Consider the following 142,767-nt stretch of genomic DNA (forward strand, 5'->3'; position numbering starts at 1 on the left):
AAACTTTTGTACTTCAAATGACACCAACAAGAAAGTACGAAGACAACTCACAGAATACAAGAAACTCTTTGCAAATTATATATCTGACAAGGGACTTGTATCTGGAGTATATAAAGAGCCATTACGACTCAATAATAAAAAGACAAATGGCCCAATTTTAAAATGAGCATAGGCTCCAAATATACAGTTCTCCAAAGAAGATATACATATATGGCTAATAAGCACATGAAAAGATGCTCAGTATCATTAGTCATCAGAAAAATACAAATGAAAACCACAACCAAATACAACTTCACACCCACTGAGATGACTATAACCAAAAAGAAAGATAGTAACAAGTGTTTGCAAGGATATGGAGAAATTGTAGCCCTTGTATATTGCTGGTGGGAGTGTAAAATGGTGCAGCCACTTGGAAAAGCTGTCTGGTTGTTCATCAAATGGTTAGACAAAGTTACAATACAATCTGGAAATTCCACTCTGAAGTGTTTATGCAAGAGAGTTGAAAGCATATGTCCAAAAATGCTTATTCAGAAGGGTTCATAGCAGCATTATTCATAAGAGCCAAAATGTGTAAACAACTGATGAATGTTCATCAACTGATGAATGAACAAATAAAATGTGATGTATCCATATAATGGAATATTATTCAGTAATAAAAGGAAATGAAGTACTGATACATGCTACGACATGGATAAACCTTGAAAACATTATGCTAAGTGAAAGAAACCAGTCACAATGGATCACATAATGTATGATTCCTTTTAAATGAAATGTCCAGAATAGATAAATCCATAGAGATAGAAAGTAGATTAGTGGTTGCCTAAAGCTGGAGTGTGGGGTGAGGAGGTATGTGGGGTAGTGGCTAAAGGTATGGAATTTCTTTTGGGCATGAAGAAAATGTCTAAAACTGATTATAGTGATCTTTGCATGGCTCTATGAATACACTAAAATTCTTTAAATTGTACCTTTTAGGGGTGTGAATTTTTTGGCATATGAAATATGCCTCAATTAAGCTGTTAAAAATATAATAGGGAGACTTTTGCTTTGGAGAAGATAGAGTAGATATACTTCTCCCTATTCCTCTCACTAAGTACCACTGAAAACCCTGTACATTACATATAAAACCAGCATTAAAAGACCTGCAAGATGGGAAGAAGAAGACAGCTGTATTAGCTTGTTCTTGCATTGTTCTTGCATTGTTATGAAGAAATACTCGAGGCTGCGTAATTTATGAAGAAAAGTGATTTATTTTGACTTGCAATTCTACAGGCTGTACAGGAAGCATGGTGCCAGCAACTGCTTCTTGTAAGGCCCTCAGGAAGCTTCCAATCATAACAGAAGGCAAAGGGGGAGGAGGCACATGACATCGTGAGAGCAGGAGCAAGAAAGCAAAAGAGGGGAGGTCCCAGACTTTTAAACAACCAGATCTCTTGTGAACTAACTGAGTAAGAGCTCACTTTTCACCAAGGAGATGATGCTAAATTATTCATGAGGAATTCACCCTCATGATCCAGTCACCTCCCACCAGACCTCACCTCCAACACAAGGACGCACATTTCAATATGAGATTTGGAGGGGACGAACATCCAAATCATATCATTTCACCCACCTACCTCCCAAATCTCATGTCCTTCTCACATTTCAAAATACAATCATGCCTTTTCAATAGTTCCCCCAAGGTATTAACTCCTTCCAGCATTAACTCCAAAGTCCCAAGTCCAAAGTCTCATCTGGAGATGAATGCCTTCCATCTAATAGCCTGTGAAATTAAAAAACAAAAGTTATTTACTTCCAAGATACAATGGTATACAATCTAACTCCAAAAGAGAAATTGGGTATGCATTCTAAGTCCAAAAGAGAAAAATTAGCCAAAAGAAAGGGGCAACAGTCTGAAACCCAACAGGGCCGTCATTAATGCTAAAGCTCCAAAATCTTCTCCTTTGACTCCATGTCCCACATCCATGGCATACTGGTGTAAGGGAGTGTCTCTCAAGACTCTGGGCAGCGTCACCCCTGTGACTTTGCAGGGTGTAGCCTCATGGCTGATCTCGTGGGTTGAAGTTGAATGCCTGCAGGTTTTCTAAGCTCAGGATGCAAGCTCTCAGTGGATCTACCATTCTCAGGTCTAGAAGGCAGCAGCCTCCTTCCCACACCTCCACTAGGCAGTGCCCTATTGGGAACTCTGTACGGAGGCTCCAACTCCACATTTCCCCTTGGCATTGCCCATGTAGAGTATCTCTCTAGGGGCTCTGCCTTTACAGCAAGTTTCTGCCTAGACACCCAGGCTGTCCAATACAACTCTGAAATCTAGTGGGGATCTGCCGAGCCTCCTTCATACTTGCATTCTGTGCAACTGCAGATTTAACACCATAGGGAAGCTGCCAAGGCTTATGACTTGTGCCCTCTGGAGCAGTGACCTGAGCTGTACCTGAGGTCCTTTGAGCCACAGCTGTAGCTACAGTGGCTGGGATTCAGGGAGTGGTGTCTTGAGGCTGCACAGGACAGCAGGGCCCTTGGCCTGGCCCACAAAATCATCCTTTCCTCCTAGCCTCTGGTGATGGGAGGGGCTGCCTCAAAGATTTCTGAAATGCTTTCAAGGCCTTTTTCCCATTGTCTTGGATATTAACATTTGGCTGTCTTTTAGTCACACAACTCTCTCTAGCAAGTGTTACTCTGCAACGCATCTGTATTCCTCTCCTGAAAACACTTTTTCTTTCTCTGCGACATGGACAGCCTGCAAATTTTCCAAAGTTTTATGCTTCACTTCCCTTTTAAATATAAGTTCCAACTCTAAGTCATTTCTTTGTTCCCATATCTGGTCATAGGCTGTAAGAAACAGCTGGGACACTTTTTGAATGCTTTGCTGATTGGAAATTTCCTCTGCCAGGTACCCTATCTCATCATTCTTAGGTTCCAACTTCCACAGATCCCTAGGGCCTGGACACATTGCAGCCAAGCTCTTTGCTAAGGTGTAACATGGGTGAACTTTGCTCCATTTCCCAATAATTTCCTCATTTGTATTTGAGACATCATCATCCTACCCTTCACTGTCCATATTTCCATCAGCATTTTGGTCACAACATTTAACAAGTCTCTAAGAAGTTCCAAACCTTTCCTCATCTCCCTGTCTTCTTGGGAGCCCTCCAAACTCTCCCAGTCTCTGCTCATTTCCCAGTTCCAAAGCCACTTCCACATTTTCTGGTATCTTTATAACAGCACCCTACTCCTCAGTACCAATTTTTTTATTAACTCATTGTTGCATTGCTATAAAGAAATACCCAAGACTGGGTAATTTATAAGGAAAACTGGTTTACTTTGGCTCGCAGTTCGCAGGCTGCACAGAAAGTGTGGGTCCAACATTTGCTTCTGGTGAGGGCCTCTGGAAGCTTCCAATCATGGCAGGAAGTGAAGGGGAGCAGGCACATCACATGATGAGAGTGGGAGCAAGAGACTGGGGTCACGGAGGTCCCAGGCTTTTAAACAACCTGATCTCATGTGAAATAATTGAGTGAGAACTCCCTTATCACCATGGGGATGATGTTAAACCATGCATGAGGGATCTGTCTTCATGACCCAATCACCTCCCACCAGGCCCTGCCTCCAACATTGGGAATCACATTTCAGCATGAGATTTGGAGAGGCAAACACTCAAGCCATATCATATCAACAGCCTTGAGAAGGACCTCAGAACCTCAGGAAGGACATAGTGGGGAGCTACCTGGGGTTGTTTTTTTGCCTCATATATCCCTAACTTTTAGCTGAAGAAGCTGGCAACCTGAAAATGCCAACAGGTACAGAAAAATAAAGGCCCCAACAAAAGCCTACTCTCTCCAGTAAGACAGAAGACAGATAACTTTTATCCAATAACAGCTCCACTTCAGTAAAACACCACAGAAAAAACTGTGGCTCCCACATCCACTCATGTCAGCAAAGAGCAAGTGAGGACCCTAGACTTCAATGCTGTGAGGCTGTAACGAGGCCCCTCAACACCCCTGAAGTTGCTGAAGTTGTGTCACAGAAGTCCGTGGAGGGAGCTTAGACTAATTCTGCCAAGCAGTAGCAAGCCCCCAGAATCATCATGCAATGTTATTGGAGACGACCTGGTAAGCATGGACTTCCATTCCTACCCAACAGTAAAAAGCCTTTCCCTCTAGGGAAAAGGTGCCAGAGGAGGTCTAGTGGTGAGTCATAACTGTTACTGTTACCTGTTAGTAAAAAGACCATACCCACCATGGTGTCAATGGAGACCAGCTGGGGACCTGGAAATTCTATCCCTGCCTAGCAAAACGAGGAACCTTCCCCACTCCCATCCCAAATCAGACATCAACAAAGACTGAGTGGGGAACCTGGACTTCTACCTCAGAGAAACAGAAAGTTTAATATCCAGAATCTCGTAATATGAAAATGTCCAGGTTTCAATTGAAATCGCTTATTATACCAAGATCCAGGATAATCTCAAACTGAAGGGAAAAAAGATAATCAACAAATGCCAACACTGAGATAATAGAGATGTTAGAATTATAAGACAAAGATTTTAAAGTAGTCATGATGAAAATGCTTTAATGAGCAATTATGAACACACTTAAAACAAATGGAAAAATAGAAAGTGTCAGCAGAGAAATAGAAGATAAAAAGAAGAACCAAATGAAAATTTTTGAACAGAAAAATACAGTAACCAAAATAGAAAGCTCAATGGGTAGACTCAACAGAAGAATGCAGGGGACAGGGGAATGAATTGATAAACTGGAAGACAGAAATTACCCATTGTGAAACACAGAGAAAATAGATTGAAACAAACAAGGAAAATTTACAGAGCCTCAGGGACCTGTGGGACTATACAAAAAAAATCTAACATTCAAGGCATCAAAGTTTCAGAAGGAGAGAAGAAAGTAGACAAGGCTGAAAAGTACTCAAAGAAATAATGGTTGAAAACTTCCCAAATTAAGCAAGAAACATCAACCTACACATTCAAGAACTCCACACAGGATAAACTCAAGGAAATCCACATGACAACACATCACAATTAAATTTCTGAAAACTAAAGACAAAAAGAAAAATATTGAAAGTGACAAGAAAAAAGAGTTACTTTACATATAGGGTAAAACAATTTTAATTATAGCAGATTTCTCATCAGAAACAATGGAGGCCAGAAGGAAATAGGGCAATATTTTTCAAGTGCTGGAAGAAAAGAACTGCAACCCAGAATAATATAGCAAAAGTTATTTTTCAGGAACAAAGGAGAAATCAAGACATTCTCAAATAAAGAAAAACTAAAAGAATTTGTCATAAGCAGACCTACCCTAAAAGAATAGCTAAAGGAAGTCCTCTAGAAAGAAAGGAAAAGATAAAAGAAGAAATCTTATTCTTCTTTTAAGAAAGCCAGGAAGAAAGAAAGAGCATAGTAAGCAAAACTATGGGTAGATAGGCTTTCCTTTTTCTCTTGAGTTTTGTAAATTATGTTTTATGATTGAAGCAAAGATTATCACACTGTCTAATGTGGTTCTAAATGTATGAAGAGAAAGTATTTAACACAACTATCTTATAAATAAGGAAGAGTAAACTGATGTAAATCTACATTTATAGATCATTTCAATTAGCAAAAGTAGAAAACACATTTTTTTCCAAGTGACCATAGAGTATATATCAAGATAGACCATATTTTAGCCCATAGGATGAAGTTAACAGAATTAATTAGAACATAATTTAAAAGAGTTAAACTCACACAGTGTGTTTTCCAACCATGATGAAATCAAAATAGAAATAAAAACAGATAATAGGAAAATCTTCAAACATTTGGAAACTAAACAACACACTTCAAATAATACATAGGCCAAGAAAGACATCTTGAGGTAAATGGTTGTGTTTTTTTCTTTTGTTTTTTGTTTTGGCACAATTTCAGCTCACTGCAGCCTCCGCCTCCTGGGCTCAAGCAATCCCCTGAACTTAGCCTCTTGAGTAGCTGGGACTATAGGCGTACACAACCATGCCCAGCTAATTTTTGTATTTTTGTAGAGATGGAGTTTTGTCATGTTGCCCAGACTGGTCTCGAACTCCTGAGCTCAAGCAATCTGCCTGTCTCGGCCTCCCAAAGTTCTGGGATCGTAGGCATGAGCCACCATACCCAGCCTCAAGGTAAATTTTTTAAAAATGCATTGAAGTGAATGAAAATGAAACTACAGTATATAAAAACTTGTGGGATGCAGTCAAAGCACCACTGAGAGGAAAATGCATAGCACTAAAAGCATATATTACAAAATAGGAAAAGTCTCAAATCAATAATCTAATCTCTGATTCAAGAATCTAGAAAAAGAAAAGCAAAATAAACCCAAGGAAGAAGAAAAATGAGAATAATGCAGATAGGAGCAGAATCAGTAACACTGAAAAGAGAAAAATAATACAGAAAATCAATGAAACAAAGAGCCGGTACTTTGACAAAAAGAGAGGGAGAGAGAGAGAAGTCACAAATTGCCAATATCAGAAATGAAACAGGAGCTATTAGTAGAAACTCTATAGACATCAAAAGAATAATAAGGTACTCCACAACAGTTCTACACACATAAATTTGACAACTTAGACAGAATGGCTCAATTTCTTGGAAAACACAAGCTACCACAACTCAAACAATAAGAAATGGAATTTCATTTGAATAGTTCCATAACTATCAAGGAAGTTGAGTTCACAATTTTAAAACTCCCAAAAAAAGAAATCTCAATGCCAAGATGGCTTCACTGGATAATTCTACCAAATGTTTAAGCAAGAATTAACACCAGTTCTATACAATCTCTTCCAGAAAATAGATGAGGAAGGCATACTTTCCAATTTTTCTTTTTCTTTTTTCTTTCTTTTTTTTTTTTTTTTTCTTTTTTGAGATGGAGTCTTACTCTGTCATGCAGGCTGGAGTACAGTGGTGCAATCTCAGCTTACTGCAACCTCCGCCTCTCAGATTCAAGCGATTCTCCTGCTTCAGCCTCCTGAGTAGCTGGGGCTACAGGCGCGTGCCACCATGCCTAGCTAATTTTTGTATTTTTAGTAGAGACAGGGTTTCACCATGTTGGCCAGACTGGTCTTGAACTCCTTACCTCAAGTGATCCACCTGCCTCAGCCTCCCAAATTGCTGGGATTATAGGCATGAGCCACCACACTCAGCTCCCAATTTATCTTTCAAAGCTCAGATTATCCTGATGTCAAAATCAGATACAGGATAAAAATAAGAAACTATAAGCCAATATTCTTCATGAGTAGATGTAAAATTCCTTAACAAAATATTAGCAAATTTAATTTGGCAACATATAGAAGGAATTATATTATACCACAAACAGAGCATATTCTAGAGATGAAAAATTGGTTCAATGTTTTGACAATCAATCAATGTAATCCACCATATTAACAAACTAAAGAAGAAAAATCGGATAATTATATCAATCAATGCAGAAAAGCATCTGATAAAATTCAATATCTGTTTTTAAAAACTCAGAAAAATAGAAATGAAGGGGAACTTTCTCAAGTTGATAAAGAGCATCCACCAAAGAACCAACAGTTGACATGTTTAGTTACGGAAGACTGAGTTCATACTAAAGTTAAACATCAAACTTAACACCAAAATTTAAAAATATAATACTATTTTCGGTCACTCAAAAAATTAATTACTTAACTGTGAATCCAACAAAACATGCATAGAACTTATATGTTGAAAACTACATAATGCTGATGAAAGAAATCAAAGATCCAAGTAAATGGAAAGCCATGTGGTGTTCATGGATTGGAAAATGCAGCATAGTAAAGATTCAACTCTTCCCAACTAAAACAATTTTGAAAAATAAAGTGGGAAGAATCAGCCTACCCAATTTTAAGATTTACTATATAGCTACAATAATTAAGACTGTGTGGTATTTGGAGAGTCACACACATCTAGATATACAAAACAAATAGAGAACCCATAATTAGACCCACACATATTTCCCCAACTGATTTTCACAAAAATGTAAAAGAAATTCAATGGAGTAAAGATAAACTTTTTAGCAAATTGTGCTGGAGCAATTGGCATCCACAGGCCAAAAAAAAAAAGAAAAGAAAAGAAAAACCCACCTTGAGCTAAGTCAAACGGTTTGTACCATCATTAGCTCAAAATGGATCATGGACTTAACACAGTTTTTACAGTAATTTACTCAAAATGGATTAGGGACTTAAATGAAAAGTGTAAAAATATAAAAAGTTTAGAAAATAACACAGAAGAAAATCTCTAGGATCTAGGGTTAAGCAAGAAGCTCTTAGACTTAACACCAAAAGCACAGCCCATAAAAAGAAAAATCAATACATTGAACTTCACCAAAATTAAAACTTTTTCTCCATGAAAGACACTGTTAGGAGGGTGAAAAGACAAGCTACAAGAGTGGGAAAAATACCTGCAAACCATGTATCAGACAAAAGACTAGCATCTAGAATATATAAAGAATTCTCAAAACTCAATAGTAAAGAAGAAAGCAAACAATCAAATTAAATGTCACCTTGACTAAACTGAGTTCTTGATTACATTGTGGTTTAAAAAAAAAAAAAAAAAAAGCAAACAATTCAATTAGAACATGAGCAAAGACACGAAGAGATATTTCACCAAGGAAGATATATTAATGGCAAATAAGCACATGAAAAGATGATCAACATCATTAGCCATTAGGGAAATACAAATCAGAACCAATAACAACAAGATGCTACAACATACCTATCGGAGTGGGTAAAACAAACAATAGTGCCAATACCAAATGCTTTCAAAGATACAGAAAAACTGCACTCATACATCGCTGGTGGGATTGTAAAATGATATAGCCACTCTGGTAAACAGTTTGGCAGTTTCGTTAAAGGAGAAAAGAAACTAAACTAAACTAAAACTGCAACTATCACATAACCTATAATTGAACTCCTGGGCATTTATCCCAGAGAAATAAAAACTCTGTTCACACAAAAACCTGTACATGAATGCTATAGCAGCTTCATTCATAATAGCCAAAACCTAGCAACAGTGCAGATGTCCCTCAATCAGTGAATAGTTAAACAAACTGTGGTAAGTCCATTTCATGGAATATTTCTCAGCAATAAAAAGGGAACAAGCTCTGGGTAGATGCAACAATTTGGAGAATTATGCTGAGTGATGAAAGCCAATCCCAAAAGATTACATACTGTATGATTCCACTTATATGACATTCTTGAAGAGACAAAATTGTAGAAATGCAGAACAGATTAGGGGTTGCTAGGAATAGAGAGGGGAATGGGAGAGAGGTGGGTGTGGCTACCCAAAGGCAGCACGAGGGACATTTGTGGGCCTGGAAATGTTCTGTATCTGAACTGTATCAACATCAGTAACCTGGTTGATGCTGTACTACAGTTTTGCAAGATGTTACTATCAGAGAAGCTGGGTAAAGGGCACATGGGATCTTCCTGTATTATTTGTTCCAACTGCCTATGAATCTACAATTCTCTCAAAACAAAAGGTTTTTTTATTTTATTTTATTCTATTTTATTTTATTTTATTTTATTTTATTTTTGATGGAGGCTTGCTCTTTCGCCTAGGTTGGAATGCAGTGGCATAATCTCGACTCATTGAAACCTCCACCTCCCAGCTTCAAGCGTTTCTCCTGCCTCAGCCTCCCAAGTAGCTGGGGCTACAGGAGCGTGCCACCACACCCAGCTAGTTTTTATATTTTTAGTAGAGATGGGGTTGCACCATGTTGGCCAGGCTGGTCTCGAACTCCTACCCTCAGGTGATCCTCCCACCTCGGTCTCCCAAAGTGCTGGGATTACAGGTATGAGTCACCATGCCCAGCTGAAAAGGTTTAATTTTAATTTTATAAAAGCACATGCAGTTTATAATTTCAAAGGGCAAGCTTCCAAGAAATTAAATGAGTTTGTTTGTTTTTTAAGTGTAAATTGTTTTAAAAAATGTATATGGAAATATATATGTATACAGAATGTATATTTTATATATACATTTATAGATAATATATACACATATTAAAGAGAGAGAAGGAGAGAGGGAGAGAGACAGAGAAATGCATGGACTTTTGTAAGTGTCTGTACAGAGCCCACAGAAAGGGAACGCACAAATCTCTTGTGGAGAAAGGTAATCTGGACTCAGAGGTCAAAGAGATCTCATCTCCCAGATGTCCCTAAAGGGAACCTCACACACAAACTTGGACCTCTGCCTGCTAGCTCCAGTCAATACACAATGCCCCTGTTCCCTCTCTGCCTCACCTCCCCTTTGTCACTGTCCTTCACTCACAAAGTCACTAGAGAACTCAGTTAGGAAAATAAATGGTAGCTGCTGTAACAAATGACCCCAAAATCTCAGTGTCTTGACATAGTAAAAATTAATTTCTGCTCATAACATATATTTGGAATGTTCCTGGTTGGACAACTCTCCTGGGAGGTTCTCCTCTTAGTAGTACCAGAGTCCTAGGCTGCCACCATCCTGTAGCTTGAACATCAACCCAGCATTAGCCAGTCAGTAAATGAAAGAGTATGGAAATGGAACCGGATGAGATGAGAGCGAGGCCTAGGAGTGGAGCACATCACTTCTGCCCACTCTTCTTTGGCCATAACTCAGATTGATGGTCTCATCTAGCTACAAGGGTGCTGGGAAATGCAATCTTGCTATATGCCTTTATTGCATCATTTTTGCCCTTCCTGGTTTGCCCTACAATGGTTTCCAATCATGAAACACCAGTGTTCACATCAAAGATGCTATCTCCTGATGCTCATCTTCACATGGCAGAGCTGGGCGGGCTCTACAGCAGGAAGAAGGGCCCACTCTGCACTTCTGTCCTGCCTGGTTACCCAAGGCTGAGGCAGCCCAGCTTGTGTCCAAAGTCTACAGTGAGACCTATCAGCCTCAGGCCTCCATCCTCTCCGTGTCAGAGCCCCAAGGAAGTCCAAGAGATCAGGTCAGGGACTTCTACTACCCATTCCCCCCATGACCCCGATACCTCCTTCCATTCATTGTCCCCCTCAGCCTCCCTTGAGGATTCCCTTGAAGACAAAAATAACTTCTTCCTGCCTCTATAAACTAACTTGGGGGATATGATTTGATGAAGATTAATACCCTGAAGGCCCCCAGCCCTGCAAGCATGCAAGCAGCCGAGCTCTGCATCTCAGCCAGAAGTCCTCAGGGAACCCTGCTGCAGTGAAAGGGATGCAATGAGCCCAAACAGGGTTAAGGGAGGAGCAGATTGTGGTGGGAGGGGGGATATACAGAGCTCTGCCTCAGACATCTTGTGCTCACAGACACCAGGTGTATATATGGGTTGAAAGCCCAGAAGAGAAATCTAGACCAAGGTAATGCACGTATCTTATATTTGATAGGCTACAGACTCAGCTGCCGTTACAAAACCCCAAAATAACAGTGACTTAAATGAGATAAGGATCCACTCTCTGATCAGCATAAGGAATCACAAGCATGAGGGCTGACATAATGCTCTGGGGGGTCAAGGCCCAGGTTCCTCCATCTGGTTTCATGTGCATAGTCCAAGATGCCTCACCACCACCTACACACCAGCCAGAAGAAAGGGTGCATTGGGCAAGGGAGACCAAGCTCCTTCCATTTGGGGGCATAATGCTCAGACATGCACACACTGCTGCTGCTCACATTCCAGAAACTGGTCATAAGGGTGCATCTAGCTGAAAGGGAGGCAGGGCAGTGTAGTCATCATTCCAGGCAGCCACGTACACGGTTTATTTCATCACTATGAAAGAAGAGGAGAAGGCATGGTTAGGAATCTCCGCCATACATCCCTCAAAATAGATTATGGACCTCTGTCAGCATAATATTTTTGAGCACCTAAACCCCAATATATTTATATTTGTTCATAATTAATATCTGTGCCAATATGTATATTAAATACTTGTAAAGATTATTTTTTCCTTACTTTTTAGATAAAAATAAGTGTGATACTTTCTTCTCATACCCCAAGAAATTATCTGGCACACGCCTCTTTGGAGATCACTAAAGATGTAGATTTATAAATCAACAGCAAATAGGCAGTGGCTACAGCTCTAGAGTTGAATGAGATCACCCAAGAAGAGACACACAGAGGCAAGAGAAAGCTCCAAGGATGAGAAATTGGGAAACAACAATATTTAAGTTGGGCAAAAATGTAAAAAGCAGGAGTGACCTGAGAAACTGAGCAGGAGCTGGTCAAGAGATAAAAAGAGAAATGAGAACAAGTGTTTCTAAGGAAATCCGAGGAGAGGAGAGCTTCAGGAAACATCACGTAGGATGAAGAATGAAAAGAGGCCATTGATTTGCCAATGTGAAGGTCATTGGTGACCAGGGTGAGAACAGAAGAATATTAGGATGAATAGGCAAGAAAGAATTAGATAGCACATTTGATTCATTGTGCAAGGAGGGAGGTAGTCATGGAAGGTTTTTGAGTGTGGGAGACTCATGATGACAGCAAAATGCAAGGAAGATTCATGTGGGCATTTGCATGAAAAGTAGACCAGAGGATCCAGAGCCTGGAGTCTGAAGTCCCTCTAGGGTGTCAACCCAGAAAATGGCCTCAAACAAAACATACGGCTCAGGAGAAATGGAAATGACTCAGTGACAAATTGATATGGAGACCTATCAAGAAAGAAGATTGACTCCAAGGTTTTGGGCGCTGGTAGCTGAGAGGATGGGAATGCCATTGAAATCATTGTTCCAGGAGGTTCTGATGGGGAAATAGGGTGCCTGGTGGACCTGCCCAGGAGTGCTTCCTGGGGAGGGTGCTATGAGCACGCCAACCTGAAAGTGCCTGCTCTCCCATCCTGGGCTCCTGCCACACGCCTCGGCTACTCAAGCACTCAAGTTCGGAGTTCCCACCCTCTTTTCCCAGCAGTTCCAAGGATGTGTTCATGACGGAATGTTGTCCCATAGACCCTCTGCCCACCCAAGCTAACTTTATTGTGGTGCCGGTGACTGAGAGGTTGTCACTGAGGACAAATGGAGCTGCTCCTTCCAAGGCAGTGACAAGCTCGATAATGTGGTAGGCAGCAAGGTCTCTCCACTGGCATTGAAGCAGGACATAAAAGGCCCCGGTGCATCTATGAGGAACCTCACACATTGCTCTAGGAGCTGGGGTCACACTTACCCAAACCATCCTCAGCTGTGGTCCACTGTTTAGGATGGTCAAGAAATGGGTCAAGAGAAAGAGGATGCAATGAACTCCCGTGAGCACTTGAGGAAGAAGGATCCCATGCTCAACAGCCACAGTGTGTCCTTCTGGAATGACCCTCTGTGTGCTCTAACCCAAGGGGCCTCTCCCAGGGATTCTGGTCCACCTGGCTAATGGACTCTGCTGAATCAGGATGGCCTGCAAAGCCCTCCCAGGGGGGGTTACCTGGCTGCTTCTTTCTCGGGCCCCTCATGGCTTAGGTGTGGGTTGAGTTGCAGGACAAGAATGGTGAAAATAATTCTCAAAACTACTCACTCGTTCTGCTTCTTGGACAAACACACTTGGGGCTAGGCACCCGGAGGCACAAATACTGTTCCAGTAGCTCTCTCTGGGTTATACTTTGCCCTAGATCTGATGCTCTTCAGGGTCAGGAACTTCAGTGTGATCCTGGGAGTTGGGGAAAGCCTCCCTCAGGGGTCAAGAGAGAGCCCTGGACTTAGATAATGGTTCTCACTGGAGACACTAATGTGAGAGAGAACAGGAGAGAGCCACTTTTTTCCTCACTAGGAACAAAGGCTCCTGACCTGATTCCCTCTGCATTGACACTTCCTCCATCAAATTATTTTAAAGATAGCGTAGGAAACTATGAGTCTCATAAAAAGAAATGAGCTCGTCCTGATATTTGGGCTAATACCAACACTTTCAAGGATAAAGCAGCTATAGGGTGCCCTGGATACAACTATGGGGCTCATCTCAGATTTCTTGGGCATCTCAGAGAGTGGAACTCACTTAACACTTACTGAGCCCCCACTGTGCACCAGGCCCACCCTCTGAATCTTCAATGACGAAGAGGAGCTGAAACAAAGGATGGAGGGTATTCTAGGCTGAAGGAATAGTATGTCCAAGGAACCGAGAGAGAGCATTATGTGCCTTAAACACATGGTTGACTTCTAGATTGGTTTGGTCACAGCAGAGAGAGGGAAGGGAGCAGTAATCCCAGGGCCAGAGGAATAAGCCCTGGCCAGATCCTAACGTGTGTTATGTGGCTGGAAGCTTGAGTTTTATCCAGAGGGCAATGGGGAGCCATTGAAAGATCTTAGGCAGGGAGGAGACATGATGGGATTTGTTTTAATAGAAATGTAGCAGAGAGGTTTACCAAGAATGTAATGTGGCCAAATAGCCTATTGAGAGAGACTAGCTGTATCTTGCTTTCTCCATTGTAGGCTCCTGCTAAAGAATGAATGGTATTTCAGCTCTATCTCCTCCTCACTCCCACCCCAGGAAGAGAGCCAGGCTTTTATGTCTTTGAGACTTGGGCTTTCCTTGCCACAGGGGGAGCGGACAATGTTTTTGTGTGTTTTGAAGGAAAAAAAAAAAAAAAAAAAGAAGTTGACAGGTCTTTCTGCCCCTTTGTTTTAGAAGGCCTGGGACTAACCAGGGAGTGTTGAGGTTAAGAATTAAGGAGAGGCATGACCGAATTCAGAGAGTTTATGTGGTGTATGGGGGCTCAAGAGAGGCTGAGGTCCCCAGGACTTGGGGAGTGATTGTTGTGGAGGTGAAGAGAAGAAGGAGTGGAGAATGGCTTGTGGGTTTCCAGATGGACTGATGGGGAAGTGGGTGGTGCAACTAGTCACTAAATAAAAGAGAGGATGCATTCTGTCTTTCTCTCATGGGAGAGAAAGTCCCCATAGATCTGAGCCACAAACAGCTGTGACTCCCACCCCAGCCAGGAACTGGCACCTTGACAACCCTTGGGGGAGAGAAAGAAATCGAGTGGCAACCCTGCTGCCAAGTGCCCCGTTGGCCTCTCCTGCCTGGGCACTGGCCAGTGAGAGTGTCTCTAAGGCTGATGCCAAAGGGAGCGGACCACCTTTTGCACTGATGAGAAATCTTCAGAGCAGACTCCAGCCTCCAGCATGGACTCAGAGGGCTGGACTGGGCCACAAAGAGGGATGTGAGACAGAGCCCATCCCACGTGATCTCCAGCCTCATTTTCCTCGGTAAAACTAGTGCTTTGAAACCTGATTATCTGCCCAACTCCTTCCAGCCTGAGCCTGTGAGGACTGGCTAGAGCACCAAATGAAGCAGAATGCATTGTCACAGCAGACTGGCAGGAGTGTGAAGTGGCCTGACGCCCATGGGGTCAACAGGGAAGGATTCCTAGAGCAGAATCTAGGGGACCTGGCGGCAGCCCCCTCAGTTGTAAGTAAATTGAGGGCAGCAGCCACTCTCTCTGCAGCCTCACCCTTGTCCCCTCTTCTAGGGCAGCTGCCTGGCGAAGGCCAAGGGCACAGCAGGTGCTAGTTCCTACCTGTTGACTGGGCTAGGAAGCAGACCAGCGCTGCCGCCCCTAACTCTAGGCTCATAGCTCCTCTTTACCTTCTTCATCACTGTTCCTCCCCTACTTCCTGCTATTGCTTAGGGATGCAGTAAAAATAAAAAGGTGCCTCCAGAGACGGAGGCTCATTCTCCTTCCCCCTCGGCCAACCAACTCTCCTCTCCTTCCTTGCTCTCCATTATGCAGGAACCTCTGCTTTCCTGATTGTCAAATTTATCTTACTTGATTACCTTCCCCAGGAACAGACTCCTCTGAGAGACAAGAGAATATCTGCCCTGTGGCCTGATGTCCTGGAGGGATGGGAAGGGAAGCAGTTCCTAGCAAGAGATGTAGCCAACTTAAGGGCCAAGCTTTACGATGGCAGTGCATAGACAGTCAGACGAGAAAGTGTTATACCCTTTTTGCAAATAAGGAAATTGAGTCTCAAAAAGTGAAAGAATTTACCCAAGACCACAAAAGCAGTACAAATCTTGACTTCTTTGTGTTTCCTTTCCATCTTCTCAAAAAGACTCTTACTGACCATTTATTTTGCACTGACCACTGTACCATGCCCTGCGGAGTCAAAGACCAATGAAGCAATGTTGTATAGCCTTCAAGCAGTCGCATCTACAGGGGAGACAGACATAGAGTGTAATGGGTGACACACAGGAGGCATGGATAAAGTCCTGCGGGACTTCATCAGACCCGGACAGGGGAAACAAACCTTTCCAGGGGAGGTGACATGCAGGGGAGTCCCAGAGGATGAGTCACAGTTACTGGGCAGAGAAGTGGGCAGAACTGCTTGCTGGCCCCAGCTGCACTCCCACCCAAGCCCCACCCCAACCAGGAGGCTTCCCGCCAGGATGTGGGCCCTGTGGGAAACTCAGGGTGATGCCCTCCCTCTCCTGGCCCTTCCTTTCCAAGGCCTCTGGGACTGGAGACGCTGCCAGAAGCCTGGCTTTCTGGTGAAGGGGTCTGCCGATGCCTGAGGCCCTCCTGACGGCAGCAGTCCCCCCTCATGCAGCCCAATCTTCAGTTTAGCTAAACTGCTGGATCCCTTTGGGTTTGATACCATCTAATTGGTTGTGGCTAATCCCATATTAACTTCTCCCACAGAAGCTAGAGGGCCTCTCTCCACCCTCCATCACGTCCCAGCCCCTACAGAAGCTGCTGTTATCATGTTTATGAGCCTCCACAACTACAGACAGGCAAATTTGCATATAAATAACCTGCCAGCACTGGAGGCTGTGAGAGGCACCTGGTAACGACTCTGTTTATTACTCTGGAGAGAGAAGGGGAGCAAGAAGGCCTTGTGCACTGGGTGGCCCAAGTGGGACGGCTACATTTCCACCCACCGATTAGCTGAGAAAGGGTCAGTGACCCCCAAACAGCAGAGGAAGAAGAAATGTAAAGCCGTGCAGCTCCTCGTCTTTGGGAAACCTTGGCCCTCACAGCTAGAGATTGTAGAAGCTACCCGTCACCAAGGATGGTCCAGCCTGAAAGTGAATGCAGGGAGCCAGGTATGAGCCTGGGCTTGGTGTAGGCGGGGAATGTGAAGCAAAAAGAGAAGAGTCCTGTCCTCAAAGAACTGTCTACTGCAGCACGCATGCTGCAGACCTGGGGGAAAGCTCTGACCAGACAAAACATGGAGGTGAGGGCCCAAGGTGCAGAAGCGGGTCCTCCCACTGAGAAGGCTTCCAGGAGGAAGACCTTGGTAGCCCTGGTAGAACTTGCCAAGGGGAGGAGCAGAAGAGGAAACACTCCAGACTGGAGGGAATGAAGTGAGGCCCTGTTGAATCAGTCCTGTTCTGAGTGGACTGAGAGACCTGGGGAGTAGGGAAATGGATTGGAAGAGCAGCAGAAGATACAGTTGAAAGGGAGGCTGAGTTCACTGTAATGTCCCCATATGACCAAGCTGTGACTTGACCTCCTAGATCTTGAACATTTTTGAAAAGGTGAATGACATAACGGCAGCTCTGTGGGCTAAAAAGCTATGAAAGCTATGGCTGCTGAAGTCTCCATCAAAATGTTGGATGGCCCAAGAGTTCCCAAAGAAGGCACGGAGGGATACCCCTTAACATGATCTGATGTCTAATGAACACACCAGTAAGGCAGAATTCAGAACAGGCCACACCCCAGAGAGATCGGAACCGGAGGTCAGTGGAAGTTGGGTCTTAGAGGAGGCAGGGGTGAGAAAGACAGACTCAGAAGACTCAAAATCTGTAGCTGGAAAGCAAGCAGAGGCCAGGGAAAATGTTGGAGAAATGTAATTAAAAAAACAAAATCTTCTCTCAACCTAGAAAACCTCTCCTCAAAGGTAGTAGAGACAGAAAACAGTTTTATTATTGAGTAAGCATTAAACCAGGATGTGATGTACATCACAGGCAATCTGCTGAGAGATTACAGAGACAGAATGCAAAATGCAATCTCAACTCTTATATAGCCAGGTAGATACAATCCACTGCATATATGTTTTCAAGATAAACAGAAACTAGTCCTCAAGGAAGAGGGCCCGAAAACTTCAACCTAAAAAGAAATGCAGAAAGACAGGCTCTCCAGAACAAATGAGTTTACTTGGGAATAGCAGAGGATTGTAATCTGAACTATGTGCGTTATAACAGGCCACAGGCGCATCCAGAGGGGTCAGGGCAAAGGGGAGTCTTTTAAAGACACAGAGAAGAAGTCCACACAAGCCACTTTGAAACAAAGATCATAGCTCACAAGTTCATGGTAGGAGCCGGCCTTTGTTCATCGGTGGAGACAGCCGTTGCAAGGTGAGTGTCCTTGTGTGAGTGGCTTAGCTGGAACACTGCAATCTTGAGGAAGTTCTTGTGATAGTCCTGTTACAGGGATTTGTGTGTGACGGCTTCTTCATGGCCTCCCTCAACTCCTTTTGGTTAAGCATTTGACATAAGTGACTCCATTTTGGTGCTGGCAACTTTTACAACATCCCCATTTGTAACACATAGCTCGTCCTAACTTCACCTGGTAATTAGAGTGACCATCTGTTAGCTTATTGGCTTTATCTAGAGGAAAAACAAGCTTCTCATGCTTATGACGTGAGTTGGTTTTGCAAATGGAAGCAGGAGACCCAACAAAGTTAGGCTCTTCCTCTCTCACAAGAACTGGGAGAGACGGGGCACTGTCTTCTTTGATGTTAGGATTTCAAAAAATGGCTCCTAGGTACTTGAACCACGCCTGACTCTCAAGAGGCTTATTTCACCATTATAAAGATTTATGTACGTTTGAAAAGGACCTAGAAAGAAATTCTGATATGAAAAGAAAGGAGGGGGGAGAAGTCTCTTCTCTTATTTCAGCAGGGAGAATTAAGTTTCTTATTTTAAACTTGTATTCGCCCTTCCAGGACCAATAGGGTTGGAAGTAGCTGAGCCTCCTCAGGGAAAGGACTGCGAGTAACCTTCAGACCTGGGTTCAAATCCTAACCTTGCCTGTGCTAGCTGGGTGGACAAGTCAACCTTCCTCTGAGCTGGTTTCCTCATCTTTGAAATAGGGATTATAATTTCTACCCCACAGGGTCCTGAGGAATAAATAAGATCATATTTTAAAGTCATATGGAAGCAGCAGGCACTCTAAAATATTCATTCTTGAAATTAAATTGTGTAACATCGGCCAAGCACCGTGGGTCAATGCCTGTAATCCCAGCACTTTGGGAGGCCGAGGCAAGTGGATCACTTGAGCTCACTAGTTTGAGACCAGTCTAGGCAACACGGTGTAACCCTATCTCTACGAAAATAATAATAATGATGATAATACAAGAAAATTAGCCAGGTGTGGTTATGACACATGCCTGTAGTCCCAGCTACTCAGAAGGCTGAGGTGGGAGGATGGCTTGAACCCGGGAGTCAGAAGTTGCAGTGAGCCGAGATCATGCTACTGCACTCCAGCCTGGGCGATAGAGCCAGACCTTGTCTTTAAAAAAAAAAACAAAAGTGTAACATCATGAGGGTTGGAACAGTCAGCTGGAGAGTAGTTCACCAAATCCCAAAACATTGACGCTCAGGGAGTCCTTCAAAGCCTGCGTCAAATGGTCACGGGACAGATCAGAGGGAAACGCTCCTCCGGGCAGCTGGTACGGGGAGCTCATTTCCCTAAGAAGTATCACAGTCAGAGAGCATAACTAGGTAACGAAATGGTTTAGGACACTCGTGAGTGAGTCTGAATAGGCTGTTAAGGGAGAGGCAGGTGTTCAGCATGACCCTAACTCAGAGGTTGTGAGCTCTAAGATAAAGCCTTTCCCATTAGATGGCCTTGGAAACACTGCCACAAGTGAGGTCTGGCCAGACAGACGAGTCACAGGTTTGGAATTAGGGGATAAGAATTCTATTTCTGTACACCACATTCCATAGGACCGCTACATCCCCAAGATGACAGACCGAATTTGCAGTGGTACCATTTCTACGGCTCCCCTGCCATTTCTGCTAAAAAAAAAAAAAAACAGCCTTGGGTGTCCCCTATTCCCACCAGAGGATGGTTACCCACCTGTGCTCTAGAAAGGCCACTTCTCTTGAGCTGGGGGAAGGAGGGCACAAAGGCCTCCGGTCCCCAGGCAGTAACACCACAGAGAGCCTCAGTGACCAAATTTCACATCCCTTTGCACTCTCCAGGCCTCATCACCCTGCCTCCCTGGGACACTTTCCTGTTGCCACAGCAACTGGATTCCTAGGGAACCTGTGGGCCCAGGCCACCATCTTGGGGAGTTGCTAATGATATGTTCTTTTTTTTTTTTTTTTTTTTTTTTTTTTTTTTTTTGAGACGGAGTCTCGCTCTGTCGCCCAGGCTGGAGTGCAGTGGCCGGATCTCAGCTCACTGCAAGCTCCGCCTCCCGGGTTTACGCCATTCTCTCGCCTCAGCCTCCCGAGTAGCTGGGACTACAGGCGCCCGCCATCTCGCCCGGCTAATTTTTTGTATTTTTTTAGTAGAGACGGGGTTTCACCGTGTTAGCCAGGATGGTCTCGATCTCCTGACCTCGTGATCCACCCGTCTCGGCCTCCCAAAGTGCTGGGATTACAGGCTTGAGCCACCGCGCCCGGCCGCTAATGATATGTTCTGAAAATCACACCATCACAACCCAGGTACCGTGGTGCAGCTCCACGCCGGGGCTACTAAGCTAGAAAGAGGGGGTGTCCTGTGGTGAAACTGCATTTTCTGGTGCTTGCCTATTTGGGGCTGGGAGAGGTTGAGAGGAGCAGTAGGCCATGGTTTCCAGGGTGTTCCCAGCTGGCTTGGCCAGGTCATCCCACCTTGGCCAGCACCTGCAGCGTCTGGGGGCTGGGAGGAGGAGCACACCCCTGTGATCCCTCCCATCTTTCCACTGCGCTTTCCTCCCGGCCTCAATCAGTTTTAGAAAGTGGCTTGCACAGGCCCAGTCAAGCACATTGGGTGGTAGAATGTGGTGCAAGGGAGGGTGGCTGAGGAACAAGCAGAGGGGCAGCAGGAAGTGGTGGACTTTCATCTAGGGTGGCTGGGGGTGAGGAGGGCTGCTGGAGCAAACGGCAGGACCAGGGCAGGGCCTTCAGGTGGCAGAACCAACAGGGAGGGTTAGAGCAGAGCTAAGCCCGGCACTGACACTGAGGATGATTGAACGGGGCGTCGGGAGGGATTGAAGCTGGAGACAAAGGATTTGCTGCAGAGCCCAGAGCCCTGATGGAGCACGGCAGGGACGCATTGATGCAGGAGATAGAGGCTGCGGCAGGCCCCGGGGGCGGAGGCAGGGGGGTGATTTAGCACCTTGGAAGACAGGACAGGCAGGACCTGTGCTTCGGGACAGAGCCTCAGGCTGCTCCCATCCATCCCCAGCTGAAGGCTGCAGTGACAGAGGAGGCCCAGCGGAGGGAGGGATGGGAGGGAGACGTGGCAGCCAGGGGGAAAAGCATGAAGCTGGCTCCGGAATGCAGCCTGGAAGCACATTTCGCCTGCAACACTCAAACAAATTCCAGGGCAGCTTTTCTGGGGAAAGGGAAGCGTGGTTCAAAGAGAACATAATGAATTGGCTGAAATAAATAGCTAATTAGTTCCAGATAGCTTAGGAGGTTCACAGAAGAGCTCGCTGTGCACTGCAGTGGGCGGCAGCCACCCCTGCCTCACTGGACACAGGGCTGAGCTGAAGCTGAGGGAGGTCCTGAAGCCAGCGGCCTTAGACAGCAGCTCACCCAGACGCTTCTCCTTAGTGTCCGGCCAGCCCGCAGCAACCGTGGCTGGGAAGCCTGAAGGATTCGGGAAATGTGGAGACAGGACCTGGGGGGTTCATTCCTGGCTCTTCAGCTGCCACTTTAGACACCTGGAATGGCTTCTCAGATCCCCGTCTTCTGAACCAAAAAAAAAAAAGAGATGAAACCAAACTAACACCCGCCCTGTCTCCTCCCAGGGTTTTTGTGAGAATCAAATGAGGAAAGGTTATGGCCCAAATGCTGGCAGTTATCCTCTATTAGACACAAGCTTCATGAAGGATGGGGGTAAGCTTGCTCCCTTTGGGATGCCCTGCATTTAACATAAAGCCTGGCACAAATATTTGTTGGATCTTGTAGAGTAAACGTAGACTTTTCACTGTCTTGGTGGTCCCTTTTGTCATCCACACACAGATGGAGCCCAGGAAACTGGGAGGCTCAACCAAGGGATATTCAGGTGTGACCCTGCCCTAAAGCCAACCCCAAGTGATGTGTGGATCAACCATAGTTTTGAAACATTGCCACGAAAGACAAAGAATGGAAGTCATTTAAAGTTGCATGGAGAGGGTGGTCCGGGACCCCTGTATCGGGAGTGCAGCTGAGCCCCTCCCCAGGGAGGGGTTACCCTTCTCATCCCTCTTGAGTTTTCTGAGTCAGAGGCAGAGACGAGGAGGGCCAGGGTCTCGTCATGACCTCCGTATGCTGTTCAGTCTGATATCTGGAGGCCCAGAGCATGTCAGTCTTCTTAAACTGCAGACACATTCTACACTAATTATAATTTGGATACAAGTAGGAGTTAAGTGGCAGCTGACTAGTTGGCATGCTTTGTAGACATGTAGTCATTTATTAATTTTGATTTTGAAGTTCCCTTTTTGCATCTTGGAGCCAATCGATTCTTTTTTCAGGTCTCCAACATTTCTGGAGGCCCTTGCAAAGTTCACAGCACACAGGCACCCGCCCCACTGTCAGACAAAAAAGCAGCCAGGGAGAGAAAGTGGGGTGTGGCGCCAGGACACCCCATGCTCTCCTAGAGAGGGAAGAAGCCGCCGGGCCTGTGGCAGCTTTAACACTTTCCCAGGAAAGAGGAGACATACTTTCTTGTTCCCAGAAACAGCCACCAGATGCTGTGTGAGCCTGGACAAGCTGTGTGACTTGTCTGCGCTTCCGCTTTCCCCTTAGAACAAGGCTTGGGAACAGGGCTGGAGGCTACAGGGGAAAGAGGGTTGCCGAGCCTTCTCTCCCCTAAGCTGGAAGATGTGACTGAGAGCATTCGAGGGTGGATTGGGACCATGTGGCCTGGACACCTGGAGCACGGCAGAGGGCATGTTTGCTTCCCTCTAGAAGGCAGAGACCCTGTGCCATGCAGAGGGAGCTGGTTCTCCCTCTGAAGTCCCTGCAAAGCAAGAAGGGGCCCGGTCAGACCCGTCTCATCACCCCAGCTCCCTGCCTGCCATAGACTGAGTGTGTGTGTTCCTACAGAATTCATCTGTTGAAGCTCCAAGCCCCAGTGTGATTGCATTTGGAGACAGGGACTTGAAGGAGGTAAATAAGCTTATATGAGGTCATGAGAGTAGGACCCTGATCCAATAGGACTAGCGTCCTCATGGAGAAGAGACAGGAGAGTGCTCTCTTTCTCCCTCTCCCTCTCTGCCACCGCTTCTGCCACCAAACCCATTCTGCAATTCTCCAGCACAAATGGGTATCCTACAATTCAGTCCTTCTGGACACGAACTGCCCAGAGTTCACATGAGACTCCACTGCTTTACGGCCTCAGTCCCACAAGTCTTCCTTCACTTCAGATGCCAGTCACTAGTCCTGGGGACCACCCATACTTCTGACCCACCCACCACCAGTCAGGAGTTCTCAGGGCCCCCTCTTGGGTTCAGTAATTCGTTCATGCCAAATTACCAAGCACATACCAGTTTATTATAAAGGGTACGACTCAGGTGCAGCCCAATGGAAGAGACGTGTAGGGCAAGGTACACAGGGTGGGGGGTGGGGAGGAGCAGAGTTTCCACACCCTCTCCAGACATGTCACCTTTGCAGCACCTCAACCTGTTCACCCACCTGCAAGCTCTCCAAACTCTGTGGCTTAGGGGTTTTTATGATGGTTTCATTTCACAGGCGTGATTGAGTGAATCACTGGCCAATGGTGACTGGACTCACTCTTCAGAGTCACCTCATTAGCATGCCAGAGAATTTTATCACTCAGGAGATTCCAAGGGTTTTAGGAGGTCTTTACCAGATCCCCCCAATGCACACCAAGAGTGTGCCCCCCAACCCCCTACTGACTCCTCCCCACAAAGACCATGGCCTTCCTTTGAGGGGAATGTTTTCTAGACCAGCATCATCCTGTATGTCACATCGGTAATCAGGCCCTAAGAGTAAGACTGGAGAAATGGAAAGGAAGACAAAGTTACTCTCCCTATTGCTTTGAAGCCCTGCACTGGGGATCCAAGCATCTACCTCCCGCTCCATTTCCCAGGCTGAATCCTTACATCTGGGGAGCAGGACCCAGCCGCTTTTTGGTAAATAAAGCGACGAGTCTCAGTTCTTCCAAGCGCCCACATGGCCTGGGCTTGGTCGATTGATGAGTGTGACTTTTCTTCCTCCTTCTCTCACCCAAACATGCAAACACCCCACTGCCTGGAGGCTGGAGCAGCTAGAACAAGCTGCTGGGAGTGTGTGGACAGAGAGATGAAAACAAACCTAGCTCTTGATGATGTTTCTCGCTGGATTTTATAAGCCAGTGCCATTTCTCAGTGAAGTCAAATCCATGCGGTCCTCATTCATTTACACACTGGGCAAGGGTTTGTGCAGAAGAGAGATGGAGACCCCAAGGGCCCACTTTAGTTGATTTAACAAATCCCTTTCAAGCTTTAGTTTTTTTTATTAGGAAGCAGAAGTTGCCTGTTCCCAAACCACACATGTACGCACAGACACATACACATAACCCACACGCCTTTCAGATTCTAATCTCTCCAAACCCAAAGATGGGACTATCCCCATGAACCAAGCATTGGAGGGCACGTTTTTCCTCTTCTCCATTTAGCGTCTGCTGGGAAACGGAAGGGAGCCTGGGAAGAACTTGCAGTAACTGGGAGGAAGCAGATGAAGTGCCGCTCTCGCTTGATGATGCCATCAGTCCTGCAGGGTCCTCTTTTATCCACTTGGCCCCACACCAAGAAGAATTTCAGAAGGCCAGTGGTGGCTCCAGACACACAGCTCGAGCCTGGATTTAATCTGTTTTGGTGAGAGGACCCTGGACTAAGAACAAGGACACGAAAAGGATGGAGCAGCCCTGAGACAAGTTTCTCATCCTCTCTGCTGAGCAGGACCTTCCAGAGGCGTCCAGGGCAGCTCTCCACCCCCAATGCCAGATGCAGTATCACGTGCATGGAGCACCGGAATAGGAGTCCAGAGACCCCAGCTGTGGGCCCAGCTCTTCAGTTGGTGGTGTGTGAATTTGTCAATTCATTGGATGACTGAGCCTATTTTCTTCCTCTGTGAAAATGAGTGTAGTGAAACGTGACTACCTGCCAGAAACACAGAGGAGGGGCGTGAAAATACCTTGCCAAGTCCTTTGGAAAGGTGAGTTATTAGGGGTACTTATCTTAGATGGTGTTTCTGGCAATCTTGTTTATAAACCTTTTCAGGGCAAAGGATCCTGTAGCTCGCCCCGTAACAGCTGTCCTTGTCTCGTAACTGTTTGGGAAGTCCTTCCTGGTATCCAACCTGAACTGCTTCTGAAACAACTTGTCCTGCACGTCAGAAGTGAACCTGAGTGTGTGTGAGACAGTTGAATTGTTCTCAGTGTGTTGTGTGTGTGCACGCACACTCTGTGCACACCCCACTGTAGGAGAATGAGCTTGGGGAGGAAGAGGAAGGCCATTCTGGGAGGTTCTCACATCTGAGCCATGGACCATGCAGAACTTTGAACAGTGCACCACTGCCACTGCCCAACAAGTTGCAGTAAAGTGGTACTGCTGGGAGGGTGTCCCCCTTACCTCATCAGAAGAAAGTAATCTGAGCAGCTTTGACTGTTTTTCAAATCAATGGGTGTGAAAATCCACCCAGAACTCGGTGTATGAAATGTGTCATTTTCATCTGTGAAATTTGCACCCGCTGACCTCATATCCTCCCTGAAAATGGGGGACTTTCTCACCTCCTACCTCGAATTTAATCTGCATCTGATGTGCTGGCAGACCTCAGACCCATCTGCATCTCTTGGAGCTGTTTCCTTCCACTTCGGAGTAAATGATGGTTCCAAGGAGCTAGGCTGATGGGAACAACGCCCACACCATGTGGATGCCTCTCTTCTCTCTTGCCCTTTTGGGGCCTCGTCTAGCAAACACAGAGGCTCCAGCGCCACAGAGATTTGCAGCCTGTCTCTGTCTGCACCCACAATTCAATCACACAGCCTGAGTGGGCATAAAAGCTGATTTTCTGTCCTAATGACTCCCTTAACTGAGCTGACAGCTGCCATCCCTCAGGGACCTGTGGGTGAGAGTGCTGGAGACCAATGACCCCCTTGCTTCTCTGCCCCTCTGCCCCCTGCCCCACCTCCCTGTGTGTCTTTGAGGCTGAGGTGCCCAGATGGCCACTGTGTGAATGTGCCCAGTGCTGGGAAGAGGAGAGAGTGGGCTAAGAGACAGAAGGTGGGCTGCGTGCTCCCCTAGGGCTCTCCCTCTCCTGCCAGCTCCGTCTTGAGTCCATTAACCTCGCTCTGTGTGTGCTGTGTTAATGGGCTGGGAAGGACAGATCGCCCCTCTCACCTGCTGACAGGGGGGGCTGCCACTTGTTGCCAACCTCAGAAGTGGCACAAGGTGCTTGGAGGGCAGGACCAGAGCCCAGGCAGGCCCTGGTTTATGGCCTGGCCTCCCCGCTGCCTGACTGTCAGAGGGAGGAAGCAGCTCCCCTGGGGTGACAAGATGGGTAGCTGGCAAGAAAATCCTTCATGCTCACTTTCCCCTCCATTGATCCTCAGATATCCTCCTCAACAGCTAGAGAGATTCAATAATGCACATTTCCTAAGTGCAGTAGAAGGACCTGTGATAATAATCTCTTCTATCGGATTAACTCTTCCGCATCTGCTGTGTGGATCCCCTACCTCGCCAATGTGCTTGGAAGGCAGGGGAGGCTGCATGGTGAGGCCCTGCTAGAGCACAGGGAGAGGCCACTTGGCAGAGTGCAGCATCACAGCCGTGGGCACCTGAAACCCAACCCCGCTGGTGCCTCCATGGCTGTACCATGTTCTCATGCTTCATCACGCTGTCTCTCAGGGTGGGGCCAGGCATGGTCTTATTCACCAAGGCAGGATTGCATCCCCTCTCCTGTTTAGAACCCTGTGACTGGCTGGACAGGGAGGTGGGCACCTTGAGCCATGGGCAGCCAACTCATAGGCTGACCAGAGGCCTGAGAAATGACTGGGTACAGGAGGTAATTCACTCAACAGTAGTTATTTCAGCCAATCAGGCTCTCTCTCAATGGAAACAGGAAATAATAAAGCAGTTGGTGGGAGTGGGAGAAGTGAATGGAGATCCCCTGAGAGCAGCTGAGTCCTGCTGGTGGCAGAGTCTGGAGGGAAGAGCCATGAACTCTGGCTGCTGTGAGACCTCAGAGAGCCATGCCCTGAGAGCACCACCGGACTCTGACCTCCCCACATCACCCAGTCTCCCAGCTCAGTTCCCATGCCCCCCCGACCTGTGCCATATCTCCTGATCTAGATGTTATCGTGAATATCCTTGCGATTAATCTCCATGTTCTGGCAGGCTCTGGATACGCTGGGGAAACAGCACTGGAGTTCATAAATGTGCCTGATTAAAAATCACATGGGCAATTTGTTAAACCTGCAGACTCCTGGGTCCCGTTTCAGACCATTGAATCAGAATGCCCAGGATGGACTCCAAGATGCACACTTAAAAAACACCCAGGATGAGTCTTATGGTGAACTTGAGAAACACTGATTTATTCCCATCCCCCTTAATTCATCCACTTGAGTCTGCTGAATTGAATGTACAAACACCAAGTTGCTTAAAATGAGAAAAAATACCATTCTGGGAGCCAGCCAGGCAAAAAAAGAGAAAAAAGATGTTGCCCAAATTTCTCATCTCCTTCATCCTCTACCTGGCCCCCAGGCAGACTCTTCAAATGTTGGAGCAGTTTCCCTCTGGATGGATGTCACCAGGTGGATGTGATGTCAGTGCCTTCTGGGGCCACTGCTGGACCAACAACTTTAGTTGCAGAAAAGAGGAAAGTCACACTTCTGTGGAAGAAATCTCTGGTTGTTCCCAAATACTCATTTTTCTCTCCTCTGTGGCAACAGAATTTTTAGCTGGACACATAGCAGCCCAAAATAAAGAAAACACCTTCCTAGCCTCCCTTGCAGCTAGATGGGGCCATACAACTAAGTTGTGCCAAAGGGATGCCACATGGGATGCGAGCAAAATGTATACAAGTTATGAATCAGGGCTATGGAAAGGGGCATGCCCTCCTCTTCCCCATCACCCTTCCCACTAGCTGGAATGCAGCCCTGGTGGTAAGGCACCTTAAACCACTGAATAAGGCCAAATCCCAGGATGCCAGCCAGAGTAATAAGGTAGAAGGGGCCCGGGTTCCTTACCAGGGAGCAGCTGCACCAATCCTGTTATAGGACAGAGACATATATTTGATTTTGTAAAAGTCACTGCTGTTTCGGAGTTTGTTATAGCATTACTGCAGCTGAAACCATATCTTAACCACAGAGTCTTAGTGCAGTTTCCACCCAGGGAGTGTGTTCACCACAGCCATCCCACTTCATGGCAAGGCTTAACCCCCGAGAAAGCTTCCTCCAAGCCCTCCCACCCATCAGAGCAGAGCCTGTGCTTACTGGGTCCTCGTACTCAGAGCCAGGACACCAGAAGCAGGAGTCGCCTCCCACTGGCATAGTCGGTGGTGTTCTAGCACATTCCACACTCAGAGTGGATTTTTTATAAAACCCTTTCCTCTATTCAACAAAATTATTTTCAGTAATAACCATGGAATGAAACAAATATTAATAATGGCCAGAAATGAAACACAAACAGTGGAAATGTTCTTTTATTGAACCTCATATATATAATCATTCCAATAAAAGATTAAAAAAATACTTTAGGTAAATAATTGTCTAGTAATTAATAAGTGAATTTTAATAAAACTCAAACATTTGCAAATGGCACAATTTAGGCAAATACTAAATTGTGCCAATGATGTTATATTTTGTCTTTCTTTGGCTTCATTTTTTAGCTTTAAAATGATTAACAATTAATACCTTTAAAAGAATAATACATTTTAATTTTAAAAATATGATTTTAAAGATATAGAGATAATATAAAGAAATAATAAATATATTATTTTAAAGATATTTAAACTAAGCCAAATATTAAGCAAAATATTTCATGTATGAATTGAAACTTGCAACTACCAAACAAAAATATTATACTTCATGGTTTCCACTTTGTTTTATTGTTTTATACTTCAAGCAGAAATAAAAATTCCAGGCTGAGTGTGGTGGCTCACGCCTGTAATCCCAGCACTTTGGGAGGCCGAGGCAGGCAGATCACTTGAGGTCACGAGTTCAAGACCAGCCTGGCCAACATGGTGAAACTCCATCTTTACTAGAGATACAAAAATTAGTCAGGCATGGTGGTGCATTCCTGTAATCCCAGCTACTCAGGAGGCTGAGGCAGGAGAATCACCTGAACCCAGGAGGCAGAGGTTGCAGTGAGCTGAAATTGTGCCACTGCACTCCAACCTGGGTGTTGGAGTGAGACCCTGTCCCAAAAAAAGATTAAAATAAAATAAAAATAAAAAATTCAGGCCGGGCGCAGTGGCTCAAGCCTGTAATCCCAGCACTTTGGGAGGCCGAGATGGGCGGATCATGAGGTCAGGAGATCGAGGCCATCCTGGCTAACACGGTGAAATCCCGTCTCTACTAAAAAAATACAAAAAACTAGCCGGGCGAGATGGCGGGCGCCTGTAGTCCCAGCTACTCGGGAGGCTGAGGCAGGAGAATGGCCTAAACCTGGGAGGCGGAGCTTGCAGTGAGCTGAGATCTGGCCACTGCACTCCAGCCTGGGCGACAGAGCAAGACTCCGTCTCAAAAAAAAAAAAAATTCCAAGTGGTCCCAACGAACGACAGAATTGATGTTTGATGTAACTCAAGGTTTGCTGCTTCTTGAAAATTAGCTGCTGTCATTGTTAATTGAGAGTCTACTCTTTAAATGCAGAAATATGTATTACCCCAAGAGTTAGGGACAAGCGACACCCGAATGGAGCTCAACTCCAGATAATTATGAACTGACTCTCAAAACAATCCCGTATAGATAAGTCCATGTCTGTCAGAGAGGCCCTCCAAACAACTGGAAATTCTCTGAATTAACTTCCACGTGCATATAATGTTTATTAAAGAATAAGCCATTAAAGTGTGGACCAGGCACAGTGGCTTACACCTGTAGTCCCAGCACTGGGAAGCTGAGGCAGATGGATCACTTGAGCTCAGGAGTTCGAGACCAGCCTGGGCAACATGGTGAAACCCTGTCTCTATAAAAAATACCAAAAATTAGCCAGGCGTGGTGGTGCACTGTAGTCTCAGCTATTTAGGGAGCTTAGGCCGGAGGATCACTTGAGCCCAGGAGGTTGAGGCTACAGTGAGCCAAGATAGCACCATTGCACTCCAGCCTGGGTGACAAAGTGAGACCTGTCTCAAAAAAAAAAAAAACAAAGTAAAAGTGTGCCAGTTTGAAGTATATATATATATAATCCATACTCAATTGTAACTGTTGCAGTTATTTAGAACTTACACCAACAAAAGACTTTTTGGGAAGAAGAATTTTATCACTGATATTATGTAGAATTTCCAGGGAATAGTGATTAAAGAAAAGCAGACTGACTTTTAGTCAGTGTTGTTTCTAAGTTCTTCGCAGTGTGGACCTTGCTACCTGAGTCTGGGCGAACCCCCACCCCTGGCCCGCCCTGGTATGCCTTGCAGCCTTTTGCTGTTAAGTCCCCTTGTTAGACCTGGAGATCTAGTTATTTTTGGCTCAGCTGCTTTATCTTCCTTAGGAAAGCAAAGTTTGAGCAGCACACTAGGACACCAAACACTAGTGTGAGGTCCTATCAATGAAAACTCATTTGCTATTTTTGCTTTCTTTTATATCATAGTACTTCCAGCTCATGAATGGGCTGACCATTAATTGCCCTTCTTTATGAACCAAGGTAAATAACCACAGCGACATCCTTTAGGAATTACTGCACACTCTGTCTCTTGCAGAAGCTTGAGTGAGTTTTTGTTAGAAAACAAAAGAGCCTCAGGAGGAGGGCAAGAGTCTGGGGTGAGGAGCCTGTGGTGGTGTGGGTGGGAGGCGGCAGGCTGGAAGGGCTGCAAGCCCCGGGGGAAGGGGACAGGCCTGGGACATGGAGCCCAGGAGACAAGAGCAGGCAAGCCACCCAGCATCAAGGAAGTCAGTTACTTGCTAACAGTAAGAAGAACTACTGTTTAGCCTTTTTTAAAAAAAGAAAATATTTCTATTTTCTTTTTCCCAACAATTCTGCAAGATGGCTCAGGGGAGTTAATACAGATTTGCTCAAGGACTGTCAGCTAGGAAGAGAGGATTTGAACCCATGGCTTTGCTCCTTCCACACAATGCCTCCAACACTGTTTCCTATGCTGTCCTATAGCCAGCAGGGGCCTAGCCTAAGTGCTGCAATGCAGAGGAGGAGCATCCAGGCCCTAGGCATCCTGGAGACAGAGCTATGGAGTGAGGCATGTACCATCTTACCTACATGTGCCACACCAAGCACAAGGTTTGGGCACAGGTGCTAAGACACATGACCAGTTCTTAGAACTGGGGGCAAGATCAGGGCCTCATTACCAGTAAGCATAGCTTGAAACAGTCTCTGAGCATTGAAATAGGAATACTAATTCTCTTGGCCTGGGCTCAGAAGCAATGCACGCCTCACCATTGAGAGTGGGGCAGCAGAGGGACACTGAGGCTGAGACCAGCCCGGTCCAATGAGGCATTGAGCCTGTCCTCTCCAGAACACTGACAAGAGCTCTGGAAGTCCCAGGCCCTGCTCACCGTGTTTTCTCCTAAGAAGCCCCCTCCTCCAGGGAGTTAGAACCAGGCAAGAACAGGAGAAGGGCCCCTTCTAGGTGAATTCCAAATCACAGGACACTTTTGCATCAATTTTTTTGGAGACTGAGAAGGCCAAATGCCTGAATGTCTTTGTTTCTGGCTATGGGTGCTGAGAAGGGTCCAGGAACTTTTCACCATTGGCATCATTAGCAGCAGCAGGGTGCTAACAAACACAGATATCTGCTAAGGGCCTGCTATGTGCCAGGCACTATTCTAAGCACTGGACAATTGGCAGTGCCAAAACAGACAAACCCCTGCCTTAGTAGAGCTCAATTCAAATGGCAAAGACAGACAACAAACAAACAAACCGTAAAATATGGGAGTGAAAAGTGCCATGAGGGAAACTAAGTCAGGGTAAGAAGGCAAGGCAGTTGGGGGGGCTGTTTCGATAGGGAGGTCAGGGAGGTCTCCCAGGGGAGGGGACACAGGAGCCAAGTACCCCATTTCCTACCTCCTTTGTTCAGGGTGTTCAGGCAGCCTGGGATCCAAGATCACGGGCCCCAATCTGAGCCCCGGTCACGAGAGGTGATGAGCAAAACAGTGCATCTGTGAACCCCGGGGCCCGATTTTCCCTGGAGTTCAGAGGCACATCTGCCTGAACACAGGAAAAGGGAAGAAACCACCACTTCCTTCAGGGATGTAGCAAGCACAAGAGTAAAGGGCATAAGGTAGGCACACAGGAGCCAAGGAACAAATGCCAATTAATCCGATGCAAACTGGCCATCTGTCAGGCCGGCTGCAAGGGACAGCTGCATGTGGGGAGGAGCGGGCACCCGTCTCTGCGGTGATTCTGTGGACAAGTACAACCTGAATGTCACAGGCTTCCGCAGCCGGAAAGTAAAATGGTGATTCCGTTAACCTTAATGCCTAAATTTTGATGCCCCAAGCCCTCAGCTGTGTAGCGGTGGAAAGAACAGGACTCTTTTCTTTTTTCTTTTTGAGATAGGGTCTCACTCTGTTGCCCAGGCCGGAGCATAGTGGTGCCATCATGGCTCACAGAATCTTTCAACTTCTGGGCTCCAAGTGATCTTCCCACCTCAGTCTCTCAAGTAGCTGGGACCACAGGCTTGCAGCGCTATGCCCAGCTAATTTTATTTTATTTTAATTTTTGTAGAGATGGGGGGTCTCCCTATGTTGCCCAGGCTCATCTCAAACTCCTGGGCTCAAGCGATCCTCCTGTCTAGGCTCAAATTATTGGGATTATAGGCATGAGCCACCGTGTCCAGCTTAAAGTCCAGGGTTTTAGGGAGTCACTGCTCCCATCTATCCCTGAGACTTCAGGGAAGCCCCATGCTTGCACAGACCCACCCTGGCCTTGCTCTCTCTTCCCACCACCAAAGTCCCAGGCCCAAGGCATCACCTCTTGGACTCTATTCTATTGCTAGTATCTTGCCACCACCAAGCCCATCACCACAGTAGTGAAGTCCAAAGTTAGTGAACAGAAGGGCTCCCTAGATTTTGCCACTACTGGGAAAGCTGCAACTCAGGATGTCATTCCTGCTAAGTGAGAGGGGAAATGCTCACAGCACAGAGAGCAACACGAGGTTGGCACCTAAAATGTGATCCAGCTAGCCACGCAGCTGTTCCACAGCGCTCTTCGGTTTGCCAAGCTGGGCCCACCTGCTCCCTTGCACTGTAGTGGGGAGGCCTCCACCAAGACTCCCATCCCTGGTGGCCATGCAAGAGCTTTCAAAGCCCAGGAAAGGCGCTGCTCCAATGACCCATCCCTCTGGTCCCTTGCTTCTACCCCAAGCATAGCTGCGGACTCTGCCTTAGCAGGGATCTCTGCCAATTCATCCAGCAACTCTGATTTTGTGAACAAGGAGGGTGTTTCTTCTCAGTCAGTCAGGGATGTCACACAGCAAGGATTTCTGAACAGCCTCGTGTTACAGGTACTTCAGTTCATGGGCATGCAGAGACCCCTTTCTCACAAACACATATATGCCACCAAGGAGCTGGGTCAGGAAGAGGCGAAGTATCCACACTCCTGTATGAACGGCGGGGCCAGGGACTGGGTCCGGCTTGCCCACTCAGGCGAGTTCTCTGTGAGTGCCGGGTCACTCTCTGTGTTATCTGCTCCCCCTACTCCCCCTCCACCAGACATGACTGTGTCCGTGCTCTGTAGACAAGGCTTGTCTTTTCATCCCAGGAGCTCCCTGGTTGCTGTGTAAATGAGTGCAAAAGAAAGAAAGAAGGAAGGAAGAAAGAAAGAGAAAGAAGGGAGGAAGAAAGAAAGAGAAAGAAGGAAGGAAGAAAGAGAAAGAAGGAAGGAAGAAAGAAAGAGAAAGAAAGAAGGAGAAAAAGACAGAAAGAGAAAAGAAGGGAAAGCTCTTGGTTGCAGTAGAATTCTGAAGTCCAACTAGTAAAATTAGAGAGAATGCTGGAGTTGGGAGGTTAGCACAACCCCAGATTAAAAATGAAGAAACAGTAGATGAACGCAAAAATGGAAGCAGTGTATTCTTTACAAATACCAACATTGCACAGGACAAAGAAAAGCTGTGGGATGTTTCAGATTAAAGGAAGCTAAAAAATCTTGAAAACCAAATCTGCAGTATCTGACCCCCTAGACTGGATCCTGCACTAGAAGGGAGAATGCTGTGAAGAGTATTATTAGACCAAGCAAAAAATTTGTAATATGGGTGATGGATTTATACATGTAAATGTATAAAATTGTTAACTATACTGTGGCATATAATATTCTTATTCTTAGGAAAAACACACTGTTAAGTATTCAGGGGTAAAGAGCCATAATATACATAATATAAAAATGGTTCAGGAAAAATTTATGTATAAACACACATGTATAACCACATGTTCATATAGTATATATATACATATATATGAGACAGAGAATAAGAATAAATAATACATGGGTTAAACTATAAACAATAAGTAAATCTGGGTAAAGTGAATATGAATATTCTTTGTACTATTTCTCATTTTGCAACTTTTTGTAAACTTGAAATTATTTCCAAACATAATGCTTTAAAATGCTTTTACATGCCTCACACTTAACTGATTTCTGGCATGTTCATGTACACTGGTACTTTTGATCCTCCCAGCAGCTCCATGAGATAAGCAGGGCAGGCATTTTTATATTTCCCACTGTACAGATGAGGAAGTTAAGACACAGAGATGTTGAGTGATTTGCCAAGGATGACACCCTGGCAAACACAGCTTGAACATTCATCTCCAGGTGCAAGTCTAGGCTTCGTCCCATAATATCCACATTCTCCAAATCCTTTCAGAATCCATTTGCAATTCCTGCTAGTCATCTCTCCAGGAGGTCATGAACTCCTAATTTTACTTTATATACATATATATACACATATATATAGATAGATAGAGAGAGAGAGAGAGATTGAAATGGAGTCTTGTTCATTCACTCAGGCTGGAGTGCAGTGGCATAATCTTGGCTCACTGCCAACCTCCACCACCCAGGTTCACCTGATTCTCTTGCCTCAGCCTCCTGAGTAGCTGGGACTACAGGTGCACACTACCATGTCCGGCCTTTTTTTTTTTTTTTTTTTTGTATTTTTAGGAGAGATGGGGTTTCACCATGTTGGCCAGGTTGTTTTCGAACTCCTGACCTCAGGTGATCTGCCCCCTTCAACATCCCAAAGTGCTGGGATTACAGGCATGAGCCACTACGCTCAGCCCCATAATTTTACTTTTATGAGTTTATTACTCAGCCTTTAAAATCCAACTCGAGTCAGTTTCTTCTGCTTTCTCCTTGCCCCTGTGTCCCTCCCTGAAAGCTACAACTGTCCATCAGTGACTCTCCCCAGCATGGGCGCCTGCCTCCTTTCACTTCAGAATTGATTGCCTATGTTGCAGTTATTTCCTATTTGTTTCTGTTTGTCTCCCTGAAGGGCAGGGACCAAGTATTGTTCCTCTGACTCCCAGCTCCTAGCTCTGTGCCTGGGTCTTTGAATGTTGGCTGAATAAATGACGATGTGACTGAATGAAACCTCCTCTTATTTGACCTAAACTCACCTCAATCAAGTCTCAAAGTGAGGCTTTCATTGTGGAGCTGGAATTAAGTAGGATTAAAGTTAACGCTGTCTTGGCTGACATAATTCTCTCACTCCTTCTGTTTCTTCCAAGGGTAGAAGATCAAGGCAGCATACAGGTCATAGGGAAGCCACATGGTATTTGTTTCTAGTTAAATAAGGAAGATCTTCTTACTGAAAATGGTCTGGAGGGAGGGAGTCAATCTGCCAACAGATATGAAGTAACCAGGTGGGCTGAGTTTAGAGGATGCAATGGACAAAGGAGCAGAAGCCCAAAAGGGACTAGCAGGCAACTGCTACTGAGTCACAGGTTCCATATCAGTTCAAGCTTCAGTCCTTAAGGGATATGAGAATTTCTGTGGAGTGACATGCAGCACAATTTAGGCAATCACCTCCCCCATGTCAGTATCCAGAAAATAACTAAGGAGCATTCTGCACAGACTTCAGGAAACCTGATTGATATCTACCTTCCTGGTCCATCATGCTCAGGGGACAGAGGGCTATGATCTCTCCAGCACAGCTCTGTGCAACTTGTGAGAAGATGGAACTTTCAAATAAACCCCTGGGCTTAAGACAAGGCTGAAATTTTATTTGAAGGGATTTGCTTTCGATTTCATTTTTTTAAATGCATTTTTAATAACAAACCTATTCAATCAAAAGGGGGTATTTGACTGTTTGGAACAGCAGTGGGATCGCCCTCAATGTAATTTGGATCCTTTCCTAAACCCATGTCCTTTGATTCTGCCAGCTCAGGTCTCTCCTCAGCCGGTAACTCACAAAGCATGGTTGTCAGTGGTGTGGAAAAAACTCAGCTAGGAGTGTCCCTAAAGACACCTCCAGACCCATCCCGGCCAAACAAGACAATCAGTTCCTATTCATTGGACACCAACAAGTGACATCACACAGACAATGTAAATGTTGAAGCGGGAAGGACTGTGAGGGGCACATAGTCCCAGCCCCTCTCACAACATTGAGACCCCCATGGCCAAACTGCTGGACCACCAGGAAGGAGTGTGAACTCTTCTACCTCCTGTACCTTCCTCCTCCTAGAGAGGGAGGCCGCCGAAGAATGACACACCCCTGCGGCTTATCACCAACCTTCCTGGTTTGGGGATCATGGGAGAAGCAATGAGGAGCATTCTTAGGTCTAATGGGCAGGTCTTAAATGAAAACTCCTAAGAAAACCAGGGAGATGATAGGTGCTGCTAATCTCTGGGGTTGGGATGCTCCAAGAGGTCATGGAAGCCCAGCTAATGTCAGGGAGCTGGAGTTGCTGGAGCTTGAGCAGATCTGAGTTAGGCACCAGGAGGTTTTACACAGATTCCTTCAGTTTGGAAGAGGGCCTGCAGACGCCGCTCCCTGGAGAGCCACCGGTGGGCAGGAGGGAAAAGCAGAGGCTGCGGGAAGCTAGCAGATGGTGGTGGGTGGTGCAGTGGACTGAACGACGCCCCTCGTGGTGGAGTGGAGAGCTGCATGGCCAGCCCGCAGCCCGTGGCCGTGAGGCCCTGGAGTCCCAAGAAAAGCTCCAGGGACCTGGGAGAATTTGACCGGGGTGGGAGCCAGGGGTTGGAGTTGGCAGTGGTTGGTGTCCCTAACGCCAGGGAGGGCAGTGGGGCAAGGTCATATTCACTTTGAGCTGAGTCTGCGTCTTTATAAGTTTGCTCATTTTGACAAATTTGTGACACATTCAATTCAACATTTTCCTAAAGATGTTGAAATCCTAGTAGAGCTGAGATAGTCTGGTAGTCATGTAGACCTTCTCGGTCCAGTGACAGTGGCAGAGTCAGGACTTATCTAAGCAGATCATCTCAAATTTAACATATTCTCAGCACAGCAGCCAGAGGTATCCTGCAAGAGCCTGCAGATGATATCCCTCTTCTGTTCCATCCTGCCTGTGACCTCCCATTCCACCTAGAAAGCCCTTACAAAGATTGCAAGGCCCAGCGTGCTCTGGCTTCTGACACCTCAGACCTCATCCCTGCGGTCGCCTCTCGATCACCCCATTCCAGTCTTACAGGCCCCTCCCTGGTCTCCAGCACACCAGGCCCATGGGTGCTGCCCTAGCTGCTCCTTCTGCCTTGATCTTCCCCTAGGTGTCCCCATGACCCCAGCCCTCTCCCGGTTAGTTCTTTGCTGGAGCATCATCTCACAAAGGCTAACCTGACCCCTCTGTTTTAAATTGTAGCACCCCCACCATTCCTATGCCCCTCCCCAGAACTTGGAACCATCTGACATCCTGAATGTCTAAGTCATCTGCTTATTGCCTGGCTGCTCCACTAGAAGGTAAAACCCTGTTGGGGTTGGGATTTTTGTCTATTTCACTGACCACTCACTGATGAGTGCCTAGAATAGCACCTGGCATGTAGTAAATACTCCAAAAATGTCTGTTGAATGAATAAAGGTAAAGAAGGTGAAGCCTGCTGGCTCTTAGTGTTGACCAACTCAGTCGGCCTGAGCTCCAGATCAAACCACTTTCTAACAGCGCTCCTGCTCCCAGTTCTGCTGGCTCAGCCCCGGCTCTCGACTCCCATATCTGCTTTCTGCCCTTTCCCATTGCCTGGCTCAACTCTGTGTCTCCCCACCATCCCCACCATGACAACAGGGGCCATGCACATGGGCCTCAGATCAGCATTTCCCACAGCAGTGATCCACCTGCCTCACCCCAGCCTTTCCCACGGCAGTGATCCATCTGCCTCACCCCAGCATTTCCCACAACAGTGATCAGCCTGTCTCCATAACAACCTTCCTTGATTCTGAGACTCTTAATGAGCACCCCAGTCCTTCACAGCCTCTATTTCAGTCAAAGCAATCCCAATATCTTTTTAAAACATCTTGTACCATCCATTTGACCAACATAGATGATCCTGTAGCCACAGGAGAAGTCACCCTCAGGAGAAGGCTTGTTAGGCCAGGCAGGGTTTCTCTCAGTGCTGGGCCTGCCTGTGAGCCTCCAGAACAGGATAAATCTGGCCCAAGGTGCCTCTCGACAGAATCACCACCATGCCAGAGCGAAGAAGAAGGGTCCATTTTTGAGGCTGCTCCCTAAAGTACAGGAACATGTGTTCTCAGAATCATCAAGTGCTGGAGGACCCAAAAGAGAAGCTCAGTAGACACAGGCCCCATGCTTCCAAGGCAAAGCCTTCCAGGCTCACCGATGTTACCATCCAGAGCTGGCATCTCAACAGCCCCACACAGACACAGGATTTCTCAGAGCCATGGAGCACAACAGAAACACCAGCCATCTGTCTCTTGAAATTTTCAAGGAAGGGGTCCCGCATAGCTTGGAAGACACATTAAGGCAAGTTTTGTGCTTATACCATGTTGTGTGTGCAGAACGTTCATGTCTTCCCTTGGATGATCCGAGTGTGAAACAGGCAGGTTCCCATCTACTGCCCCCCACTTGATCTCAGCCAGGGGTCCCAGCAGTTCTGGAAGCCCACAGGAGTGAGATAAGGCCTGCAAAACTGCTGAGGAGAGAGAGCAAATCCCAGCCGAGCAATGTTCCCAATCGCTCTGCGCCAAATTCAGTTGAAATGAGACACTTTTCAGAAACAATTTCTGGGTAAGTGGTGGAGAAAATAAGAACACTGTGAACACGTGGAGGAAAGAAAGGAGCAGCCACCCGAGAGCAGAGATGGCTCTTCGTCCGTCAGGCGGAGCGAGCTGGGACGAAGCACGTTCCTCACACTCCGTCACACAGAGGCATCGGCTGGGACAATGACTTGTGTGGGTTGTCATGACGATGAAATTGAAACTAGGATAAACAATAGCCACTCAGCCAGCAACCTAACCTCTAAGCTGACCTGTCATTTTGATTGCAGCCACCTGGGCCCCACATAGACATCAGGAGATGAACATCTCTCGGGGCAGGCTTTGATAACAGGTGGCTAAACATGAGGCTGGAAATCAACTGAATCTTTTTGCTCTTCTGTAAGCCAAGCTAGGGAATTCAGCAGCATCCTCTATAAGGTCCCCAGAGCCTGTGGAGGGACAACAGAGCACATAAAGTTAATGCAATGGACCCGAAGACACACAGCATCTCAGCAGAAAAGGCTAGGAATTGCTACCCCATCCTAAATTCAAAATCCCTTGGAAATCATTGCCGGCTCACTAAGGGTAGCACTTCTAAAGCTCAACAGGGCTTCCTGGCATTCCTCACCAAATGGACCAGGGCAAAATTTAATTATTGTCTCTGTTAGAACTTGAAAATCCCTTTGCAGTTCTAAGGCAAATGCAAATGCAGTTTCTGTGGACTCTGTGCCACCCTCCCTTCCTTCTCTGGTTGCCTCAGACACATCTGCAGAAGCTGAGCACCAGGAAAGAGAATAGAATATGCCCCGAAGGGCTCAACTTGACTTTAAAAAATTGTATTATTATTTATATTTAATAGCAGCTTCAGAGAAAGCAGCAGATCCTAGGGCATGGCAGAAATGTAAATGCTAACTGATTGTTATTCTTACAGAAACTTAGAATTCTAAAGTTTAATCATCCTCATTAGCATAATTTGGGTGACTTCAGTCCATAACCTTATCCTGGAGTTGATTATTTATGGCGCCCTGAACAGAAGTCGAAAATTAACTTTGATTTAATGTAACAATTCCATCCCCAATATAATTCATAATGCAGATACATTTGTCAAAAATAAATCAGGCTCCTCACCCATCTCAGAACAGGAAACCAAGAAAGGAATAGAAAGAGAATCCCTAATCTTTTCTTTCTGTAGTTGTTCTGGCTCTCCCTTCGCCTGCTCAAGTCTGTGCTTGCTCAGGGACTAGCTTTGGAGAAGGCTGAGAGCTTCAGGGTGGAGAAAAATCTAGGGATCAGGCAGACAGGCCAGGAGGGAGTGGAGGTTCTCTCGGGATGAACATCTTGCATCTCCTGAGGGCTTTATCCAAGTAAGCAGCTTTCTAACAAGACAGGATGAAAAAGTCGTCCCAGGGAGCTCATCTGGTGGGAGGGTTGTGCAGAGAGCTTAAGGTAACCCCTTGCATGTGTTTGAAGTTTTTTTTTACAGTTTGCTTCCACCTGTAGTATTTCGTTTAATCCTCACCACTTTAGGTAGGGCAGCTGGGAACTGAGGCCTGAGGAAGTTAAGCAACTTGTCTCTGTCCCACAGCTTGTAAAAGGCAGTGTTGACCCTGGGATCCTGGTCTCCTGGCTCCTCAGGCAGTGCTCTTGGGCTGTCTGCATGTGGAAGGAAAGGTGCTTGGGTATGCCGCCTGTCTCCTGGCCCAGGGAAGCAGAGCCCTTATGGACTCCATCAAGGACTTGGGGTGACAAGGGGAGATGATGCTCCCAGAGCAGACAGGAGCAATTTTCAAGACATTACCAGCTCACCAATTTCCAAGAGCTCAGAAGCAGCCTTTACTGCTTCTACAGAAAACACTTAGAAAATGTAAGTCCCAGGGCCGGGCAAGGTGGCTCACACCTGTACTCCCAGCACTTTGGGAAGCCAAGGTGGGCGGATCACTTTGAAGTCAGGAGTTCGAGACCAGCCTGACCAACATGGTGAAACCCCATCTCTACTAAAAAATATAAAAATTAGCCGGGCATGGTGGCATGAGCCTATAGTCCCAGCTACTTGGGAGGTTGGGACAGAAGAATCATTTGAAGCAGGGAGGCAGAGGTTGCAGTGAGCCGAGATGGCACCACTGCACTCCAGCCTGGGCAACAAGAGCAAAATTCCATCTAAAATATGTGTGTGTGCGTGTGTGTGTGTGTATTCCCCACACATAGGGCAAAAAGAACCCTCGGAGACCTCTCCTAGATGATGGGTCAGAGTTATCCTAGGATTATGGTTAGACTTACAGACTTACCTCACTATGAATAGATTTGCCTCTGCAAGGTACCAAGTTCTCTACCAAGGAAGAAATCTCTCTCCATGGACAGTACCAAGGAGCCAGACGGGCACTTCTGTGGAGCTCTTCCTCCCTGCTAATTCTCTGTCAGGACTGCTGAAGCCACCCAGACATGCCAAGTTTTAGTGGCAACAGGTTTGCCTGCCAGTAACCAACATCCTCTACCTCCTCCCCACAAGCACCTACAGGCTGACAATGCCAACTCTCCCTTTTCCATGCCAGGCAGAGCTGATGCTATCTCACAACGGGCAGCAGAACCCTGTGCCAACAGCCAGAGTCTGGCCCAGTGGCTGGCAGGAAAGTGACCACATTCAGACTATGCCATTTGGCTCTTTGGCTTCTGCTCTGAAAAAAAAAAAAAAAAAAAAAAAAAACTGGCTGAGAAGAGGTAAAAGCTGTTGGCAAAATATAAAGTTTGCATTCTCTTGGTCTCAACTCAGCAGGGATAGTGATGGGCTGGCATGTCTTTTGTGTATATATGTGTGTATGTACACACATGCACATACGTGCATCCTCACACTCAATCACATGTTTTTAACAGCTATAAAACTATGACAGAACCAGGCCAAAAGGCTCATCGTGAAAGAGAAAGTACCCAGGGCCTTAGATAAAATTGTAACCAATCTTAGTTTGGGTCACCATGACATTAGAACAATGAATTGATTCATCCAATTAGAAGAATCAATTGGTTCATCTAATTCAAACAACCACCTGATCCCACCAATGAAAAAAAAAAAAAAAGTCAGTTGTTAAAGCCTTTGTTGACCAAACACTCAAGGAGTTGGCTGAATTGATGTTTTACCAACTAAAAGCTTGTGATGCTGTACAGACATGGCTTTTGGCTCACCCCTTCCGGTGTCACTTCACTGAAAGAAAGAATATGGCATTTTGGTCTCTTCTGATTCCGTTTCTAGGTAAGTGATATTAACTATAACAACAGCAATAACAATAATGGGTGCATGTCTGCATGAGGACATCTAGTGTGAGCCAAGAACTCTGTTGTGCACTTCATATGCTTTCAAATAATTCTCACAACAACCCCATGACATCAATGTTGTTATTATCCTCCTGACTTTAAATCTGAGAAAACTGAGGTTGACAACAGTTAAACTACTTGCCCAAGGTCACACAGCTAGTCAGTGATATATCCAAAGCCCAGACCTGGGCCATTTTCCTCCTCTTTACACGTGTTCATATGTGTGCTGTTGTTTCCCCAACTAGAACGTAACTTCCATGACAGAAGGGACCTTGTCTATGTTGTTTGTTCTTGGATTCCCAGATTGAAAACAGTGCCAATACACAGGCGCAGAACAGGCTCTCAATAAATAACTATCGAATGAATGAATCAGCCTCACCTCAACTGTGAGATGAAACCAAGCAGCTTCATATCCACCTCTGAAGTGAAGCCCCAACACAGACAGTATCCAAGGATGGGTATTGGGGTGTGGTCCTCCCAGAGAACAAGGATGGGGTGAGTCCATGCTCTCTGCTATTGGCAGGGACAGGAGGACAGACACTTCCCTGCCCCAATCAATGCAGGTTTCCATCAGTCATCTGTCTCCATGAAAGGCCCCTGGGCTGGGAACACCCTGTGCCTCTCGTCACCCGGTGTCATGGCACAGGCATCCATGCTCCCTCTTGCCAGGCAGCTTTCACAGGTGGGCAGCGGATGGCATTGGTGTTCTGGCAATCCAGCTGGACAAGTTTCTACCTGAACTTTGGCTTTGCCAGTGACTGGGTGGAGGAGCCAGAAAAAAAAGGTCTGGAGAAAGGAAAGTGCCTTCTCATTTCTGCTTCCCAACCCCACAGGGCTGGGAGGAAGGAATGATGTGCTGAGGATAGTAGGAAGCACCACTGAGAACATACATTCTTTGAGCATTTGGGACCTTGGGTCTCCCATTCATCCTCTGGCTTTCAGATATACCTGCGAGAACTCACCTGGGACAGGCCTGCAGACATGAAGCTCCTCTGATATTGCATCTGATCCATCATGTTCAGAACTGCAATCCCTCCTGATGGGCAATGCCGTGAGAGTGGAGAAGTTCAGCAGTCCGAGGATTGTCTCTAGGGCACAAGATGGAGCAAGCACCAATTCTCAACCTAACCTCTCAGACAAATGTGTTGTTGCTACTGTTATTTGTAAAGACCCTGGTCCTATTTATAAGCCTTGTTCTTTGCTCCTCCTAGGGACATGAGAAACTGTACAAATAAGAAGGCAGGTTTAACCCTTTCCTTGTTGTGGATAGACACTTGCCAGAGACATGTAGGAGTGAGTAGCTTGCAAGATTAATACCTCAGGCTTGCAAAATGCATTCTGTTTGCCAAAGCATTTTCTCATTTCAGCCTTATGACTGTGAGATAAGGGATATTGTTTTAAGTTCATATTACAGATGAGAAAACAAAGACTGAGCCAAGGCCTCAAAGGTCATTCTAGGCCACCTTCCCTCTCCTTCTACCCAGGTTCCAGGCCCATGGAGAGCAGGTGAAGAGAAAGAGTGGTGTTTACAGGCCACCTCGATAGAGCACTATTCCTTGGTGAAAGGTCACCTGTCCCTGAGCCTGCTCTGTGAGGGCTGAGCCAGGCAAAGCACTTGCAGTGGTGAATTTTATGTCAACTCTACTCAGCCACAAGGTGCTCAGATTTTTGGTCAATCGTTATTCTGTGTGTCTGCGAGGGGGTTTCTCAATGAGATTAACATTCGAATTGCTGGACTAAAGAAGGCACATGGCCCTCCCTAATCTAAGTGGCCCTTATCCAATCAGTTGAAGTCCTGAATAGAACAAAAATGCTGATCCTCCCAAAATTAGGAGGGAATTCTTCCAGCCTGTCTTCAGGCTGGGACATCGGTATTTTCTTCACTCGAACTGGAACGTCAGCTTTTCCTCGTCTCGAGCCTGCTGGCTGCAGGTCTTGGGATTTGTTGACCCCCAAAATTGCATGAGCTAATTCCTTAGAATAAATCTCTTTCTTAATACATATATATACACACATCCCATTGATTCTGTCTCTCTAGAGAGCCTTGACTAATAGAGGGCCCCAGAGGCTCTGAGCGGGAGAGGAGCTGGGAAACCGGCTGAGCAGGCTGGCCTCCTCCCACCCTGGCACCAATAGAGAAAGGAAGTGTTTTCTGCTCTTCCACACATGCTCCTTTCTAGAAGCTGCCCTTCCTTCCCCAAAGCATTTCTTCAAAAATATTTACTGACACCCAGCATGTGCCAGGCTTTTGGAGTATGGGTGTATCAGTGAACGAAATAGATGAAAATCCTTGCCCTCACGGAACTCAGATTCCATTGCAAAGATAATAAGAAAATTCGTCTACTACGAGGTGAGAAAGACTAAGAACAAACAGAAAGTAGATCAGCATTGGGTGCTTAGGTGCGTTGGGGTGGGGGTCAGGGACCGTGTTGAAGGGAATTGAAGACAGGCCTCTGTAGGGAGGTGAGATTTGAGTGAAGATTTGAAGGAGGTGAGGGAATGAGCCAAGCAGGTATTTGGGTGAAGATTATCCCAGACCAAGGACACAGCCAGAGCAAAGGCTCTGAGAGGGGGGATGCCTGGAACTGCAGAGGCCAGTGTGGCTGGTGCAGAGAGGGAGCAGAGAGAAGGGCAGAGCCCTAAGACATGGGGATGAGGTAGCCCGAGGCCTGAGGAGACACCCGGGGGGGGCTTTTGCAGGGTTTCTGGCTGAAGAGCAGCACAATCTGATTTAGTTTTTTTGTTTTGTTTTGTTTTGTTTTTGTTTTGTTTTTTTGAGATAAAGTCTTGCTCTGTCACCCAGGCTGGAATGCAGTGGTGTGATCTCAATTCACTGCAAGCTCCGCCTCCCGGGTTCAAGTGATTCTCCTGCCTCAGCCTCCCGAGTAGCTGGGACTACAGGCTCGTGCCACCATGCCCGGCTAATGTTTTGTATTTTTACTAGAGACAGGGTTTCACCACGTTAGCCAGGATGATCTTGATCTCCTGACCTCGTGATCTGCTCATCTCAGCTTTCCCAAGTGCTGGGATTACAGGCGTGAGCCACCGCGCCTGGCCTAATTTAGGTTTTAAAAGGATCCCTCTGAAACGGAGCATGGTGGTGCATGCCTGTGGTCCCAGCTACCCAGGAGGCTGAGGTAGGAGGATCACTTAAGCCCAGGGGTAGGAGGCTATAATGAGCCATGTTTGCACCACTGCACTCCAGCCTGGGCAACAGAGTGAGACCTCATCTCCATTAAAAAAAAAAACAAACCATTTTTAAAATTAAAAAAAGAAAAAAAAGGATCCCTCTGGGAGCATGTGGAGAACACGTTGTAAAGCGGGCAAGAATAGAAGCAGGGAGGCCGGTTAGGAGGCTCTCATCAAAGTCCAGACCAGAGGGCATGGTGACCCCACCCAAGATGACGCCAGGGCTCAGACTGTGGATGGAGTCAAGCAAAGATGGAGACGCCTCGGAGCTTCACAGGCAAGTTCCAGGGTTCTGGGTCCTTCTGCTCTCTGCCCAGGGAAGTGTCCTAAAGACACTTCCTTTGCTGGGACCCCAGGGGGAAATGCCTCCTTGCAGCTAGAAACAGTCTTCCTCTGGTGGGGGCTGGAAACGATGATGAGAAGTACAAGTTCTAGCTCCTTCCCCAATATCTGGGTGAGCCATTAAGAGCTGACATCACACAAGTCCTAGAGCTGAAGCAGGGGCTCAAGAGGAAAAGAATAATGGTCTCTCCCGTGAGTGCAGTCGGTGGTGTGCTGGTAAATCTTTAACAACTGGTTCTTTGGGAAAAACATGTGTATGTATGTGTGTAATTTTACAGGTCTAAAGAATGTGTGGCATATATCTTACAAATAATAATAAAAATATACTATCCTTTATCATAAATTACATATAACAACTGATTCTCACAGAACGCTTTAGTTGATTTTTGCAGAACTCCTGTATTTGCAGCCAGTCTATGATCGCAGTTGACAAGCCAGTGTAATTCCCACAGCGATGCTGATTGATATTTTCATTTACATTAATGGGTTAAAAAAAAAAATGAAATGGGCTGCGCGGTGGCTCACATCTGTAATCCCAGCACTTTGGGAGGCCGAGGTGGGCAGGTCACAAGGTCAGGATTTCAAGACCAGCCTAACCGACATGGTGAAAACCCGTTTCTACTAAAAATGAAAAAAAAAAAAATTTAGCCTGGCATGGTGGCAGGCACCTGTAATCCCAGCTACTCGGGAGGCTGAGGCAGAATTGCTTGAACCCGGGAGGCAGAGGTTGCAGTGAGCCAAGATCATGCTATTGCACTCCAGCCTGGGCAACAAGAGCAAAACTCCGTCTCAAAAAGAAAAAAGAAAAAAAGTGAAATGACAGAACTATTTGTTGAAACTTCCCTTGTTCATCAATGATGTGAGTGACTTCATTGTGGCATCAGATACTAGTCTTCACTTACTGCAATAATATGTCCTCATTTTTCATAGACGTGTAATAGTCACAGACACAGCACACTTTTAAGTTTAATCTGCATCATTAAGATATTCGCCATCACTTTTTTTTTTTTTTTTGAGATGGAGTCTCACTCTGTCACCCAGGCTGGAATGCAGTGGTGCGATCTCAGCTCACTGCAACCTCCACCTCCCGGGTTCAAGCAATTATCCTGCCTCAGCCTCCTGAGTAGCTGGGATTACAGGCATGTGCCACCACGCCCGGCTAATTTTTGTATTTTTGGTAGAGACAGCATTTCGCCATGTTAGCAGGCTGCTCTCAAACTCTTGACCTCAGGTGATCCGCCCACCTCAGCCTCCCAAAGTGCTGAGATTACATGTGTGAACCACCGTGCCCAGCTTCTCCATCGCTTTTTAAAGTCTGGATAAAGAACAGAACAATGAATGAAACCCTGATTTAGAGTCTTTGTCAATTCTATGTTGTGAATATTCCTACCCTGGCTCATTTCAAGCTGACATCATTGAGTGTGGCACTGGGAAGAGATGCTTGCTGGTGTGGCATCATACAGCCTCTCCACCAGACAGATACCAGAGATGGAAATAATCTCGAACATAGACAGTAAAATGCAGTAAAATAATTAGGAAGTAAGGAGTTCTGAGTATTTATTACCTTGATGTTTAATATGACTTATTTAATTGTAGTTTATATAATGTAATTTCTAACAACAGCTATGTTTTTCAATCAGCTCACAAAATCACTGAAGGTTTAATGCTCCACTCTCGTGAGCCCAGAAATGCCAGCTCTAACACCACCCGGACTAGTATGGTGCTTTCATGGAAATTACCCGTCTTCCTCACTCAGAGATCCGTAAGCTACCAAAAAATGGGAAACTGAGGCCCAGAGGGGTGAGGTGAGATGCCCAAGGCGCCCGGTAACTGCTGTCCTAGAGTAAGAGTGGCCTTAAGGTATGGGTATGGGGTGAGGGAGGGCATGGCGAAAATCCAGGAGAGCCAGGGGAAGCAGCTTCATATGGGGGCAGTGAGGGTTGATGGCATTCCTGGGTGTGAGGCGCACCCCATCCCAGGCCCACATCACCACCCTCGGTTTCCCACAGCCTGCCTGGGCCAGCCTCTCAGAACAGGATCTTGGTGGATCATTAGGGAGAAGCAGGCTCACCCAGGTTGCATAGGCTGTGGTTGATTAACAAATTAGCTGTAAATCACGCGCCAATCAATGTAAATAACAAGTTTGTCCACAGGATGGAAAATCTGCCCGTGCCAGCCTCCTCAGCTGGGCTTGTCAGAGTCAGCACAGGAGGATCCGGCCTTGGAGAGTCAGGTGGCCCCACTGGCCCAGTGCTCTAGTGTTTCATTGCCCCTGAATTTAGGGAAAGGCCAACAGAGGGGTTGAGAGGCAGGGACTGGTGACCCAAAGATCACAGCTGCCCCTCCCATTCTGTACCTGCTCTCCCTGGAGCACATTAAATCTCAGAGTCCTGTTCCAGCTCCCCAAATCCCTTCTGTACCCACCAGCGCCTCCAAAGTACCCACTTAACCCTCTGGTCCCAGAAACGAGAGTTATGATAGTGATTTCAGGTCCTCGCCAGCCTCCCCAGGCCACGAGCATCCTGGGTGTAGAGGGAGAAGCAGCACATGGCCCTGAGCGGCCAGGGAGGGAGGCTGAGCAGTGGCCTTGAATGTGGTCACTCTGAATTTGGCCCACCCCTGAAGCCAAGAGCAGATCAGCCTCCTGGGATTCTGGATGCTGGAAGGGGTGAGGAAGGAGGGAAAGCATAGGCAGCAACTGGCCAGAGAGTGACCCACACCCTAGCTTCTGTGCCAGGAGGGTAATGTGTTACCTTGGACAAGTTAAAGGGTCTCTCTTTTTATGCATGTTAAAAAATGAGTTAGCATGTTAAAAAAAGAGTTTCCATTTTATGCATGTTAAAAAATGAGTTAGCAATACAACAAATCCTTGACTTTCATAAGTTGAATATTCAACTGTTTGGTTTTCACTATTTGGTGACATGCTGTTTGCCTGGGCAGTGCCCACTCACAGGCTCTGTTCAACACCTCCCCAGAAGCCCGTGGTCTGGCACCTTACCAGCCCGGATCAAAGCTCAGGAAGGAGGCTCTGATGTCTGCTCCTGCCCTCCTGGCCCTGGCACACTCCCCCCGAATTTCCTTCCCAGTAGGACTTGGAATCTGAGATGCTGTGGCAAAGCACCAGGATCTCTGTGAAGGGGTCTGCATGGCCTGAGGGGGCAGCTCTGCCCACAGCCCTGGTGCCAGGCTTTAATGATCCTGGGTGTTGGACACACTCATGGACCTGGGCATTCCACAGACCTAGGCTCAAATGCAGGTTCTGCCACACACAGGTTACATGAACACAAAGAGGTGACGTGACCTTTCTGCCTCAGGTACCCTTTTGACCCTTTCCAGAAAGAGGACCTGAAGGGCCTCAGGGTTGATGGCCTGGGACAAAGGACAGGGACTCCTCCCTCCCTGCTTTCCCCATGGGCCTCCCGCTTAAATTCCCCAGCCACTCTTGACAGCTCAGCGTGAGCTCCTCAGCCCCAGAAAGGAGGTGAAATTAGCCTTCAATCAGCCTAGGGGCAACCAGGGAAGACAGCTGTGGGAGGTGAGTGGCAGCACAGGAGAAACGGGGAGAAGGCAGAGAGAGGGGTGGAGACAGAGCAGGAAGGTGGGAGCGGGGAGCCGGGAGCGCTGACACAGCACTCACTGCAGATTCCTGCTGTAAATCACTCTCAGGGCGGCCTGGGAGCCCCGCAGCAGGAGAGGGAAGGCTCCAATCCCAGATTCTAAGCCCCGAACATCACCCTGGAGGGCTAAGGAACTCTGGACATCCCTTTGCTCATGCTGGAGGCCTGTTTACTCCACTGCAAAATAGGGAGCACTATCCCCTGCTCTTGGGCCCTGGGCAGAGACCAATTATGTCTCAATGCCAGGGGCACTGACGTCCCCATACAGAGGTGCATGGATTAGGAATAGGATCATTATTAAGTAATTATCGTTCCTAACGGTTTTAACAACAACAACAAAAATCACACAGAGCCAGGAACATGCCTGCTCTGGGGCGTGGTGTAATAACTCACATTTATGTGGCGCCTCGCAGCATGAAAACCACGGTCGTATATTTTTCTTATTTGATTCCCACAACGCAGCAGTGCAGGTAAGGCAAAGATTTTTCTCCGTGTTTGTTTTACAAACCAGGAATTTCAGGTTCAAAGAGCAAAGAGTTCAAAGAGTTCAAAGACTATGGCCACCGCTCCCGGGGCCATAGAACCAGCTAGTGGGGACGAGCAGGAATTTGAGATCAAGTCTTGTGATTCCAGACACTACCTGTTCCCTTCCCACTACCCTTTCCTGAAGGGCCTGGGAATGGAACTGAATCCTAGGAAGGTGACATCATAGGACTTTGGGGTCCAGGTTTGGTTCCCAGTGTGTGACCTCAGAACCTCCTCAGTGTAATGGAGATCGTGCCACAAACAATGCTCAGCTCCTAAAGTTGCTGGGTGCATTCGAGGAGATTGTAGATTCAAAGGGCTTAGCTAAGATCCTAGTGGTGAAAAAGTGCTCAGTAAACATTAGCAATTGTTACCATCATTCCTGAGGTCCAAGGAAAAAGGGGTCGCCCGCTGGCTTGCTGGCCACTCTGGAGGCCAAGAGGTGACAGTGATGAACTCCCAGCTCTTGCCCCATTTGAGGAGCCTGGGAAGTGATTCCCATGGCCACTCTCCTTTTCCCCAAGAGGCTCCTCCTTGGGGCCTTCCAGCCCGCAGCAGCTGGCCCCACAGAGTGCTCATGGAGGACCCCACAGATGACGGCCCCCGGGCCCTGGGGAGGAATGAGGCTCTGCTGTGACCTTGGATGGAACTGACCTGAGCCCAAGGCAGGTGCAGGACAGGGAACTTGCTTCTCACTAGAGCCTTGATTTGGGAGGAAGCTTGGGGGCAGGGCAAAGAGCGTGACCTGAAAACTGGCTGTGCCTCAGCGTCCTCAACTGTAAAAGCAGCTGATAATGGCTGGAGTGGGGTAGGGCTGCGGCAGTCTGGGTGTGGTGTTCCCTCTGTTTTTCCCTGTGGAGGCCAGAACAAGCAATGCCAGAGCTACCCAAAGCCCCGGCTTCTCTCCTTCCTGTGAACGTCCCTGGGATGGGACCCCTCATTGGACAGGGCTGATTGAGTGGGAGTGGGAGTCAACAGGAGCACTTGAAGGCCTCTCCCACTGACCCACAGCGTGAAGCTGCTGCGGCCTTCCAGGCTGACCACCCCACCTGCCACTCCAAGCCCTCAGAGACAGCCCTGCTCCCAGCCATGGCGGCCTGAACACCTGACCTTCCGACGCGCCATTGCCTGGTCCCGCAGCCCTGCCCCAGGGCTCCCTTGGCCCCCACACTGCAGCAGGGCTTCCACAGCCCCTCAAAAGCAAGCATCAGCGAACAGGGCCTCCTCCCACGTCCCCACCCCACGCCGGGCACCAGTCAGGTGACGCGTTCTGAGGCTCTGAGGGCTCCTGTTAAGTGGTATGATTTAACCTGGGTTCTGTGTTTTGATTTTGCCCAGCTGCATCTGTGTGCATTTAGACTAATCCTGTTAGCTGCTGGGAGTGGGGTTACCTGCTGTTTATCAAGAGCGCTTGTATGATTCCCGCTTGAAATGCAGCCACCTTCCCTGGGCAGAGAGGCTCCAGTTTCCTTCATCCCACAACAGCCTCCGGGAGAGGCAGAGCATCCACAGAAAGGGCTGCCTGGCTACTCACACTGGCTTTGCAGGTGACGACATGGAGTCTGCAAGCCCCTAGACCCGTACCCCAACCTGCATGCCCTCCCCATCCACAGTACCTACCTAAGTCTCCACTTTTATCACAAGGCCTTTGATCTGCTGTATCTCAGAGTCCAAAAGGCTCAGGATCATGGGTGTGGCTGCTCTAAGGCCAGTGGGAGGCAGGGGTGCCCTGACCTTTCCCTTGCTTGAGTCATGTAGGTACCAGGTTTGAATGAAGGAAAGTTACAGTCCTGGCCTGTCGCTGTCAGAGGTGGGACCTCAGGCGTGTCCCTTGACTCAGTTTTCTCACCTGTAAGGTAAGAGAAATGCCACCAGGCCTACATATGCAGAAGTTTGTCCTAAAGGCGAAAAGAAGTCATTTGTTAACAGCACTTTTCCAGCCCTGCTCGGTTATCAGGCGTGAGGCAACAAGGATGACCTGGTGGGCACACGGTTGGAGCTGGGTCCCATCCTATCTCTGTTCACAACGTGTCCTTTAGAAAGTCACCAATGCACACAGCCTCTCTGTTTCTTCATCTGTGAAATGGGAACAGTAATGCTGTTCAACTACCCACAGTTGAAGTGACGACCAAGGCTGGCTATGATGAATTCTGGCCCCAATCTGCATGCTCACCGTGTGCTTTCAACACAACTTCCACTTTCACGCCGTGCAACACGGTGAGGGAGAAACCGCCACCTTCATACCATTGATATGGAGACCAAGGCCAGAGAGGTAGCAACCACCCAGGTCCAGACCTGGCTCTGCCCCTCCAATCCTGTGTTCCTGGGAGACACGGAGTGGGTCGAGTGCTGTTCATCTCCATGGGATCGTGTGGGCGGTCTGGCAGGCGGGTGGGGCACCTGCCCAGCCATGATCAGAACCCCCCATCCCAACACTGATGTGCCCTTTCCTGCTGGGCTGTGAGTGCTGCCAGAGGACACTGGTGCAGCCTCCTCTCTCCCACCCCACCCAGGGGTACACCCAAGCAGTGCCTATTCCTCTAGAAGGCATTCCTCCAGGTCCCATCCATCTTCCCACTTGGGAAATTCTTCCTAAGCAAGGTCACGCATCCTCATAGTCTCCTCTGCACCTGTGTGCTGAGATTCCCCAGACTCTATCTCCACCCACACCTTGGCCACTTCTCTCACAGCCTCAGATGTTTTTTTTCCAAGATGGGAGTCTTAGAAAAAAACCTAGGCTGGTCTTGCACTCGTAAGCTAAGTGATCCTCCTGCCCCAGCCTCCTGAGTAGCTGAGACTACAGGTGTGCATCATCATGTTTTTTATAGGTTTATTTCTTTCTCTCTTTTTTAACAGCTTTGTTGAGATATAATTTACATACCATACAATTCACGCATTTAAATTATACAATTCAATGGTTGTTAGTATATTCTCAAATACGTGCAACCATAACCAGAGCGGATTTTAGAACCTTTTCATTATCTCAAAAAGAAACCCTCTACCATTTAGGTATTACTCCTCAATTCCCCTACCCCACACCGTAACCCCCAACCCTAAGCAAACACCACTCTACTTTCTCTCTCTACAAATTTATTCTGGACTTTCATATAAATTGAATTATGTAATAAGTGGAATACGTTTTAAATTTTGTTTTTTAAATTTTATTATTTATTTTTATTTATATAGAGATAGGGCCGTGCTATATTGCCCAGGCTGGAGTACAGTGGCTACTCACAGCCCACTGTAGCACACTGTGGCCTTGAACTCCTGGGATCAAGTGATCCTCCCACCTCAGCCTCCAGAGTAGCTGGGACCACAGGCACTTGCCACTGCACCCAGCAACTTATCATCATGTTTTCAAGGTTGATTCATGTTGTAGCATGTGTCAGAGCTTCATTTCTTTCTATGGCTGAATAATGTTCCATTGTATGGATAGACCATATTTTGTTTATCCATTCATTAGTTGATGAATATTTGGGTTGTTTCTTATTTTTGGCTATTATCAGTAATGCTGCTCTGAACATTTTTGTACAAGTTTTGCGTGGATGTATGTTTTCAATTCTCTTGAGTATCAGCCTAGGAATGGAATTTCTGGGTCATATGGTGACTCTCTGTTTAGCCATTTGAGGAACTGCCAGACTGTGTTGCAGCGTGGCTGCCCCATTTTATACTCCCACACAACCGTGTATGAGGGCTCCGGCTTCCCCACAGCCTCGCGCTGGCTGTTGTCTGCCTTTGGTTATCCCCGTCTTACCGGGTGTGAAGTGGCATTCCTTGTGGTTTTGATTTGTGTTTCCCTGATGCCTGATGATGTGCAGCATCTTTTCATTTGCTTTTTGGTCATTCATATGCCTTCCATGGAGAAATGTATATTCAGATCCTTTGCCCATATTCTAATTGAGTTTTTGGTCTTTTTTATTATTGAGTTGTAAGTGTTCTTTATATATTCTAGATACAAGTCCCACAGTTCAGATTTGTATACCTAACTGAGCCCAGCCGTATGGTTCAGAGGGAAGAGAATGACTTGGAATTAGACTGAATTGGATTCAGATTCCCACTTAGACATTTAGTAATGGAGAACGTGCTATTTAACTCACTTGCAGGATAGAGGTAATTACACCTGTGAAATAGTACATTCAAGGCCCCGTGTGTTTACCTGTGTGAGGCGTGGAGCTTGGAGTTGTTCAACCTTCCCACTGAGATAGGTAAAGAACTGTTATTACTCATGTTTACAAGTGAGGCAACTGAGACACAAGGAATTCACTGTGGGTCATGGAATCCTAAGTGGCAGAACTGGAACTTGAACTCTAGTTCTAGTTCCAGTTGGAACTCTAGTGCCAAGAGCCAAGGTAGGCAACGAATGTGTGTTAAATAAATGAATGAATGCCTTCACTGATGGGGATCTCACTATCTCACAAAGCAGTCTGCTCTGCTGTTGGATTCTACTATTTACTACAAAAAATCTCACTGTTGTTGAGCAAAAACCACCCATCTCCCATCATAACTCCTTCCCATTGGCCCTGGTTCTGCCCTGTAGAGAATCCCTGATGCCTAGGGGCCAGGGTCAATGCCGCTGACTCCAACTGTAGTATACAGAAGTCCTCTCCCATCCCCCACTCATACACACAGGCAAAGCCCCAGCCCTGGCCCATCTGACCCCTGGATGAGGCTGGGAGCACCCACCTCCTGCAGGTCTATTCAGGCTCTCCCACTGGATGCAGAGAGAACCAGCTCCCCTCTCCAGGGGCCAGGGACTGAGGCTTCCCACTGGGAGATGAGGCCCTTGTCAACAGTGAGAGGGACCCATGGGTACTGGCTTTGTGACCTCATCAGTGTCAGGTGATATTATGGCAGAAGCAGGACCTAGGTGAGAGCTAAAGGAACCTGTGGCTGGCTGAAGGGAGAAGGAATGCACAGGGGACTTGCTTGTTCCAGCCATCTGAGCAATCTCACGCTTGGTTAGCTCTGCAAGTGACACTACTTCGGAGCTGACCCGTCATGGCCCCATAGCTGACCTGACCACAGTATCTGAGACTCCAATTCCGGGCTGTGAGGCCTGAACAGCCTTGGAGAGCACTGGGGAGAAGGAGCACGTCACCGTATGAGCCTCCGCCACCCCCACTGAGACAGGAGTGAGCACTGAGTCCCGGCCAACCCCTGTAGACAGCTAGAGCTTCACCTCTGTCTCCAGGGAGTGTCATCTCTGGGTCTCTGCACCATGGCCTGCACTTGCGAATCCAGGCTGGATAGGACAAACTAAGACTGCCCTCTCCGGCCTCCAGGACTGAGACCTTAGCATTCCAGAGCCAAGACCCCCAGCTGTGTTTTGGAGGCAGAGGGAATTCAACCTGACACATGGAGGATTGAGGGCCATCACTTCAAGCAGTGCCTGCAAGTCAGTGTTACATTGGAGAGACTTCAGAGCCTGGTTTGCTGTCAGGACGACCTGAGCTTAAATCCTGTCTCTGCAAGTTTTGTCTTCACTGCCCTGGCCTCAACTTATATGTCTGCAAAATGAGGACACTGATACTGACCTTGCTCATCAGGTTGTTATAAGAATTAAATGGGGCCGGGCACAGTGGCTCATGCCTGTAATCCCAGCACTTTGGGAGGCCGAGGTGGGTGGTCAGGAGATCGAGACCATCCTGGCCAACATGGTAAAACCCATCTCTACTAAAACTACAGAAATTAGCCAGACACGGTCATGTGCGCCTGTAGTCCCAGCTACTCAGGAGGCCGAGGCAGGAGAATTGCTTGAACCTGGGAGGTGGAGGTTGCAGTGAGTCGAGATCGCACCACTGCACTCCAGCCTGGCGACAGAGTAAGACTCCGTCAAAAAAAAAAAAAAAAAAAAAAAGCATTAAATGAGTTATTCAAGCCTATCCCAAAAGGTTAAATGATTCTGTGACGTTCTTAAAATGACAAAATTATAGAAACAGAGATTCATGGTTGCCAGGGGTCAGAAAAAAAGGAAAAGGGGAAAGTGCCTATGAAGGGACAGCAGGATCTCTCCTGGTGGTGACGGAACAGTCTGTATCTTGCCTGTGTCAATGTCAGTTTCCTGGTCATGATCTTATACTATAGTTTTGCAAGATGTTAATATTGGGGGAAACTAGGCAAAGGGCACACTGGATCTCTATTACTTCTTACAACTGCATGTGAATCTACAATGATCTCAACATAAGTTTCATTTAAAAAAAAAAGTTCTTTAAATAATATTGGGTGCTAGGAAGCATCTGTAACATTAGCTATTCTTTTTTTGTTTTTTGAGATGGAGTCTAGCTCTGTTGCCCAGGTTAGAGTGCAGTGGCACACAGTCTATACTCACTGCAAGCTCCACCTCCCAGGTCACACCATTCTCCTGCCTCAGCCTCCCGAGTAGCTGGGACTACAGGCACCCACCACCACATCCGGCTAATTTTTTGTATTTTTTTACTAGAGACAGGGTTTCACCGTGTTAGCTAGGATGGTCTCGATCTCCTGACCTCGTGATCCACCGGCCTCGGCCTCCCAAAGTGCTGGGATTACAGGCGTGAGCCACTGCGTCCGGCCACATTAGCTATTCTTGCTCCCCATCCCTGGGTTCCTCTGCGAGCTGGTATGGCCTAGGAACCTGTATCCTGTGAAACCCTCACAACATCGGGGGAGGGGCTGGAGAGAAGAGCCTGATCATATGTTTAGCAGCTTTTATTTCTGTGCCTGCCTTGAGTGCTTAATAAATGCAGGAGGGAGGGAGGGAGTGAATGAGTGAGTGAATGAATGAATGAATATTACAGCAAGTGAACTCTCCATCTCTCAGGAAATGAAATGGCCTTAAAGCAAGAGGCACTTGGGATGGATGCAGGAACCATCTTGCAGCCCTAGATTGGCCAGCCCGGTCCCTGCTTTGCCTCGTCCACCCCGGCTACATTCCTTGTCCGGGGCAGGCTGTGTGCCTTCAAGGACAGCAGAGTGACGCACTTTAATTAGTGCAAGAGTAAATTACATTGGATGAAGAGAGTCCCGACTTATCCCAACGGCGTGGGGAAAATAGAAGCCTAGCATTTTCAATTTAAGGTTTAGTTAGATAATGCCTATTGGTGCCAGTAGATTACAGAGTGGATATTAAATCCTGCAGGATTTGGAATCTGAGAATACAAGACGAATCCACAAGTAGGGGAAGCAGCCGGAAGGGGCTGGCCCGCTGTCCTCAGCTAGCGAGAGCACCTCTCTGGGAAGCAGCAGCCCACACAGAACCAGAGTGCCCACAGAGGCTTCAGAGGGGTAGGTGAGAGCTGAAATTCTAGGGGCTGGAACTACTTTCCTGCCTGGCTCCCTGAACCAAGGTTTCCTGTGTTATGAATGGGAAGACTAACACCCAAAGGCACCACAGGGTTTGGCAGTCAGAATAGAAACCCACACTTCAATCTCATCCAACCCTTCCCTCCCTTCTCCATCCAGTCAACTCTTATGCTACCTTCAAAACAGCTCAAGAATCTCCTCCTCCAGGAAGCTCTTTCTAACTACCCACTTGGATTCCTCTGTGAGCCCAGGGGATTCCAGGCTTCCTCTGGCATTGAACTCACCAATGACGATTATAATCACAGACATACCTCTCTTCCTCTCCCCTCGCTCTTTTGAAAGGTGTAACCATGACCTGCTCTCTCACACCCTTGCTCCCAGGCACAAAGGGGCACCCAATAAACATGTGCTGCACAGATGGGGTTTCCACCGTGTTTGTGTTTATTTTCCAACAGTTGATGCATTTTGAACATGTGATACATTCACAGCCTTCAAGACTTAAGAGGTACAAAGGGGTCCACGGGGAAAGTCTCCCTCTCACCCTGCCTCGCAGCTCTCCAGCTCCTTCCTAGGAGCAGCCAGTCCCTTGTCCCTTGTACATCCATCCAGGAGGCTTTATCCTCATGCAAGCAAATGTGGATGTGCATTTCTTCCTTTCTCAAGAAAATAGCGGCTATGTCACACGTTATTCCCACGTCACTATCTTTACTCCACAACCTTTCTTAGAGACTTCTTTTTTGCTACATGGAGGAAGTCTTTGTGTTCCCAGGCATCTCTGAGCCACGCCCTGCTTCTGCGGGAGCCGGAGGCTGCGGGGCAGGGGGCTGGAAGGATGGGCTCCCAAGTCCTGCTTTTCCATCAGGATGTGCAGTGTTGACTGGCATCTTAAGATGCCTCTGTGGCATACCTGGACCAGCAGGCTAGGAGCAGCCAAAATAAGCAGCCTCAGAAGTGTGGACACAGGGCCTGGGAGCCTTGGCCCAAGCCCACAGGACAACTATAAGCCCCATCAGACTTCCCAGGGGGCAGGATAATGTTTCTGGCAGGCCCAGCTCGAAGGCTCAGGCTCAGTGAAGGAAGCTAGAGAAGCTTATTAGTTTAAGCAGGATAAAATGTGTAAATTAATTACCCCAGCCACCCATGCATGTAGCGGCCGGTCTGCAATGGGAGGAGAAGCATTAGCCTCCACTCCTCCTGCGGTCTGGCTTTCCTGCCAGACGCAGCCCAGGGGACCCATGGCTGCATGGCCACCAGGGAAGGAGGGACCCAGGAACCAGAGCCAGGTGGCCTCAAGGAGCTAAGCAGGCCCTCCCTGAAATGCCAGGGATTAGATTCTGCCATCACCACCAGCAAACAAAAGCAGCAGTCAGAGAAGAAGGGCCTGAGGCAGGGAAAGGACCCTCTGTCCTGCTCTCCACCATGCATCAGGCACCGATTTATCAAGTGATGATGCACCAGGCACTGTGGTGACACTTACTTGCCCCCTTTCACTTGATCCTCTTACAAACCCATACGGTCACTTTGATTAGCTCTATTCAGCAGATGAGAAAACTGAGGGTAAAGAAGTGTGAGTAGCTTCTTCTACTGATCCAGCCAAGTCAGGATTCAGGTACAGAGTGGCACATTGCCTCCCTCAGAGAGGCACAGACAGAGGGTTATCTCTGGGACTGTGTCACCCCTGCAAGAGTATTCCCTGCTTCCACACCCACCTCATGGCAGATCCCTCCCCCTCAGCCCATGGCAGCTGTACTGCAGCCTCCCTCTCTGGCATTAGCACTCCTGCAACCGGGACCTACTCTCTAACTCCCCTCCTCCACCCACTGGCCCTCAGCTCTCAACCGTTTCCTAAACCCTTGCATCCTCTCCACATCCTGCTTGGGTCTTTGCTTGCTCCTGCACCTGCAATGCCACCAGCGTCTCCACCTGCCACAGTCGGTCCCATCAACGATGTCTCAAGTCACTGGCATAGTGCACCTGGGCCTATACTCTTGCTTCACCTCGGTTCATTCCTGAGTCCTCTTCTTAGAGCACTGATCTGATTACTCACTGTCCCATGGGGGTGGCCCTGTGTTTACGGTAAAGCTCAGCCCCTGTGTAGTCCGGCACGATCCAGCCCTGCCTTTCTCACACACGCAAAACTCACTGTCCAAGTCAGATCCCTCTGGTCCCCCCAGATCTTCTCAACCCACTCTCAGCACAGCTGTCCCCTCCTCAGGGGATACGCCTCCTCACCACCCTGTTTTGGGTCCTGTACACTCCGATCACCTTCTGGATCAGCTCACAGGCCCAGTCTTGCGAATTCATGCAGAGCGGCAGCTTGTGTCTCCTGTATCTTGTGCTTAGATCTTCGTCCAACACAAAGATCTGAATGAGTGCAGGCCTCCCCCAAGCCACACCTCCATTCCTGCTCCTCATCAGATAGCTGTGCTCCTCTCTCTCCCCTGGGCCTATGCAATGCCTCCAGTCTTGGGCTCAGGACACCTAGTGCGGTCCCCGCTCCAGGCAGGTCCACACCTGAACCATCAAAGACCCACACCTCACCCTCAAAGAATATGGCGCCTCCTTCTCAGACAAGCTCTCAGGGCTCCACCTTCCACAGCCAGACCTGAATCCTGCAAGTTACCAATCAGTAACAAAGCTTGCAGCCCCTCAATTCAGTCAGTTGAGGATCTTAACATGATAATGGGACCAACCTCAGAGAAATACAGAATTTGCTAATCAGAGCCAACCCTCAAGGCCAACGAGGGAACACATTATATGTCCACTTGGGATGAATGTATTGAAAATGATAAGCCCAGTCAAAGACCTCGCCTCCCTCCCTCACCTGGCTCCCTGTCCTTCCTGAGGAGCTTCAGGGATCCCGGGCACCATCCTTATCGCCTGGGTTGAGGTCACCCATCCACTGTCACGTCTTGCAAGAGAGTCTGTTGGTTCCCAAGTTTCCTCACCCCCTCCCCACTCCTTTGCCTCTTCTTAGCCTCTGCCTTGGCTAGGTGATGAATTAGGAGCCAGGAGTTGGCACATTCACCAAGCAATTAGTGTCTATCTCGTTTCTGTGGCTGAACAACAGTTCATTTTCAAACTTAATAGTCAATACTCAGAAAGATAAAACTGCCTGGGTCACTCTTGGGAGGTGATTTGAGGGTTTGGTGGGAAAGGCGGGTGGGATATGAGCTGGCCCTGCCTCAGCCATCCAGCCCCCACCCCTCTGGACAGGCATTCCTGGGGTCCCACTTGTTACCCTTCTGACCTCTCTCCATGGTCCATCAGGAGGCAGGGACAAAGGTCCCCATATCGTAGCCGGGACATGGCAGGGGGACGAGAGCCAGGCAGCTCTGCAGTTCGCAGCCCCTCAGTGTCTCCTCTCCCTTGGACTTTGAGGACTCTGGCTTTCTGTCTCACTCTTCACCAAGAGCTGCCTTGTGTAGAGCCCTGTCTGACTCATGCAAGTCCTCTTTGGGGGCTACAGAACTGAGCCTGCTGTGCCAACCCAGCCCCCTCCTCAGGCCAGCTACCTGCAGAGGGAACCCAAAGGTGGGGCCCACATAAGGGGAGCCTGCCCCTTCTGCAGAATTCCATGCCAGCTCGGGCAAGGTCTGGTGGGGTGAGCAGTAAGCCCCTATCTCCTACTCAGACCAGGGGACTGCTGTCCTGAGGTCACATATTCTACAGGTGAGGACAGAAGGGTCTACTCAGCCAATACAGAAGTGGGGGAAGGAGGAGAGAGAGAGATGCTCACCTTGTGGAAGGGCCCTGGGACCCAGTCCTGACGGCCCGGGCTGGGGCAGGAGTTTGGTGCCCACTCACTGCAGTGAAATGCTGTCACCTGCCGGCCGTACCCCAGAACTGCAGGAGCCCTGGTGCGGGTCCTAGGGCTGGGCCCAGCAGCTTCCACCCTGTGACTCTCCACCAAGTGCAGAAGGCCACAAAGAGGGGAAATCAAGCTTCATCCCAGGTTGAAATGTCATCATTGTCTTTGTTGTTAATTCCACGATAATAATAGCATAATCTCTCAACTGCTGGGCCCTTGCTAAGCCAGGTACTTTGCAGTACCTGCACTGAAGCTCAGACAGAGTGGGCAGCTTGGCCCTGGTCTTACAGCTGATGGGCAGTGCAGCCAGGATTCTGGCCCTGACAGTGTGGCTCCAGCTCCAAGCACTGCCCTCAGAAGCCCATGCCTCAGCTCTCCACACGATGAAAGGCACCAGGCACCCCTCATTGGATGTCTTCCAGCTCCCCTTTTGATTTTTTCACCTTCCTCTCCCACTTCCTCCTCCCAGTTAACTGCTTCTTAGCCTCCAAGGCCCGCCCATGTGCCAAGCACTGTTCTAGGACACCATGATGGAATAATCGCCGCTATCACCAAGTCCACATTCCAGCAGGTCCTGAGGCCCAGAGCAGAGCTCAGAAGCTCCTGGGTCTCCAGTCTTCCTCCCTCCCTCCTGGACAGAGAAGGCTTCTCAGATGGGGACCCATGGCCCTGACAGGGTCTAAAGGAAAGGAGAGGCAGGGGACTGGGTACAGGGAGCCTTGGGGATTTGGGAGTCCAACCTGCCTGGCTATTGGCCCAGGCCTGATGGTGGATTCCCAACCTGGGACCAAGCTCAATGTTCCTGTCCCTTCCAACCCTCCTTTTGTTGTGGTCTCCAACTCACAGGCTGTTGGAGCTGGGAAAGAACCCCAGAAATGACCCAATGAATACACCTCATTTTGTAGACCAAGGTCAGGCCCAGAAAGGGCAAGCAGTTTGCCCAGATCACACAGCCAAGTGACAGAACCTGGATGAGACTCAGGGCTCCCAACTACCCAGCCAGAGCTCCCCGCTGAGCCCCTCTGCTGCCTCCCTCCTTGCTTGTCTGCCAGCGGGCTACCCACACCTCTGAGAATTGCCCAACGCCCAGAGCTGGGAGAGGGCAGGAGACAGGGGAGCATGGGCCAGGACTCTGCCTCGGTCTGAGAGGAACAGAAGTGGACATAGAGCCTTGCCCCCCTCCTTTCTCTCCCCTCCCCTGAGCCACTCGAGGCCTGGAGTAATCCTCCTATTCTCACTCATGCTGGGGACAGAGGCATTCTCAAGAACTGGGAAGAAAGGATTTCCCTGATTGCTTTATAATCACAGCTCAGACGATAATGGACCTGGTGGGGACTGATGGGGAGAGTATGATGCTCGGCGACGTCCCCACCCAGTTCCCAGCACAGCCCTGGGCCTCCCGACACAGCAGTCTTCCCAACGTCCCACCAGCCAGCCTCTGTGCAGCAGGTGCAGCCCCTGGTGCAGTCCAGGCACAGGACAGGCAAGGGCCCGGCTGCCCCCACAGGGGAATTTAGCCAGACTTGGGCCCCATCCAGTTCCCCTCCTCTGGAGCTGGTGGGCTTAGGGCAGAGCCTGGAGAACTGGGAGCCTCTTGTGGCCAGGGTCTTTCTGAGAGTCTGGGCATCTCCGGAGCCCAGGAATGGGCCCTTATCACAACCCCAGGGTCAAGAAGGGCCAGGAGGCTGCAGGGCACGGTGCCCACAGAGGTGGACCTGCTGGGGCACCAGGTAGGGATGCTTCTCAGAAGAGAGTTTGAGGGAACCAGCACCCAGGGCAGGGGGCTGTAGGGAGTGGCAACTGACCCCAGGGACACTCTGCAGTCCCAGCTCCCAAGGGGAACCAGCACCACGCAGGCAGCCAAGCATGCGGATCCGACTTGTGGTCCATCTTCCTGACAGTGCCGGAAGGTCCTCCGTGGACTCACTTGGCCCCTTCTCCCTCCTTTCTTTTTCACCTTTACCCTCTTGTCTCCTCTGTCTCTCTCTTCTCAGCCATTTCTCCCTCCCTTTCTCATTCCCAAGAGCCCCTTACTGGCACACATGGCTGCTTGGCTCCTAAAGCTCCCTGGCCCAGGAAGGCAGAGAGGAGGAAGAGTGTTGTCCCTCCACAATGGACCAGCAGCCAGTCACTTAGGGACTCTTACTGGGACAGAGGGACTGCTCCCCTGGTATCACAGAGTGAGGAAGAACAGTGGTGGGGAGCAGAGTGAGGAAGAACAGTGAGGACAGAGGGGCCCGGGTGTCCCTGCCACACCAGGGAAAAGAATGTGGTTGTTTGGCACCCTCTTCCCTCTCTACCATCATGCCTCCTTCTGGCCTGCTCACTTCTTCCAGGAAGCCTTCCCTGACTGTCCTTCCAGGGCTCTCTGGGTTTCCAGGGACTGGATGGCCTTTTCCCTCTCCTCCATCCCCCAAGCCCAGGATGGCGCTGTCCTCAGGAGCCTGACTCTCCTGCCAGCCTCAGAGGTGAGCTCCCCTTCTGAGAAGGCCCTCAGGTCTGAAGCCTCCAGTGGGCTTCCACTCCAGCCTGTGTCTGAGCACCAGAGTGCTGGGGGTTACAGGCTCCCAGCCACTCCTGGGCCCTTCTCCCCCTGGGAACTCTGGGGTGGGCTGGCCAGAAGGTCTGAGCATGGCAGAAGGTATTGAGCGTATCTCCAGGCCCACAACCCACCATCATTCTCCCTGCGTTCATTGTCAGCCAAGGCCTGCCTCCCTAAGACCTGGGCTCCTGCACTGCACCCATGTCCCAGACAGGGTAAGGGAGGTGAAGGGAGATTCAAAGGAGCCACATCTGCAAGAGGAGAGCAGGAAGATGACTATGCCCTCCTGAGAGGGAAAAAGTACATCAGAAGAACCGCAGCCTGTTCCCCTGGGGACCCTTAGGAAATGGTCATTCAGTACAAGAGAAGTGACAGATCAATGGTTTATTCCAAAGGGGAAAGCCCAAGCTGGATGCCTCCCTCCCCGACCCCTGCAAGCTAACCCATCCTTCCAGAGTCCCCACAGGCCTGGGGCTGTTGAGACGGGAGAGGTCCCCACTGTGCCGCTCCAATCCCTGGGCACCTTGATATGCAACATGGGTGGTAATCAGAAGGAGAAGGCAGCCTCTGATGGGGCAGTGGCTAAGGGTGGGGGCAGTGTGTGAGGCACTCTTCGCAGCCAGCCCAGCCACACTCTCCATCGCCAGAGAGAATGCCAAATGATAAACTGAATGAAATTCTATAGGCAAATGGTACAGCGGCTGGGAAATGGTAGCTGGGCCAGTAGCTGTTTTCATGGGTGGATCATATCGTGTGAAGGGAATTATTTATCCCAGAAGAGGGAAGAGAGGAATATCTTGGCTAAGGTCATCCTGCCAGTTAGGAGAAGCCACCCTCCAGGGACCACAGACTCAAAGTGGCTGTGGTGGAGACCCACTGCCTGCATAGGGCGATGTCAAGACACTGAGAGGTTTCCGTCTGCAGTGGGCAAGGGCTGCAGGTTCTGCCACGCTGGACACTGATAGGTAGGACTAGAGAGAGCATGTAGGGTCAGTCCTCTGGGAAGCAGGAGGTGGGCCATGTGAAAGGGAGATGTGTGGCTGTGCTGTCCAGGTACCTGCTGGCAACACTGGGGGATGGGGCTTTGGACAGAAAAGTCTGTAGGCCTGGAGACAGCAGGGCATGGGCAGGAGAGGCAGGCTGATACCATGCGGGTACTCACTGCTAGCCCCCAGATCCAGCCCGAGAAGAGGAGGGTGGTGGGTTAGGGCAGTCCCCACCTATCTCACCCCTGTGATGCGTTGGCCTCTGAGCACAGGAACGATGTTGACCATCTGAGGTCATGAGGCAGGAAAGGAGTCTGAAGGGAGTGTGGCCAGTGGGGAAGTTGGAGGGGCCAGAACCTCCCCGAGAGGCTGGTAGAGGGCTGCAGAGGGCAGGTGCAGGACCAGGCTCCCTTCCACCCAGACAAGCACAGTAGCTTAGAAGGCAAGAGCAGCAGGGTCAGAAGGAAGAACAGGGGTGTGGCGCCTCATTCCTTCTGCCAGGAGCTCATGGGGCTTCGTTGGACCCAATCCCGTTGCCTTTGTTGACGTAGAATGGCCGGTAGTGAGACTGCGGGGAAAACAAGAGTGGTCAGGGAGGCCAGATGACAGATGAGCCCGCTAGCTAGACCCACCCTATCCTAACCTGCCCCAGGAGGTAGCAGTGATCCAGGCCCCGACAATTCTAGGAGCCTTTTGGCCTGATCTGCAAGATCTACCTACCCTGTGATCAGGTGCTGGTCCCTAATGTCAGGATTTACAGGTTTGAATCCTAATTGGAGTCCATTCCCATAGTTAGTGGGTGAGCTTGAACCTCAGCCCCTCATCACACTGGTCGAAATTTCTCTCCACAGCTCAGGAGGTTCCTCCAGTGCTACCACAGCTGCTATTTATATAACACTTTCTACTCCACGGAACTTCACAGCACTGTGCCGAGGGCTATATGCGGATGCACTCATTTAATTTTTACAACCACCCAATTACATAGATTACTATTATCATATTCATTTTATAGTTGAGCAAACCAAGACACAGAGAAGCTAGGCAACTTGCCCAAGGTCACTCAGCTGGTAAGCAAGGAGCTGGAATCCAAGCCCCAGCAGGCTGCCTCCAAAACCCACACCCCCAGCCCCCAGTTCTCGGCATCACTTCTCTTATGGTGAGGGCTTCCAGGATTTTCTTTGGCTCTCTCTGCATAAATCTTCCTTACAGAGGGGGTGCAGAGAGGGTAAACAACTGCCCCAGCCCAACACAGTCCCAGGCTCCCCACAGCCCTGTGCCTCTGTCGTCCTGCTCCTCCTCCCCCAGCCATTGGTATTCAGGGAGCATCTCTGGAGAGAGAGCCCAGTGACAGCTCTCCCAGCCTTCTCCATATACCGTATCTCCCAGTAATTTCATGAAATCAGTGTGCCCCGCCCCGCCCAGATCACTTCATCAGGGCCCTGAGGAGGCAGCCCTCCAAGATGGAGTGGAAGAGCACGACTTAGCTGCTGCTCACCCATGCAAGCACCATCAGCCCCTGGAGGGTCTCAAGAAGAGGATTTGTCCCTGAGCTGGGTCAGAGGCTAAGCCCACCCCCATGCCCTGTGGATCCCAATACAGGAGACATCATTTGCCCCTCATACACACACCCCAAGGGTGCACTGCCCTTGGCCCTGTCTGCCAGGGAACTGACACCTCCTGGTCAGCTCCTTGCCTATGCCTGGTCCACAGCAGGACTTGTGGGCCTGAGGGATGCTCAGACCTTGCTTAAACCACCTATTAAACAAAGGAAGAAACTGGGACCCAGGGAGGGGAAAGAACAGCTACTTACTGGCAGAGCAGGGCCTGGACCAGGTCTCCTGACCCCCAGGGGCCAGCCGGGACCCCAAGCAATTCATAGGGCAAAGTGAATAGATTTGGAAATGGCTGAAGCCTTTCTTTGAGGAAGACTGGGTCAATAATATGGGTTGCAGGTCGATGAATGGCATTGTCGGGTTAAAAGCCCAGAGTGGTAGGTGGGCATCAGGGCAGAATGTTCCCCTCACCCTCCCTTCCCCTCCCTGGCTTGAGGTCACAGCACATATGGCAGTTGGAAGAGCTAGGAAATCATCCTAATTACAGATGGGAAAACTGAGGCACAAAGGAATCATTCTTCCTCACGCAAGGTCACACAGCAAGTCAGTGAGACAGCCGGGGCCAGCCCCCAGGGAAACTGATTCCCAGCTCAGCCTCTCTGCACCCCAGCACCTGCCTCCACTCTCCCAGCGCTGGCTGCTTGCTGGACACCAGAACCCTGCCCTGCCAGGGGCCTCAAAGTGCTGATGAGCCTTCTCTTCAGGGTCCCAGGCTCTGAGAGGGTGGAAAAGTATGTAGTAGGGAGAGGAAGGACTGAGTCTAGAACAGAAACCTTCTTTTATCTCCCCATATCTGCTTTCTGCAGTCCTGCTGTTGCAATGCCCCTGGGCCCAGCTCCAAATTACACACACGATCACTTAGCTTCCATCGCCAGCAATTAAAGATTCTCTCCAATTAAACTATCCCCAGCCATTCTTTGTGGTCCAGGGCAAATCACCTCTCCTGCTCTGACCTCCAACTGCAAAGACAGCAAGAGCCAAGGGCTCCAGCCCTGGTTCCAGCAGAGCTCCTGATGCCACCCACTTGCCATGGCAGCTGGCTGACTCCTATAGCAGGGCCTAGAATGGACCTTCAGGAGCAAGGCATTTAGGCACATGGGGGCTCTGCATGTGAACTACAGTCCCTGATCACTGAGCTCTCAGTCAGGGTCAGATATGTCAGATCTAACGGGCACTGGAGATCACCTCAGTCCCCACATCATAAAAAGCAAGAAAGTGTCTCAAGAGAGGGTATCTAACTTGTCCAGGACCCCACAGTCAGCAGGTGGCCTGGACCCCAAAGCCATGCTTCCCTGTCTTGCTGCTCTTCTGATATCCCTGGCCTAGGGTCATTAGATACGGAACCTAAATATATCTCTTCCCAACTTTCCAGCCTTTCCCACCCCCACACTATCACCCCACTGGCCTCTATGCTGTCAGCACTGGAGAACTGCCCCGGGGAGGTGGGACCTATCTCTAGGAGGAGGCCTGTCCTCCCGCTGGGCTGTTTTACAATCCCAGAGCTGGCAGAACCCAAGCTGCCATTCCACTAGCATAGGCATCCAACAAGCATTCGCCAAATAAAACCCCAAGGCTGCCCACGTTATAGATCAGAAAACTGAGGTCCAGACAGTGTGTGCTTAGCCAGTCCCCTGCCCATTAGCCCTGGCTCTCTACTACCCTCTGCTGTGTGCAGGTATTCAGGCCACTGCTGCCTCCTTCTCTACCCCATGGCCCAGAGAAGTCATCATCCTCCCACAGGCCCTGGAACCTGTTGCCCCCAGGGAGCCCCCTTCAGCGCCCAGGTCTCTGGGTGTGCCCAGGCCCTCCCGGCAGTACTTCCCTTACCAGCATAGTCTGCTTGCCAGATTTCCAAGTCTGGGGCTGGGCCTTGGGGCTTTGGCTCCGCATGAGGGAAGGATAGCCTGGGAAGACAAGAGACTCAAGTCAAAGGGAGCACTGCTGGTGGTCAGGGGCCCCCGGGGCCGGAGCAGCACAGCTGCCTTCTCCAAAGTGACCACCAAGCATCATCCAGCCCATTACCAAATGCAGCCGCCTGAAGAGGCGTGCAGCAGCCAGGGCGCCGCAACCGAAATTCCTGGGGAGGCTGGCCAAAGGGAGGAGGCAGCAAAGCAAACAGAAGGAGGAGGAGCTGGCCAGATGGGCTGGACCAGGCAGCAGGGGAGTGTTGCACCCACATCCAGTACAGCATCACACTGCTCTGCAGGGATTTCCACTCACCTTCCCCGGAGGTTTACACCACGGGCCCTCCCCTTCCCAGAAACCAGGAGCACCACGCAGAAGCATGACCTGCCAGAGTTTCCCGGCAGGAGGCGCTCACTTGGACTCCCCTGCCCTGTTTGGACGATGTTTCCCATTCACGGAGCCCCACTTGTGCCAAGCACTGTGGAAGGGACTTTGTAGACATCTCCTCACTGAGCCTGGCCCCTGTATCTATGAGCTATGAGCTCAGCAGTTTGCCTGAGTTGCACAGCTTATAAGCAGCAGTCAGGATTCCAAACCAGGTGCTGCCAGACTCCAAAACCCAAATTCATGTTTTTTCTCCCTGGCTCTGTGGCCTCTCCCCTGTTTCACTAGCCAGAGACTAGGGCCTAGAGAGAGGCAGGAATTTGTCACTGTGGCCAGCACCCAGGGTTAGGACAGCAAGCCCGAGAGGCCCAGAGCAGGTGCGCTCTCTGAGCTTGGTTGCAAAGATGCTAGTCTAAGGCGGGGCTGCCCTGACTCCCTCCGCCTCAGCCCAGACAGACCAGAAAGGAGCTCTGGTTCACAGTACAGTGAAGGCACTCTTAGTGTCAGCCATCAGCCTGCAGGGAGGCCTGGGAAGACACACGCCATGACCTGGATGCTGAGGCCCTCAAGAAATAAGCAGGGTCTGTCCTGGGCCAGATCTCTGTCCAGTGAGAGGCTGCGCTCTGTCTTGGGGAAGCCCCTGTCCTGCCCTGCTCTAAGCGAGGATGAGCAGGTCAGGCTCATGATGAGCACTGCCAGGCTGCCTGTTGGGCTGGCCCTTCCCAGGCTGGCACTGAGCAAGGAGGAGGGGGAGGAGATGGAGCAAAGAACCTGGGTCTCTTCCTGCATCTGGGGGTGGGGGCAGCCTTAGGAAAGGGGGGCATTCCAGGGATCATGAGTGGATATTAAGAGGGGTAATTCAGGCCTCATCTCTCAGCTCCCGGAAAGAAAATCCCACGCCAGCCATGAGAGAGGGGAGAGTGGAAACAGGGGTGGGGCTAGGGTGGCCCAAGTCACCCGCCTTGTGTAGCAGGCAGAAGTCCAGATAGAGTGTGCTGGGGTGGCAGGTGGGGCATGCATCCCTCTCCAGGGAGCTCTGGGGAGAAGGGACCGGCACACCCTAGAAGTGGCAGAGAGCTCCCCATGTCCCACCCGCCCCGCTGTGGGAGAGAAAAGGGGAGGCATGGAAAAATGGGCAGGTACCGGGATTATTTTTAGACAGCCCACTGCGACCCAGTGGTTTGGAAAACTCTGCAGTGGCCTGTCCCAAGGTGGTGAACTGATAGGGGGTTTTCCCAGTGCCTGCTGGGAGAGAGAGAGGCATTAGTGGCACAGTGCTGGTCCCACGAGGGGCCAAAAGGACCCACCCCTCATTCTGGGGGCTGCTCTGAATCACACCTGAGGGCGGCCACCTCCCCTGCCAGGTGCTCTGTGGTCCAGGCTTGAGCAGAGAGCAGAAAGGCACCTGCTAGAAGCCAAACAGGCCAAGGCAAATCCTGGAGCTCCCCAGGCCCAGATCAGGGCTAGGACATGCCCGGGGCTTCTGCAGGCTGGGACCCTCCACCCATAGTCCTGTCTCCTTCATCTTGCCGGCAGCTCCAAGAATCCCTGCCCTGGGTATAGTGTAGGACTCTACGCCAGAAGGGACAGCTGAGTGACGAGGCCTCAGAGGCCACTGCTCAGGGATCTGTCTGCCCTGCATAGCCCCTTTCCCTCTCCTGAACCCACCCAATTTACTGATCTTGACTTCCAAGCCAGATGTTTGGGGTGCCAGAAGAGAGACAGGGTTACTCCCACCATAGCCATTAGAGCTGTCTCTGGGATCTTTCAGGAGATGCATGAGGGCCTGGGGCCCACAGCTGGGGTCTGGTTCAAGCCTGCCCCTTCGGGATGCCCCCAGCCCCAGGGGACAGGAGGCATCGACCACTCTCCCTTGTCAGAGTGCTGAGAGCACTGCAGGCAGGTGGGGGACAGAGTGCCAGAAAAGAGGATCAGTCTTGGGGGGCCTTAGGGTCATCTGGTCCTGTCTTTCCCAAAGGGGCGCCTACAGGATTGACTCTGCAGGATGCTGGCAGGTGCTCCATGGCCACAGGACCCTAGAGCCGGCCAACACTGGGAGTTAAATAAACTCTGCAGTAGGAGAAGCAGCACCCTGAGGATCAGAGAGGTCGGGTGCAGGGGGTACGGGGTGTCCCCCCCGTCCTGACCACTGAGAGCTGTTGTTGCAGCGTGTAGGTAGAGACTAGAGCGCGGTGAAACAAGCCCTGGGAAACGCTGATGTGGCCCAGCCCCCACTCCTGCCCTCATTTTCAGCAAAGACCACAGCGGCAGCTCTCGGGCTCTCATCTGGCCCCGTATCTATGAGCTCAGCAGTTTGCCTGAGTTGCACAGCTTATAAGCAGCAGTCAGGATTCCAAACCAGGTGCTGCCAGACTCCAAAACCCAAATTCACATTTTTTCTCCCTGGCTCTGTGGCCTCTCCCCTGTTTCACTAGCCAGAGACTAGGGCCTAGAGAGAGGCAGGAATTTGTCAGTGTGGCCGCCACCCAGGGTTAGGACAGCAAGCCTGAGAGGCCCAGAGCAGGTGCGCTCTCTGAGCTTGGTTGCAAAGATGCTAGTCTAAGGTGGGGCCACCCTGACTCCCTCCGCCTCAGCCCAGACAGACCAGAAAGGAGCTCTGGTTCACAGCACAGTGAAGGCACTCTTAGTGTCAGCCATCAGCCTGCAGGGAGGCCTGGGACGACACAGGCCATGACCTAGAAACTGAGGCCCTCAAGAAATAAGCAGGGTCTGTCCTGGGCCAGATCTCTGTCCAGTGAGAGGCTGCGGTCACTGGACAGGGAGGTGAGGGAGGAACTAGCAGCTCAGGGAAGAGACCCAAGCAGGGTTTGGGAGGTGTGGGGCAGCTGTGGAGGAAAGCAGGGGCCAGGGTGGGCAAGCTCACCTTTCAGGGAGAAGGAGGAGCTGCCTTGGACGACAGGCAGGTCATTGTCAGAGCTCTGAATGCTGGAGGAGTACTCCCAGACCCGGGAGGTGTAGTTACCTGGCAGGGCAAAGTAGGGCTGTCAGGCTCCCACAGCTGGGAGGGGGAGAGGAGGCAGGACCAGGACACAGCCAGGTCTGTGACTCTCCAGCCGCTGGCCACAACTTAATCCAGGATGCCACTTGTGATCCCAGTCATACCTCACCCCCATCCTTCTGCCACCATAGCTATCTTTCTAAAATATAAAGTGTAGTCTGGTCCCTCCCCTACCTAAAGGCCACTGTCCTCAGAATAAGGCACAACGTCCCAAGCACAGCCCATGGCTCTGTCGTGAGTTGCTCTCCCCAGTACCCGCTACACACCCACCATCTCCCACTTCTTGGCTTTGCCTCTGCCCTCCCTCCAGCACTGGACATTCAAATCCAGCCTAAGTCTCAGTGTCTGAGACACTCCAGCTTCTCTCCTGCCCCAGGCTATGTACCCAGACCCTGTCCTCTGCCTAGGACACTTCTCCTGCTTCCCACCCTCAGCGATTCAAGGGTGGGGTCTTCAGTGTCAGCTTACATGGCACCTCCCCAATGTCTGCATGTGCCTCAGTCCCATCCCCACATCATCCTGTAGCCCCTACCCTCTGGGTGGCAACTAAATGTTCAATTGTCTGTCTCCCGCAGTGAGCTCACATGAACTAGGAATGTACCTGTCTGGCCCCTACATCACACCTAGTGCCTGGCACAGAGCCTGGTTCCTGGAAGGTGCTCATTGTATGGTTGATGGACAGAATGCATGAACCAATGAACAAATAAAAAAACACATCCTAAAACTTGGGGATGAGACAGTTGATAGTTGCCAAGTTGAATAGGCTAGCACACACCTATGTGCAGGCATGTCCCATAGTCCAAAGGAGAAGGCAATGGGAAGGGGGTGGGAGGAGCTGCTAGGGCACTCAGAGGGCACTGGAGTGGGGGGCTCAGCGCCCCCGTGGGTGATGCACACTCCTCCAGCACCCCCATCTGCCAGGCTTGAAACATCAGTGACCTCCTTAGTCAAGCTCACCCCTTGGCTGCTTGTGGGGAGGGCTGGGGGCTGACTTTTGGGCTCAGGGGTCAGAGATGGCTGGGGCTGGCCACCTGCCCCTGTGCAAAGCCCTCCCACAGGGATCCCAGGCAGCTTCTGTAGCAAGGCCTTAGTGAGCACGTCCAGCCAGGGCTCTGCAAGGCCAGATACCTTGCCCTTCTGTTCACTCATGCCTTTAGTCTCTCTCTCAATGACTGCTTCCTGACCCCCTCCTACTTTTGAGCTCTGGGCCTGTAGCAGCAAACAGGACAGACACAGCTCTGTCCTCAAGGTGCCCATGGTCTACTGCATATGTGGAGGAGGGGGTGCCACAGGTCACGGCTGTGAATCCAATCCTGGATGTAGAGGCCTAGGCATTGCTGTGGTGCCCCTGACCCTCCAGTCTCCACGGCTCTTGTCCTCACAGAAGAGTCCTCCAGTGCTATGTCTGGGGCGGGGGCTGACCCAGTCCCCTCCTTCCCCGTGCATAGCTGGCATGTGACCAGGAGCCCCCAGGACAGAACCAAGGGCTCCCAGAACCAGGTCTCATGGAGTGGATGGCCCTGCCCTTGAGCAAATGGTCCCCTCGGAGCACTGGGCAGAAGGAGACCCTGAACTTAGCAGCTCCCCCTAGGGAAGCCACGTCCCCACCCCCATTTCATCTCATCTAGGTCTTAAGGTGCTGCTTACTCATCTCATCTCCTGGAGCTCCAGGGCCAGTCCCATTTCCTGCCATGCCTTCCTTTCCAGTCACAGCCAAGCTAACAACTAACCACTGTGCGACTTTTCATTGCAGAAGTACGCAAATCAGTAGATTCTTTTTGGGCCCTCGTGCCCTCATACTTGCTGGGGGGCTTCCCCACACTTAAGCCCAAGGTGGCTGCTCAGCTCCAGTTTTCCCCAAATCCTTCCTCAGGAATCAGAAGAGCATATGGACTCAAGGATCTCCAGGGATGCCGAGATTCCTGGCTATTTTTCCTCCAGCCTAACTGTGTCCCCCATGCACGTACACACACACACACACACACACACACACACTTTAAGCTCGGTAGGTAGGACCCCTCTCCACCCGTGTCTGGGCCCCCCACCCATCCCAGCTTCCCACATTCATCTCACACTGGGGTCTGAACCCCATGCCCCCTGGCCTCACCTCTATGCCCCTCCTGCCTGGACAGCCCCACATGAACCCTGTGCACCCTCAAGCTGAGCCACCACCTACCTTTGGTGCCATAAAGATTGTTGAAATTCTTCTGGGTAGTCTCCTTGGTGAAGCGGCTGGGAGATGAGGGCTGGTATGATGTCCGGGCCCCACCTGTGAAGCAGATGAAGGGGGCTGTCATTGCAGAGAATGGTCTCATGTGGGACTCCTTGCCCCCAAAAGGTTGCCCAAGTGCCCATCACAGGACCTGGATTCCGCCATTGAGAGAGGTCCTTTGGGTCTGACATAAGGCAATCAACTAATTTATCACCAAAATTGGCATGCTTTTGAAGAGTAGAAGGGCTCTGTTAGTAACCAGGAGGAGAGCATCAGCATAAACCTGGAGAGGCCATGGCAACCACGGGGGCAGAAGTGGTGGGAGATCAGAGCCTCACTTCACAAGTGCTTTCCTTTCCGCACACCTGGGCTCTCACAACAGCCTTGTGAGGAAGCAGTGGGGACTGATACCCCCACTGATACCCAGCTGAAAACAATGAGCTCCCCATGTGTATTCTGGTCCTCTGTTACCCCTGTCCCTCCCCACCTGACCCTCAGATAACACCACACCCCAAGTTCTGACCCTGCCAGTCCTTCCTGTAAGCCTTTATGCCTGTGGTCCCTGATGCCCTCTGCCCATCCGCAGTCATGCCCCTCTACTGAGCACAGGTTCCCGGAAACTCACCCCTCCTGGGAAGGAGTCACTGCCACTGTCAATCCCACTGACCTCAAAGCCCCCAGACTCAGGACCCAGTCCCTTTAGGGGCCTTGTTTCTTTCATCTCCTTGGTGACTCCTTGGTGTCCTCCCCACAACTCCACCCTGAGCCTGGGAGCTCCCCAAGGGCAGATTTCCTGTCCCTCCTGTCCTCGGCACAGGCTACCCACAGTGCTTGGGCAGGGATGCTGGGGGAACCTGCTTCTTCCATCACAGACATCATAGACTGACTCACAGCAACAGAGCTGGGAAGTCTCCCAGCATGTGAGCACAACCTCCCCTCTCTCTTCAGAAACTGAGGCCTGCCCAAGATCCCCCAGGCCCTAAGCCCTCAGGGTGGCATCAGAGTAGGTGCTGTTGTTTCCTCCACCCCCTCCCACATCTGCAGGAGGCTCACACCGGGCCCTCAGTCTCCTACAGAGCAGGAGAGACCCACAGGAGCCCATCAGGGCACTCGATGGCACCCCAGGGCCTGGTCCATGGATGGTAGGGAGAGACAGGAGGGACAGGGCCGGGGCGAGGCCTGGTGGGGGTTTTGAGGAGAGGGTTGCTGGGGCTGACTGGTTAGAACAGCTTATCCTCTCCCAGAACTTGCCCAAAGGCACAGCACCCTGGGCAGGGAGGAGGCAGACTGGCTGGCTGGGGCCTGGCCCACACCAGGAATGTCAGAGGAGGGAGAGCCCAACAACCAAGAAGCCCAGGGGTTGTTTTCAAACTGGGTGGGGCGGCACAGGTGCTTTTCTGTTGAGCTCATCTCTCCAAATCCCCCAAGCCTCTCCCATTGTGTGTGTGTGTGTGTGTGTGTGTGTGTGTGTGTGTGTGTGTGTATGTGTGTGTGTAAGACATGTGTGAATTACTGATTAGCTCCCGGAGGCTTCCCCCTCCCCAGCCCCTGTGCCTTCCCCATGCCTCCCTCCTCCCCCAGCCCCACTCTCCCACACGCACAGGCACACACCCTCATGGTCCGAGGGACGGCACACCCGCCCTTATGTAACGGATATTGCTGTGGTTTGTTGCTGGCGCCCAAGAATGAGAGGCCACCACAGGACAAGGACAGGCAGGCACTGGTCTATGCTAGGCCAGCACCTTGCAGGCTGGGACTGTCCAAGGCCTGGGAGGGAGGGCCAAGGGGGCCAGGGTGCAGAGCCAGGAAACTCACAAGAAGAGGCATTGCTCTCCCCGCCTAGGGGAGCAGAATGGTCCTGGGGTCGGCAGCCGTCTCAGAGGGCTCAGCCCCTACAAAACCTGAACCAAAGCAAAACACAGCACCAGCCTGGCAGAAGGGAGCCCAGGAGACCTCCGGAAGGAAAGAGAAGCAGAGGTGTGGGCTAGAAGTGAGAGGGCAAGGAGGGCAGAGGGGCTGCCTGTGTGGCTGAGGAGGAACGCCTCTGAGGAGCCGGCACCAGGTAACTTCTCGTTCGAACCAGGACGCTTCTGAGAGCGAACGCAGACGCTGTTCATAATCACATCAGGACAACATGCAGATGCCAGGACTTTCCCAGGCAAACTGGACATACCATCACCCCCACCCAGAAGGAACCTGGCTGAGAGTCACTGCATGGACTTTGGGGGTCCCCTGGGCAGCAGGAGAGACGCTGGGTCTGAGGTGAGGGGACTCCCTCTTACCTTTGGGTGTCAGGTACATGGAGTATCTCTTCATGGTGTCCGGTGCACTCCACTCACCCCCGAAGCTGTTCGTGTAGTTGTTCATGTAGCGATGGTCACCACCTAGGAAGGAGAGGGTCGGGTCAGCAGAGGAACCAGGTGGGAAGGAGGAGGCAGCCCACTGGGGACTTTGGGGGCTCAGATGAGTCACCCCATAGCCCACCCCCTATGTCCCAGGGAGAGCCAAGTCTCCGAAATCTCCGAGAATATGACGCCCTGACTGGCATTTGCTCGGTTCCTGAGTTCTTGGTGGAGAGGGTGTCTGCAAAGAGTCATCCACCCTCTTGGACGGAGCCCTTGTGAGTAAGATCGTGTGCACAGCACAAGATCACCTTTACAAGGTGCTTCAATGCCCACTTCTTATCTGATCCATACATCAACTGTGCTTATATCCCCCGAGATAGCTAAGGAAATTGACTCAAGAAGTAAGAGAAGTAGCTTGCCTAATGTCACATGCCAATAAGGGCAGAGTTGGGGATTGAGCCCTGGCCCTCTACTTCCGGGTTCAGTCCCAGCCACTGCTGGCAGCCTAAGGTGAGGGGATGAGGTCCCAATGTTGGCCTCCATGGCCCAGGGATCCAGGCAGTGGAGTGAGCTGCTATGGTGGGGGCCACTCACCTGCAGACCCCCTAACTCAAACAGATCTGCTGCTCGACGCTTGACTTCCCTCAGCCACCTCCAGTCCATTCCTTTCTCCTGCGACTTCCCTGTGTTCTACTTTCCCTGTCCTTCCCTCTCTCTCTCCTGAGCAAGAGGAGGAATGTGCCTGAGAGCCTCATTCTTCATCTTCATCACCTGGGCCTGTCAGTGTTCTGGTGCACAGTAGATACTCAAAGAATAAACAAATGCCCTCCTAGGTGTTAGCCCAGCCTTGTGCCCCACAGAGCCCAGGATGAAGTGGCCTGGTGTCTCCTAGCACAGGGGCCTTTGAGGTGTGGACGAGTTCCTGGTCTGGTGGGCAGGCTGGCATCAGGGAGGAGTGGATGGTCACTCCACTGTCTGACTCACCAGCCACCACCTCCTAGAGCAGACACACTCCCAGCATCCACACAGCAGCCACACAAAAAAACAACATAGAGGCAGAGGAGCCGCCCCCACAGCCCCAGGCACAGGTGTGGGCCACTGAATCAGCAGTGCCCATCCCTGCGCCTGCTTGCCACCTTGCCACACACCTCATACAGGATGCAGGGCCACACCTGTACAGAGGCTGTGGCCATCATTGTGACCTAGAAATGGGACATTGAGGGGCCAGGAGGCTGAACAGTTTCTGCAAGGCTCACTCCACCCCAGTCGAGGCCATCCCCTCAGGCCTGGCCAGACCTCACCGGAGGGGCTCCCCTGCTGGGTTTGTACCCCAGGGCTGATGATTATCACACTCCTCAACCCCACTGCTGCAGCCACCGGCAGCTGCAGCTTCTCAGATGAGAGGGCACGGGAGACTGAATAGCAGAGTGTTCAACCCCGCCGTACCCCCTACCGAGCTGTGCGCCCTATGAAAGGATGCGTCTCTGAGCCTCAGCCTTCTCACCTGTAAAATGCAGTACACCCCGCAGGGAAAATAAGGTAATGTGCATGAGGAGCTCAGCGAAATGCCCAGCATCGAGGGAACACTCAATCATTGTCAGCTGTCACCATCACCATTAGCATCACCACTATTGTCATTAGAAGGAGGATTTCGGGATCTGAGTGCCGTTTGAAGCCAAATGATTGTCTTGCTGAAATGGCTTATCTGTCCTTGGGTGTGATTGAATGTCCCCCACATTTCAGAGGGACACTGTGTGATACTGCCATCACCAAGGTGCACAAACGGCCTCCTGAACCCCAACCCTTCCGCACACTCCTATCCCCCTCATCCCCTTCTCCTCCCCCAAAGAATCATATGCTGTGTCTGGAGAGCAATCAGGGGTCCTTTCCTTGGGGTATTCACGTCTAGCATTCACTAATAAGGCTGTACTCTCAAGGCCCCGTGCAACGCCTGCGACATTGGGTGGGGCCTTGGGGAAAGTGCCCAGGCTTCAGGCCCTAAAGGGACTGGGTGGAAAAGGACTTAACAATGTTGTTTCTCAGGTTCAGAGGTTTTCTGTGACGTGATTCAGTTGACCTCTGACGGGACAGCATGACTCAGAAGAAGAGCTGACTTCAGGGGAGCTGGTAAGTCACAGAGACAGTGTCCCACCATCTCCAGCCCAGCCCACCAGGCCAAGTCCAGCCTCTGGGCTCAGCACTGTTCAGCATGGCCACGATGACAGGCAAGTCCTCCCTCCAGGCATGGCTGCAGTTCTAGGTCACGCCTGCTAGAGTCTGCAAAGCCACCAGTTTGGAGTCTGGCCCATACCAGGGGCAGGATCCACACAGCTGCTGGGCTGGGCCCGGCAATTAGATATAGATCTGAACAAAACCAGTCTCTGAGTTTGATGGGCAACCCACAGAGAGGAGGCATTTGTGCAGCCACTGCCCAGGATGTCCCTGCTCTGGAGGCCTCTTGCTATAGCTGCATAACTTTGGCAGCAAGTTCAAAGGAGGGGGAGGGTTAGAATCCCTGTATCCTAGTCCAAACAGCCTGAGGAAGGGTGGGTGGGTGGGTAGGAACAATGAGAATAAGCTCACCAGACGCCAGCCCATGTCAGGCAGCAGGAATTGATTTGGGAGAGAAAGGTCCATGGCCTTGGGGCCCAGCCACGAGAGGGGACCTACCGTTCTCCATGTGGTTCCTCTCAATGAAGTTACGGCTCAGGTCCGCCTTGCACATCTTCTCAACGTGGCGCATGCATACATTGAGCAGGTCGTCCTTGAAGTTGCCTAGCGACTGTCCCAGGCCCTCCCCCTCCAGCAGGACATGATAGGTGGGCAGGGGTGGGGGGAGAGAGTAATTGCTCATCAATGCACCAAATTCCTACCAAGAAAGGAAAAAACCATTAACTGCCTGGGTCTTCATGAGCTATGAGGACTCTTCTCTGCCAGGGGCTCTCACAGTGCAGCTGGGGGTCTCAGTGCTGCAAGCCCCACTCTTCCTCACTGGACATTTGTTTCTTCTGTAAGGTGAAAAGGTTCAGCTAAAACTCACTGGATGCTAACACCCCTGATGGCACTGGCATTCAGATGTGTGACTCCACGACTCCCACCGCTAAAGTGGGTGCATCTGTTTACCTCATAGGGTTTGTGAGAGGGACACAAGCTGTGAAGACTGGGAGTGAACACACTAAAGAAATGCAAGGAATGACTATGGTATTCGGGGTCAGCCATGGTGGTCTTTCTCTCCCTCCCTCCCTCCCTCCCTCCCTCCCTTCTCTCTCTCTCTTCCTTCCTTCCTTTTCTTTTTTTTTTTTTTTTTTGAGGCGAAGTCTCACTCTGTCGCCCAGGCTGGAGTGCAGTGGCGCGATCTTGGCTCACTGCAACCTCCGTCTCTCAAGTTCAGGCAATTCTCCTGCCTCAGCCTCCTGAGTAGCTGGGATTACAGGTGAGTTCACCATGCCTGGCTAATTTGTTTTTGTTTTTGTTTTTTGTAGTAGAGATGGGGTTTCATCATGTTGGCCAGGCTGGTCTCGAACTCCTGATCTCAGGTGATCTGCCCGCCTTGCCCTCCCAAAGTGCTGGGATTACAGATGTGAGCCACCGCGCCCGGCCCACAGTGGTATTTCTACCTTTACATGCCATGCTCAGTGCTGCCTTAGCACTGCTCATTTCCCTTCCTCCTCACCAAAGACTCTGTCCTCCCTCTCAAATCCTAACCGGCCTCCAAGACCCAGTTGAAACTCCACCTCCTCCACAAAGCTGTCTTAGCTTCCTCTAGCCCACCTGCCCTTCTCTGAGCTTCTACAGGCACTTATCTCCTGAGCCATATGCTTTATCATTTAATTACACACTTTTCTATATTGTTCTCTAATTGTACATGTCTTATCTTCCCAGCTGGATTGCAGTTGCTTGGGGGCAGAAGCCATGTCTTGTGCTTCTCTATTCGCCACAGCACCTAATAGAGTACTGGGCATGCAGTAGTATCCAAAACACTCTAGCAGATGGAAGGATGAATGGATGACTAGACAAATGCACTAGATCCAAGATAACAAATAGGCAGCACTCCTACGCCACTGCCCCTCTACCCGATTCACTCATCTCAGAACTCTTTCCTACTGAGCCCACAGCACTGCTAGCACGTATCAACTGAAGTTCACAAAAGGTGATATTTGTGTGCCATCTTGAGAGTAGGTAGAGAAATGGATTGGATTAAAAAAATTAAACAGAGAATGGCGCTTGGATAGATGGATGAATGGATGGATGGTTGGATGGTTGGATGGTGGATGAATGGATAGATGAATACGTAGATAAGTGGATAGGTGGATGGATGGATGATGGAGGGGGGTCTCGAAAAGTGCACGGGGAAATTAAGGGCTTGAGTGACAGAGGAGTGGCTTGTTACCTGAAGAAACAACACAGAGTCGCTGATGCTGTGCAGCTGCTCCCGGGTCTGCTTGTCCTCATTCAGCACCTTGGCCCTCTCATCCAGAGCATCCACGATCACCTTCACTTGGTCCACAGCATCCTGCTCCCGCTGCTCCAGTGCAGCCCTCACTTCCTCCTTTTGCTTCTCCAGGTCCCGCACCAGGTCCCGGAAGTTCTGCTCCAGGATGGCCTTCTCATTGGTGGTGAAGCTCTAGAGGTCCAAAGTCAGGGAAGGGATTAGGCAGGGCTTTAGTTAGGGAAAGAAATCTAGCTAGTTGGGTATGTCTTTAGGTTTCCAGCACAGGGTCAGGGCATACCCACTGCCCTAACCTGGCAAGTCTGTTTAGCCAAGAATCTCATTCAAAGGCATCACTGAGGGATGCCACCTACTGATAGAGATAGCCAGGTTTGTTCACAGCCCACATTCCTATCGTGGCTCCTTCTTGGTGAGTTGATATGAGCCATCATTCCCTGTGGGTCCCAAAGTTCTCCCATGGGTCACAATATGCTCCCTGAAACTCTAACCAGAACCAAACATCTTCAGAAAATGAATGTATATGTAGAAATGTGTATTCAGAAAACTAATGTGTATGCCAGCTGTGTATGTAGTCAGGGTCAAGCAGGCAGTGATTTCAGATTGTAGTTTGCAATTACCCAAACCATGGCAGACACATATTTAGCCACAATGGCATAAGCAGAGAAGAAATGGTGTGTATTTGGTGGCTGGGGAGTCTGGTGGGCAGAACATACATTGGAGAACATCGGAAGACACACTGGGGTCTTTACTTGCTGGGATAATATGAAATGGGTATTAGGTCACAGACAGGATCCCACCTGAGTGCCTGGCTCAGACTGAGAACGGCAGTCAGTGAGAATGTCAGAGGAAGTGGGAGAAGCCAGAAGAAACACATGTGGGATGTCTATGTGTGCCTGAGACTGAAATGGGAGCCAAGGCCTGCCTCTTTCCAGGCAGGCCTGGTGGGGTAAGGGAGCAGCAAGGTGAGCTTGGGGGCGCTCACCTTGATGCGGTCCTTCTCCTTCTGCCACTTCTCAGCTTCATCCTCAATCTCAATGATCTTGAGCTGCAGCTGCTCCTTTTGCAGTGACAGCTCTGTCTACAGAGAAAGAGCCAGGATTGGAGAAGTCAGGGGAAGGAGATGGAAGAGAACCAGAGAACAAGGGAGCGGGTCCACCCAGGGGCACACTGGCAGCCAGGGCTCATCACTCATCTATTCAGCTCTTCATTCAGCAAACATTCATCAGGACCTCGGATCTGCCAGGCACCATGCCAGTCGCCAAGGATCTAGCAGTAAGTTAAATACCATCTTGCTATATTCTCAGGCCACTAGGGCTGGACATTCTAGCCTTGTCTTTTTAAGGGCTAAACCTCTGCTTGTCTCCTCCACCCAGCATGAGCAGGAGGGAACTCATTTTCAGGGTGTTTGCCCCTTTCAGTGGACCTGCAGACACTGGGAAGAGAAAGGAAGGGGACCCAGCCCAGCTCAGCCCAGCCCAGCCCAGCCCAGGGAGTGTCTCATGGCAGTAACAGTGTGCAGCGTTTCTGTGGCATGACGTAGGGCTGTGTTGCAAGCAGCAGCCAGGGTTGCCTCTGGCGTGGACTCCGTCTGGGCAGGCACAGCTATAAAATCTGTTTATGGGAAAGGGAAGGCATTCTGCAGTTTTGGCAAGACAGGGACTTTTATCCAGGGGCTCTGGGGAAGGAGAAGGCTAGAGAGGAAGGCAGTGTAGAGTGGAAGAAGGGGTTGTAGGGACCCCTGCCCAGGAAGAGGACGCAGACTGTTGGGGTCTGGGGTGGTTTAGGAAGAGGTTGTATCAGTAGTGTGCTGGGACATTAGCTTTCACTCCCACATTCACCTTCCATTTGGGGAAGTGCCCTTCTCTGAAAAGCAGCCACAATAGAGACAAAAGGAGAGGCATGAAGCTAAGGCCAGTCCCATCCAGCCAAGCCTCTGTTCTGCTGGGCTGCCCTGTAGGACTCTCAAAGCCCCTTCCAGCATGGACAATAGGTGAATGATCTCCACCTGACAGAACAAAGCATCCAAGGGAGCCTTGGATTGCTCCAGATTTCCCCACTACCACTGGGTTTTGAATGCAGAGTCCCACCCCTTTCTCTGGTCATCTCCTTGAGGAGCCCAAAAGAATAGTCAAGGTGAGGAAGCCACAAACCTCTAGGAATGTGAGTTCCAGCGGCCAGGAGTCATGAGCACTTGGGCACATGCATTACCACACGGCACAACTTCTGAATGCTCCACCAGGCCAAGGGAGGGCTAACAGCAGACCTGCTGCAGGCACCCAGGGAAGTGGATCCGATGGCAGACACAGTTTCCCTGGCTTTCTTGGAAAAGGTGCCCAGAGGGTGGGGAAGGCATGGGGCAAGAGCCACAGAGCTTTCCAGACAGTCCTTGAATCCCTGGCCTCCCCACCCCCCCACCCCCCCACCACATTACTGGGCTCTCCAGGCAGGGAGATTCAGAGTTGTTCTCAGTAGCATTTGCCCCACCAGCAATGGGCCGGAAACGCCATAGCATGGAAAATACCATCACCAGAGATGGAAAAGAGGACCTAAGGAGATGAGGATGGAGATTTGGCCCTATCTCTGGAAAAAAGGCTGGAGAGAAGCCAGCAGTCACTAAATAAGATGGTGAGAGAGTGGAAAACAGAAAGGACGCCCACCATAAGGGCAGAAACTAGACCGTCACACTCTCTGAGGATGCAGAGCCCAAGAGCCCAGGAAACACAGGATGGCAGATCCCACGGCCCCAAAGGCCTCCGAAGAGGCTGGACCTGGCAAGCAGATCTGAGCTGTGAAGAAGAGTCCAAGAGAACCAAGACGGGGGTTCTATCCCAGGCACCTTTCTCACCCTGGCGAACTCCTGAGTGAAGCCCGAGGTCGAGGAACAGCTGGAGGCCCCCAACCTCCTGACCCAGCTCAGCGATGGAGGAGTTGGCACCTGGGTTCCTCACCCCACCTTACCACCCCCAGAACAAGGTCTGATGGCAAGGAAAGCAGAGAACAAAAGCACAATCCCTCCCACCACAGGCCAGGGCCCAGCGCTTGTAAAAGTCCTATCTCAAATAGGAGATGGGCAGCCCCTCCATGAAATGAGCAATGGTGGGCTCAGAGGGAGCTCACCGGGAGCACAGGACAGCAAGTGCCTCTGAAAGTTGCCTAGCTTCTCTGTGCCTCAGTAGCCTTGTCTGGTCCATGGGGGGCAGGAAGAGGACCTGCCTCCCAGGGAAGCTGTGGGATGCCCTGGGATTGGGAGTGAAGCTCCCAGAAAGCACCTGGCACAGCGTGAGCACCGTCTGAGCAATGGTCCCCATCGTCACTGTTGTGTGGGCACCTTCCATGGACCAGGGGCCAGGCCAGGTGCTTTCACTCACACCATGCTCGCAGCAGTGTGTGCAGTGTGGTGAGCAGGTGGGCCTGGCATTGGCAAGTGAGAAGTGTGGCAGGTGTGATCAGGTGAGGTGTTGGTAGTGTTCAGTGGTGAGGATAGTGTATGCTGTTGGATTGGGATCCAGATGGAATGTGTACACTGTCCAGACACAGAGTGAACAGCAGGGAGTGCATAGAGGCTGGCGAGGTCAAGACACTGGGCTGAATGCAAGACGGAAGCATAGCTCGTGGATAATTGAAGATTAGAGGACACTGGCGGAAATGAAGGAGGAAAAAAGGGGATGAGGGTGGACTAACCACCTGCAAATGGAAGAAGGTCTGACCAGAGAAGGTGAGGGCTGCACGGTTGGGGCTGCAGAGGAGGAAAGGTCTCCCCAGGTAAGCATGGATTCACTGGCCAAGACAGACGAAGGAGATAGAGTTCAGGGATGCAGAATTCAATGGGGATTAGAACAAAGAAGTATCTAGGCCAAGGGCAGGGCGATGCCAGTCCCCTTGGGGTCCATCCTGTGTAAGGGAGCCAGGGAAGAGGGCAACAGGGCTAGCTGAGCACCGAGGGGTGGAGAGCAGAGCCAGAGGTGTTGGCGGATGACGTGGAAACCTGTGAGGGCAGGGTCAGAAGGGGAGACTGTCTGCAGCTGTGGGTGGAAGAGTCGGTCAGGGTGGAGGAGAGACTTGGCCTTCTATTTCTTTGGAGCACTGAAGAAGTTGGACATAGGCTGGGAAGGGGCCTTGTTCTCACAGCACGTCTTCCAAGACCAGACTGGCAGGACACAGCAGGTTCTTGGAGTTCCCTTGGACTGGGAACTCTGTGCTGCTAGAACACTCCTTCATCACCTCTGGGATGAGTCCTACCCTGTCAGGGGAGGAGCATTTGGGGTGAGACCTAGGGATGCACCTCATGTCTGTTCAGCTCTTGGCAATTTTTCCTGTATAGGAAGTAATATAACATGGGAAGGTTTAAAAGACACTTGGCTCTCCTTCAACACTAGTAGAGGGAAGGAAGGGAGTGTTGATTACTGAGCATCTACTATGTGCCAGGACTTTTCTCCTTTAACCAGCAAAAGCCTCCTGTGGAGGTAAGTGGCATTATCCCTCCCCTCCCCGCCCCATTTCACAGGTGTGAAAACTGAGGCCTAGAAAGATTACACAGCATGCCTGAGTTCTCACAGGTGGAAAGCAGTAAGGCCAAGCTGCAACAATAGGGCTCAGATCCTATTCTGTGCCTTAAGAGGCGCATCTAGAGGTGGTGGCACTGGGCTGTCCTGTGTGTCTTCTGTGGCATTGTCCTTCCCCTTCACTCCTGCTGACCTAAGCTCTCCCATGCTCCCTATACCTCGCAGATGGCCCACTTTGGCAGTTCCACGTCTTTCCTCTTGCTCCCGCTTCCCTCCCAATTCCCTCCCCATTGTCCTGAGGCCCCAGCTTTCTCTCTCCCTCTCTCCCTCTTCCTTCAGAAAGTGGTTAAAGGCCCTCATGGCTGACAGGGCCTCTGATCCCCACAGTCTCGCCCTGCCCACGCCTCCCTCCTGACTTCCTACTCTCCGCTTCATTCCTCCCTGCCCAGACCTGTCCCTAAATGACTCCTTTGTTCCCTTCTCCCACACCTGTCTGGTTGCCTCTTGCTCTCTGATGCCAGGATCGGGCTCTGCATGGGCCACCCAGCCTTGAAATCCTTCAGCCTTGGGTGAGCAGAGGCTTTCCGGAGAGCAGACGGGTAGTGTAGCAGCTAGCAGCACCTCAACCTGGATGTGGTCTTCAGGTGGAGACACACCTGAGCACCCACCTGGATAGGTGTACCTGCACTGCCTCCAGGGAGGAGACGACTGGCCATGATCTTCCCCTAGCCTGAATTCACTACAAGGCCTGTCGGCTGTGACATTTGCCAAATGAGCCAGTTAATTGCCAGATTTGTACTCTCAGACAAATGGTAATTATCTGGATAAGAATCTGAAATGCTGGATAGATTTCCCCATTTCCACCCGGACGTCAAACAGCCTGGGATCAGTTAGTCTGCTTAACTGGGATTTACTGTTCCTTTTGCTTCCTCACAGCCTCAGGTCAGGGGAGGGTAAGATGGGGCAAGGAAGGTGTCACCCTGGCCATCTCCAGGCCAACAGTGGGGAAGAGGACAGAATGCCAGGCCCACGGAGTGTTAGCAGCTCCCTCATCTCCTTCACCTTACAGATGGGGACACAGGCATAGTGGGAACCTCCCCTCCCTGAGCCTTGGTTTCCTTGTGGTGAAATTGGACTAGATCTCTGATTCCCAACCCAGCTACATATTAGAATTCTCTAGGGAGACCTTTAAAATACCTCCTTGGGTAAGGACTGGGAATTTTTGTTTCAACAATTCACCAGCTGATTGTGGTCTGGGGCTTGCTGGCCACTGGACTCGGTGATCTCAAGAAGACCCTTCCGATCCTACAGGAACAAAAAGGCTTAAAATAGCGGAGAGGAATCCCAGCTCTGCCAATCTTGAGTGCTGTAACTTGTGTAAGTCTCTTAACGACTTTGAGCTTGTTCTTCATCTACAGGTAGGACATGCTGGGCCAGGCACTGGCACTCAGGTGTGTGCCATAGACACTGGATTGTCTCCTGCCTGCCTGTCACTTTGCTCCCCTGCTTCCTGTCTCCAAGCCTCTTTTATTTTGTTGTTTCTCCCTTAGCACCCAGAGAGGTCACCCTGCCTCCGTTCTCACCCACCCCGTCCCAGAGCAAGCACTCTCCCCCAAAGTCACCAAAGTCTCCAGGGAGAGTGGGCCCAACCCCTCCAGGGCACCCTGGCCTTTAGCCCAGCTCCCCTTCCCGAATCCCAAAGAGCTTTCCTGGGCAGACCAGTGCTGCTCAGAAACGCAAGGACCCGTGGCTACCCATGCCCAGCAACCAGTGGCCCAGCTTTTGTGGAAGAATTGGGCAACGAGATGAGAAACAAAGCCATGTTATGGTGAGAGAACTGAACTGAACCAAATGGTGGGGTTGAGAGAGTGGAGGAGGCATGAGGCTGAGCCTCTCCAAAGCAATGCTCCTGGCTGAGTGACCTCCACACATGCCTGGTCGTGCTGCCACCTCAGAGCAGGCCAGACCCATGTCAGGGCAAGGCCACCCAAGAGCAGCCAGCCAGCTACCCAGAAGGTCTTAACAGCCTGGCCTGCTGAAGCTTGAGATAGGCAGAAGGAAGACCATGAGACACAGACAGGGATGTATGTGTACATTTCAATCCCACCCACGTAACCTAGCCTGGGAAGTGTCCAGTGGCAGAGGGGAAGACAGGAGGACATGTATGGGACCTATTGTGACATTCAGGGTGGAATTGGAAACATGCTGACCCAGGGACCACTAGAGGAAGGTGCTGTCATATTGTCCCACCAAGCGATCTTTTTCTAACAGAGACTCTGCTCAGAGTCTGTAGGTAGAGCTGAGGCCCAGGAGACGGGCACCCACAGCCCTGGGTGTCATCTTAGCCTCACACAACCAACCAAGGCAGGTCTGAGGCTATGTCACCTGGGCCTTCACCACTGGCCTGCAGAACAGGTTCTGAACAAGGCTGCTTGCAAACAGCTATGTGTGGGCTGATGTTTGGGTCTGCAGGAGATGCCTCAAAAGGATGCCAGGACTGGCATGCTCATTCACTTTGGCCCATCTACCCATTAAACCTGCTCTGTGCCAATGTCCCCCACCTCTGACATTCCAGCAGAGCCAGGCCGAGACAGCCGGGGTACCCATCTCAGTCTCCTGGCTGCCTGGCTCCACTGTTCCCTGCCTAGCCCTATGCTGCAGGTGCACATGCATGTGCACACACACATGCAGGCTACCTGAAGCTCCCACCATCACGGTCACTTTAGGGGACCAGGCATTTTCTCCTAAAGCACACATATCCCAATCCCATCCCCTTGGGGCCCCTTCCCTGAGGCATTCTCAAACACTGGAAGAGGGCTTAGGGGGCTTCCTCCTCAAACAAGGACCTTGGACAGGCCCCTTCCTTCCTCTATGCCTGTGTCCCTATTTGCAAGGTGAGGGAATACTCTGTTGGCCTGGCATTCTGTCCACTACGACTTTATGTTGACTGATAGCCACTCTGCGTAACTGGGTGGGTGCTCCCCAGTCCTGTCTGTGTGTATGAGCCCTGCCTCCCGACCTACATCATGAGCCCTCCCTCAGAAAAGAACTGTGAGTCCCTCAGCGGCCCCCATACTGGAACCTGAACTCTGAACTCTAAGCTCCTGGCACATCCAGACGGGGCTGTCCAAGACCTTCCTGCCCACCAGAACCACCTCTTCCAGGGGTACCCAGGCTTAAGCAGAGATATCCTTGGTTCAGTCCAAATTTGAGGCCAAATCCTACATAGAAGATGATCAATAAGAATGTCCTTTGCTTGTAGTCGAGGTGGGAACCTGAACCCTCCGCCTTCTTGACACCTCTTTGCCCCTCCTCATCCTGAGGCCTCAAAGACATTTCGAAGAATCCTATGGCTCTGTGGGGTAATTTGAAAACCAACAATCTAGCCTCACCCCTTGGGAAACTGAGACTGAGAATGGAAAGGACTTATTCACAGCCTTACAGTTAGTTACAGGCAAAAACTGGGACTGGAACTCAGTCACATTTCCTAAAACCTTGTCTGAGGCTCTGCAATTTCTCAGTTGTTGAGGATGACTGCCTCTTATTCTGTCTAACCTCCCAAGTAAGCTCCCTAAAATGACTTTCATGGCCCCTGTCCCATCTATATCTCTCAGTATGAAGCCTGAGGCCACACTGGGGTCTTCCCCATCTTCCGGCGGGGGAAGCTGGAAACATCTTCCTGGGCCAAACAAGGCTTCTGGAAGGGATCTGTGAGTACATTCCCCTCCCTACCTCAGCCCTTTCTGTCCAGGGGTGTGGGTGAGAGATGAAAGGAGAGAGTAATCAACCAGCTCCTCCTGGTCAGGAAGCCTGGGCAAGGAGGAATCCTGTGCTGTCCAGATCTGAGACGTGCAGAAGCTCTTCAGGAAAGTGGAGTTCACTGCTTTGGAGGTCAGGAAGGTTTGCCCCAGGAAGGCCACCCATAGCAGGAAGCTGTGTGCCTTAGGAAAGAGTGAACCCCACATCTGTGGGGCCAAGGGCAGTGGCCACAGCTGGGCCCTTTGCCCCAGGTATGCTACATCCACAGGCCTGCACTTGCCTCTGCTCCGCCCCATAGAAGTACAGGCAGAGGCACATAGAACTCACGCAAACACACTTACGTATCACATATACAAATACATGCAAACATCCACAAAGGCACAAAAACACCCACGTGCACATAAAATAAACACATATACAGATGCTCCTCAACTTGTGATGGGGTTATTTACCAATAAATCCATTGTAAGTTGAAAATGTGATAGGTCAAAAATGCTTTTAATACACCTAGCCTACCAAGCATCATAGCTTAACCTAGCTTGCCTTAAACTTGTTCAGAACACTTACATTAGCCAACAGTTTGGCAAAATCTTCTACTACAAAGCCTATTTTGTAATAAAGTGTTGAATTTTATGGAATACTGTACTGAAAGCATAGCACTTTCACACCATCATAAATCAAACCATCCTAAGTCAGGGACTAGCTGTACATGTACATGCCATCCACACACAAACTCCAAACTTCCCCAACAGCGTTCGCCTGCAGGAATAGGTGTGTCTACACACAACCACACATGCAAAACACAGGGCCCAGCTGAGAGAAGGATAAAGGAGGCTGTGGAGGAAGTCAAGAGACCAGCTGGGGATCAGCCAGAACAAGCAGCCACTGTACCACAAATAAAAACTGCAAAGACAACAGAAAGGACATTTCAATGGACCCCAAACTTCTCTCTTCTAGTATCTTTCCTCACCCACAACCCATTCCCCAGGGGCCAGACCCACTCAGGTTAGAGGAATTATCTCTTCTTCAAATCAAAAAAAAAAAAAAAAAAAAAAAAAGCAGCAGCAGCGGAAGAAGAGGAAGAGGGAGAAGGAGAAGAAGAAGAAACACCCCAGCCAGGCACAGCGCCCAGGAGTGAGTTCTGTGCCACTGGGTCATACTCTCTGACCTGACTTGAATTTATCCTGTGACTTTGGTCAGGCCTCCAGTCTTTTCTGAGTCTCCATCTGCTCATCTAGAAAATGTCCCTGTCTCCTGAGACATTAGGGGATTGGGGAGCCACCTCTGATCCCCAGGTGGGATTAGGGGGGACAGGGGGTATGAGGGGAAAGAAATGTTTTCTAAAAGAGCCAAGGACAGCAGAAACTTCAGCCCCAAACCCGAGGAAGCCCCAGTGGAGAAGATGAAGGTCGGAGGGGTGGGGTGAGAGAGGAGAGGCCTGGAGGGGCAGGAGGGGCCCCAGCACTTACCTCCTTCTCGGCCTTGGCCTCCTCCACCGTCACGGTGCTATGATTCTTGTGCTCTTGGAACATGCAAAGGTAGCAGATGCAGGTCTGGTCAGTCTGGCAAAAGAGCTCCATCGTCTTGCCATGCACGGGGCACTTGCGGGCCTCAAAGTCCCGGATGGGCTCGAGCAGCTGGTGGTCTCGGAAGGCGGCGCCCTCCAGGTGGGGCTTGAGGTGCAGCTCGCAGAAGGAGGCCTGGCACACCAGGCAGGACTTGACCGCCTTCTGCTTGTTGCCGATGCAGGAGTCGCACAGCACCTCCTCGGAGCCGGACTTGGACCGTGAAAAAAGGCCCGTGTCGGCCCGGGGGTAGCTGTTGCGCCGGGTCTCCCCGGGCTCCATGATGGACACCGTGGGCTTCCGGGACTCTGAGAAAATGGACTTGCGCAGCTCGCCCTTTTCGGCAAAGGTAACGGGTGGCTTCTTGGCAGCCCCCAGCTGGAGCCCTGCGTACGGCGACCTCTTGCCTTCCATAGAGTCCATGCTGAAGTAGTTGGAGTTCTTGTCGTCCCCGGACTCGACAAACTGGATGATGGGTCGCCGCCACTCATTGCCCGCGAACAGGGCGCTCCTCCCTTCCCCTGGCTTCAGGGCACTGCCCAGGCTCTTGCCCTCAGCTGCCTCCCCGCCGTGCCCGTTGGTGGTCTTGGCATCCTTGCCGTCAGTCTTGGTACCATTCTCCAGGCTGCCATTGGGGCCCGACGGGCTCCGGGCATCCCTGGCTTCTGGGCTCGACCCGTTGCTCCTGGAGGCATCTGCAGCTTCCATCTCAGCGTGCTTGGCTGATCTGTTTTAGGCTTGCTGGGGTTCAGGATAGGTGACCTCTCTGGCTGGCGTCTCGGCAGGGAGTGGGGCAAGCAGCCACAGGGAAACACCTCCCAGGTGTATCTCGGCAGGGAGCAAACACCTCCCAGGTGTATCTCAGCAGGGAGCAAACACCTCCCAGGTGTGTCTCGGCAGGGAGTGGGGGAAGAGACACACCTGTGAGGAGGAGGAGGGGAGTAGGCGGAGGAGGAGGAGTGGGAGGAGGGGAGGAGCAACAGGCATAAGCCTGACACAGCGGGCCGGGAGAAGCAGGCAGACCCGCAGCCAGCAGAGCAGATAATTACACAGGAACCACGCCCTACACATTCATCCCTAACCTGATTTTTAAAAGAAGTGTTTTTTTCTCCCCCAGCTTAATTATTTTCCACAACTCAGCAACCAGTTGGGCTGCTTCCCTCTGACGCACTTGCTTCTCATCCAGGGAGCCAGGAGTCTCTGTCTTCACAGGTGAGCAGGCTTCACTGCACCCAGAGGCCCCTGGGGCAGAAGGTGAGGTGTCTGCAGAGGCCTAAGGGACACAGGGCTGTTAACTGGGTCACACAAGTTAAATAGCCTTGTAATTTTCCGGCCTGAGTTTCGGAGGAAAGATTGTCCACCCTGGGACTGTAACACTGCTTTTCACCTTAAGGGGGAAGGATGGGTTCCGTGTGATTTGGCTACTGATTATTGAACCCTACTTACCAACCTCCAGGCACTTTTCTAGGTATTGCATATATACGAGCTCATTCGAGCTTCCCTAAAACCTGTTCAATTACCCCCTTTTAATAGATGAGAAAACTGGGCCTTTAAGAAGATAACTCACTGGCCTAAGTCAAGTGGCAGAGCTGAGATTTGAACCCTAAGCCTTTTAGAAGCCAAAGCCCCTTCTTCAGCTGAGGGGTCGTGGAGCCACCTGAATATCTCACTGGAAGATGGCTTCTGAGAGTCTGTCCTCTCCCAATGACCCTAACAAGATACATACAGACTTTAGGTTATTGCTATCAGAGCAGGTCAGACCCTGTGTAGGTTCAAAGGACCGAGGCACAACAATGAGGGGAATCCAAGCAATGCCAAGCCAGGTGGTTGGGTCCTCAGAGCCCAAACACTTGACTGTTACCTGTCTCCACACTTGGCCTGCTGTGTGACTCAGAAAACATCTGCCCATCCTCTCTGGGTCAGGCCACAGGCAATGCCCTCCAAAAAGAGGCCAGCAAAGTGTGAGATTCAGATAATCTTAGAAGTCACCTGTTCAAATATGACTATCATATAAATGCAGACCTCAGGAAGAAAAATGAGAAAAATAAACTTCATTCTTTCCTCTCCATAGCCCCTGCAGAACACCAGGGACCCTCAGCTCTTGTGGAACATGCCCCACAGTCACTTCTGGGCTCTAACCCACTGGCCTGGTCCTGGGAAGCCTCCAAACCCCCAAGGAAAGGGCTGTGCCTCTCCAAGGCCAGGCTGGGCAGGGCAGAGCAGACAGTAGGTGAGGCTGGCATGGCAGGTTCTGGGCTATGTGGAGGAGAGTGGGTTTCCCTTCCTTCCCCTCCAATCCAGGTCAAGCTAGGAAGCCCCCGCCCCTTTGCCTCACCAGGCTGAGCAGCTAATCCTTTGCAAAAACAGCCCCTGGGAGCAAGGGCAGCAATAAGCCCAGCTCACAAAGCAGTTCAGTTCTGAGAGAATGTATGTGGGGTGGTGTTGGTGTGGGGAGTCCTGGCTTCATGACGGGGATTCTCCTCTTGCCTGAGGTCTCTGTCTGTGGGCCCCAAAGGGGCCCCCTCTTGTTTGAACTCACTGGTGAATTGGATAAGAGCTCCTTGGGCCTTCTGGGGAGGGGAACACTTTCTCAAAATTCCAGGCCCGATTTCTCTGGGCTCTTGCCTGAGGTATGGAGGGAGAAGGAGAGAGGGAAGTCCTGTCCTGACCTACTGGATTGGGACATGTCCCTCTCACTTTCCCTGATAGTGTTTCCCTAACCTGGAGAGAACAGGCGGTGAGGAGAAAAGAACAGAGAGGACACAAAGAAACAGAAGAGGAAAGTCATCTGGTTCTGGTTACAGTTCACCATCAATGCTGGATGAGCCTGGGGGCACCCTGGAGGGCCTCTGCTAGTTCTTAGAGTTCATGCACCCATCTTCCAGAAATCTGGGGAAAGATTCTGAGCCTTAGGAATAGGCTGACACAGAGTAGATGTTCAGATAATATTTGTGGGTGCGTGAATGGACAGACAGACGGATGAATGGATGGATGCATGGAAGTTAAAGCTAAATGAATAGGAATGAGGAAATAAATGAACACATGGATAAGATGTGTAGATAATGGATAAGTGGGTGGTTGGATGATGAACAAATGGATGAATGGATGGATGGGTGAATGAAATAAGTAAAAGCTAGATGAATATGAATAAGAAAATGGATGGATGGATGGACACATAGTTGAAGAATTGTGTCAAAGAATTTAAAAAAGAAGGGAAGGAGAGAGAAAGGATGATACATGGGAAGGAGAGAGGAAAGAGAAGGGAAGCGTAAGGAAGGAAGGAGATCTCAGATAGGCAGTAACTAGGTGAGTGGGTGGATTGCAAGGGTGTGCTGATAAAAGTTTAGGAACGGACTCTTCCAGGCAAAAAAGCACTGGTTTGTAGCATTTGAAAATTTCACCCTAGTCAGTCTCAAGCTACCAGTGTGAAGAGCACAAGAAAGAGATGCACACAGTCAACTCTCCCGAGCCAGTGTGCGCCTGCTCCAACGCATCGCTGGAGGACTAGTGGATGATCAAAGTGGAAGACATCTTATAAGATGGAGGATAGAAAGATGGATGCTGGAGGATGTCAGGGGAACAGGTTCAAGAGATTCAAGGCAAAGGAAAGATGAGGTGAATTTCTCTTCCAGGAGGCTTTCCCTAACCCAAGCCCAGTGACCACTGCCCCTATTCAACCCCTGTAACATCTATCCACCCCTGTATGTCCTACTTAGGAAGCATTTAGCTCAGCCCACCTGGTGTTGTTAATTATTCATTCATTCACACATACTTATTGAGCATCCTACCACGGGCCAGGGTTAGGCAAGGGACTGATCATACAGACAAGAAGGAGTCCCAGATCATGCCCTTGGGGAGTTCATAGTTTAGTGGGAGAAGAGATCAGTAAGCAAATCACTTGAATTTGGCATGAACAGTGAATGAGAGAAATATGTGTGACGGCCTTGGGTTGCTCAGAGGAGGGAGAAACCAGCATGTGCTGAGAGAGGCCCATCTCTCCAACCAGGATGAGCATGGCTCGTTTTCCATGCACATAAGTGGCCTCCCTGGCTACACAGAGACAGTATTTGACTTGACTCAGCAGATATTTATTTGGCTGAATTCTCAGTGGGTGTTGGTTGACTGGTCTTTTGGTTCTCCTAGGCCAGGGTGCAGGGCCCCTCCTCCCTTGAGGGACTGCTCTACCCAAATGCCTAGCAGAAGGTAGAGTCTCCTGGAGATCCCAGAAGCCAGGAGCTGAAAAGAAGCAAACAATTGTCCCTTCAGGGCTGGTCCCCAAGCCCTTGTCCCACCACCCCAACATCCCTCCTGGAGCTGAACCAAAGAAGAGGATTCCCACCCCTAAAGCACTGAGGTCTGGATGGTGTGGCACACCTCACAGGAAGATGATTGCTCCTGAAGCTCCCCAGGCCCTCGCTTAGGACCTGACTACAGGCAACCCCATCTACTGGGGTCCTGCCCCTCTCCAGCCTCAAACTCAGTTGCATAGGTCCCATAAGGGCATTTCCTAATGGCCCTGAGAGCCCGTGTGTCCTGTGCAACTTGGCAAAAAGCCCCCAAAGGCCATCATCTGCACTGCTGTGGCAGAGATGTCTCTTCACTTTTAAAGGCCTTGAAAGAAAGGGAGCCCGTGAAACCTCCCACTCCAGTCACTCCTCCCACATCTCATCTTGTTCTCCCTGTGGTCTAGCTTAAAGTCTTCCTGCTGCAGCATTTCTCCCTATACCAGGTGGTGGTGAGATGCGACTGGCTGCCTGCCCCTACCTCATCCCTTGTAAGCTTTAGAAGGTAAGAAGAGCTGGCAGGTGTGGCTTCCAGAGAAGGATTCCTATGGAGCAGAGGCAACTGCTACCTCTTCCTGCTTGGCCCTGTCAGACCAGGCATGCCTGAAAGCCCCCACAGAGTCCCTCCTCCCACACGCACCCACGGGCCAATCCCAAGCCTCCTCCCAGGCTTCTCCCATGAGGCACCTCAAAGATGTTCCCTTCCTGGCAACCTCCCTTGATTCAGCAGGTGGAGCCGCCTTCACTTACCTGCTGTGTGGCCTGGGAACACCTGATTCTGTCACCAGACATCTTCGGATGAAAGAGGAAACCCCTTTAAAAGGAGAAAACTTCTCAGGCTTTGTTGGAATCCCAGGGTTGGGAGGGAGTGGTCAGCTGGTCCATCCCCTTGCCCCTGGGCAAGGCTATAGCAAGGAAGTCTTTGATGTATCTTTTAAAGAACTATATATTATTTAAAAGGCCTGCGAGAAAAAAGATTTCATAGCTTCCTTCAGCCATTCATGTCAAGCTTTAGGACCGCTTGCTGTGGGAAGTTCTTCTTTGAGTCTAACATAAATAGTCTATAAATGAAAGTGTACTGTGCAATTGGAGTTAAGGAACTGAGCCTCTGGCCCTGCAAAAGGGAAAGTATGAGATAATTGTTTCTGTGAGAAGAGTTTGATCCAGTCTTAATGCTTACGTGGTTCTTTTGACCTTTTTTTTTTTTTTTTTTTGAGATGGGGTCTCACTCTATTGCCATGGCTGGAGTACCTTGGTGTGACCTCCTCTCACTGCAGCTTCCACCTCCCGGGTTCAAGCGATTCTCCTGCCTCAGTCTCCCAGTGCCTGGGACTACATGCCTGTGCCACCACACCCAGCTAATTTTTGTATTTTTTGGTAGAGACGGGTTTCACTATGTTGGCCAGGCTGGTCTTGAACTCCTGACCTCAAGTGATCCACTGGCCTAGGCCTCCCAAAGTGCTGGGATCACAGGCGTGAGCCACCGTGCCCAGTCTCTTTTGACTTCTTGGTGCCCCGTCCTCTTTTTGTACCTCTAGCTATAGACAGCAGCAAAAAGCCTATGGCGGTTTAAAACTTTATAGCAATAATAAAATTTCTAAAGTCTAATGTTCTCATGCCAGCTGTCCTAATACAACAGAATTTGTCCTGAAATTGGAAGGATTTAGATTATATATTAGGAAGAACTCTATAGATTGAGCAGTACTGTTCCTGTGATCATAAATTCCTTTCTCGGAAGCCCTTCAAAAGCAGGACTGATTTCTACCTGCCCGGAATGTTTCAGGCACCCTACCTGGGATGGGAGGAGAAGGGAAAGGAAAAGACGTTTGTGGCACCTCTCCAGGGGGCCAGGCATGGTCCCAGCCCTAGTGTACAGAGAATAAGAAGACACTGTCCTCACCCTCAGGAGCTGTTAGCTCACTGGGTCCCTTTGGATTCAAGCAACGGTCCTCTTGCTCCTACCCTTGGCTCCTTCTAAGGGAGGAGATCACCCCTCATATTTTCTTATGCTCAATTTCTGCCTCCAAAAAAAGAAGAAGTTAAAAGGCAGAAATGAAATCCACAAGCAGACAGCCCAGCACCACACCCTGGGCCTGGTAGTTAAAGATCGACCCCTGACCTAATCGATTATGTTATCTATAGATTCCAGACATTGTATAGAAAAGCACTGTGAAGATCCCTGTCCTGTTCTATTCCGTTCTAGTTACTGGTGCATGCATCCCCCAGTCACGTATCCCCTGCTTGTTCAATCAGTTACAACCTTCTCATGCACACCCCCTTAGAGTTGTGAGCCCTTAAAAGAGACAGGAATTGCTCACTCAGGAAGCTCGGTTGTTGGAGACGTGAGTCTTGCCAAAGCTCCCGGCCGAATAAAGCCCTTCCTTCCTTAACTCAGTGTCTGAGGGTTTTGTCTGCAGCTTGTCCTGCTACACTTCCAAGGCTTTTATCCCCTGAGAAGACACTGGGTCCTAACTATAGCTCTCAATTGAGCAGAATCAAGACAGGGCATCCCCAGGGAAAGGTGATCAGGTCTGGGTCTGGTAGTACAAATTGACCTAGGACTCTTGCATAATGGGGAGATCCTCGAGTACCCTGCCACCTTCCCAACACTGGCTTAGGACTCTGTGGAAAATACCCACTGGATCAGATCCCTTGGGGACCCTGTGCCCCATAGGTACTTGCCTGTGTCAAGTTGGCTAAGCTACAGCACCCAGTCATTTAATCAAACACTAATCTGGGTGTTGCTGTGAGAGTGAAGTCACCTACAGTCCATTGACTTTAAATAAAGGAGATTATCCTCAATAATGTGAGTGTACCGTATTTGATCAGTGGGAAGGCCCTATGAGTTAAAAACCAAGGTTTCTCAGAGAAGAAGAAATTCTGCCCCAAGATTGCAGTATCAACTCCTGCTTGCCCTCTGGATTTCAGACCTGTCAGCCCCAACAGTCTCATGAGCCAATTCCTGGAAACAAATCTCTTCATATAACTATAGGTTCTATTGGCTCCGTTTCTCTGCAGGATCCCGACTGAGTCCTGCTACAGCCCAGCCCTGGATGCCCAGAACTTTGTCAGGGTTTCTCCATGGGATAAGAACTTCACCTGGGGCCTGAGGGAATGGCTGGCTGTGGGTGCAGCCAGAGCTGGGGTGGAGGAGCCCCAGAACTTTCTTGATATGTGAATTTGGGCAAGTTACTTAATCTCTCTGAGCTAGTCTCTCCTACGAAATGAAACTGATCCTAGCTCCCTGGCAGGACCATTGGGGGATTAGGGAAGGTAAGAAATTGTGAAAATGCCGAGACTGTGCCTGGCTCCCAAGAACTATTCAGTACGTTTTTGTTGAATGTTTCACTTTGAGGGAAAGTGAGCAGAATTTTCTCTGCTGGAGAAGGACTGGAGACGGCCTGGTGAAGAGGAATTGCCAGGGCTTTCTTCCTGCTCCAGCAGCTGGGGCGGGCGAGGCTTCTAATCATCTGCTCCTGGCTCTCCTCCATGTCATCTCCCAGGTACCTTCCAGCCCTGAAATTCTATGATTATAGGGTTGCATCCTAAAATGCAGAGAAGGGCAGTGAAAATAATTAAAGACTTGGAAAACAGGACCTGAGAGGAAAGGGTTAAAGGCACTGGGATTATTTAGCCTGGAGAAGGGGTGTTTTAATCATACCCTTCTTTACCTAGAGAGGGTTATTTGGATGGAGGCACTGGTCAGTTTCTCTCCATCCCTTTAGAGGGCAAAGTCAGAGGGGACAGGGAACCGTCTAACAGGCAGCTAGAGGGATTGAAGTTAGACAGCAGGGTGCCTGTCTTGCCCAAATAACATCACCTATTTTACAGGACTTGTGCGGAGGTTATTTGTGGTAGGAAACGAATTAGATGACCTCTGGGTTTTCTCCTTGCTATTTGAATTCTAGACACTAATTTCCCCAGAATTGTGAAAAATAAGAGAAAAAAAATCGAAGCGCAAATTGAACAGGCGTGGTGGGGATAGCCCAGCAGCACTCCCTGGCCCTGCCCCTGGGCACAGTAGAGTGTCAGCCTCGGAGGCCCAGAGCTTACATGGGGCCAATCAGAGAGAAGCTTGTGCCCTGGACTTGTTCCCTGTTGCAGTATGTTGCAGTATCAACTGCAACTTGTCTTCCTCAGACCTCGGAAGACGTCTTTCTTCCCCACTCCTTCCACGCACACTGAATATGAACCTGCCCCAATTCAGGAAGGCATTAGGGAAAAGAAGATGCACCTCTTATCCTGAGGCTGCAGCAGCACTGACTCCCAAGGAACATCCAGACTCAGCCAGTTCCCTCCCAGACCCTGAGCTTCTTCCCTTCTTCATCGTCATTGCCACCATCGGAATAACAAGGCTGGCTACTATTCTTTGTTGAGGGCATGCTCTATGCCAAGCACTTCATATGGAGTACCCCTAATTCCATGGCACACGGTATAGGTAAGGAAATAGAGGCCCAGAGAGGTAAAGCAACTTGCCCAAGGCCACACAGCTGAGCCGGGCTCAGCCCTGTACCATCTATTCATGCTGTCTGAACTTCACTACTAACCCCTGAGGAACATAATCCTTATTTTACTGATGAAGAAATTAAGACTGAGAAGTTGAGCAATTTGCCCTCGGTCACTCGACTGTTAATCGATGAAGCCAGGTCTCTCAGCTCCAAAACCCGTGTCTTCCCTCCTAAATGAGGATGGTGAGGCCTACCCTGCTTCTTGCAGGTTCTCATCTGATGGATGGAGGGGAAAAACCCCTGGGAGACACCCCCCCAAGTGGGTGATGGGCAAGGGTCACTCCTGTGTCCATCAGAGAAATTGGAGAGAATCATGACAACAAATAGCATTATCATTTTCATGAAGCACTAATCATGTGTCAGGCACTGTGCTAGACCCTCAACATGCTCATCTCAATCAATCCTCCCCTAAGGGTACGAAGGGGGTCCTTCCATTCTCCTATTTTAAATAAGAAGCAACTGAGACACACAGAGTTTCAATAACTTGCCCAAGGTCGCAAGGTGAATAACTAGCAGAACTGGGTTTGGAACTCCATGTACTCTGACTCCAGAACTGTCCCTCTAATCCCTTGAACTGTGCTGCAAATTTTTTCCTCCTGAGCCAAGTGTGCTAATGAAATTGAGTCCAACAGCTACTTCTGAGCTGTCTCTAAAAGTTCTTTCCATGCCCTTCACGTTCTTCCAGCCTCCACTCCTGAGGTGCCCCAGAGCTGTCTCATTCCACATGGCAGCCTTATGCCTACCCTGGCCTCCTGAGCTCAGAATGGAGGAGATGCCCACCCCAGGAGGAGGCTCTGTGGTCAGAAGCTGTTCTTCTCTCCCAGGCAAGGCCCAGCTCCCTGTGTATGGGCTCGCCTGGGGACACAACTGAGCCCAGGATGAGAACCAGAGCTGGAGCCACAACCCAAGTGTGACCCAAATGCAGACCCAGAGCAGAACACTCGGGGGAGGCCCAGGGAGCAGGAGGAGGCAGCCTGACCCCGCAGAGATGGGAAGTGTGGATGGCTCAGAAGGAGATGACCCAGCTCTGCCTAGGTCACTGCCTGGCCTGAGGCTCTAGGGAGAGAGGAATGGGAGGGAAGAAGGGGACAGAGTGAGGGGACACTCAAGCACCAACTCAGTGCCATCCTGCTGGAGCCGTGTGCTGCTCCAGGAAGGGCTGGGTGGGGGCCCACTTTGGAGTCCTCATCATCCGGGCAGGGAGGCTGGGTGTGGCAACTTCCAGCAGGGGAACTGCTAGCCTCTCCACGCCTCACCTCTTGACTAGACCCTCCCCTCACACACAAAGCCGAACCAGACTGAACCATCTGCAGCTCCCAGAAAGGGAGTGCGCCCCTCGGGCTGCCCCACATGCTGTTCCAGTGCCTCTCCACCCTCTGCGGGTCTCAGCTTAGTTGGCATTTCCTCCAAGAATGGCTGCCTGACCTCCCCGCCCCAGTTCAGGCTGAGTGACCCCTCCATGTGCCCCTGCAACTTCAGTCAGTTCCCCAGGGCCTGCCTTGCCCCACTGCATTGGAATCATCTGTTTACACCACTTCCACCAGCAGGCCATAAGTCCAGGCCATCTCTGTAGTCACAGAGTCTAACACAGTGCCCAGCAAACAGTGGTGCCCAATAAGTATCTCGAGTTCACGGGTGGTTAAAACAGAACAAAGCCAGCACAGACTGCAGGCAACTCGTGGGTGCTGCCCCAAAGCCCAAGGTTTCCGGAGGACTGCCAGGCACTCAGCTGGTCTTAGCAAGAACAGATCAGGGTGCAAGAGTTGTGGGATGCTGTGGCAGTGAGGCCAAGTCTGGTGGAAGGTGAAGGGCTGAGGGGGAAGGCTGCCCAGGGCAGGGCAGCTCCAGCAGGGAGACCAGCCAGGGTGCAGGCCTGCGAACCTGGCTCAGATTTCCTCTAATCTGACAGTTTTCAAGGAAGCCAGGTGGAGGAAACATGTCAGGACAACAGCAGCCTGTCCATCCTGTTACAGATGTGCTGGCACTCAGATGACAATGAGGCAAGAGCCCTGCCTGCCTCACCCTGGGGAGACATAGGGTGGCAGAGTTGGGGGGTGGGCAAGCACCAAGGAGAAAGGGCAGGAAGCAATGCCTTGGGGTGTCTGTCCTGAGCCCCTCCCTCATGATCTCCCCTGAAGCTGGGACTGCAGTCCCTGAGCCCCAGGGCTAATCTAACCATCAACGGACCAAAGGCAATGGAGGGGGAGGACAAGAAGAAAGCTAGGTGGGAGGGAAAGAGAAATGAAACAGGAGTGACGGGAAGGTGAGAATGCAGCAGACAGCAAGAGCCAGAGTGAGTCAATGAGAGGGGGAAGCAGATCACATGGAGAAGCTATGTCAAAATACACTTTACAGCCGGCAGAACACCGTCCCCAGCATTGTCTGTATAAACACAAAACAGCCCTGTGAAGTGTAATTATCCTTTTCTTACCTTTTGTTTTATTTCACTTTTTATTATGGAAAACTTCAAAAACACACAATGTAAACACAATAGTATAATTTCAATCCTTATGTATCCATCACCCCACTTCCATAATGAGCATGTCACGCCATTCTCCTTTCACTATATTTTCACCCACTCAATTTTTATTGTTTTTTGACATTACTATTTTTTGGGAAAACTTGCACACATTAAAATGTGCAAATAGTAGCTCTACAATGTTGATAAAATGTTTATATCCAAGCAAACCACATCCCTATTATAATATGGTACACTGCCATCTCACTGGAAATTCTCTCATATTTCTTCCCAGTCAATCCTACCACTCGCCTCCATCCCCAACTAATCCAATTTCTAGCTACAGATTAGTTTTAGCTAATCTAGAACTTCACATCAGTGGACTCACCCCATCTTCATTCCTTAGTGCCTTGCTTCTTTCTCTTAGCATAATGTCTCTGGGACCCATTTGTCTGGATGCATGAATCGTGGTTTATTTCTTTGAAGTTGCTGACTAGGATTCCACTGTATGGACACAGCAGAATTTACCTAGCGATTTCCTGTTGATGAGCATTTCCTGTGCCTGACTATTGTGAATAAAGCTGCTATGAACATTTGTTTTTGTGGGCATGTTTTCATTTCCCCTGGATAAATACCTAAGAGTGGAATTTCCACATCAACAGTAGGTGTAAGTTTAACCTTTTGAGAAGCAGTCAAACCTTTTTCCAAAGTGGTTGCACTATTTTGCATTCCCACCACAAGGTACATGCATTTCAGGTGCTCTGTGATCTCACTAACATGCAGTTGTTGTAAGACTTTTAAATTGTAGCCATTCTAGCAGGTATGTAGTAGTATCACATTGTAGTTGTACTCTGTACTTTTTAATGACTAATGATGTTTAAGCAATGTTTCATGTGCTCATTGGCATTCATATACCTTCTTTTGTGAAGTATCTGTTTAAGTCTTTGGCTTATTTTTTTGTTAGCTGGGCATAGTGACACATGCCTGTAGTGCCAGCTACTTGGGAGGCAGGAGGATGGCTTGAGCCAGGGAGGCAGAGGTTGCAGTGAGCCAGGATTGTGCCACTACACTCCAGCCTGGGCAACAGAGCAAGACCCTCTCTGTCAAAAAGAAAAAAATAGTATTTTGCCCATTTTTAACACGGTTGCTTTTCTTTTTATTATTGAATCATAGGAGCTCTTTGTATATTCTACTAACAAGTCCATCAGATATATGTTTTCTGAATATCTTCTTCAAATCTGTGGTTTGTCTATTACTTTTCCTAATGATGTCCTTTTAGATTTATTAAGACATAATTTAAGGCCGGGGTGGGGTGGCTCACATCTGTAATCCCAGCACTTTGGGAGGCTGAGGTGGGCGGATCACGAGGTCAGGAGATCAAGATCAAGGCTAACACAGTGAAACCCCATCTCTACTGAAAATACAAAAAATTAGCTGGGTGTGGTGGCGGGCGCCTGTAGTCCCAGCTACTCTGGAGGCTGAGGCAGGAGAATCGCCCTGGGAGGCGGAGGTCGCAGCGAGCCGAGATCGCACCACTGCACTCCAGCCTGGGCCACAGAGTGATTACTCTGTTTAAAAAAAAGACATAATTTATATAAAATTCACCAATTTTCAGTGTTCTAACCAATGGGTTTTTGACAAATATGTATACAGTCATGTAACCACCACAAGAAACACAATATAGAACATTGTTGTCACTCCAAAAAGACACCTTTGGGTATATACCCAGTAATCAGATTGCTTGGTCAAATGGTATTTCTGGTTCTACATCCTTGAGGAATTGCCACACTGTCTTCCACAATGGTTGAACTAATTTACACTCCCACCAACAGTGTAAAAGCACTCCTGTTTCTCCATATCCTCTCCAGCATCTGTTGTTTCCTGACTTTTTTTTTTTTTTGAGACGGAGTCTTGCTTTGTCGCCCAGGCTGGAGTGCAGTGGCGTGATCTTGGCTCACTGCAAGCTCTGCCTCCTGGGTTCATGCCATTCTCCTGCCTCAGCCTCCTGAGTAGCTGGGACTACAGGCACCTGCCACCACACCCAGCTAATTTTTTTGTATTTTCAGTAGAGACGGGATTTCACTGTGTTCACCAGGATGGTCTCGATCTCCTGACCTCGTGATCCGCCCACCTCAGCCTCCCAAAGTGCTGGGATTACAGGCGTGAGCCACTGCGCCCGGCCTGTTTCCTGACTTTTTAATGATCGCCATTCTAACTGGTGTGAGATGGTGTCTCATTGTGGTTTTGATTTGCATTTCTCTAATGACTAGTGATGATGAAATTTTGTTTATGCTTTTTGGCCACATAATGTCTTCTTTTGAGAAGTGTCTGTTCATATCCTTCACCCACTTTTTGATGGAGTTATTTGTTTTGCTTGTAAATCTGTTTAAATTTTTGTAGATTCTGGATATTAGCCCTTTGTCAGATGCAGAGATTGCAAAAATGTTCTTCCATTCTGTAGGTTGCCTGTTCACTCTAATGATAGTTTCTTTTGCTGTGCAGAAGCTCTTCAGTTTAATTAGATCTGATTTGCCAATTTTGGCTTTTGTGGCCATAACTTTTTGTGTTTTAGTCATGAAGTCCTTGCCTATGCCTATGTCCTGAAAGGTATTGCCTACGTTTTCTTCAGGGTTTTTATGGTTTTAGGTCTTACGTTTAAGTCTTTAATCCATCTTGAATTAATTTTTGTATAAAGTATAAGGAAGGGGTCTAGTTTCAGTTGTCTGCATATGGCTAGCCAGTTTTCCCAACACCATTTATTAAATAGGAAATCCTTTCCCCATTGCTTGTTTTTTCAGATTTGTCAAAGATCAGATGGTTGTAGATGCATAGTGTTATTTCTGAGGCCTCTGTTCTGTTCCATTGGTCTATATATCTCCTCTGGTACCAGTACCATGCTGTTTTGGTTACTGTAGCCTTGTAGTATAGTTTGAAGTCAGGTAGCGGATGCCTCCAGCTTTATTCTTTTTGCTTAGGATTGTCTTGGCTATACAGGCTTTTTTTTAGGTTCCATATATAAAATTTAAAGTAGTTTTTTCTAATTCTGTGAAGAAAGTCAATGATAGCTTGATGGGGATAGCATTGAATCTATAAATTACTTTGGGCAGTATGGCCATTTTCACAATATTGATTCTTCCTATCTATAAGCATGGATTTGTTTGTTTGTGTCCTCTCTTATTTACTTGAGCAGTGGTTTGTAGTTCTCCTTGAAGAGGTCCTTCACATCCCTTGTAAGTTGTATTCCTAGGTACTTTATTCCCTTTGTAGAAATTGTGAATGGGAGTTCACTCATGATTTGGCTCTCTATTATTGGTGTATAGGAATGCTTGTGATTTTTGCACATTGATTTTTTATCCTGAGACATTGCTGAAGTTGCTTATCAGCTTAAGGAGATTTGGGGCTGAGATGATGGGGTTTTCTAAATATACAATCATTCATCTGCAAACAGAGACAATTTGACTTCCTCTCTTCCTATTTGAATACCCTTTATTTCTTCCTCTTGCCTGATTGCCCTGGCCAGAACTTCCAATACTATGCTGAATAGAAGTGGTGAGAAAGGGCATCCTTGTCTTGTGCCAGTTTTCAAAGGGAATGCTTCCAGCTTTTGCCCATTCAGTATGATATTGGCTGTGGATTTGTCTTAAATAACTCTTATTATTTTGAGATATGTTCCATCATTATCTAGTTTATTGATCGTTTTTAGCATGAAGCGGTGTTGCATTTTATCAAAGGCCTTTTCTGCATCTATTGAGATAATCATGTGGTTTTGTCATTGGTTCTGTTTATATGATGGATTACGTTTGTTGATTTGCATATGTTGAACCAGTCTTGCACCCCAGGGAAGAAGCTGACTTGATCATGGTGGATAAGCTTTTTGATGTGCTGCTGGATTTGGTTTGCCAGTATTTTATTGAGGATTTTGCATCAATGTTCATCAGGGATATTGGCCTGAAGTTTTCTTTTTTTGTTGTGTCTGTGCCAGGTTTTGGCATCAGGATGATACTGGCCTCATAGATTAAGTTAGGGAGGGGTTCTTCTTTTTCTGTTGTTTGGAATAGTTTCAGAAGGAATGGTACCAGCTCCTCTTTGCACCTCTAGTAGAATTCAGCTGTGAATGCATCTGGTTCTGGGCTTCTTTTGGTTGGTAGGCTATTCATTACTGCCTCAACTTCAGAACTTGTTATTGATCTATTCAGGGATTGGACTTCTTCCCCCTTAGGAGGGTGTATATGTCCAGGAATGTATCCATTTCTTCTAGATTTTCTAGTTTATTTGCATAGAGGTGATTATAGTATTCTCTGATGGTAAGTTTGTATTTCTGTGGGATCAGTGGTTATATCCCCTTTATCTTTTTTATTGTGTCTATTTGATTCTTCTCTCTTTTCTTCTTTATTAGTCTGGCTAGTGGTCTACCTATTTTGTTAATCTTTTCAAATAACAAGTTCCTAGATTCATTGATTTTTTGTAGGGTTTTTTGTGTCTCTATCTCCTTCAGTTATGCTCTGAGCTTAGTTTTCTTGTCTTCTGCTAGCTTTTGAATTTGCTTGCTCTTCCTTCTCTAGTTCTTTTAATTGCGTTGTTAGGGTGTCAAGTTTAGATCTTTCCTGTTTTCTTCTGTGGGCATTTAGTGCTATAAATTTCCTCCTAAATTCTGCTTTAGCTGTGTCCCAGAGATGCTGGTACATTGTGTCTTTGTTCTCATTTGTTTCAAAGAACTTATTTATTTCTGCCTTAATTTCATTGTTTACACAGTAGTCATTCAGGAGCAGGTTGTTCAATTTCCATGTAGTTGTGCGGTTTTGAGTGAGTTTCTCAATCCTGAGTTCTAATTTAATTGCACTGTGGTCTGAGAGACTGTTTGTTATGATTTCTGTTCTTTTGCATTTGCTGAGAAGTGTTTTACTTCCAATTATGTGGTCAATTTTAGAATAAATGTGACATGGTGCTAAGAAGAATGTTTATTCTGTTGATTTGGGGTGGAGAGTTCTGTAGATATCTATTAGGTCCACTTGGTCCAGAGCTGAGTTCAAGTCCTGAATATCCTTGTTAATTTTCTGTCTGGTTAATCTGTCTAATATTGACAGTGTGGTGTTAAAGTCTCCCATTATTACTAGGTGGGAGTCTAAGTCTCTTTGTAGGTCTCCAGGAACTTGCTTTATGAAGCTGGATGCTCCTGTATTAGGTGCATATATATTTAGGATAGTTAGCTCTTCTTGTTGCATTGATCCCTTTACCATTATGTAATGCCCTTCTTTGTCTCTTTTGATCTTTTTTGGCTTAAAGTCTGTTTTATCAGAGACTAGGATTGCAACCCCTGCTTTTTTTGCTTTCTATTTACTTGGCAAATATTCCTTCATCCCTTTATTTTGAGTCTTTGTGTGTCTTTGCATACAAGATGGGTCTCCTGAATACAGCACACCATTGGGTCTTGACTCTTTATCCAATTTGCCAGTCTGTGTCTTTAAATTGGGCCATTTAGCCTGTTTACATTTAAGGTTAATGTTGTTATGTGTGAATTTGATCCTGTCATTATGATGCTAGCTGGCTATTTTGCCTGTTAGTTGATGCAGTTTCTTCACACTGTCGATGGTCTTTACAATTTGGTATGTTTTTGCAGTGGCTGGTACCAGTTTTTCCTTTCCATATTTAGGGTTTCCTCCAGGAGCTCTTGTAAGGCAGGCCTGGTGGTGACAAAATCTCTCAGCATTTGCTTGTCTGTAAAGGATTTTATTTCTCCTTCACTTATGAAGCTTAGTTTGGCTGGATATGAAATCCTGGGTTGAAAATTCTTTTCTTTAAGAGTGTTGAATATTGGCCCCCACTCTCTTCTGGCTTGTAGGGTTTCTGCAGAGAGATCCACTGTTAGTCTGATGGGCTTCCCTTTGTAGATAACCCAACCTTTCTCTCTAGCTGCCCTCAAACTCTTTCCATTTGGTCATACTTTATTATTCTTTTTATATATTACTGATTTTTTTTCTGCTAAAATTCTGTTTAGAAATGTTTTCTCCCCTTCTCTTTTCTGCAATAGTTTTTGTAGAATTGATATTTTTTTTAAATGTTTAGCATCCCAGAAATGACTTGTACTGGCTCATGACAATGTACTTCCAAATTCTCAGAAATTTTGTAAGCCAGTTGTTAAATACAGCCAGTATTAAAAATTAAATTATGTTAAAAACAAAAGTAATACATATGGAATGAATATTCATCATATCTTAAATATTTTTGCTACATTTTATTAATATCAATGCCATTAGGGTATTTATGACTATTTCATTTATGTGGCATTATCTTTATATATATTTGTGCATATATATTTATGTGCACATCTTTTTATCTCCATGATGAATGACATCACATTGGTAGCAAGAAATTGACCATAGCGGGAATATTTACACTATGGAAACTGGCAGATGCTACAAAACAGGTTGTTGTTTTTTCTAGAGTGCCAGGTGTAAAACAGTTACCAATACACCTGGGGGTAGAATGCACTAGTGAAACCACTTGATCCTGGAGTTTTCTTTATGAAAAAGTTTCACTTTTTTAAAACTACGAATGTAATTCTTTTAACAGATATAAGGTACTCAAGTTATTTCTTATTGAATGACCTTTGTAGTTTGTGTTTCAAAGATTATGTCCATTTTATCATCTAAGTCGTTGAATTTATTGGCGTGTAGTTGTTTATAATATCTCCATAGGCTTTTTTCAACATTTGTAAGATCTGTAGTGACATCCTTGCTTTCATTCCTGATATTGGTAATTTGTGTCTTCTCTCTTTTTTTCTTGATCAGTCAGGTTAGAGTTTTATCAATTGTATTGATCTTTTCTGTGGTGTAAGAACTAAAATTAAGGTTAATATTATGTGCTACCTTGACATCTGATGAAAAGAGGAGGGCCTCATCTAGCCTAGCCCCAAGTTCTTCATTCCACTCTGCTCCTATCCCCTAGCCAAATCTGTTAATAAAGAGAACGAGGTGCAGTTAAACAAGCCAATCACAGCCTCCTGCAGGAACCATGGGGCACCCCATTCTCTTAGTGCTACAACACCACCCATGGCTTCTGGTTGTTCTCTGCTCACAAGTACAACCCCCATGTGATTGTCCAGCTCTGTTCCCAAGTGCAACATCCCTGCATGAGATGTGGTGTCCTCCCGCTGGCTGTGAGTATATGTAACTAACAAACTGTTGTCAGTTTCATCTGGTGTCAGGCGTTGTGTTATCCCCGGAACCCTAGGATGGGAATTTCTCTCTCACCTACTTGGTTAATAGGAAGCAATTTAAATACTTTCCAAATGATACATTTAATCGTTCATGGATTTTTCTTTTTCTCTCATTTTTTAATATTTCATTGATTTCTGTTTTCATCTTTTTATTTCCTTCATAGGGTTTAATTGGATTTAATTTTCTCTTTCTTGTCTGGTTTCTTTTGGCAGTAGCTCAGATGATTGATTTTAGAACATATTTTTCTAATAAAAGTATATAATACTGTATGTTTCTATCTAAGCATTGATTTAGCTACATCCAAGAAACTTTGATATATTATTTGCATGCTTTTTTCATCTATGTAGAATATTTTTGTACTAGAATAGGAATCACCTTTTGGACTCACTCCTTAGAAGTCCCCAGAAGATGCCTTATGCATCTCCATAGGCAAATTGGTGATTCTTTGCAATAACAACTTTTTGGACTCTTAGATGCCAAGTAGTGACTGACAACACTTAAGTTCTTAATAGAGGTTCAGTCCTCAAGTGGGAAGTATGTGTGATTTACAACTGTAGGTATCACAAAAAAGATAATTCACTGACCAGTAAGCATATTGGCCTTTCTTCTCACATAGAAGGAACTCCTAGCCTGAAATCATATGATCAAGGTGGTACTGAGTGTGGAGAATTATTTCCACTTCCTCTTAGTCTTACCTAGATGGTGCTGCAGTGGCAATTTTAGCCAATGAAACATTTGCACAGGAGTATGAACTGCAACCCAAAGAGTTCCACATGGCTGATGAGGCCTCAGGAAACTTACAATCACGGCAAAAGTTGAAGGGGAAGCAAGGCGTGTCTTACATGGTGGCAGAAGAGAGAGCGCGCTGTATGCTTTTTTATTCAGTTCAAAACATTTTCTAATTATCCTTTTGATTTGGTTTATTTAGAAATCTGCCATCCAATTTCCAAATATTTGGGAGATTTTCTAGATATATTTTGCTTATTGATGTCTGCTTTTATTTCACTGGTGTCAGAGAACATATTTTCTATGATTTCACACTTTTTAAATCTTGAGACCTGTTCCAGAATATTGTCTATCTTGGTAGATCTTACTTGTACAATTGAAAAGAATGTATGTTCTGCTTTGTTGGATACAGTACTCTGTAAAATGTCAATTAGGTGAAGTTATTTGATGTTGTCGTTCAAATATTTTATGCCCTAACTGATAGTCTTTTGACTAGTTTTATCAGTTACTGAGAGAAGAGTGTTAAAACCTTCAACGACAATTGTGAACATATCTATTTCTCTTTTCAGATCAGTTTTTGCTTCATATAGTTTCAAGCTCTGTTATTAAATGCATAAACATTTCAGATTTTTGTCCTATTGATTATTTTACCTCTTTTTAATTAGGAAATATTTCTTTGTTCTTTGTAATATTCAAAGTCTACTTTGATCAATATTTATATAGTCTCCCAAATATCTTTTCATTAGTGTTTGCATGGCATATTTTTTCCATCATTTTAATTTTAATCTATTTATATGTTTACAATTACATTGAATTTCCTATAAATAACATTGTAGCTGCATTTTTTTAGTCCAATATGACAATCTCTGCCATTTAATTAAAGTGTTTAGACCATTTACACTTAATGTAATTATCAGTATTCCTGGGTAAAAACCTACCTTCTTGCTATTTGTTATTAGCTCAATTTGTTTTGTGCTCCTTTTGTCCCTCTTTTCTGCCTTATTTGGAAGTAAGTAAGGACTTTTTATGATTCCTTTTTATCTCCATTTGTGGTATATCAGCTGTTTCTCTTTATTTTATTTTTAGTGATTGCTCTAGACTTTACAATGTATACCTTTAGCTTACCACATCTTCCTTCAAATAATCTTTACCATTTCACATATTTTAAAACAGGGGTCACTAAACTTTTTTCATAAAGTGTCAGACATTAAATATCTCACACTTTTTGGGTCATACAGTCTCTGTTGAAACTACTCAACTCCACCATTGAAGCAAAAGCTTATCCATAAATGAATGATCTGTATTCCAATAAAATGTTTACAAACACTGAAATTTGAATTTCATATAATTTTCACATGTCACAAAATATTATTTATCTTTTGGTTTTTTTCTCAACCATTTAAAAATGTAAAAACCATTCTTAGGTCATGGGCTATCAAATAACAGGTGGATAGCTGGATTTAACTTATGCGCCATAATCGACCAACTCCTGGTATAAAAGCTTTATAACAATATACAGGCCAATTTATGTTTCCCTCTCATCCTTTGCAATATTGTTGTCATAGAATTTTACTTCTACATCTGTTACAAAGCCAAATACTACACTGTTATTGTTGTTTCAAATATTCAATTAATTTTTTAAACTTTTGAGTAAGGAAAAATTTTTATATTTACCTATATATCTTTCAATCATTTCCAGTGTCCTTCACTCCTTTGGGTAGAGTCAGATTCTCAGATGGTGTTATCTTTCTTCTGTCTGAGACCTTCCTTTAAGTATATATATATATATATATATATATATATATATTTTGTAGTGCAATTCTACTGGCAGTGAATTTTCGCAGTTTCTGTTTGTCTGAAAGGCCTTTGTTTTATCTTCATTTATGAAAGATATTTGACTTGCTATAGAATTCTAGGACACAGGGGTTGTTTTTTTTTTTTTTTTTTGGCTATCCTTCTTGCAATACTTTAAAGATGTCACACCTTTATCTTCTGGCTGTCTTTTTCTTTTTTTTTTTTTTAATGAGAACTCTATTACCATTCTTATCTTTGTGCTCTGTACATGATGTCTTTTTTCCTCTGCCTACTTTTGAGATTTTTTTCTTTATCATTGATTTTCAGATATTTCATTATAATATATCTTGATGTCATTGTCTTTATTTTTATTCTACTTGGGTTCATTGAACTTTTTAGATCTGTGGATTTATACTTTTTATTGGATTTGGGAACATTTGAGTAATAAATTTTTGAAATAATTTTTTTCTATTTTCCCCCCCTCCCATCATCCCCTTATAACTCCAATTACATTGCTCCACAGGTCATTGAAGTTCATTTTTTAACTCAGAATTTTTCTCTATGTGTTTTATTTTGTATAATTTATATTGCTCAATCTTCAAGTTCATTAATCCTTTTTTCTTGCAATGTCTGATATTCCACTAATCCCATCCACTGTATTTTTTATTTCAGATACTTTCATTTCTAGAAGTTCCATTTGAGTCTTTTTAGTACTCATTTCTCTCTCATTAAGTTCATGCATTCCTCTACCTTCTCTAACTTATGAATCATATTTATAATAACTTTTTTAACATTCTTGTTTGCTAATTTTATTATATCTGTTTTTGATTGGTTGATTTATCTCCTGACTATGGGTCATATTCCCTCATTATTTTTGTGTCTAGAAATTTTAATTAAATGTTGGGCATTCTCAAATTTATATCACTGGGTGCTGGACGTTTTTGTATTTTTTAAAGTAGTACTGGACTTTATTCTGGTGCATAAGTTAAGTTGGATCCTTGCAAACCTTATGATTAAGCTTTGTAATTAAAGTGGGCCCATTGCAGCCTTTAGACTAGAATTAATTTAACCTAGTACTAAGCCAATACCCTTCTAACATTCTATCTAATGTCCCATGTATTATACGATCTCTCAACTCTGGCTGGTAGGAACACAAATTCTAAGTTCCACATCAGCTCTAGAAACTGTTCTGCCCACTGTTTTTTAATTATTATTATGTCAAGAACTTTAGGGTTATAAGTAGTTTTTGGTTAAATGGACATCAGTGACTCAGAAGGCAGGAGGGTGGAAGGGGGATGAGGGATGAAAAACTACCTATTGGGTACATTATATGCTATTTGGGTGACGGGTATACTAAAAACCCAGACTTCACCACTATACAATTCTGCCCATTCTTTGGTGATTCTTCAGCTTTGGGTCATTCACTCTCACAGATTATAAATCCAAGTAGCCAGTCACAGACTCAGGGGACACCTATGAAGATCTCAGACCTCTGTCTGCTTCTGTGAACCTTTCTCCTCTTTGGTACTCTGCCCTGCAAGTTCAAGCACCTTAGCTTCCCTGAGCTGCAAGTTTCTCCTCAATTCAGTGAGACTACCAGGCCTATTTTGCTTCTCTCCCCTTGCTCTGTGACCTGGAAACTGCCTCCAGGCAATAAGCCAAAGCAATTGTAGGGCTCTCTTCATTTGTTCCCCTTCTCTTAAGGATCACAGCCCTGCACTGACTATTATTTAATGTCTGTAAAACATTTTTTCACATATTTTGTCCAGTTTTCTAGTTGTTTAAAGTGGCAAGGTAAATCTAGCTGCTTTACCCTATCATGCTGAAAGCAGAAATGCTTCTTGATAAGCAAAAAATTTTGTTTTATTTTAATGAAGTCTAATATATTATTTTTTTCTTTAATGACTATTGATTTCTGGGTTCCGTTCAAGACATCTTTGCCTACCTTTGAGTCTTAAAAATATTATTCTATGCTTACTTTTAAAAAATATATTTTAAGCTGCTGTATTTAGATCTATGATCCAATTCTAATTAATTTTTTGATATATGGCATAAGATTCAAGGGTCAAGGTTTATTTTCTTCAGAATAAAGATGTCCAATTTTTTTTTTTTTTTTTTTTTTTGTTGAGACGGAGTCTCGCTCTGTCGCCCGGGCTGGAGTGCAGTGGCCGGATCTCAGCTCACTGCAAGCTCCGCCTCCGGGTTTACGCCATTCTCTCGCCTCAGCCTCCCGAGTAGCTGGGACTACAGGCGCCCGCCATCTCGCCCGGCTAATTTTTTTGTATTTTTTTAGTAGAGATGGGGTTTCACCGTGTTAGCCAGGATGGTCTCGATCTCCTGACCTCGTGATCCGCCCGTCTCGGCCTCCCAAAGTGCTGGGATTACAGGCTTGAGCCACCGCGCCCGGCCAGATGTCCAATTTTTTAAGCACCGTTTGTTGAAAGATGTTCTTTTCTCTATAGAATTGCTTTAGCACCTCTGTCCAAAATTGATTAACTATGAAACAGCAAGCCCATTTCTAGAATTTCTGTTGTGTTTCACTGATTCACTTGTCTATATATGTCAATACAACACTGTCTGGATTGCTGTAGTTTTATAAGTTTTAAAGTAATCTAGCATAAATCCTTCAGCTTTGTTTTGTTTATTTTTGAGGATACCTTGGGTCCTTTGTACTTCTATATATTTTCACAATAAGCCTGTAAAATGCTATCAGCAAAGCCTTCTAGGATTATGATTGGAACTACATTAACTCTTTAGATTAATTTGGCAAACATTACATCTTCTCGCTCATAAATATGGCTTATCCCTCCATTTATTTAAGTCTTCTTTAATTTCACTTGGCAATGTCTTGTAATTTACAGTACACAGTTCTTGCATACTTTCTGTTAAGAACGTTTAACTATTTTGTTATTTATAATGGTATTGTAATTGGAATTTTTCCTTTTCGAATTATTTTTCCAACCTTACTAAATTCACTTATTTGTCCTAATAAGGTTTTTAGCCACATAAACTATCAAGTCATTTGTGAATACATACTATTTTACTTGACTTTCTGTATTTATGTCTTTATTTGTCTTGCCTTATTGCAGTGGCCATGATCTCCAGTATATTGTTAAATGCAAGTAGTGAAAGTAGACATCCTGGTCTTTTTCCTGATCTATGGGGAAAGTGTTCAGTTTTTCACCAGTAAAAATGATTTTAGCTGTAGGTTTTTCATAGATGCCCTTTGTCAGATTAAGAAAGTCACTTTTCTAGCTTTCTGAGAGTTTTTATCATGAATGATTGGAGTTTTGTCAAATGCTTTTTGGGCATTTATTGAAATAATAATATGAATTTTCTCACTTATTCTGTAGAAGAGATTAATTATAATAACTGATTTACAAATATAAAATGGATAAAGCTAATTTAGTCAGATATATAACCCTTTTATATATTGTTGGATTCACTTTGAAATTAAATAATACAGCTTCAAATAACTCAAGAATAAAAAAGGGAAATTTTAAAATATTTTGAACTAAATGAAAATACATCATACCAAAATTTTATTTAATTTCTAAAAATCTTATTAATTTTAAATTTAATTCCATCTTTGTTAGAAAACACTTTATAATATTTCAAGCTTTTGAAATTTATTGAGACTTGTTATTTTACCCAGCGTATGATCCATTTTGGTGACTATTCCATGGACACTTGTAAGGAAACTGTGTATTCAGCAGTTATTATGTATAGTATTCTATAAATGTCATTTTAGTCAAGGAAGTCAATAGTGTCATTCAAATATTCTGTATTCTAACTGAATTTTTGTCTAATTATGCTATCAATATCTGAGTTGCAGATAAAATCTGCAACTATAATTGTAAATTTTTCTATTGATTTTGTTCTATCAGTTTTTGCTTCATTTTGAAGCAATTAGATTTAGTACAGATTGTAATAATTATGACTAATTATTATTAGATTTTAGTACATATTTCTAAGTATTATGCTTCCTTAATATATTTATCCTTTTATCATTATGAAATATCCCTCTAATTTCTGGTAATACTCTTTGTCTTGAAATTCAGTCTGTCTGATATTAATTTAGTAACTCTATCTTTTTGATGAGTTCTATTTGAATAGTGTATCATCCGTCAGTGTTCTACCAGAGAAACAGAACCTACTGGATATTTATATTTCTGTAGATACATAGGGGTGTGTGTGCTTGTGTGTGTGTGTGTGTGTGTGTGTGTGTGTGTTCACAGACAGAGAATTTCAAGGAATTGGCTGATGTGACTGAAGGGGCTGGCAAGTCTGAGATCTGTACAGTAGGGTAGGCTGGCAGGCTGGAAACTCTCTAGCAGGAGCTGAGGCTATAGTCAGTCTACAGGCAGAATTTCTTTCTTTGGGAAATCTCAATTTTGCTCTTAAGGTCTTTCAACTGATTGGATGAAACCTACTCAGATTATTAAGGATAATATCCTTTACTTTAAGTCAACTGATTATAGATGTTAATCATATCTACACCATAACCTTCACACTAACACCTAGATGAGTGTTTAATTGAATAACCATATACTATAGCCAAGCCAAGTTGACACATAAAACTAACCATCATGAATGGTATATCTTTATTCATCCTTTTACTTTCAACCTGTTTGTGTTTTTCGTATTTAACATGCATCTCGTACAGTCAACATATACCTAGGTCCTGCTTCTTTGTCCATTTTGGTAGTCTACTCCTTTTAATTAAAGTGTTTAATTCATCATTTTATCAATAATTTGTCAAATCATATTTGATGTAATATAAATAAATTTGAGTTTAGCTCTGTCATCTCCTATTTGTTTTCTATTTATTTCACATGTTCTATCATTTATTTGTTCTTCCTTTCCTGACTTATTTGAAATTAATCAGCTGAGCGCGGTGGCTTATGCCTGTAATCCCAGCACTTTGGGAGGCCAAGGCGGGTGGATCATGAGGGCAGGATTTCAAGACCAGCCTGGCCAAGATGGTGAAACTCCGTCTCTACTAAAAATACAAAAAAATTAGCTGGGTGTGGTGGTGGGCGCTTGTAATCCCAGCTACTCAGGAGGCTGTGGCAGAGAATTGCTTGAACCCATGAGGGGGAGGTTGCAGTGAGCCAAGATCATGCCACTGCACTCCAGCCTGGGTGACAGAGCGAGACTCTGTCTGGAAAAAAAAAAGAAAAGAAAAAGAAAAAAGAAAAGAAAAGAAATTAATCAAGTATTTCTAACTATTTTATTGGATTCCTCTATTACCTTTCTTATCTATTTTTCTTTGCATTTTAGGGATTGTCCCAGGTATTATAACATGCATCTTAACTTACCACAATGTACTTACAGTTAATATTGAACTTTACATAAAATGTAGGAATCTTGCAGCAGGAACAATTCCACTTAAATTTACCCCCATACTTTGCTCTGCTTTTTTCATATATATTAACTTACATAGGTTATAAACCCCTTGCTACAGTGTTACAATTTTTTCTTTAAACAGCCATATGTCTTTTAAAGATTTACGATAAGAAAATACGATATGTGTGTCATCTTTTATATTTACCCACATATTTATCATGTCTGATGGACTTTATTTTTCCGGCAAATCTGAGCTACCATCTGGTGCCATTTCCCTTCAGCCTGAAAAACTTCCTTTAACATTTTTTGTAGTGTAGTTGTGCTTCTAATGAATTCTCTTCATTTTTATCTTAAAATGTATTTACTTTGTCTTCATGTTTAAAAACATTTTGCTGAATATAGAATTCTGGCTTGGCAGGGTTTTGTTTTGCTTTTTCCTTTCAGCATTTTAAAGATGCTGCTCCACTGTTTTGAGAAGCTGGTCATGATCTGTAACATCGTTCTTCTCTGGATGCTTTCAATGCATTATCTTTATCTTTGGATGTCAGCAGCTTGAACATCAGGTGCCTAGGTATGGTTTTCTATGTATTTACCTTGCCTGGGGTTCACCGAGTTTCTTTAATTGCTAAATTAATGTCCTTCACCTAATTTATGAAGTTTGGGTCATTATTTCTTTAAACATTTGTCTTACTCCTTCTCTTTCTCCTCCTTTCCTTCTTTAACTCCAGTGACATTCATCTTAGACTGCTTGATATCCCACAGACCTTTGAAGTGCTCTTCATTTTTCTTTAAAATCTTTTTGTTTGTCCTTGAGATAGGATTATTTTTATTGGTTTATCTACAAGTTCACTAACTCTTTTTCCTGCCACCTCCAATCTGATGTTAAACCCATCAAGTACATTTTTTATTTTTTTGTGCGGTCATTTTTGACTCTAGAATTTCCATTTGGTTCTTTTATTATAGGATTTATTTTTCTGCTGATATTCACCATCTGTTCATTAATAATCCATTTTTTTTACATTCTCAAATATTTATAAGAGCTGCTTTAAAATCTTTGCTAATTGCAACAGCTGGATCATCTCAGGGTTGGGGTCAATTGAATGCTTTTTAGTTGAATATGGGCCATGTTCTGTTTCTTTGCTTGTCTATGAGTTCTGATTAGATACTGGACATTATGAATGATATGTACTAGAGACTCCAGATTCTGTCATATTTCTTTGAAGGTAATTTTTTCTTTTTTTAACTTTTATTTTAGGTACATGTGAAGATTTGTTACATAGGTAAACACGTGTCATGGGGGTTTGTTGCACATATTATTTCATAACCCAGGTATTAAGCCCAGTGCCCAATAGTTAGTTATCTTTTCTGATCCTCTTCCTCTTCCCACCCTTCCTCCCAGGTAGACCCCAGAGTCTGTTCTTTCCTTCTTTGTGTTAATAAATTCTCATCATTTAGTTCCCACTTAGAAGTCAGAACATACAGTATTTGGTTTCCTGTTCCTGCATTAGTTTGCGAAGGAAAATAGCCTTCCACTCCATCCATGTTCCCACAAAAGACATGATCTTGTTATTTTTTATGACTGTATAGTATTCCATGGTGTATATGTACCACATTTTCTTTGTCCAATCTGTCACTGATGGGCATTTAGGTTGATGCCATGTCTGTGCTCTTGTGAATAGTGCTGCAATTAACATTCGTGTGCATGTGTCTTTACGGTAGAATGATTTATATTCCCCTGGGTATATACTCAGTAATGGAATTGCTGGGTCAAATGATAGTTCTGCTTTTAGCTAGAAGAGTAATTTCTAATGCTGCTGTTAGTTAACTTTTCTAGACTCAGACTCCAAACTCTGCCTCTCCTGTGGTGAGCAACATTTGAAACCTCTGCTCAGTTCCTTCAGCTTCTAGCTGCTGCTTTTTTGCCAAGCTACCTGGGGTCTCCCTCATGCTTGACAGTTTAGTTTAATAGCTTAGCAATCAACCAAGGATTTGAGCAGATTTTACATTAGATTTCAGGGTTCACGCCCTCTGCAGTTCCCTCCCTTTCACCATTCCCAATTTTTTGATTGCTCTGCCTGATACCTCAAACTAGTAAGTCGGCAGCTTCTGCCACTGAACCCGCCCATGTGGTATGCCCTCAGAAAAAGGCTGCAAACTCCTAAGTCTCATTCTTTGCAGTTCATTTTTTCATGGGCGGACATCCCTTCAGTTTCTGCCTGCATTTAATCATTCTCCAATGTCTTCAAACAAATGGGTTTTTAAAAATATTCTGTCTAGATTTTATAATTGTTATCTGCTGGTGGTGGCTGCTTAGGGAGAAGAGAAGGAAGGAGGAAGGGTTAGTACAACAAATCTATTCTGCCATTACTGAAAGCCAGAACTTTATTGTCCCTTTTACACAGTAGGAAACTGAGGCCCAGAGAACCAGCGTGACTGACCTAAAGTCTTGTGGCTAATAATCAACTTTAGTATCCAAGTCTTGCTATTGTTGATTGATGGAGGAAGGTGATCCTCTGATTTTTTCTATCTTGAAATGCCTCCATCTTCCTCTCTCTTCTCACCCCTCAAACAGATTTACCCTGGATCTTGTGTGAAGTGTGAACACTTTACTAACTGTCCATTCACAAACTGCACTTGCCGTTTTCTTCAGTTGCCAGTACAACTGATGGGGCATGATGGTGGCTGTTGGCCACACAGATGCTGGGTAAGACCCATGGTAGGGATAGTGATGCCACCAGTAGCACCCTGGCCGTAGCAGGCAGTTGATTACCAATTGTACTGGGAAGGCAGAGGGAGGTACTGTAAACAGGATCTTGGGCCATGAGTGTTGAGTTTTTTCCTGAATCTGCTGCATAATCATTAGGAGACCCGATACAATTCTAATTATCACTCTAAACGTCAGTTTCTTATGTGTGTAGTTGAATGATAATTCACAGTAGTATGATATTGTTCTGAAGATCAAACAGAAGAGTATATGTGCTTTGTAAACTAAAGTTCACAAATATGAGTCCTCCCAGTTGTTATCAGTGCCTGGTGAGGATGGCGGATGGTGAACCTGGCCACATAGGCACAGCAGTTATTGCCAGCAACCGGGGCAGAGGGAAGCCTCCGGGGTAATTCTCCGAGAGTTAAACTGGGTGGCCAAACCCACACAGGAAGGGTATAGAGGTGGCCCAAGAGACTATCCGTAAATTTGAAGCTGAAAAGATGTGGAAACGTCCAAGTTTAGTCACAGCGACGAGGGTGTACACAGAGAGGCAGGACTGGTCTGTGATCGTAACTGGAAATAAGAAGCCCGAGCGTTTGAGCCCTGTTTGGAGAACGACTGTGGTCATCAAAAAGTGATTTCGGGCAGAAAGCCAGAAAAAGAGAGGGAATGTTTCCATGCGATCCTGCAGTTCCTGGGGGAGCCCTACCGCATATCTAGTGAACAGGGACACTTTAGGCACCAGGGAGGCATGTTCTGTTGGAGGACAGGGAACTTCAGGGAGCCTCCCTGATGACTTCCGGTGACACTTCACAAGGATGGATGAACCATCATTTGTTCTGAATCCAAGCCCACTGAGGTGCCTGGAGACCTAGTCAGCATCCCAGAGAAGCACCATATTTGGCAGACCCGCATACTGGACACTCTTTCCATTCATCACAGTCACAGCTAACATGCTTGGCACAGGCACCGTTCTAGCACATGTGTGTGTCTGCCAAATATTTGTGAGGTTGTCTCACAACAGCTCTGTGAGAACATTACATACTACATTGACGTTATGCTTTCTTTTTCAGTCTCCTGGAAGTTTGTTTATCATGAATCAGTTCCCCGAAGATAGACTACCTCTGATTCTACAGACAGAAGCAAGCTTCGGGGTCTGAAATTAATGAACGAACTACGGATTGTGGCGACCCCAGCCCCCACATACACACTTTCGGGGGCTACTCCCTTTTGAGGGCCTGATGTGGGGTCCAGGCAGGCACCCGACTGGACGTCTCTACATTGGCTGTGGACATAGTGGTACTGGTGATGGTCACAGCTTACCCATGATGTGGCACATCTGGTGGGAGCCTCAGGCCGGGAACACCCTGGGGTGGGGAAGGGATCTCTGCGAAGGGAGAGGGTCTGCAATCCAACAAGTGATGGCCGGGGGCGGCTTCAGGGAGTAGGGAGGGGCTGGACCGACGCCGGAATCCCACATACATGTGTAACGCATTGGAGTTCGCACTTGTGCGACCATGTTTCACCATCGCCTCCTGGACTTCTCAGGAGTCTCCTGACTGCTCTCCGTAGGGCAACTCCAGCTCACACCAAGTCACCCGCCACCCAGCAGCTAGAGGGATCTTTCCAAACATAAATTCCCTCTCGCCACCACCTCCCTCCTTCACACCGTGCCCAACCTAAGTCCCTTCAGGAGAGAGACTCAGGCCTGGAGAGAGACGCTCCAAAGCCCTGCAAAGTCTGGCCCTGCCGCGGCACCGTCAGAGCCCAGCGTGTAGAGGGCGCCTCCTGCGTAAGCGACGGTCATTCCCCGCGACTCAGCCAAGCGGCATCCGCACACGCTCCTAGCCTAAGAAGCGCATCAAGGGAGCCCGCTCAAGATGAAGCGCTGCACAAGCTATGTCTTCCTTCTCTCCGCCGCGAATGCAGGCAGGATGCTAGCGAAAGACCTGGCAAAGGGGGCGCCGAGGGGGCGCAGTCGGGGCGCTGAGCGGGCGAGGAGGGGACAGGGAGAGGGACGCAGAAGGTACGCGGTCGCGGCGCGGAGTGGGACATGGGGAGCTACCCCAGAGGCGCGTGGACCGGGCGCGGTCGAGGCGCAGAGCCACAGCGCGCCCCCCGTGTGGCCAGGCCGGGAGGCGCGACGACCGGGGCCCTGGGGGCGGTGGGAAGCGCGCGGCGCCCGGGCTCTCAGCGTTCCCTGGCCTGCCCCGGCTCGCTCGGCTTTGATGACTGCTTCCGCTCCCCATAAAGGCCTGTTTCATGGCCAACGCCAGCATGGGCTTTACGTCTGCCCTCCGGCTCCCTGCGGGCGGCAGAGGGCTGTGGTGAAATTCCCCTTCCGGCCAGGCCGTTCTGGCTCTAAAGAGAGGTCTAGGGAGTGTGTGCGGGGGGCGTGCTCGGTGCTGGGCTTTGTGCCGAGCTCTGTTCATTGCATATCCCGGTTTCTGTCTCTGGGTGCGTTTCCCCGGCCCTGGCTTTGGCCACTTCCCCTCTTTGAGCGTGAGCACTGTGTTTATTAGTTCATTTCCCATCCCCACACCAAGCACAGCCTGGCACAGAGCAGGCACTCAGCAAAGGCTTGCGGGATGCGCAGACCAGCCCATTTAATGCTCGCAGGTGCCCTCTGCGGTGGGCATTACTATTTCCAGCATCCTCGTGAGGGATCTGGAATCCGTGGGGGTCCCCTGCCCAGGATCGTGCAGCCTGTGGAAGGCAGCAGGGGCCGGGGTGCCGAATGGATTGAATGAGCTTCTCAGGGGATTCCCTGAGCTTGGTGAACGAAGAACCCACCCTGACGGTCAGGCCTAACCCCACTGCCAATAGCAGAGCAGCACTAGGCGGAAAGGGGCTGCCTGTGCCTGGCACCAGGAGCGGCAGAGGCGGCCACCGCTGTGGAGGTAGCGCCCGCAGTGCCGAGCTCCTGTGCCTGGGAGGACGCGGGCACTGGGCGACCTGCAGTCGGGGCTGCCCCCAGGCAGAGCTCCCTGGCTTTCTCACAGCGCGGCTCGCAGGAAGCAACGCTGTCCCATGGCACAGTGAAGTAAGGCGATGGTTGCTCTCAGCCAGAAGCGGGGCTGGGGGATGGGGGCCACAGATGCCCCGGGAGCCCCTGGACCCTCTGGAGGGTCGGGCGAGGGAGGGGAGATTTCTGTCTTGACCACACACTTGTAACCCATTCTTGGCACACCGGGGTACCTTGCCCGCAGGTAGTGCTCTGTTCTCGGGGAGAGGGCACAACCTCTAACCCTCTGACCCAGGCTCTCTGCCTCTCACAAGAAGCCCCCAACACACAGGTTTTCCTCACAGCCTGCCCCAACTGCTCATCGGAACCTGGAGCCCCCTTCCCTGCCCCAACTGTCCCTCCGCGGACCCCATTACCCTACTTTCTGTCGAACCCAACTGCCCTATCCTTTATGCAGGCTGTCGGGGGCAATGGTGGTGAGCATAGGCTATGGAGTCAGATGGCCTGGGTTCAAATCCTGGCTCTGCCATCTTCTGACTGTGTGACCTTGGGCCAGTTTCTTTACTTTCTGCCTCAGTTTTCTCATCTGTAAAATTGAAGGAATGGTGGCATCTATCTCATAGGGCGGCTGTGGGGGTTATAGCAGGCACACTGCCACAGGCATAATGAATGTCAGCTCTTGTTGCCAACCTCCCCCACACAACGCACAGCTTAGTAACTTTATCCTCACCCAACACATAACACCTAGCTTGTCCCTCATAATGAGCTCTCAGCCTAAATCAGTGCCTTCAGCAAACCTGTGGCGCAGGGCAGGTGGTAAAGTAGACAAGATCCTGGGGAAGACACTGACTCCACAGAGGCAGTACTGGCTGCAGCTGGGATTTGGCCCAGACGTTTAAGAGCCACCGGGTGTGGTGGCTCAAGCCTGTAATTCCAGCACTTTGGGAGGCCGAGGCGGGCGGATCATGAGGCCAGGAGATCGAGACCATCCTGGCTAACACGGTGAAACCCCATCTCTACTAAAAAATACAAAAAAACTAGCCAGGTGAGGTGGTGGGCACCTGTAGTCCCAGCTACTCAGGAGACTGAGGCAGGAGAATGGCATAAACCCAGGAGGCGGAGCTTGCAGTGAGCTCAGCTCCGGCCACTGCACTCCAGCCTGGGTGACAGAGCGAGACTCCATCCCAAAAAAAAAAAAAAAAAAAAAAGCCGAGGACTAAGCAATGCCTGCATTGCCTGCTATGTGCATATGTCCAGCAGGACAGCAGTGTCAGGCCACTGGCCAGTGGGGCCCATCCTCTGAGCTGGTCATACGAACACCCTAGGAAAGAGTCCACCCGTCCTTCATGTTCTATCACTGCTCGGCCTAGCTAGGCCAGGCGCACGGGCCCAAGCCCCACCCTGGAGATGGTGGTTGGAGCAGTGTTTGAGGTCACAGATGGAGGAGTGCGACCTCCAGCCCAATTTCGACTCTGCTCTTTGCCAGTTCAGTCTTGCCCAAGTCACTTGGGTTCTCCAAGCCCATGATCTCCTCTTTAAAACGGAAGGGAGAGCTGGGCATGGCAGTTCATGACTGTAATCCCAGTGCTTTGGGAGGCTGAGACGGGAGGATCGCTTGAGGCCAGGAGTTCAAGACCAGCCTGAGTAACATGATGAGACCCCCATCTCTCCAAAAAAAAAAAAAAAAAAGAAAAGAAAACACTTTGGTTGTTTTGTTTTTTGCTTTTGTTTTTAATGAGCAGGGCATGGTAGTGTGTTCCTGTAGTCACAGCTACTCAGGAGGTTGAGGCGGGAGGATCAGTTTAACCCAGGAGTTCAAGACCAGCCTGGGCACAGGGGACCCTATCTCTATAAAAATAAATTAAACAAAATGGAAGGGAAACAGTCCATCTCTATGCCAGGTGCTTGGTCATGGGGGAAGGAAGGGGAAGAGGCAGAGAAGGAAGCAGGAGAGGCAGCACCAACACCTCTTCCCACCTGGGGGAAGTCCTGCTCTCTCATTGGCTGGAGCTGGCCTTGCCAAAAAGTCAGATGTGGCCAGTCATCTCTCTCTTGCCCCACCTGAGGTGAGCTCTAACTATACCTTCTCCATCTCAGAAGTAAATGTGGCCTTTGGATGGGGACACTCAACAGTCAACTCCCCTGCTTCCCATGAGGCAGAGTTGCAGAAACCTAGATTCAATTCCTGATGCACCAGTCCCTTACTAATTATGTGACACTGGACAAGATGTAGCCTCTCTAGCAGTGGCCAACTTTGTTTGGCTCTTATTACATGCCAGGCCCTTGGGCAAGCACTTGCCCCCATCCCTGCAACAACCCTACGAAGTGGCCCATCTCACAGGCAAGAAAACGGAGGTTCCAAGAGGTCATGAATGTAAGTTGCCACAATCACACAGCTGGCAAGTGGGAGAGCTAGAAGGTGGATGGTGGCGGAGTCTGGGCATTGGCATGTCACCCTCCCAGAGCACTGGGATGGGGAAAGGAGGCCTCTGTGGAAAGTATCTGTCCAACACAGGTGGGAACTCAACGCTGGTTCTGGGTTTTTTGCCGCATCCCCTGTCGCAGGAAACCAAACTGTGGTTCCTCGATCTCACCACAGGGTGTCTCCACGCCACTACTGAACCATCCGAGGCCCAGGCTACCTCTGGCGCAGCCCTTCCTCCTGTGGGACTGGCTGCAGCCCTCCTGCTCCTGTGTGGCCTGTTTGTGTCTGTCTTGTCTTCAGCGGGGACAGGCTCTGACTCCTCTGGGAAGCGTGAGGGCTGTCACTGACCCACACCCCCTGCCTTGTGGGGTTCGGCGGAGTGGCGTGGAACAGAAGTGCTGCTTTTCATGTGGCCTCCTATCTGCCTCCCCCAAGTTCCCCCACACTGTCCTGTGTCAGGAGTCACAGTCAGCACCTCAGTCTCCAGAAGTCACGGTGACAGAGCTGTGGGGAGATCCCACGCCCTCCCATGGGGGGCCTTGACCTGCCTGGAGAGGGGGGCTCGTGCCACCTGCATGGGGCCCCTCCCAAATCTGACTTGGTAACTGCGGACCTCTGTGTTGCTTCCTCTTCTCTGCAGCCCATGCTGCTGTGAACGTCCCCCTGTGAGAGTTGTTAGAAGGGGGGTAATTACCTCCTTTTGGAAGTTTCAATGAGATCATGTAGGTAAAAAACATCTTGCAAGCTCTTTATTGCAATAGAAATGTTGCTTGCCAAAAATAGGGAAATGGGGGCAAGGTCAAATGACTGTCCCAAAGTCACTCAGCAAGTCAGTGGTGGCCACAGTCTTCCTGATCCCAATCTAGCAATTCTCCCAAGAAATCACACTTGACTTTGGGGTGGGCCTCCTCTGTGTGAACCTAGTCCAGGACATTGAAAGGGCACAGAACAGAGATCCTGGGGAGGAGGAGGAAGCTGGGGATGAAGGAGTTAAGGGGGCCTGGAGCCGGGATGGCTGAAGGCTATTAACAGACCAGTATGAGAGGATAAGGCCAGCGAGGGGCCTGGCTTTGATTAGGCCCCCAAGGCCATCTTGAGAACCAGACACTGGAGATGGGTTGGTTTTATGGGGGCAGATGGCATAAATTATAGCGGCGTTAATGGAGTGGAGGGGTTCTTCCCACAGTGCTTCTGAAGGGGGTTGCTTGGGGGGTCCTCTTCCCTAGCAGCCTGGGCCAATCCCATCTGCTCCAGTCTCTGCTGTCTCCCTGCCAGCAGTACAATACCCTCCACAGGAACTGCCCCCGGAGGCATCTGAGAGCATGCTCCAGCACTCAAAGGAAAGAGATACCCTCTGCTGCCTAGACAGGAGCCACATCAGGACGGTGGTACTGCCTGGAGCCATCATATGATGGGTGACCCAACATCTGGCTCAACAGATCCTCAACAGCCAGCCAATTGAGAATGGTCATGGCCCATTTGTCTCCAAGTCAACTATAGGACTTGACCAGTCATCAGATCACACCCTGGATGGTGAGGAGCTTGGTGACCATCCTGTCCAAACACATCAGCAGAAGCCTAGGGATACACAGCTAACTGACCTCAGTGCTGGACTTGAACCCTAGACTCCTCACACTTGAGCCAGTACATTTTCATGACCACTCACCATCATCACACAGCCTCTCTGGGTCTCAGTCTTTTCATCTAACAATCACTGTTTGGCCTCCCTCCCCGCTGAAATGGAATGAAACGTCGACTGCAAAAGGCTTTGAAAAGTTAAAACCACAACATAAGTGACTGCAACATTATTGCAGTTTTGTGAGCAGAAGTTGGGGAGCCCATGGAGTTTCCCAGGAATGGGATAGTGGTTCTGCTCTGTGGAGGAGGCCAGCTGACGCCACTGGCCCTCACAGGCCCTCTTCATTTCAGCTCTGCTCAGGGACTCAGGTAGTGCTCAGCCTGAGCACAGTCATTAGGAGGGTGGGTCACTCTGAAAACAAAAACCTCTCTTTGTTCTTCCAAAGCCCATCAAACATGATTTTCAGTCACCCCACTGGGGGAGTTATCCCCATCATTGTATCCCACTCTTGTAAGGGATAGGAAGTAGGATGTGGGGAGCAGGGATGGAGAGTTAACAACCAATTCTTCCACCACTTTATATACAATCTTAGCTAGTCAGAAAACAACCGAAGCAATGTCTGGCAAGCTCGGGGTACATATCTTAAATGCAGCAATTTCTCTTCTAGAAATCTACCCCTCAGTTATTTTAGCACAGATGTCTTTGTACAAGACTGTTCCTTGCAGCTTTGTTTGTAATAACAAAGACTGAAAGCAACCTAAATGTCTATCGTTAGGGGATGGAGCAAATAAATTGTGGTACCCATACTATATAACACCAGGCAAAGAGTGAAGTAGATTTATATGTGTATACAAATGCAGTCGATTTATGTTACATAAATATATTGTTACAAACAAGTCGTATATGGAACGGTGGAGATACTATGTTCCTGTTTATGCCCAAGAAAAGAAGGTACATATAAAGCATAAGAAATTTCTGAACGATACCCAAATTCTGTTAATAGTAGTTGCCTCCAGGTTGAGAGACAAGTGACTTCTGGTAAAGAGGGACTTGCTTTTCATTATATTCCTATTTTAGAATATGTATATGTTCCACTTTTTCAGTTAAATGGAGAAAGAGAGTTAAAAAAAAAAAAAAAAGAAGTCTGTCTAGAAAAATAACTGCTTGGATGTAACCACATTTCTGCACTCCATCCACCTTCTGCCTTCCAAGTCTTGCCCCTGCTCCCTTGCACAGCTCTGACCCACTCCAGCCAATAACCCTCAGCTTTCACCATAGCCACAAGCCTTGGGGAAAGCTGCCCTTCATTCTGCAAGGACTGAGGCCTCCATGTCATGCCCAGCTACAAGAAGACTCAAGGGTCCCTGTACGAGGATCTCAAATGCTTGGAAAAGGGGCGTTACCCCAGGTGATGCCCTTTGTGCAAGCCAAGGGGCTTGGTTTCCTATTAAGCCCATGGAAGGAGTGGCAGTTAAACACCAAGCTTCAAAGAGTTGAGGATTTTCAAAAACCGCTTTTGGGAATCTGCGGCTTTTATTGGAGGTGTCAGACATTAACGAGGGCTCTGGATTATTCCCAGCCTGCAGAGCCCTCTCTTCCTCTCTTCTCCGCCCCCACTCATTCCAGCAACCAGCTTCCCCGCTTTGATGAATCAGAAGAGACTGAGAGTTCACGGGGGTATTTCTGTCCCACTCTCAGCCCACCTTCTCCCCCTTTTGCTTCAAGAAGGTATGGAAGCTGAAAGGACCCAAGAAAGGGGAAGGGGGGAGCGAACCCAAGGGAAGGGCTGGGGAGCAGGTTCAGACAGAGGCAAAAGAATCCAGCCTTGCTTACTTGCCCCTCTGGAAACAGTTTCATGGCAAAGAATTAGGAATTCTGGAGCCGACCCTATGCCAGCTGGGATGAAACCATCAACACACAATCGCCCCCTCTGGGCAATGATCATGCTCTTAGATATTTTGAGATCCTTAAATGGAAGGAGTTGTAGGAACTCCATTTTGTCCAAATATGTAGTTATATATGAGCTTTTCTTGACCACATTTTCAATGCTGGTTGAGTTCCCAGTCTTAGGGTGTACCTAGTGAACATGAAAGGTAAGTGGCATATCCAAAACAAAGAGGTGCCTTCCAATTCACTTGGAACAGACAATACACTCAGAAGTATTTGTGGAATGAACGCATGCATTCGTGTATGCATGAATGAATGAATGAGCCTGTTTTATCTTTTATTTACAAAATGACATTAGATTAGATGTTAGAAATTAGACACTGGATTAGATTAGACATTTAGTTTAGACATTAGAAATTACTCCTGCTGGTTAGGGATTGGAATCTCTGAAAAGATTATACCATGAGTTGTTAAAGGAGAGGTCACCTGTCCTACTCATGTTTCAATAAATGAAGGATGGATGGATGGATGGATGGATGGATGGATGGATGAGTGGAGGAATATATAGTATTTTGACCCCTGGAGATGTAGGGGAAGAATAAGACAAACATATATCAAGTTAGTCCTGCCTGAGGCAGGAGGATGGACAAGATGACCTGTTGGGTCTATTTCCAACCCAAGTATTAATATCTATAGCCAGAATGGGCAATCAGAAATATTTGTATCTAGACCCTGAGAATATGTCATTACTCAGGTTTCTTAAAAGTTCTTTTTTGCTAACTTGTGAATGGCCCTCAGGAAATTCAGTCTCTCACACTGGGGCAGGGTGGTCATCTCCACTGCTGGCCCCTGGAGCCCTCTTCTGATGCCAGTAACCATGGTGACTCAACACGGCCACCCATCAGAGTCCAGGGCTCCTCCATTCTACTCAGAGAAATCCCCCAAAAGAAATTGGGGAAAGAATTCTGTGCTTTTCTGAACACCTTCTTCCTGGAGAACGTGTCCCAGGTCAAATATAGAGAAGTGAAACGGAGATATGCAAGGCTTGTTGGTTCATTACACTTGAGGAGCAGGTAGATCTTAAGAATAATACACTGGTGGAAAGTTCACTTTTTAACTTCCAAGAACCAACAAAGAAAAGAGCCTACCAGACATTGACCTTGAGATAGACTTCTGTCCCATTCTTCTCCAGACCTCTTTGTCTCTCTCTTTCACTTTCTATCCTTTTCCTAAAGTCCCTTTCTGGTTCCCTGAACCAGTGTCCCTGCCCCATCCCTTCCCACAGAAAGCCCCCTTATTGATGGCCTAGCTGACATCAGTATGATGGAAGCCCTTCAGTCTCCCATGAGAGAGCTGTGGTCAATGCCCTCAGTAGCCTTAGAAGCAAGCCTGTCCCCATCCATGGTGAGCACTATTTTTTTCTCAGCACCAATTATCTGGTCTCTTATGAAGAAGGGCTATCTTTCTGAGCTTGTCTTTGACCCTGCCCCTTGTAAAACAATAGCCCCAGCATTAATTCATCTAAGGAGCATCACCCACTCCTGAGCTTGGCTTATAGTAGAAGTGTCACCATGTCGATTGTTCAGTGTTCTAAACATCTGGAATGACTAATTGCAGTCAGACTAATTCCTAACATCCCCCGGATGAAAGGTAGGGAGGCCACCTGTGAATTCATTCTACCATAAGAATCATCACAGAGAATGATCCATCCAACTAGGTCCTGTCTCTGACAGGGGTATGGAGCATATGCTATTCTCATGATGTCCCATTGAAACACTAGTGGGGGATGCGTCCAATAGTTCTGTTCCCCCAGTTGACATTTATGAATGACTTGATCCTTTGTAGTTTCCCCAATGTGTTCGTGCACATTGCGTCTTCTAAGCTAACTTTAGGAGGCCGAGAGTATTGTTGTCTCCATCACACAGTAAGAAAGCTAAAATTCAGAGACTTGTCCAAGATCATATAATTGATTAAAAGGCCAAGTAAAGCCTAGAACACAGGTGCCCTGACCCTCCTGGCTTCTCCCCTTTACTCCTTTAAGACATGTATATATTTCACCTAGAAGCCATATTGGTACTGAGACTGCTGCTACACCAGCTGAGAGTTATAAAGCCACTTTCCTCTTCTCCAGACAGGGCTAGAAGCTGGAGTTCCTGAAGCTGCAGAGAGACAAAGGCTAGCACTTCTGATCCTCTAAAGCTTGGAAAGAAACCACATCATGAACAAAGACAGCTCACTGCATAATCTAGGGAGAGAGAGAAGAGGAGGAAGGGGAAGAGGAGGAAGGAAGGAAGGAAGGAAGGGAGGAAGGGAGGGAGGGAGGGGAGGGAGAGAAGAGACAATTCTCTAAAGATTTCTGGGAAATCACATACTCGATACAGAAACTGCATGCACACACATGTGCACACATGCATGCACACACATACACACTCCCCCCGACAGACACATCTGTATGAGGGTGTAATGGAACCAGCATAGGCTCTGGAGCCAGGTGGACCTGGTTAGTTTCCTGGCTCTAACATTACTGCTGTGAGTCTCTGAGTAAATCACCAGATCTCTCTAAGTCTCCTTTTTTTCATCTGAGAAGCAAGGGAATTAATACCCATCCAAAGACCTCAAAAAGCTCAAGTGAAATGTTGAGCCAGAGGCTGAAGGAGAGAGGACTGGGGGATGTGCCCAGTGGGAGGTAGAAAAGCCCTAAGGGGAAAGAGTTTGAGACCCTCAGATAACCATCTTAGAAGTCACATTGAGGAAACCATTCTCCAGCATTCACAAACCCCAGAAGAAAGGTCACATTCTTTTCTCCTTATGATTTTGATACTAGGCCCAGTTTCTCCTCCCTCTTAAGAATCCTTTCCACCCATCACCACCCTAATGCTTCCTCCAGATTTGCCCAGAGGACTCTCAGTTGCCTCTATTCAGCCATGCTGATCTCCTCACCCTTAGCTTCTTTCTCTGCCAGAACCAAAGTCCTGTGGATGGGTAAACCTGAGACAGGCCTGGGCCTTCTGGCCTGAGCTGGGCCTCTCAACGGCACACTGCAGAAACAGCAGTTGAGAAAGAGGGGTCTCACAGTTAGGGAGGCTAGTGGAGGGCCTGGAGATGTCAACCCACAACTGAGATTTGAAAACGTCCAGGGAGGGGAAAGGGCCAGGCCCACTGCACTCACTTTACTGACCAATGTCAAGGGCAAGGGTAAAACTGAGAGTCTGAGGTTGTTGAGCAAATAAGCTGAGCTGAGCCCAGGGCTCTGCAAGAGAACAAAAGGAGGTGGAGATGGTGGTAGCCACCAAGGGCCAGAGAGGGAAGCTGGGCATTGATGAGATGGACAGTCTGCAGCCACAGGTGCCCCTGGACATCAATTCAGTGGACTGAGTCAGCAACCCAAGCTGGAGGCGTGCAGAAAGCAACTGGGCTGGAACAGGCCTCTTCAGAAATAAGCGTGGGTGATGACCTGGGAAGGAAACAGAGGCAGCTACATCAAGCAGGCCCTGGGGAAGCTCCAGTGTTAGTGGCCCAGCACTGTTGCCGTGTTCCCAGGGCAGCTTTGATCCCCACCACATGGAGCGTCACCACGGGGGTGGGCAGTCTCTGTTGGGGGAGCCAGCCCCTCTCCTCCTTGCTGCCTCATTAAATCAGACCCCCCCACCCCCACTCTTCTTTGCGCAATATCTTGGATTTTCTTCTGCCCCCAGCTTCCCCACGACACCCCACCCTCACACTCCTTCTTATTCCAGCTTTTCTCCTCCCTGACTCAGCAAGCGGGGAGCTGCCTCATCCAAGCCTAGAAGGGCAGGAACGGACACCCTTTGAAGGCTCTTCCATGGCAACCTGCATCCAACTCCTGGCTGTGTGACCTGAAGCATTCCATGACTTCTCTGTGTATTGTTCCTTAAGAGAAGTGAAGAAGATTTCCGCCAGCCCCTGTGCTCTGTAATTCTCATCTTCCATGCAATATTAGTGGGGATGGGATCTCCTATATTGTAGACACTGAGCCAAGGAGCTTCGAGGCACTTGAAGTTCTGAGAAGTTAAAGCAATTACCCAAGATTGCACAGCCAGGCAGCAACTGAGCCAGGATTTAGAACTGTGATCTGTTTGCTTCCGGCCAGGTACACAAGAGCCTCGGCAGTTATTAGATGATTGGCTACAGATGATTTACAGATTTTTTTTTTTTTTTTGAGATGGAGTTTCGCTCTTATTGCCCAGGCTGGAGTGCAATGGCACAATCTCAGCTCACCGCAACCTCCGCCTCCCAGGTTCAAGCAATTCTCCTGCTTCAGCCTCGTGAGTAGCTGGGATTACAGGCATGCGCCACCACGCCCAGCTAATTTTGTATTATTAGTAGAGACAGGGTTTCCCCATGTTGGTCAGGCTGGTCTCGAACGCCTGCCTCGGCCTCCCAAAGTGCTGGGATTACAGGCGTGAGCCACCATGCCCAGCCCAGATGAGTATTTTAACAGTGACAGGGAGAGAAACTCAGTGGTGTGTGCTGGCTGTAACAGCTCGGGGTCCCCAAGGCTGGCTGGGTCTATTACTAGACTCTGTTCACTCACCTTGTTCCCCTTTCTCCCCTTGGACATGCACAGCCTACGCAGGATCCCCACAAGTAACAACAATGTCAGGAGGACCCACTGAATGGCCCTCTGGGAAATTCCAGCCCAGCTGATACACCCTTGGGGTCCTGTGCAGGACCCTGATCTCCTCTGCAGGGAGCGACAGGCAAGGACACAGCTCTCACTTCCTCTGCAACAGGCCCCTGCAGCCCAGAGCTTGGGGCAGGAGCCTGGGGGGATTGGCTTGCGAGGAAGTCCTGGGTTTCCTGAGCATCTGGCTCAAGGCCTAATTCAGGGGAAAGTTGCCTCCACCCAGCCGGGGCCCCAGCTTTCTCCTGTTAATTGAGACAATGACCCAGCTCCCAGGACTGCTTCCAGCTTGAAAGGGGGTTTAAGATGCCGGGATGAAAGGCTGGGGTTGAGTACAAAGCAGCGCAAGCTGTCCTGGCAGTGGGAGGCTGGCCCTGGGCCTTCTCCAGTGCCCCCACCCCAACCAGGGCTGAGTCACTTCCTCCCTTCTGGCTGGATTTCACCTCAGTCATCCAGACACATCTAACTCTGGAGGGGTGGGTGATGGGGGGGTGGAAATGAGGGGACGGAGGGGCAGCGGATGGTCCCAGAGAGTCAGGCATGTACCTCAGTCACCACCAGAGGTCCCCATCCCTGGAGGGGAGGGAGGTGCTGAGGTCCTTGATGCTGGAGGAGCTGTGATCACGCATCATAGCTGCATGACTCTGCTCTTGATGTGTCTGGGGGAGCAGGATGGCTCATCCATGAGCATCCTCTGTGACGCGTGAAGTAACCCAGGAACAAAGAGGCAAGGAGATTTCCCAAGGTCTCACGGCACATCTGAGGAAAGACCAGATCTGAAACCTGCAGGCTCCCGGAGCCCCTCCTATGGGCGCCCAGACCCCAGATCACTCACTCATGTACCTGTGATGCTCTCCCAGGAGCTCTGTAGTGCTGCCCTTTGTATTGCAGGGTCACCATAGAAGCTCAGACATAGTCTTCGCCTTCAAGGAATTTCTTTTGCTGCTAGACTAGTGTCTCATTAGTACCTGGAAGGATCACTAGATATCTCAGGATTTAAAACAACAACCAAAAAAGGGATACTGAGAGGGAATGAGGCAGAGGTGAGAGATGCTAAGGAAGAGGGTCCCTCGGCTGGCCCCTGCCACCACATCAGCACCACAAGGTCCTCCAGGACATTCTCCTCCTGCCACCCTCAGGTGCATCCATTAGACTAAGCTCACCAAACCGGGCTTCTGGGGTTCTCTTGACCTGGGGGACCTCAGATCTTCCAGCTCCCAAGGGACTAGTGTTTCCATTCAGCATTCAGCATTCAGACATGTAATCAACAGCCAGAGCCCACTCTGAGCCAGGTCCTGGGTTACGGACAAAGAAGTCATGGTCCTTGCCCATATAATGGAGAGGAACCATCTTCAGTCACTGGACTGAACGTGGCCTGTGCTGAGCTGGGAGTTGGTGCAGGCAGGATGCTATGGGGGCCAGGGAAGGAAGTGCGATCGTGTTAACTCAAAGCACAGAAGACAACTCACTTGAACTTTGGAACCAAGACCCTTCCTCTTTCCAGTTTTGAGCCATCTCCCCCCAATTCAAGGCCTACCCCGTCATTCCTAACCTAGTGGAGGTCAAACTAAACCAGCCTGATTTAATGGAGCTCAAATCAAGCTCTAAGCAGTTTCTTCCACTGGGAGCTTTCTCGTCCTTGGAAACTCACCAAGTGGAGATAATAATGGCATTAGTGGGTTGCGTGAAGTCTTAGCACCTAGGGAGGGAGCAGGTGCCTCAGTCATTCTTGTTCCTTTCCTCTTGGTACTTTCAAATCCACACGTATTAGCAAGCAATGGGAAGTGTTTGTGTAAACCGTGAAGAAGTCTCCAAAACCATGGGTGCTTAAAGCTCAGCACCCTAGCATGAGGGAGACTGTGCAGTGGCGATAGTAGAGGGCTTTACCACAGAGGAGGTGCAGGCCGCTCAGTTGTTTGAAGTGGCTTGGGTGGAGCTGGCCCGGAGGCAGGGAGCTCCCTGCAATGACCTCTCAGGTTCCCTTTTAGTTGGGCCCATCTGAAGGTTGCAGAGAGGGCACAGAGGGGTGGAGTGTAAGCGACCCGTGGGCTTGTTTTTGCTAGTTTTCTGGGTGCAGGGTTTGCTTCTCCTGGCACTGGTCCTTCCTGGGGCCCCCGGCTCCAGCTTGTTAGTTTTAACTGGAACAATTTCCTTTGAACTCAGTTTGAATTAGCATCACCATGGCGATGGATCAGGGTTTTCACAAGTCGACCTGGTCTTCACCCCTTAAGCAATTAGTTCGTAGGAGAAAAGGAGAAAGAGGAGGAGGGAAGAGGGGAGGTGGGGGAGAAAATGGAAAGGAAGGGAAGGGGAGAGGAGGAAGAGGAAGAAAACTGGAGAAAGGGAAGTAATGGGGAAGGAGAAGAGGACAACGCAGGAAAGATGAGGAGGAGGAGCAGGAGGTGGAAGGTGAGGAGGCTCGGGAGGATGTGGCGGGAGGAGGGAGAAGGTAGGAAGTAGAGGAGGACCATTCTGCCAGGCTAAGCCCAGGGGCCTAGAGTACTCCAGGGGCCCTTGACCTTCCCAGCCTTTCCCACAGCCCCACCTACTGGGAGAAGCCAGAGAAGCAAGGGTACCAGATCTTTGACCTGCAGCCTGGGAGGAAGGACATTGTTCCAACTTTCTGCAGGGTCACCCAGAAGCCTGCTCGTGAGTAGTCAGCCCCCAGGCAACAAGCCCACCTTCATTCAGCCTCTTTCTCCTGCAAGAGCAGGCTAGGAGGACGCAAGAGCAGGGGACTCGAGTCTGAGAACTGAGGAGAGCTGGCGGGACCCCTAGGTACTTGCCCTAGAACCTTGGGCAAGCCAGCAGCCTCTGTAAAATGGCAAGGATGGCTCCTCTTCCTCGGGTTCAGGGACGGAGTGTCAAGTGAGAGGGCTGGATCCTCACAGGGGGTTCTGTGCACTCAGAGAGCCCTGGCACAGACTCCATGTGGTCTCCAGGGGCTCATTGCTTGCTTGCTTGTCAGCTCTCTCACTTGGCTGGGAGTTTCAGGGAGGCAGTGACTAGGTCTTCACCATCATTGAATTTCTAGCCACTAGCACAATGCCTGGCATGTTACGTAGGCAATAAGTATTTTTCTGATGAATTAATGATTGATGAATTGTTGTTATTTTTCCCAAAAATGGGTGGTAAGAGTGGGGAAAGGAGACTAGCAAGCCTGAACCCACTAGAATTTGATAGAGATTGAGGATCTCTCTTTCTTCAGGACTCAGTATGTCCCCATGTCCTCCAAGAGGCCCTCCTGGATTTGCCACCCCCTCCCCCACCTCCCTAGACCTCTCACTCTAGAGCCCCACTGTGTTCCATGGCTCCTGCCATCATCCCCATCATCACGCAGTATAATCATTGATTCGCTCATCCATTTCCCCAGCTAGGTTAGCTCAATGAGAGAGGGACTATGTCTGGTTCCCCAGGTCTTTGCACACTTCAGGCACAGAGCTGATGCTCTAACCATGTTTGTAAATACACGAACCTGAGCATTCCAGCCAGGGCCAGGTGTCAGGCTTTCTGAGGCCAGTAAAGGCAGTGCCTGGGAAAAACAAGCCTGTGAACGGAGGACTCACCATGCAGCACGCCAAGTGGAAAACAGGCTGGGGAGAGAATGGAGGTTCCAGAGAGCCATCATTGATATCTACTCTACAAAGGACTGAGGAGGAGAGGTGTTTCCTGGGCCGCCAACCAGAACTATGCTATGAGATATGCAGAAAAGATTTAGGTTAGAAATCAGAATGACAGCCGGGCATGGTGGCTCATGCCTATAATCTCAGCACTTTGGGAGGCTGAGGCAGGAGGATCACCTGAGGTCAGGATTTTGAGATGAGCCTGGCCAACATGGTGAAACCCTGTCTCTACTAAAAATACAAAAATTAGCTGGGCGTGGTGGAAGGCACCTGTGTCATCACTATCTCCACCTGTCTTAAGAACCATCCTGCTTCTCCCTCTCCGTCCCCACTTCTTACCCCTTGGCTGCTGCCTGTTTCTCCTTTCACTCTTGTAACCTCCCTTCCCAGCCCTCACCACTGCTCCAGCCTCTTTTCCCAAGTCCTGCCTTGGCCTCTCTGCCTCTCCCTCCCTCCCCTTTCCTCCTCTGCTGCTCATTATAAAAAAGAAATCTTTCTAAATACGCCAGAAATGCACTCATCCCCCAAGGACCCCTGTCTAGCACAAAGGGCTGGTTCTTTCTGGCCACTCCCTGTGGCCTCCTTCTTGCCCACTGCCTTTGAATCGTGGCCTCATTCACACGACTGGAAGGGCTAACAGGGCATTTTCCCACGTGTCCGGGTGGGGAGGAGGACAGGGTCGGGGTGGTGAGTTGGATGAAGGAGGGTGGAGACGGGCAGCTGAGAATCTTCCCAAAATTTGGCTCATCCTCAGGGGAAACAAACTGCTTACTTGATGTCATGACTAACTCCTTGGAACCTACAGGAACTATTAGATATGTGGGAAAGGTTCGCTTTAGAAATCAGAACGACCATACAAACCATAAGGACAGCCACCATGTGGAATGTTTGGTCCCCATGGCACAAAGATTTGGGCTTCTTCCTGGGATGAGTTGGGATCCCTTTGGCATGGAGGCAGAGGGGGACTCTGTGATTCCTAGGAGACCCTCCGAATGTGAACACCCCTGGGATTCTGAAGGGAGCCCAGTGCTCCCTGCGCTCTGTCCTCCCACCCCACACCCTACCCTGTGCTCTCTGCTCTCTGGTCAAGTCCCTGGTCCGAGGGAGCACTGACCTAGAGTGTGGAAGCTCCTCCCCTAGAAAGCTCGGCTGACCTTGCTTCAGCTGAGTCCAGGAGAAAACACACATCTGACACATCCCAGGACTGGGGGGAGGGAGGCGGGAACAGAGGAGGGGAGCATCCAAGACCCTGAAGTCCCAGAAGGAGTCCAACCTTCTCACGGAGCCTGGAGGACAGGCATGGGCAGAGCGGGTGCAGGACCTCCAAATGGCTCTGCCCCTGAGCTGTGGAAACACTCCCGCAGGAGGCAGGTGGTGGGAGAGGGCCTCGGCCTCAGCATTCCCCTGCCCTTGTGTCCTCCTGTTCTGAATTTCCTAATCTCTTTCCTGCATGTCCCCTCAACAACTTCCCCTCCCTTCCCCACCCCACCCCACAGCAGCTGGGCTGCTGGAAGTCGGGAGTGTTTATGAGTTAATCAAAAACTCCTGTACTTTGCTCTTGAATTGAGGCCATCATTCCTTTGTCCCAGGGCAATGGGGTCAGTTTGATCTCCCCTGGCTTAAATAGTGTGTAGCAAAGTAAAAGGGAAAAGTGGGGGAAGGAGAAGGGAATTTATGTTTATCAAGGGCCCCTTGCTAAATATCAGGCCCTGGGCTGGGTGCTCGGCAGAGACCAAGCTCACAGCCGTGCTAGTAGCTGGGTGTTTCCATGTTACATTGAGGAAACCAAGGTGCAAAGACTTAAAGAAACATGCCCCAGATCTCATAAATACGAAGGAAAATGCTTTGAGGCTTCCAGTAGAGTTTGGAGGGTGTTCCTAACCCAAGATTGGGTTAAAAAAATTCCATGAATGTCCATAGAATATGGACAGAAAGCTGAGAATAGCTGCGATGTTCCAGCTTGGAAAGAAGCAGGGGGTGGGAAGAGCTGAGGGGAAGCAGGGGCTGCATGCAGACTGGGCTGCTATCCAGAGGAACAGCCCCAAGGGGGATTGGGGGGGGCTTTTGAGGTTGGAAATTATGGATGGAGGGGGCTAAAGAGGAGGCCTAGAACTCCCCACTCCAAGAGCCCTGGAGAATCCTGGTCCAGCCTGAGAAGATCAGGAGTTTGGGATATGTTGCTAGAGAGGCTTTGTCCTCATGTGGGCCAGGCAAGCCCTTAAAATGGGTGCCCAGCAAAGCAAGGGGGACTGAGGTGGCCCAGCTCTGTCCCTGCTCCCCACAGACACCTGCTGCCCTGGGCATCCTACAGCTGCACTCAATCTGCCCCTCCTTCCTTCCTGGGCCCGAGGAAATATCTGTTCATTTTGTTCCCTTTCACTTTCTCTCTCCCCTTCTTCCTGTCTCCCTTCGTCTGCCTGCTCCTCCCCGATTTGTCCTAAAGAATATATTTCTTTCCCCATCAGGGAGCCTTGCGGAAATCTGGGGGGCCTGGGGCTGAGGAAGAACAGACTTCAGATCCAAGAGCAGCCCTGAAGGATTGAGGGAGGCAGAAGGGGTGTCAGCCGCTGGGACAGAGGAGTTCCTGGCAGCGGGGAGGGCCATGAGATACGTAGCCCTAGAGCTTTCTAGGCTTCTGGAAAGATGTGTGGTACAGGAACAGAAGGCAGGGAAGAGGCAGGTCAGGACTGGGGGAACTCAGGTTCCTGGCCTGCCTGACAGAGGGGCACATGGTAGAGTTGAGAGGGCAGCCAGGGTCAGGGACAGGGCAGGCAATGGGAAAGAACAGGGACATTCCCAGGCTCAGGAGTCCCCAGGTCTCCCAGTGGAGGGTAGTCCTTGCCTGAGGTTAGGTGGCGGGCCCCAACTGGCTGGGAGTGGGTTTCTGTAGGTGGCTGGAGATGAATCACACCTTCTGTGTGTGTTGCATGTTTATGTGTGGGTGTGCTGAGTCAGCATGCGTTGTCCTGCGTGTCTGCTGATGTATGTAGGTGTTACTGGTGGGTGACAGGTCAAGGGTGTGCCCCAGTGGAGCGGGAGGGTGCCTGTGTGTATCTGTGGGCCCCTAGAACTAAGGAACCATGCTTGAGTTTTTTCTCTGAAGGTGCTGGCATATCTGTGTGCCATGTGTCCCTGGCTCCGTCTCTGTGTGTCCTACTGAAATCGGCTGTGTGCAGGAGTGTGTCTGCATATGTGAGTGTGTTTGTGCAGGGGCCAGGGAAGGGTTATTTATAGAAACAAGAACTGACTCTGGTGGGACACTCGTGCAGAGATGGGGAGGCACATTGGGTGGGTAGGTTGGGGGCAGGCACTGTGTGCACCATCGCGCTCTGAATTCCAGCAAACTCCAGTGCCTGAGTTTCCAGCTGTCCCAGCTCAACTGTGCACAGATGTATGCCGCTTTGCTACAGCCATAAACAGACCTCCCAGGATTTTTCCAGAGGAAACGCAGAAATATTTTGGTGTCTGCTCTTGATAGTAGGAAAGAGAGTGGGGATGGGGCTTGAGGCTAGGCCTTCAAAACAGAGAGACCACAGTCAGAGGGGAGCTGAAGACGCAACAGCATCCCCCACAGGCCAGCAGGGTAGGGGAAGAGCTGTGATGACTTCCAGTTGTGGGTTCCTCTCTAAGGCCCCAGCTACCACCTGGGAAAGTGAAGTCCCAGTTGCCAGTGTAGGGGCAAAGAAGGAAAGCGTCCTCCTTCACCCTCTGAAGGTTTGCAGAAAGAGAGCTGACAAAAAGCAGATTAATAGAAAAAAGAGGCAAACGGATGTTATTTAACATGCATAGCACAGAGGAGTGGCGGAAGAATGATTACCCAATAACCCAGAGAGGTCCAGGTGCTTGTAAACCCTTCTTTATAGTGGAAGGAGACATGGGGTTATAGGCATAGATAATTTTATGCTAGGGGATGAATGGACCCAGGAGGCAAGCATTATCTTGTGAATGATTCTCTTTGGAAACTGAATGGGACCAGAGAACAAACAATAGTTTGAAACACAGTTTGGGCTCTAGATATGGTGTTTACTGATCAGTCTCTTCCTCTGTGGTAGGAGTTTTCATCTCCTCTGATTAAGGAAATTTCAGGAAAGGGATCGAAGGCAATTCTATTCCTCCTTGGGAGTCCAGTTTCCAGTTTGATATGGGAGCTTCAGAAGACAGCCTCATCCTGTGCTTTGGGAGAGACAGGGGCTTTTGTGGGAGGTAGGTGGGAGGGACCCGGAGGCTGCTTCTTCAGTTCGGCACGTCAAAGTACCATCTTTGCGGGTATCGTTTTCTGAGCCTTAACACCAGGGATGCTGGCCCCCCAGAGCCCAGGCCACTGCTGCTCCACCCTTCCCTGTCCCCCAACCCCATGGGTTGTACCACAGATACACACACCTCCCCCCCCACCAGCAGCCCACCACTCAGCCTCCAAACACACAAAGACACTACACAAACCAGCCACCCTGCACGCACCTCACCACCACATTCACATACACACTCACTTGTTCTCTCACACATCCTATGCCCACAGTTCCAGGACCACAGTCACAGACACCTCACAAACACCCCACAGCACACATCCTCTGAGCCATACACCCTGGCACAATGCACACCGACCCCACCTCACCCCAGGCCCCTACACAGGTCCAGACTTCCCCAAGCCAAGGAAGGGACATACACTCTTCCTAGGCCTCTCATCAAAGCAGAGTCTGTAAAGGATTAGAAGAGTGTGAGGTGTTCCGGTCCAACAGGATTACCTTGGTGAATGGAACCCACCCACCACCTCCTTCCCTGGGCATAAATTCTCCCATTCAACTATATACCTTCCTCTGTCCCTCTCCAAGGAGAAAACTGGCCTCTTCTCAGCAGATGACCCTGGGGCTGGGCCCCGACTCCTCTTTGCCCTCTGAGGTAGGAGAGATCCTTGCACATTTTCGCAGCAAACTCTTATTAAGCAGCCTCTCTGCGCCAGGGAAGTGCCGGGGAAGTGGGAGGCAGGGACTGAAAGAGGTGCTTTCTCCGCCCTTAAGGAGCTTAGAGCCCAGCAGCAAGGATGACTGTGGACTGTGCTACAAGCCGCTCCACACCCTACAAGGGAGCGGAATAAAGTGCTCTGGAGTCCAGTGGTGGAGAGAACACTGCCAAGCTGAGAAGGCAGGCAGGCTTCCTGGACGGGGTGACATGTGGGCAGGCCTTGACCAATGGGCAGCATTTACCTGTGGAGGCCGTGGGGGTAGGGGGAATCCAGCCTCACTCCTACCCACAAAGCTCTCTAGCACCAGGAACCGGTTTCATGAAAGACAATGTTTCCACGGATGGAAGGGCAGGAAGTGGATGGTTTCAAGATGAAACTGCCACCTCAGATCATCAGGAATTAGATTCTCATAAGGAGTGTGCAATTCACAATAGGGTTCACATCCTTTGAGCATCTAATGTCGAGGACCATGGGTGGAGGGGAACCTCTGCTGTAGCACATCATCTTGTTTTACCATATTCATAGCCCTGATCCGAATTTATCTTGTTTATTTGAATATCTGTTTTCATCTGTCTCCACCTCTACAATGTAAGCTAAGACCTCCTGTGTCTTGTCCACCGCACTTAGTGACTGGGTCTCCAGCACTTAAAACAGTGTCTGGTGCTCTTTAAAGGGAAGAAGAAAGGGAGACAGGGAGGGAAGGAGGGAGGAGGGGGGGAGAGAGAGAGAGAGAGAGAGAGAGAGAGAGAGAGAGAAGGGAGGAAAGGAGGAAGAAAAGCTCACCTGCCGAGGCACAGGACCTGAAGGCCAGTCTGGCAGGGGGAAGTGATGGCAGGCCTTGAATACAGGCTGAGGAAGGTGGACTCAACATTTGCCAGTGGGGAGCCATGAGGTTTATGAGCAGGGCAGTGATGCATACAGGCCAGTGACCCCTGGGCCACCCATTTATGCT

The 142,767-nt window shown here is 48.6% G+C and overlaps 1 protein-coding gene, 3 long non-coding RNA genes and 1 pseudogene across 7 annotated transcripts; 1 reads left to right on the forward strand and 4 right to left on the reverse strand.

The window, feature by feature from the left end:
• Positions 1-35,409: 35,409 nt before the first annotated feature.
• LOC117080950 lies at positions 35,410-52,161 on the reverse strand. Its single transcript, XR_004436019.1, has 3 exons — positions 51,936-52,161; positions 43,605-43,730; positions 35,410-39,788 (listed from the first exon to the last, which is right to left on the reverse strand). It is a non-coding gene; the product is annotated as an uncharacterized LOC117080950 (long non-coding RNA).
• A 12,157-nt stretch (positions 52,162-64,318) lies between these two features.
• On the reverse strand, positions 64,319-91,622 carry TRIM29 (tripartite motif containing 29). Of its 4 annotated transcripts, none has more exons than XM_033204642.1 (10): positions 90,594-91,622; positions 81,846-81,941; positions 80,804-81,037; positions 79,084-79,282; positions 76,351-76,452; positions 74,033-74,125; positions 71,722-71,820; positions 69,981-70,079; positions 68,376-68,452; positions 64,319-65,503 (listed from the first exon to the last, which is right to left on the reverse strand). In XM_033204642.1, exons 1-10 carry the CDS (start codon positions 91,395-91,397, stop codon positions 65,441-65,443), a joined length of 1,866 nt encoding a protein of 621 aa, XP_033060533.1. In that variant the 5' UTR covers positions 91,398-91,622; the 3' UTR covers positions 64,319-65,440. The 4 variants fall into 4 exon arrangements, with proteins under 4 accessions (XP_033060533.1, XP_033060532.1, XP_033060534.1 ...); XM_033204641.1 differs by having other exon boundaries at positions 69,981-70,082; positions 90,594-91,621; XM_033204643.1 differs by lacking the exon at positions 69,981-70,079 and having other exon boundaries at positions 90,594-91,617.
• A 3,133-nt stretch (positions 91,623-94,755) lies between these two features.
• LOC117080086 lies at positions 94,756-96,312 on the reverse strand. The gene is made up of 2 exons (XR_004435712.1): positions 95,723-96,312; positions 94,756-94,925 (listed from the first exon to the last, which is right to left on the reverse strand). It is a non-coding gene; the product is annotated as an uncharacterized LOC117080086 (long non-coding RNA).
• A 26,083-nt stretch (positions 96,313-122,395) lies between these two features.
• Positions 122,396-123,649, forward strand: LOC117080085 (annotated as a pseudogene).
• A 7,252-nt stretch (positions 123,650-130,901) lies between these two features.
• LOC117080087 lies at positions 130,902-138,283 on the reverse strand. The gene is made up of 4 exons (XR_004435713.1): positions 137,970-138,283; positions 134,076-134,200; positions 133,779-133,991; positions 130,902-132,041 (listed from the first exon to the last, which is right to left on the reverse strand). It is a non-coding gene; the product is annotated as an uncharacterized LOC117080087 (long non-coding RNA).
• Positions 138,284-142,767: the final 4,484 nt, after the last annotated feature.

Source organism: Trachypithecus francoisi, unplaced genomic scaffold, assembly GCF_009764315.1.
Source record: "Trachypithecus francoisi isolate TF-2019V2 unplaced genomic scaffold, Tfra_2.0 Lachesis_group8, whole genome shotgun sequence".
NCBI classification, from domain to species: Eukaryota; Metazoa; Chordata; class Mammalia; order Primates; family Cercopithecidae; genus Trachypithecus; species Trachypithecus francoisi.

What these genes read in the sequence shown, in the direction of transcription:
- TRIM29 (XM_033204641.1), bottom strand. Translation starts at nt 91,397, where the DNA reads ATGGAAGCTGCAGATGCCTCCAGGAGCAACGGGTCGAGCCCAGAAGCC. An exon ending in AGGCCAAGGCCGAGAAGGAG is followed by an intron (nt 81,942 to 90,593) that starts GTAAGTGCTGGG and finishes CTTTCTCTGTAG; the next exon opens with ACAGAGCTGTCACTGCAAAA. An exon ending in AGGAGAAGGACCGCATCAAG is followed by an intron (nt 81,038 to 81,845) that starts GTGAGCGCCCCC and finishes TTGGACCTCTAG; the next exon opens with AGCTTCACCACCAATGAGAA.